Genomic DNA, 144,179 nt, shown 5'->3' with positions numbered 1-144,179 from the left:
TAAACTTAGTATACTTTACCTCTTTTCTCAAAGTACTGATAAAAAATTTTAGTTCTATTTGTCCAACTTCAAAACAGTAGAGAAATGTATTTAAGAATAATAAATAATCTACATGTCTTCCACAGAGTGGCAACTGAAAATTTTTTCTTGACTTAATAAAATACTAACTGATCTTTGCTGTGTGCCAGACACTGTTCTAGGTGCTTTACACTTGTTAATACACTCAATCTCACAGCAACCTTTGGGAGTAAGTACTTTTATTATCTCATTTGACAGATGAGGAAACAGAAGGAAAGAGTCTAGTGACTTGCTCAAGGTTATAGAGCTAATAAGCAATGGGGCCAGAATGAAAATCCATCCAATCTGGCCTCAGAGGCCTGGTTTTCAGCCTCTGCAGTACAATAACTCTAAATCAGTGGTTCACAAAGTGGGGTCCCGAGACCACTAGCATGAGTATCATTTGAGAATGTGTTAGAAATAGTAATTCTCAGGCCCTACTCAAAAACCTATTGAGTCAGAAACTCTGGAGATGGGGGTGCGGCAATCTGTGTTTTAACACACCCTCCAGGAGATTCTGATGTCCATTCAAATTTGAGAACCTCGGGCTTCCCTGGTGGCTCAGTGGTTGCAAATCCGCCTGCCGATGCAGGGGACACGGGTTCGTGCCCCGGTCTGGGAGGATTCCACATGCCGCGGAGCGGCTGGGCCCGTGAGCCATGGCCACTGAGCCTGCGCATCCGGAGCCTGTGCTCCGCAACGGGAGAGGCCACAACAGTGAGAGGCCCGCATACCGCAAAAAAAAAAAAAAAAAAAAAAAAAAATTTGAAAACCTCTTCTTTAGAGGTTACTAAGGGAATTGCTAGTACAGATTCTAAAACTCTATCTGCTTTTTCTTTATGTGACTTTATGACTGAAATCAGAGACGCTTTAACACACTGCAGTGCATATGTTAGAACACTTGTGAACACTGATAGAGATATAGAAAATTTTTAGAAAACTTATCGTACATTTAAAAAGCAAAACCAGGAATTCCCTGACGGTCCAGTGGTTCGGACACCATGCTTTCACTGCCGAGGGTGCGGGTTCAATCCCTGGTTGGGGAACTAAGATCCCGCAAGCCACACAGTGCGGCCAAAGTAATAATAATAGTAAAAATAAATAAAAAGCAAAACCAGAATCTATTAATGATTTTAACATGATTTAAAGAAAAAAAATTTACTTCTGTGAAACTAGGTATTGAAAAAATTATAGTGGACCATAATGGAGAAGTAAGACTTTTTTAAAAAGGGACATAAGCATAGACTTAGCAACTTTTAAAATTATGTACTAAAACATATTGCAAAAACTAAGGGTCTCTGAAAATGCAAACTTAAATTTGAAAGAATCATAGCATAGAAAACTGGGTCCATAAAGCTCCATCCTCTCTAATTCTCATAATTTTCCATAGAGTACCATTTCCATTGTCTTTATCATTTCTGTGAAAATATATATACCCCTTGAGAAACTGTAGAACAATATTTGGCATAATAGTAAAAGAGCAGTTATTGATATAACCCGAGTTATGTACTTTAAGCATGAAATACTTTGTGCTCAGTGGATGTTGTATGGCAACTCGTTACAAATTTCCCAGAGTTATAACATTTAAATATTTTCTTTCATTCGTCTTTTATATATAGAATAGGCTCCTAGACAGTGTCACAAGAAGGATTCCATTAATGACTCATTCCCCTCAACTTGAAGTATATAATTTGGGTACCATTTTTCATGTGTCAGGGATCCTCTGTTCTCAGGAATCTGTGACACAGAGAAAAGCCCTAGAGAAAAACATTGATATGATACAGCTTTATTTCCCATTGGCCTTTTTCTCATCCCACCCCTTACTGGCTCTCATACTGAGATTCATCCCATCCAAGTCAAACATGCAGAGTTAATTTTTCAGAAGGCACCCCCTTATTGAAAATGACCTCCTCTCTTTACTCCATGCATCAGGGGTCAAGTAACTAATCCACAGTTAATCCCTGCTACAACCAGAGTACCTCTTTTTGATAACAAATCGACATTTGGTGTCACTATAGTGTGACTGGCACATTCATAACCCCGATCACAGAAAAACTGCATATGTCTCTTCATCCTGAGATTACTTATGTGAAACTTATTGGTAATTTCCCTATCTATCCGCTCAGTAAAATCCAGGAAGCTTGCCTTATAAAAGGGAAGGAGTTCTTAATAAAATTTTGTAATTCTTATTCTTTTAGAAGTTTAGATAGATATGTGTATGTGGGAAGGAAGCTTTTAATTTTCAGAAGATTTACTATTTAAGCAGTGTCACACAGAAGAGGCACAAGATTTTGAGGCTTAACTAGTAAAAGTTTTCTCAATAGTAACTTAACTCCAATGGCTAAAACTAAAACTTTTTACTAATGAATTAAATATAAATTCTGTAGTGTTGATAAGAGGAAGAGAAAGCTGTGTCTATTGAGGGAGAAGACAGAAGAGACAGAATAAATACAGACGTCCTCACATTCATTTTTAGGTTTGAATCAGCTGTGACGTGCCCAAGAACTAGAAACATGAACATTCTTACCTCTCAGTATTTACTTATTTAGTGAATAAGTGTATATGCGGTCCTCTACGGTAAAAGATCTCATCCACCCATAACAAAGTCTTCCTGGCTGAAAAATTATCAAGAACATATTGGGAAAATAAGCCAAACTCCTATTTGCAGATTTCAAACTCCCAGTGACATGAAAAGTCTTTGTGGAATCTATGGGAATTCCTTGTCTTACCTGAGTCCTGAAAAAGTCGAGTCCTGTATTTCTGCCGTAAACCTCTTTACCTCAAGCAGTTTCGTCCCACGACTAATTGGTCACAGGGCTATCTCGCCATAAAAGATAAATAACTGGTCAACAGTTACATTACACTAGAAAAGATAACCTATCTATCAGTCTTTGCAAATTATTAGGTGAGCTAATCCAAGCCTGGTTCTGTTTGGGTGAGTTATAACTTGAATGTTTTGTAATGGAAAATAATATTATTTAAATGCCATTAAAATTTCTCCTAAAAAAGACTTTATTTCGAAATGAATATATTTCTTAGGCTCCAATTAGTAGCATTAATATACTGTGATGCAGTGAGTCACAAACCTTGGTCCATAAAAAGTTGTAGCAGAATTTCCTGGGGTGGTTTATTGTCCAGAATCTTGGGCTCCATCTCCAGAGACTATATTCAGCATGTCTAGGATAAGCCTGGGAATCTACAATTATAAAATGTTTCCCAGGTGACTTTGATGCACAATTAAGTTTAGGAAAAAAATATGGAATTTAGATTTACAAGGCGAGACTCAGGTCTAGATAATTGTAGACCAATTCTATTGTCTCTTCAAGTGTAGATTTCTTCATCTGTAACACAGAGGATAATACCCTCTATCAGGGCTGTGAGATCCCTGAAATAATATACACAAAAAAAGGTAATTCTGGAATAGAAAATTAATTACCTAACTACTGAACTTCATTTTAAAGGCATTGATGCCTTTTTATACAGACTTTATGAAATCTTAGAATGCTTGCTATGCCACAGCCCCATTCCAAGGAATTCCCAGCCCATAGCATCATTACAAAAGGTTCCCATGCCAACAGGCCTCATGCCAAGAGATTCCCATGCCAGAATTTTTCAAGGCATTAGTACCAATTTGCTTCCTTATGTGTAAATACTATTAATAATAAAAGATTCTCCTTTTTTTTTTTTTTTTTTTTTTTTTGTGGTTCGCGGGCCTCTCACTGTTGTGGCCTCTCCCGTTGCAGAGTACAGGCTCCGGACGCGCAGGCTCAGCGGCCATGGCTCACGGGCCCAGCAGCTCCGCGGCATGTGGGATCTTCCCGGACCGGGGCAGGAACCCATTTCCCCTGCATCAGCAGGCGGATTCTCAACCACTGCGCCACCAGGGAAGCCCAAGATTCTCCTTTTTTTAATTGTAAACTTTTATTTCACCTTTTATGCGTTTTGTTTTGTTTGGGTGAGCTCCTTCCTTTTTTTCTTCAATAATGTAAACATTATTTTCAACTCTATAGTTCTCTTTGTTAATGGAGATCCTGGTTAATTATAGAAAAGTGGTTAAAAACAAAGTTACAAACATAAAACATTATTAAGCTGTTAAAATATGCAAATTTCTCACATGTAATTTAAATGCAAATGCAGTATAAAGTATATATACAGCACGATCCTCATAATGTAATAAATTATACTCATCCCATACATATATATACTTATATATGTCTATATGATGTATATTTCAAATCCTGAAAGAATGTGTATGAAAATTTTACCTGTGATTGTATCAGGTTCACTTCTAGTAGGTCTGTATCTTCCCTTTTTTTTTTTTTTTTTTCGCTGCGCTGCGTGGCTTGTGGAACCCGGGCCCTTGGCAGTTCAAGAAAGGAGTCCTAACCACTGGACCGCCAGGGAATTCCCCTGTATTTTCCCAATTTTTTACATTGACTGTGTATTATTTTACAATTTTTAAAAAATTACTAAAATTATTTCTTGAATTAAAAAAAACAGATGAACATAATAGAGGATATAAATGGTCAAATGATATCAAATCTCGCCCTGTAAATATGTGCCACGATTCCCTGCGTAATTCAGGCACTAGCATAAATAAGACTTTCAGCTCAGCCTAGGAGACCAGGAGTGTGGGCTCCCCCAGGATGATGCAAAAGCTTGTAAGTCGGTTCTATAATCTGAGGAGTAGTTTCCAGTTACACAATTAGCCAAAACTCAAGATGTAAACAGAGTAAATATCCGTTTTCCCAGCAGAGAGGTTAGTCCCACCTGACCTATAACAAGTGAGACTGGTATAGCAATTTCCCTACCATATAAGAGTCAAGGGATACTAAAATGTAAATTGAGCACCTATGCGTACATCATTTCAGACTGTTAGTAAACCAAATAATGAGATGAAATAGATAATAAATAATTTCACCCAATAATAGAATAATTCAGACATTTGTGAAGTATTTTTTAATTGACTTTGTAGGGACATAACAGAGAAATGTCATAGGATGTCATAGGTAATAGGTTGAATGTCATTTCTTGTCATGACTTTCAGAATCTAAAGTTGCTTGTTAGGAATACCAGAAAGGTGGGCTTCCCTGGTAGCGCAGTGGTTGAGAGTCGCCTGCCGATGCAGGGGACGCGGGTTCGTGCCCCGGTCCGAGAGGATCCCACGTGCCGCGGAGGGGCTGGGCCCGTGAGCCATGGCCGCTGGGCCTGCGCGTCTGGAGCCTGTGCTCCGCGACGAGAGAGGCTGCGGCAGTGAGAGGCCCGCGTACCGCAAAAAAAAAAAAAAAAAAAAAAAAGAATACCGGAAAGGGACTTCTCTGGTGGCACAGTGGTTGAGAATCTGCCTGCCAATGCAGGGGACACGGGTTCAAGCCCTGGTCTGGGAAAATCCCACATGCCCCGGAGCAACTAAGCCGGTGCCCTGCGAGCCACAACTACTAAGCCTATATGTCACAACTACTGAAGTCTACATGCCTAGAGCCCATGCTCCACAGCAAGAGAAGCCACCACAGTGACAAGCCCGCGCACCAAAATGAAGAGTAGACCCTGCTCACTGCAACTAGAGAAAGCCCGCGTGCAGCAACGAAGACCCAACGCAGCCAAAAATAAATAAATAAAATAAATTTATTTTTTTTAAAAAAGAATGGAAAGAAAACCAAACAGAGAGGGTACTGACTTTAGTGACAAAAGAACCAGGTTTGAATTCCAATTATACCACTTGACTGTAGTTGAGTGGACTTAGGCATGTATAATGACCTCTCCAAACCTTAATTTCTCAACTGTAAAACTGAGATAATTCTACTGCCTACTTTTACAAAGTGTTCTGAGAATGAAATAAAGAATTGTGTGTGGAAATATTTTGTAAAGTAAAAAAATTCACACATACATGTGCACATATTCACACACAAATCTAGTTTTTTTATCCCCACCCTGGCAACTTTTAATCCGTTTAAATTACAATTTATTCACAATTAAAATGACTACCTAGCTTTTTATTTGTTTGTTTAAGAGCCAGTGAGGATTTCAGAGATTCAAACAGATATCCTGAGATGTAAGATATTACAAAAAATATTTTCTTCCCCAAAGCAACAGAATTGAAGATTTTAAAAGAGCAGAATCAATTCAAATCTAGCAACAGATTTCAAAGCTTTTACTTTAGATCTTCAAGTCATTTGCTGCAGCCATACCTCAGACAATATTCCTAGTAGGAGGGAAGTTAAAACACAAGTTGAATGATTTCCTGCTGGGACTTCATTGTCAGCAACCTCCCTCACATCCTATTTGGGTATGACTTTCACACTTCTGGGGGTTGAAAAATGTTTCTTCAACTCGTAAAAAAATGGAGACCCGACATTGTGTATTTATATGCCAGCTCTATTTGCACCTTATCATTTACCAACCTGAACTAGTAATTAAATCAAAAGCAAAATAAGACTTTAATCTATGTATCTAGCAAAATAAGACTTTAATCGGTATATCTGAGTACATTGCCCTGACATACACTTTCAACATAAAATCTGCATTTTAAAATAATTACACTAAAGACTCGCCTTGGAAAATAGTTTTGTGCAATCAGATAGCCAAGTTATTATACTGTTTCAAGCCTTAGACTAAATCAATGTGATGTTGCTCATCTAAACCAGAAGATTCTCAATGACCTGGGAAGACAGATAACAGAATTACTTTGGTCAGCCAAGTGAAGTCTTAGTATTTTTTTCCAATTTCTAACACAACTGGCACTCCAATGCAAGTACTTGTTATCTATATGTGTTACTGTCATAATATTTTTAAGTACACAAGTCCTGGAAAAAGAATCTTATCCATCCAACATCAAAATTAGTGCTTCCAGGGCTTCCCTGGTGGCGCAGTGGTTGAGAATCCGCCTGCCGATGCAGGGGACACGGGTTCGTGCCCTGGTCCGGGAAGATCCCACATGCCGCGGAGCAACTAAGCCCGTGAGCCATGGCTGCTAGGCCTGCGCATCCGGAGCCTGTGCTCCGCAACGGGAGAGGCCACAGCAGTGAGAGGCCCGCATACCGAAAAAAAAAAAAAAAAAAAAAAAAAAAAAAAAAAAAAAATTAGTGCTTCCAGGGATGAGAGAGAGAGCACACAAAACACATAAATAAACAAAAACAAAACACAAGTCCATTGAAACCATGACAAGGAAGTACAAAATATTTTACATTGATCCTCCTCTTCACTGATTCTTTCTGAGGCAGAGAAGTCTCCTGATTGGTTGTTGGAACTTAGAATTACTCAAAATAATTATAACCGAATGGCCAGAGGGATATATGCTGCCATTATGTCCTTCACCACAAAGAAGCACTGACTCCCATAAGGAATACTGAATGTCATATTTGCCATGAAGGCAGCAAAATAAGAAATAAAGAAGCAAAAGAATGTTATCACTGATCTTAATGTATTAATATGGGCTTCAGTGCTGGCGTTTCTAAAACCAAGAGGTCCATTTTACATCCGATGAGCGCGCTTATAGAGAGAAATGAATAACATAACAGTTCACATCACAGATATGGCCAGAGGAAATATTAATGCCAAGTTGACAAGAAGCACTTCATTAATTTGCTTTGTCTTGAGTTTAGTGCTCTTTAGCATGGCATCCCTGAGGACATCAATATCCACATTTTTAGGGTAATCCACCTTGACACACAGAGCTGCAATGCTCACGGAGATCAGCAGGCTTTCCAGAAGCAGTCAAGGAATTAACTTTGAGATCCTGAATTTCAGCCAAAGAAAACAGTACTGGGTGAAGTGCGTTATCTTGAGGCAGTAAAACACAGAGAGACAGGTGGCAAACCAGAGACTGACAGAGCTGAAAAACATCCAAAAAAAATCATCGCTGTACCATAAATTTTTACTCTATAAAAGAGTGGAAAGAACAGGAGAAAAAACTTTACCATTAACACGATCTGCAAACCAAATCTAGATATCCCTATGCATATGAAAAGGAGTTGCACTGGTGTTAGCTTTCTGCTTTTGACCAATTCATTACAGTTGATGATTGTAAGAAATCCATTTACTGTAATCCCTGTGATAAATTCTGCTGACATGAGGATAACATGAAGACGAGCTGACAAAGAGGAGGCCATGTTTCCTACCACAAATCTTAGCTTTTCCTTCTGGATGGTGTCAAATACCTCCTCCATATGATGTTGCAGATAGAAACATATAGCACTGAGAAATCTGACCTTCTGCCAACTTCTGGATCGTTAAGTAGTCTAACACTAGACTTTTTCCTTAAGGAAGAAAAACTGAGGGAGTACTTTTTAAATCTGGTGCCCTGAATTTGAAACTGTGGGAATGCAAATCCAAAGATCTAAATGATGGTTAAGTCTTCCAATTACATCCCAGTAAAAACTGCCATATTGGCATTATTCAGTTCTCACACTTACTCAATTATGCCAAACATCTGATTATAAATATTTTTTATTTAGGTTAATACTATTTCCTTTTTGTCTTTTGTTTTTTCCTAAGGACAAATGCCACATTCTTGGGACAGACAACTATTTCTTATTATTGGCACAAGTATCCAGTCTCAGATGTGACTGTTTCTTTTTTTCCTTCATAATAATCATTCCAAGACACTTTGAATGAATCCTTCCTGATCCTCCACCCCCACCCCAGCTCCACAAAAGACAATTTTTTTCTCCAGACTTGAAAATCATTTCCTGGGACCTAACTTTTTTTTTAATTAATTAACTTAATTTACTTATTTTTGGCTGTGTTGGGTCTTCATTGCTGTGCGAGGGCTTTTCTCTAATTGTGGCAGCGGGGGCTACTCTTCGTTGCAGTGTGCGGGCTTCTCATTGCGGAGGCTTCTCCTGTTGCGGAGCATAGGCTCTACGTGCATGGGCTTCAGTAGTTGTAGCACGCAGGCTCAGTAGTTGTGGCTTGCGGGCTCTAGAGCACAGGCTCACTAGTTGTGACTCACGGGCTTAGCTGCTCCACGGCATATGGGATCTTCCTGGACCAGGGCTTGAACCCGTGTCCCCTGCATTGGCAGGCAGATTCTTAACCACTGTACCACCAAGGAAGCCCCTTCAACCTAACTTGGTATAAGAATCTTTCATTACCATAAATGATCTCTCATATTTTCAGTCTTCTTGGCAAAATTCTGACCTAAGGGTCAGCAAACCCCAGTGATAAAAGTAGTGCACATTCAATCCACATGCTTACATCATGTCTGCTCATGCTGAAGAATATCCCTTCAAAAGGTAGATGGTACAGAAACTTCAAACCACAAACAGAGGGAGTAATTACATAGGTGTTAAAATGATTTTCCTCCCTTTATTACAAAGAGATGTTCATATAACCTTGCCGAAAATTAGTTACATCACATGTAAAGTGTAAATAAATCGTTACTACTTCATAACTAATATATAGTGCTCAAACTGTTTAGTTCAGTGGCTAGGTCATACTAAGCACTCAACACATGATAACTACTTATTAATACTATTAAATGTCTTATTTACCTCAGCAAGAAAATATTGATTCTGTTAATATTCTTGATAAGACACTTGAAATGTTTCCAATAAGAAATAAGATTATAAAAGTATAGAAAATAGAAAAGCAAAGAACTGGACTTGCCACCCACTGTCCACACCATTCATGGTTTTTAAAGCCTACTAGCCCATGAAAGCACATGTCAGTGCCACCTGTGTAGCATTCTCCTGGTACCATCAGGTGTCCTTCCCACCCATTTTCTATACATCACAGATATCCAAAATATATTAAGATTTATCCCATCTCTATCTCTTCTAAAATGCTTATTTTGTGACCTGTACATCAGTTTGCCTTTGGTGTCTGGACTTGCCATCTTCCTTGTCTACAAACCATGACTTTGTCCAGTGAATGGTATTTGCCTTGCCCCATCACCTCTAGGGTCTATTCCCAATTCTAGGCACAGGTGAGGAAGCTACATCTCAATTCCAGACTCTAGACCAGTGTCATGATCCTGGGGTGAAGGAGAAGAAAGGGGATTTGTACAGTATACAGCTTAGTGTCCTAAATTACCCCTCTGAGACTGGGTTATATTTATTGAGTGATGGCATTTAAAATGATATGATAACTGGATTGTTATCATATCTGACTGCATCTGGATGTCATGGGACTAAGGCAGCAAGCAGCAAATAAAACTTAGTAGTAAGCATTCAGTAAATATTGTTACTGAATTTTTATGTGGAAAATGAGACACAACTCAGTTCTGGAAAGGTATAGAATTTCTCAGGATTCATAAAAACCTTATTGGTAGAAGAAGTGAATCAGATTCCATCACAAAAATCCCCATTTTATAGAGAAGGATATTTTGGAATCCTAAAGACTAAGTGACTTATTCAAGGTTTAAGTAAGTAAAAACTGGCAGAACTTGTGAAGATCATTTCAATTTTCTGATCTTACATTTCCTCATAAGCAAAACAAGTGAATAGGAAAAAATGAATTATCTACAATTTTGATTTTGTCAACATTTTCAGACTCATCTTCTGCCAAAATCTTGAAAGTTTCTTCCAAAACCTTGAATTAGTTGAGCTGCCTTTGCATGAGCTTTGTCCCATGTAGGACAGACAGAGGATAAGATTTCTTGATCCACTGATTAATATATTGGATTAATATCCTGTTTTTGAGACAACTGTTCTCAACTTCTCCTACCCCAGCTGAGTCATAATGTTTATTATAATTCCACTTTGAAGGTCTTTCCATGTGCAAATTATAATTTATGTCTCAGACAATCAGTGAATGAGGTAGAGGAGAGCTCAGTTTCTCAAAGAGACTGTGTAATTTAGGACTTCACTATCTCCTTACCACATCACTAAAATTCAGCTTTCATTGTACCATGGAGCAGTTTAAACCAACAGGAAATTAAGGATGCAATACTTTTGAAAATTGTATAAAGCTGCAAAATGTAAATAACTGCTCTGAACTGGCTGAATATGACATATATGTATCTAAGAAAATAGAATAGAGGCAAATTTGGGAAAGGGACATTTTAATTTTTTCATTGCAATTGAGTAAATGTTAAATTACGTAACAGAAGCAGACCAAAGAAGAAAGGCTTATAGTCCAAGAGTCAGAGAGAAGTAATTAGAATGGTGTACTAATAAAAGTTAAGACACACGCATTCTATCTCCATCCTTAAATGGACTGTACCCCACCTTCAGATGTATAACATTCCTTGTAACATGCATGTAATCAGGAAAAGTAGCTCACAGCAGAAAATGTGGAAATAAAAATAAATGTATTCCCCCAAATTGGGATATTATAAAATAATTTATAAGTAAGTGGGGTGTAATTAAATAACACACTTTTACCAAAATACTGACTTCAAAAAGCTCATTTAATTTCTTAAAATTTTCTAATATTTTTAGAAGATAGAATTATCTCTATTGCAGAGATAGGAAAATATGTCTTGAGATGTTAGATAACTTACCTAAATTTAACCAGACAATGCATGAAAAAGGTAGAAGTATGTTTTGATCTCCATATACACAAACTGATACACTTCAGACACACTTAGTCACACTTTCTACATAGTTGAGCAATTTCTTATTCTGAAATATAAAAAGAATACAACTCCAAATCATAGTTCAGAATACACATAACAATTAAAAAAATCATGAAAGCCTGATATTATTTAGCCAATTTTGAAGACCAAATTGTTTCAATACATTTAAGTAAACATTTACAGCATTTAGACATTTTGACAGTGATTTGTGCCTTCTTCAGTGTTGTTTCTTTTTTCCAATATCCACTTTTTTCAATATCTATTTCACATACAAAGTGATCCTATTCCAACACAAGACCCCTCTATACCTTTATATTTCTGGAGGCACGGTGGACTCAAAATGAAAATAGGTAGCAATTTGTTGGAGAATGATATATTTGTTACTATTTTCCTGATCTTTCCAAGGATAAATTCTTAAAAGGAAAGATTTATAGAAGCTAGAAACCAATCAGCAATGAGTTAAAACTCCAACACCATCATTTATCTTTTTTAGCTTTACTATGACAGTTCAGGCTATCCATGATACAAGATCAATTTCTGTCCTTTGGGGTTTTTTTTTTTCATGTCCTTTGTTTATGAGACATATTAAAAGCTTAATCAAACAATATTTTTCCTTGTCTGAGATCTAGCTGATGCTACCTTGAGACAACATTTGTAGAAAATAAAAAGCTCTGTGCTCAATTTTGGTGATACTGACATTTCAGAAGAACTCCTAATGAATTGAAGTGGCGATATACGAACCTTTCAGAAGATCATATGAAGCAATCCATCCACAGTGAACAAAAAAGTAGCACAAACTTTCCTTGATTTACCTATAGATGTGATCATGTGGGCTGTCTGTGCTAACTCAGAGAAAAAACAGAAAAACAGATTATGTTCAAAGCAGTATGTGTAAATTGAGCTTTACCCTAAAAGGTATTTACATATAAAAATGTCAACACTTCTAGGAGACATTATTTCTTCTGAACCCAAAATATTAACCTAGTATATGTATGACTGTGACATCCAAAAACTAGTGAATAGAAATGTTTCCTCTTTTAAGATTACATGCATAGTGCACTTGTGTGTGTGTGTACAACAATATGTGTACTTACATTCTGCTGATTCTGCCCCTTGGAAATGTAACACAGATTCTAGGAAACAGGTTAACCAGCTGATTCTAAAGTTTGAATACTGGATTTTTGGAATTGAATTTTTCATTTGGGCTAGATATGTGTTGCTTCTTTTAAGTGCATATATTCTGATTCTCTCACGTTTGGCTATCACTGGTAACAACAGGTAGAGGAAAATGGGGGGGAAATTCTTGAGAGACTTTATGTATTAATGCTAGAGCAGTTCTGTCTCTAAGTGAAGAGGAGTATATGTCCATTCACTGTAAATCTTGCAAATTAACATACAATGACCATTTTGTATCAAATCAGTCAATAGTTAGCAGTAGCCAATAAAATAAATATGACAGATTATAAAGTGAGCCTATTTTTCCTAGGAAGTTTAAGAATATCTGTTAAAAAGGTAACTCAATTTAACCATGGATTCTATTACACAATTCTTCCATAAAAGTGAAAGTGGAATCTATGGTGAGTGCCTCATTCTCTATAATTTGTATTAATTATATGGTCATTGCATCTTAAATATTATCCCTGTCGTCACATCAGTAGTTTTGCAAGGTCTGCATCTAGTCATCACATTTTGCATTAAGGTTAACATCACATTTAGCTTTGAGAAATAAGAAGCTAAACCTATGATATCCTTTACGCAGTTCAGCAGGTATCATTATGTGAACTGGTACAGCCTGTCCTAGTGCTTTCTAGAGTTCCCTTCTACCCTGCTCTGTCTCATGAGTGATCCCTGACATCGACAAATTACTTATGAATAAATCTCAGTATTTTGAGATAGGTCAAGAGAACACTTAAAAATTTTTCTAGCTGGCAGTATCCCAAATGAATACTAAAATATTCAGTGACAGCTGGGCATAGTTCTAAAAATGTAAGCCCTATTGTCGCTAAATATTTTTTGTCATATATAGATGAATGATTAATCTAGGTCTAGAATCAGAGATGCATAACTTTCAATAATTTAACATTGCTTTTCTTTTGAAAAGAATGAAGTTGTTATAATCATTGAATATACACAGGGGCTCCATGTGTATACATACCATTAACTGACAACTCATTGATGCAGCAGCTTATTTTTCATCCCATTATATTGCGAGTACCTTCTCATATTGGTAAATAATCTTCTAAAACATTACCTCCAATAGGTAAATAAAATTTTATAGTACATTCATACAGTAATTAATTATTCTTAATTTGCTAGATGTTTAAGGTTTTCCTAATTTTTGTGTTTTTTTTAAATTTTATTTTATATTTTTTTTATACAGCAGGTTCTTATTAGTCATCCATTGTATACACATCAGTGTATACATGTCAATCCCAATCGCCCAATTCATCACACCACCACCCCCACTCCCCACCGCTTTCCTCCCTTGGTGTCCATACATTTGTTCTCTACATCTGTGTCTCTATTTCTGCCCTGCAAACCGGTTCATCTGTATCATTTTTCTAAGTTCCACATATATGCATTAATAAACAATATTTGTTTGTTTTTCCCTTTCTCAGTTACTTCACTCTGTATGACAGTCTCTAGATCCATCCACATCTCTACAAATGACCCAACTTCGTTCCTTTTTATGGCTGAGTAATATTCCGTTGTATAAATGTACCACATCTTCTTTATCCATTCATCTGTTGACGGACACTTAGGTTGCTTCCATGTCCTGGCTATTGTAAATAGAGCTGCAGTGAACATTTTGGCACATGACTCTTTTTGAATTATGCTTTTCTCAGCGTATATGCCCAGTAGTGGGATTGCTGGGTCATATGGTAGTTCTATTTTCAGTTTTTTAAGGAACCTCCATACTATTCTCCATAGTGGCTGTATAAATTTACATCCCCACCAACAGTGTAAGAGGGTTCCCTTTACTCCACACCTTCTCCAGCATTTCCTGTTTGTAGATTTTGTGATGATTCCCATTCTAACTGGTGTGAGGTGATACCTCATTGTAGTTTTGATTTGCATGTCTCTAATAATTAGTGATGCTGAGCAGCTTTTCATGTGCTTCTTGGCCATCAGTATGTCTTCTTTAGAGAAATGTCTCTTTAGGTCTTCCGCCCATTTTTGGATTGGGTTGTTTGTTTCTTTAATATTGAGCTGCATGAGCTGTTTATATATTTTGGAGATTAATCCTTTGTCCATTGATTCATTTGCAAATATTTTCTCCCATTCTGAGAGTTGTTTTTTCATCTTATGGTTTCCTTTGCTGTGCAAAAGCTTTTAAGTTTCATTAGGTCTCATTTGTTTATTTTTGTTTTTATTTCCATTACTCTAGGAGGTGGATCAAAAAAGATCTTACTCTGATTTATGTCAAAGAGTGTTCTGCCTATGTTTTCCTCTAAGAGTTTTATAGTGTCTGATCTTATATTTAGGTCTCTAATCCATTTTGAGTTTATTTTTCTGTATGGTGTTAGGGAGTGTTCTAATTTCATTCTTTTACATATAGCTGTCCAGTTTTCCCAGCACCACTTATTAAAGAGGCTGTCTTTTCTCTTTTGTAGGTCCTTTTCTTCTCTTGTGTTTCCCACTTAGAGAAGTTCCTTTAGCATTTGTTGTAGAGCTGGTTTGGTGGTGGTGAATTCTCTTAGCTTTTGCTTGTGTGTAAAGCTTTTGATTACTCCATCGAATCTGAATGAGAGCCTTGCCGAGTAGAGTAATCTTGGTTTACGTTCTTCCCTTTCATCGCTTTAAGTGTATCATGCCACTCCCTTGTGGCTTGTAGAGTTTCTGCTGAGAAATCAGCTGTTAACCTTATGGGAGTTCCCTTGTATGTTATTTGTCATTTCTCCCTTGCTGCTTTCAATAATTTTTCTTTGTCTTTAATTTTTGCCAATTTGATTACTATGTGTCTCGGCATGTTTCTCCTGAGTTTATCCTGTATGGGACTCTCTGCGCTTCCTGGACTTGGGTGGCTATTTCCTTTCCCATGTTAGGGAACGTTTTTACTGTAATCTCTTCAAATATTTTCTCAGATCCTTTCTCTCTCTCTTCTCCTTCTGGGACCCCTATAATGTGAATGTTGTTGTGTTTAACGTTGTCCCAGAGGTCTCTTAGGCTGTCTTCATTTCTTTTCATTCTTTTTTCTTTATTCTGTTCCGCCACAGTGAATTCCACCATTCTGTCTTCCAGGTCACTTACCCGTTCTTCTGCCTCAGTTATTCTGCTACTGATTCCTTCTAGTGTAGTTTTCATTTCAGTTATTGTATTGTTCATCTCTGTTTGTTTGTTCTTCAATTCTTCCAGGTCTTTGTTAAACATTTCTTGCATCTTCTCAATCTTTGCCTCCATTCTTTTTCCAAGGATCCTGATTCATCTTCACTATCATTATTCTGAATTCTTTTTCTGGAAGGTTGCCTATCTCCACTTCATTTACTTGTTTTTCTGGGGTTTTATCTTGTTCCTTCATCTTGTACTTAGCCCTCTGCCTTTTCATCTTGTCTATCTTTCTGTGAATGCAGTTTTTGTTCCACAGGCTGCAGGATTGTAATTCTTCTTGCTTCTGCTGTCTGTCCTCTGGTGGATGAGGCTACCTAAGAGGCTTGTGCAGGTTTCTTGATGGGAGGGAGTGGTGGTGGGTAGAGGTGACTGTTGCTCTGGTGGGCAGATCTCAGTAAAACTTTAATCCACTTGCCTGCTGATGGGTGAGGCTGGGTTCCCTCCCTGTTGGTTATTTGGCCTGAGGTGACCCAACACTGGAGGCTACCAGGGCTCTTTGGTGGGGCTAACGGAGGACTCTGGGAGGGCTCACACCAAGGAGTACTTCCCAGAACTTCTGTTGCCAGTGTCCTTGTCCTCACCATGACACACAGCCATCATCCGCCTCTGCAGGAGACCTTCCAACACTAGCAGGTAGGTCTGGTTCAGTCTCCTATGGGGTCACTACTTCTTCCCCTGGGTCCCGATGTACACACTACTTTGTGCGTGCCCTCCAAGAGTGGAGTCTCTGTTTCCCCGAGTCCTGTAGAAGTCCTGCAATCAAATCCTGCAAGCCTTCAAAGTCTGATTCTCTAGGAATTCCTCCTCCTGTTGCCGGACCTCCAGGTTCAGAAGCCTGATATGGGGCTCAGAACCTTCACTCCAGTGGGTGGACTTCTGTGGTATAAGTGTTCTCCAATCTGTGAGTCACCCACCCAGCTATTATGGGATTTGATTTTATTGTGATTGCACCCCTCCTACCGTCTCACTGTGGCTTCTCCTTTGTCCTTGGACGTGGGGTATTTTTTTGGTGATTTCCAGTGTCTTCCTTTTGATGACTGTTCAGCAGTTAGTTGTGATTCCAGTGTTCTCACAAGAGGGAGAGAAAAGATAATTTTCTTTCTACCCTTCTGAGTTCGTGACTGAGGACTTCCATCCCTTAAACATAAGACAGATTAACAAGAGAAAAACAAACAGAAGTACATTAACATGCATAGCTCACGTATACATAGGAGATAACCAATGAAACTGAGTAACTTTCCGAGATGGCCCAAGCCACCACCAGCTTAAATACCATCATCAACTACAGACAAAAATATTTGAGTGGTGATGCCAAAAGCTCAGCTTCTGTACACCGGTGCTGAATCATATCTTGGAGACATAGTTTTGGGTGAAGTAGGCTCCTGACGTCAAAAACTATGTGTCCCTTTCCTAATTTTTGATAACGTAAATAACATTAACTACGATATCTTTCCTTTTGATTTCATTTCTCATTATCTCCTTAGATGGAGATGTAATAATGGATCAAAGTATGTGACTATTTTTAAGTTCATAATATATATTGCCATATTGTTTCCAGAGAAATTGTACCAGTTTACATCCCATCAGCAGAATATGAGAGTTTCTCTTTACTACACATCTCCCAGCATTTTATGCAAAAATGTATTTTCTAACTTGATAGAGAAAATGGCATTTCATTTTAATTTGCATTTTTAGTAGAAGGGTGATTGAACTGTTTTAGATATATGTATTCCCCACTTTTCTCTTCCGTGACTCACCTATTTATATCCACTGCCTTTTTTATTTTAATTTGAGGGAAAGGGGAACTTCCTTTCATCTTTATGCTTTAAACAATTACCTAATCAGAAAGGCAAACAATTCTTTATATGTAACTAAAAGTCAGTATATATTTATAACTTCTTGCATCATTTGTAAAAGTACTTCTAATAGGAATTCTTTAGCTATTATGCGATTTATTTTTTAACCTGTCTTGATACCTTTCAATACATCATCTACGGATGGAGCCCAGAGTACACTGGAAATCTGGTGAGTATGAGAGAGACACTTAAGATTGGTAACACATTCTGTCAAGAGTTTAAGCTCCTTTTGCTTATTTGGGCCACATTTACCTAGAACGCTATAGACTGATGATGTAAGCAGTGCTTCATCCAGTTCCCTCATGCGCATTTCACTGTTTGTTAATAGAGAATAGAGTTTTTCTTTAAAAGGTGTTAATTCATTTTATTTCCCTGTATTGTTAGTCCCTTGGGTGAGGGAAAAAAATCTTCAAATCAGTATCTAAAATTGTTTCTTGAATTATCTATAGATTTCATTAAATTCCTTATATTAAATCAAGTTTATCACTGCTAGCTGAAGAGTGTCTAATTAAGCCACATTTTAAAAATTTATCAGTTTCTGTATTTCTCTTGAATTTAAAAAAAAAAGATACAACTTTGCGCAAAGTGCCTGTTGATGTTTAGTGTGTTTTGCGGTGGGTGAGAGATATTTCACTTTTGAAGTGCAGAGCTGAGACCCTGGATCCCAAGGGAAGACACTCCTCTGGTGGTGGTAGTGGAGGGGATTTTTTCTCCCAAGGACTAATTTCCTTTTCAGAAAACCATGCTGCAGGTCAGTCAGAATGAAGATCAAATGAAAATCTTAGGAGGGGCAGTGAAGTCATCTACATACATATCACTAGAAACTGAGTGAACTGAACATCTTATATATACAGTAAAACTCATGTCAAAAATATGGTTTTTTAAAATTTGCAAATATACTCTCTTTTCTCTATGGACTTTATTAAAAAGAACTCCTTTCAGGCTGCTCTTTTGAAATATCTCACGTTAGGAACTTACTGAATTAAGCCATCTGAATATTCCCTATTCATTCCAGACAGTGGACTTATGAATAAGTCACAGAGAAATTATAAAATGCTCTAAGCTATTTCAACTGGTTTTAATTAGTCTTCTCATATAGCAGAGTTCAGATAATTTCACAATATTAAAATCATATATTGTTCAATGTGATCAACAAAATATAAAAGATGCCTTATTCATTTAGGAAAAAGCAAAACAAAACAAAAAACAATAATGAAGGGCAGCACCCTCTTCAATTACGAAGATTAAAATGTAACATAGGAAGTTTTTGCTTTTAAAGTGAATCTCTAAAAATAATATCATAGGGTTTCCCTGGTGGCGCAGTGGTTGAGAGTCTGCCTGCCGATGCAGGGGACACGGGTTCATGCCCTGGTCCGGGAAGATCCCACATGCCGCGGAGCGGCTGGGCCCGTGAGCCATGGCCGCTGCGCCTGCGTGTCCGGAGCCTGTGCTCCGCAACGGAAGAGGCCACAACAGTGAGAGGCCCGCGTACCACAAAAAAAAAATAAAAATAAATAAATAAAACAAAAATAAAAATAATATCATAAAAGGTGAAGTCCTGCCTGAAGGACTTCATTGGTGGTTTCCAAATTGTCAGTTTTAACAAGCTAAATATAAATGAACACGAACAGTTAATGTGCTGAGAAGAGGATGTAGAGAAAATTATAATGACTTTTTAGGAAGGAGGTAACAGAGTCATGAAATGTTAAGTTGAAAAAATGAAGATAGACTACATATTTACGTAGGCTCTTCTTTAGCAAATGACACAGAAACAGAAAACAGTGTTTGTTTCTTATTTTTTAAGCAGCCTGTTAAATATAACAAAATGAATAAACCAGTTTGGGACTCTTTTTTTATTTACTTTGAATGGAAATTACAGTTCTTGCTACACAATTATTTGAAACTGAAAGAAAAATATGTATCCTTAGAGTTTAGTAGTTTTCAGAAGTACTAAGTGAAAATTTCTGAATACTTCATTTAAGTGTTTTCTGTGATTCATGATTGGTTTGCAGCGAAAGAAGAGGGAAATCTATCTTGAGTGAAGCAAGTAATAGCTATATATAAAATTAACTTAATATGAAAATTCAGTTAGATACAGACAGTTAGATTCTAGTTTTTCACTTTCTTACACTGCAGATGCCAGTGATGTCCATTAGGTATTGAGACCTTGTGGATCACAGACTATTTGAGGAATCTGATGAACTCTATAAATCACTTTCTTAGAAGTTTCACAGAATCTAAGATTGATTCGTGAGTTATAGACCCAGATTAAGATCCTTACCCTGAGGGAAAAAAAATACATGTATTGGGAGGATATAATAGCTAACATTGAAAACAACTGGATTTTAACACATAAGGCATGGTAATAAAGATTTGGTCATTTATCTACGAGATTTATCTTTTTAAAAATTACAATAAAGTTAAATGAAAATTTGAGCCCAAAGCATTGGTGGGTCAATCCAAAACTCCTTTGGTCAGAGTGCATTTACTTATTTTCAAGTTTAATTTTAATTTCAAACTAGTCTGTGAGACTCTAATTAATTTAGTTGAATGAGATATGTTTATAGCATTTTCTTTGGTGTATTGGAAAAAAAAGTCTTTACTTAAAAAGGCGTTAGTTATGAATACAAGACTGGCTGCTAGGGAGTACCTTTTCAAATCAGTTTTTTCCATAGGAAATCATCTAGACACAATGATGTCCACTATTTGATTATAAAAAAAACAAACAAAACAGCTTTTTGGTGTCATATAATGTAGATTCAGAACATTTATCATGTTCAACAAGCAGTGTGACATGGTGGATTTACTGTTCCCCCAGTTAATGTGGTATCTTGATTGTTTTTTTCTGGTTAACTAACATATTATTGATCTATTGTGAACTTCACTTAAAAATCAGAATACTTATTGTATGTCTTTGTTTATAAGAAATCTCATTTTCATATTTCTTGTACATTTTTGAAAGAAAACTTTCTACTTATAATAATTTTTAGGATACAAATAGAAAGGCAAAAACATTTTCTTACCATTTAGATTTTTGTGGTCATAATCCATCGTCAAAATACAGATATTTTTATAATTAATTATTGTATTGTTCTTTCATAACTAATACAATAACATTATTTTAACTTTTATGATTAGTAACTAGGTCATAAAAAAACTAAATCTGCGAAGTAATAAAAGATTACTAATTAAGTAATATCTGAAATTGCTTAAATGGCATATTTCTAAAGATAAAATCACGTACTATGGTTTTTTGTGGGTTTCTTTTGCGGTACGTGGTCCTCTTACTGTTTGTGGCCTCTCCCGTTGCGGAGCACAGGCTCCGGACGCGCAGGCTCAGCGGCCATGGCTCACGGGCCCAGCTGCTCCGTGGCACGTGGGATCTTCCCGGACCGGGGCACGAACCCGTGTCCCCTGCATCAGCAGGAGGACTCTCAACCACTGCGCCACCAGGGAAGCCCTGTACTATGGTTTTTAATCCCATTTATCTAGTCTTCATTTTGTTATCAAGGTAGTTTGTATATACAGAATGACACATATTTACATGGGGGAGGGGTTGTAGTTCCTGCTGTGTCTGCTTAGACATTAAATCACCACAGTGTAGGTAAATGCAGGTTTTGTTTTATGTAAATAAGTGAGATGGTGGGTCTTTTTACTAATACATATTTACATGTATTTCCAGATTTTCACTGGTGACAGTAAAACTTGTTAATAGCCATGGTTCTTTATGGAAATGTACTTTGAAAAGTTAAAAATACCATATAAACATAGGGAAGCATTATTATAGATGAGTTAACTATTATTATTATTGTTTGCCCTCATAATATACATATGTAATCATAATTTAAATCCATTATTAAATTGACTAGTCCAATAAGATGAAATACTGAAATAATCTTTGGATGGAAAGAGATCTCCTTAGCTGAGCAAATATTCATGAAGATATATGGATGCTCTGTGCCATACACCTCTATGTCTATGAAGAGTTAACAACTTTGGGTGAGGAAGGAATTTCAGGATACCAGCTTTTGGTAAAATAAAACATAACTTTCCAGGCAGAGGTGGATTTATCAAGAAGCAGAAGCTTCAGGGCCTCTTATTACCACTGGTCAAGGCCTTGTAAGGGACTATAGCCAAATATTTTTTTGTAATATTTGCAAAAGTAAAATATTGTATCTGAAACTTGCTAAGACTGCTCTCTCTTCACTTTGTTTTCTCTGTACTTTCCTCACATTAAGTGGGATTGGAATGATTGCAGCAATTTGTGAGATTTGTCTAAAAGGAAGTTGAGGTGGTAATACATTGAGATTAAGTTTAATATGATACACTTATGTGGTTCACAGTCTCTTACGTGGATAGTTACATATTATTATTACATAATAGCTAGAGACACAGCTGTCTGTGCAGGAATGGCTTTCGACCATCCATCATACCAGTTCGGTTGGGTGTCATTGTTACGAGTCCAAGCTCCTACTGCTTCCAACGTGACAGGCCAGTAAATAGAGGTGCTGGGGCAAGGAATAGTAACTCTATTTGGAAAGCTTGCAGACCAAGAAGATGGTAGACAGGTGTCCCAAAGAACCATCTTACCCAGTTAGAATTCAGGCTTCTTTTATACTAAAAGGGGAAGAGGTGTGGCTGGTTGTTGCAAAGTTCTTGTTGCCAGAATCCTTTGCTCCTGCAGCTGTCCATGTAGGTTTGGTCACAATGTTCCTGTAAAACCCCAGTAAGACAATTGGTATTTTCTGTTCTGCAACTTTTTATGTCTATGAATGGAAAAGCGTTAGACTTTTAAAGGTCAGAGCCTTGAGAATAGGCTATCATGCATATTTCAGGTTATAGGCAACATTGTTTTACAGAGGTGCAGAGCCAGCATGACTAAGCACAGGCAACAGAGCACAAGGGTTAGACCTAAAAGAATTGATTCAATACGGAGTCTCTCATTTGTTCTTCTGTCAGGTCATGTCACAAAGATGTTAGCACCAGAGTCAGAAGCATATTACTTTATAAACATGTCCAACAACATCTAACACTAGAAGTATAGAAATGGAGAAAAAATTGGTGTAAGAATAAACATATTCAAAAGCTAGTCTGTAAAAATGTGTCCTAGCCTTATAGCCTATAAACAAAGGAAACGACAACCCTAAAACTTTACATAATAGCACTAGTTGTAAACAGTGAATCTGAAAGAAATTTTTCTAAATTATTATTAATAATAAAACATTTCAAGCAACTGTGCTAAAAGACTGAATTATCTTCCTAGTCTCTTTTTAGTGTTATAGTATTGCTTTATGTGAGGAGGCACTCAAAGACTATGCAACCAAAAAATGTAGGAAAATGTATTTTAGAAGTGAGGCAGTTATTAATAAAAGTATGCATTTTGTTTGCATTTTGTGATGCTTATGGTATTTTCCAGCTTTTTAAAATGTGTAATACGTTGTAATTTCTCTTTCTAAATAATTCTCACCTTTGTATCTGATTTTGTGCGCCTAATTTTGTATTTTGTTAAATAAAAAGGGCCCAGATTATATAAACTGTAGGCCTCATAAAACCTGTTTCTGCCCCTTGAGAATTTTACAGGGAAGGACTCCAAAAGGAGAATCTTTAGGAAAAAGTGGTCCAACAACCTTTTTTTTTATGGCTTTCTAACTTGATTCCTGATGCTATCAACACAATCAGCCTCTGGGGAGATAGGTTTCTTTCTCTTTGCTTAAATCCCTTTAAATTTCCCTTCCCAACCCTCAAAAAGAAAGTTTGCATCAAAAATGTTACAGTTAGTCATCTCTGTATGGCAGGATTATGGGTGGTTTTTAAAATATATATTCTTTTGGCATTGCTTACATTCATTTTCTACATTGAAAAGTACTGCTTTTATTTAAGAAACTGAAGTTGCAATTTTCAAGAACTTGGCTCAAGCACAGATAAAATGAAAACTATCTTTGTTCTCATAAGCACGGTTCGACTGATATTAAATTTACACGATCGAATATTTACTACATGCCAGGCCCTAGAATTAACTAATTCATTACAATGTTAATTTTAAATGCATGAAAAAATAAAAAGAAGCTGAATAAAAATCATGTGATATGTGCTAAGTATTTACTCTTACAGAGCAATGTTTTCTGAGGGCAACAGCTTATTCCTTGTATATTGTCTTGCATGTCTTATCCTGTTTGAGCAATCTATGGAGAGACATTTGAGTGATTACCTCAGGATTCCTCCTTCCCCTCTTCCTTCTTTGGTCTCTTCTTGTCCACATAGACCTCCTGTGCAGAGAGGTAATGGGTAATTGGGGTTAAAGGCTATTGCATACTAAATGTTTGTGCCTCCATTTCTTATGTTGAAATCCTAACCCCCAATGTGGTGGTTTAGAAGGTGGGGCCTTTGGGAGGTAGTTAGGTCTAGATTAGGCCATGAAGCAGGGGTCCTCATGAGGAGATTAATGCCCTTAAAGCAAGAGACAGCAGAGTTTGCTTTCTCTTTCTTTGCCACGTTAGGACACATCAAGAAGAAGTCCCTCTACAAACCAGGATGAAAGTCCTCACCAGACACTGAATCTGCTGGTACCTTGATCATGGACTTCTCAGGCTCTAGAACTGTCAGAAACACGTTTGTTGTTGAAGCCACCAAGTCTATGGTATTTTGTTAGAGCATCTTGAGCAAACGAAGACAAAGCCCCATCTCCAGGGGAGTGCTGCAGAGCTCATACTCCTGCAAGTTTCCACAAGTTTCCAAGCACAAAAGAACCATCTCCTCACTCCACCTCTTTCTCTTATTTTCTCCCTTCATCTTGAACAATGGTTATCTTCCCACAGGGAGATAATTCCCATTCACATGTAGGAAGCACTTCACCCTCTAACTGTAGGTGAGAAGACCTCTTGAAGAGAGAGCTTCTCTTTGTTCTTTGTGAAGGACATGAGTTGGTAAAGGTACTAGGGTTCAAACTGAGCCTTTATAAGCCTTCCCTGCCTGGCTTTCAAGCTTTTAGGAAAGGGGATTTTTGCTACCGATAGAGGAACCTCCCTTCCAAAAGGAAACTAGAAGGAGGAAGAGTGTGCCAGGCTGAGTCTTTGATAGGAAACTGAAAAGGGCTGGAGCATTCAAAACGATGAATAAGAACTTCTGAGTTATTTATTATGAAATGTGCAATACAGGCCCCCTCTTTTGACTCCTGGGAGAGACTATTACGAAAAAATCTTTGGCTTGATGTACAGGCTTGAAGCCTCTGCATTCTTTAGGAGAGGAGGTTTGAACAAGAGCTGAGACCTGGGTTCCACGGATAAAAGAGCTAGAGGACAGCAGGAGAGCTGACACCTAGGTCACAATAAGTTCCGGTGAATAAATGAATGATAAAAATCAAGAAATATATGGAGTATTTCAATAAAACTGCAAGGAAGTATACGGAGATGTAGGTAGAATATAAAGATGCCTGGTTTATTGTAGAATGGATATGGAATTTATGGCCCCAAATTCATGGATTTGAAAGCTCTTTATGTTGTTTGCTTGTGGTATATCCTTGACAAGTAACTTCAATTTTCCAAGTCGCTGTTTTCTTATCTGTAAAATGGGGGCACCAATTTGAACAACTTCTCTGAATAGTTTTTTGGTAAGAATTTTTAATAAATGGTGTGAAAATGCATTATTAGAATACTTGGAACCCTTATGTACATGGCCACTCTAGTCTACGATTACAAAATAGGGTGATATTTATTTATATTATACTGTAGCACTAAACCCCACTAGTCCAACTAGTAAAGTTAGCTCTAAGCTTCTTCCTAGCTTTTTAAGTTTTCCAGGCTATTGCCTCATGTGTATCCAAGATTCACAGCTATCCTTATATGGAGACATCGCTGATGCTTTCTCAGGCCTTGGTACAGGGAAGACACTGTGTGCTCTTATTTCACACAGTACAATTGAGAATAGGCTGTGACTTTTAACATCTAGAATTTGTTGAAGCATCAAGGTAAAATAAAGTCATAACTTCTAGGGCAACTTGCAATTTGCATTACAGTCTGTCAAACTCATTAAACAGAGGTTATTAGACTGAGGCAGCTCAAATGCCATGGCAGCCGATGTAAGCAAACCAAAAATCTAAGCCTGCAAATGCCTCAAGATTACAAAATCAAAACCCAAGGACAACCAATCACACACAGCTTAGGCTTTAAGCAATTGCCAATCAATAATTTTCTTGCTTTGCTTCCCACTTTTCTCCATAAGAGTTTCTCCCAGAGCTCTTATCCATAGAGCACTCCTAACGACTTCCAGTTTGGCACTGCCTGAATCCAATCAATTTTTGCTCAAACTCATAAAATTTTTAATATACCTCAGTAAGTCTTTTAACAAGTCGTTCGGAAGCAGGCCTAGCTCTTGGCCATTCTCTACAGGAGAGAAGCCAGTTCATCCATTACTGAATGCTTCAGGCATTTTCTCATCTTACAGCCTGGGCCCAACTATCTATGCTCTACAAGGAGACAGCAGATTCTCACCTCCCAATGCTAAGGCCTTTCTCATTTCCTATCCGACTCTTTAAATCCTTCCTGGGTTACTTGACAGTGAAAACATATCCTTTCCCTTTAGGTGGGTGCTTTCACCACAAGGAAGAGTCCAGTCCTGTGCACTGGTGAAGACTGTCAAAAGTATTTGATGATACATTTATCTAAGTTTGGCTTATTGTGTACACACACACACACACACACACACACACACACACATAAAACTAATGCCGTACAAACAGTCCAGCCCACATTGTGTGCTGTTCTATTCAAAGTTCAGTCCTTTCCTGCTTACAATCTTTCCTCTAGTCTGCTGGGCTGGAGGGAAAATGATCCCTGATAGACTGTGAGCAAAATACACAGCTAAGATTATCTCCGAGGAGAAAAATGATTGTTTTCAGGATATGGCCTGTCATTGCACTGATTTAACATGTGTTTCTTGGTCTGAAACATCTTCTTTGGGCTATTTCACTGCATTATGATTCACTAGGAACAATGAGGAAGTAATAACTCCTAATTAAAGGCCCTACCAAAGGAATCCACTGCAGAATAAAAGAGCATTTGCCTGAAAGAGAAAGCACTGTCTCTATCTAAGCAGGCAGGATCTGTCTGTAAAATTTTCCCCAAAGGAAGCTTTTCCAGCTACAGAAAAATATTTAGGTGCCATTCTCTGCTCACCTTGTGACATATTGTATAACCATTGGCTACTATAATTCAAAAACATAAAGAGATAAAATGACAGAAAATGCATTTAATACATATAACAAATATATGATTAAACGTAAAGTGTATCTTAGAATTTGAATAATCATGCCTTTTTATAACTTCTAGAATAAACAATAAATAAGTTGTTGTTTACACTATCAACAAACACCAAAATGTCAAACATGTTGGAATTTTGTGTGCATATTAGTAAGCAATGTATAATAACTTTTTTTCTATTAGATTCATTAGTGTGCATTATTCTTGAACATGTCTAGATTAAAATCTGAGTAAAAAATTTTAGCCCAAAATAATTTTAATGCTTAATATCCTTATTTGCATATAGTTAGAAATTTCATTTCCAAATATAATGGCCAATGACTTAGTAGGGTTTTCTGCTTGTAATAACATCTCATGTCATTTCAAACACAGTACAGTATAATCCTTTTAAATTTCTTCACACTAAGGACTAAGCACAACCATTAAATTATAAAAACCTAAAGTAGTTCTTAACTGAAATAATGATAGAGCATTTTTAAATCAAACACTACATCCATACGACTCATACAATGATACAGGAGTATGTAACCATTAAAATGATGATATACATACAGTTTCTTCTATTAAAACTAAAATAATAATATATCATAAAAATAAAAAAGTTGCTACAAAGCACAGGAATAGTAGCTTTGCTGAGCTAAACGTAAGTAATTAGTCACACAGAAAGAAATTTGGAAGGATGTACAATAAATTTTTTCTTCATACATTCAATTTTCTAGTTTAAATATCTGTTACTTCAACCTTAAAATATAGCTTTCTAGAAAAGCTATATTTTCTTAAAGGAAAAATGAATAAAAAAGCAAAAATGAATAAAATGTAAAATCATACTGGAGAATCAGAAAAACGTTTTTAGGTGTTCATTATAAACATGTAAGTCTAATGAATATGGTTTTAAACTAAAGATTGCTTAATTATTGATTGAGTCTTTAAATCTCAGAGAGAGTGTTACTTTGTTTAAAGGATATTGAGGCCACATTATCTTCCTCATATTTTATATTTTATTCTTGGATCCAAAAAAATTTGCCTTCTGATACCTCTACCTAAAACTAGCAGCACTTTTACTTCCTTTATAGTTAAATAGAATAAAATTATTGATTTTACTTGTTAATTATCTGTTTCCTCTAATAGAATGTAAGTTTCATGAGGTCTAGAACCTGGTCTTGTTCACCCCAACACTTCAGTTTCATTCATGGTTTACAGCAGGCATCAATGAGAAAACTGATAAACTCTGACTCAAAAATTTTTCATTCAGATTAGCTTGCTTTGGGCCCTCAAATATTTCCTGTTGGTGTTTTGCACTGAGCTATTGATGTTTTCATCTCACTGTTACTATGAATCCTGTTCCTAATTTTAAAGGTAAATACATGTTCATAGCTTAGATACATGAAAACTTATATTAGTCACTGTGTGTGTTCACATTATTCTTGGTTTTATTTTATTTTCTATCTTTATGGTCTTTTGAACTCAATATATTTATCTTTTCATGTTGTCTTATATTTATTTACAAGGATGCTTCAAATTCTTTTGAAAATGAGAAAGGTGGAGAAGGAAGAGTGGAAGAACACAAAGAAGAGCATACATTCGATATGTGTTGATAATTAGAGTGACTCTATAAATTATCACCCAAACCATGGCATTTTTTGAGAGTGAAATAGAAAGTCTATAATAATCACATCAAACAAGACAGCCACCTCCTGCAAAATAGGATGTCTCTCTAATTGTAATAACTTTGTGATTTGGCAAGAGAAAGAAAATTGTTAATACCAAAATAACAATGAGTCAAGAAATATTTGCTTCTCTGGTCCAGCCTCACCTTTGGGACAATGACAGAGAGCATGGCCCTCCATTCTCTAACTCACGTTCTCTGTGCACAAAGCATCACCCTCCTTTTTCTACTCCCTGCTCATGTGGAGTATTTTTTGCATGGAATACAGAAGTTCAAGGGTATCACTGTATCCACAAGTGATATTTATCCACTAAATTCTCCTATGAACTTGTGCAATTAAAGCAAAAGCTGGAAGTTTCTCCATATATTCCAGCTTTTTGTCTCAGAATTCTCCTGGAGGCAATGAACACAGAGCAGACTATGTACTAATCATTCAGCGAACTCCTTGCTCCCATTCCCAACTCCCCAAGCAACTTTCTGGTATAATTTGGCTTCTGATTCTATTTACCTACTGGCTGCAAGAGAATACTGATTAGCCACAGGAATATGTACTCCTCTGGAATTATATTTATCTGTGTAAATTATTTACCCGGCACTCTAGTTCTATATTAAATAATTATTTTCAGAGGTATTACTTGGTAAACATTATCCTCAACATTTTTAGCTGTTTTAATCGTATAAATATTTACTTTAAGTCATTTAAAGAAAGGAGTATAAACAAACTATCTCAATGAAAGGATCAATATGGAGTTCAAATTTCAAGTCAGCAAAAGGCAAAAATCTATTATTTTGACATGTAGTATTAAAAGGAAAGTTGTGATCTAAAGGAAACCAGTATTTTGTTCTCTTTTTATATTAAAGGAATAAATTAATTTATTTTTTAAAAAATCTAGTTTTTTCTTAATCCATATTGAATATTGTTTAAACATCTTTTATTTCTGTACTTCAGATCTGGTTTTCTTCTGGAGCATTTATCTGTGCTGATCTTAGGGAGTGGGGCATGAGTTTAACAATCAGAGTCCCTAGTTTAGATTACAGAAGCACAATGGGACTTTGTAGCACCTTTGCTGAAAACCCAGAAAATGATTTCCATGACAAAATTGGGATCAAAATTGATCAAACTTTTAATAATTGTGTTGATTTTGTTAATGAATGGAGGTAAGAAAGTAACTTATTTTCGTTTGTTATTGTATTAATATTTGACTTAACGTGAGTGGTGGGTGACTCAATGCTCTACTTTTTTTGCAACACGTTACAGAGAAAAAATTGTTCTTGTGCAAATTACTATTGTTTTCTGTTTTCCATCTGGAAGGATTTTCCCAGGAAAAAGCATGTTTGACACAATGCCAGTTTCCCTGCCATCACCTAGAAAACAATCCTATTGTAGCTGTTCATTGGACACTACTTCATTGTATCCATCTTCTAATCATCGGGAAAGTGTTTCTCAATCAGAGATTGTTTCAGCTTGCAAAGACCCCAAACATGTCCAATTCCCTTCCTTGATACCAGAGCTAGATGTCACCTCTGAATATATTAATTCAGAAGCTCCTGTCAGAGGAATAAACAAGCATACATCTCGAGAAAAAAATAATTTGGGGGCTTCCCTGGTGGCGCAAAACTACTGATATTTAAAAACTGGTATTTCATCCCTTTACCTTAAGGTATCTGTGATCCCATATGCATTAATGCAGGAAAGTGCGTGGGACCAAATCTTTGCTCTTGTCCTTCTGGCTGGACAGGGAAACAATGCAACACACGTAAGAGAAATACTCTTAAAATGCTAAAGTCTACATGGGAACATAAAGCAGAATTTCAGACAGAGCATTTTCCTTGTTTTGTGTTTCCTTGGTTTTATTTTTTTTATTTGTTCCTACTTTAGAATATATCTTTTTGAAATAGAAAGAGTAAAATGCCAAGTCCTCTGAACTCATTCTTTCAGGTTAGTGGAGGCAGAGGATATCCTGTATTTTCCGGTCTGTTCACTACAGTTGCCAGGATAAATGACAAGTCTTTTTTTTTTTTTTTTTTTCTTGCGGTACGCGGGCCTCTCACTGTTGTGGCCTCTCCCGCTGCGGAGCACAGGCTCCGGACGCGCAGGCCCAGCAGCCATGGTTCACGGGCCCAGCCGCTCCGCAGCATGTGGGATCTTCCCGGACTGGAGCACGAACCCGTGTCCCCTGCATCGGCAGGCGGATTCTCAACCGCTGCACCACCAGGGAAGCCCTGAATGACTAGTCTTTAAGTCCTGGTCTCTCAGTCTTAAGTAGGACTCAGGGGAAGGTTTTTAAATATTACTGATTCCTTGGTCCCATCTCAGACCAATGCAGAACCTCCTGAGATGGGGTACCACTGCTTTCAAGTCTTGCTAGTTTTTGAGATGATGGCAGCTCTCCTCATTCAAATGTTTCATTTTTTTTTCTTTTTATAAATTATTTAAAATTAGCAGCTATTATAATGTATTGGCCAAAGTGTAAAATGAGAAGCAACATAAATGTCTAACAATTGGGGAAAAGCTTTAAGGGAAAAGATCCTTTAATCATTGATTTTTTAACTGTTTCTCTTTTTGTAATGAAAATTTTTATGGTTTATGTTAGGATTTGACTAGTAAATTAAATTATTAACTTGTTTATTTCTCTACTTGCAGCTATCTGCTTTCAGAAATGTAAAAATGGTGGTGAGTGTATTGCTCCTAGCACATGCCATTGTCCTACGACATGGGAAGGAGCACACTGTCAAATACATAAGGCTACAGAATTTGCTTTCTAATCTATGTTCTGAATTTGAATCTATTATAATTAGCAAATGAAGTATAGCTTTAGGAGAAATATATAGGGTAAAATAAATCCCAGCATGCTAATCCATTAAAAAGAAAGTTTTAGAAATAAAAGGATATGATCCATTTCTATACCCATTTTAAAAAAGAAAGTATGGTATATTATATTAATATTTTGTGTGACACAGATAACTCCAAATTACGGTCTGTGGGTTGCCAGTGAAGTTCTCTTAGGTGGAATGAATAAGGTTTTTTTTTATTTTAAAAGATCTTTCTTTTTCCTCCAGTTTTATTGCAATATAATTGACATTCTGCACTGTATACGTTTAAGGTATACAGTATAACGATTTGACTTACATAAATCATGAAATAATTACCATAATAAGTTTAGTGAATATCCATCACCTCATATAGCTACAACATTAAAGAAATAGAAAAAAATGTTTTTTCCTTGTGATGAGAACTTTTACTGTCTTAAAACTTTCATATATAATGTATATAGCAGTGCTAATTATATTTATTGTGTTGTATGTTACATCCCTAGTACTTGTTTAACTTAAAACTAGAAGTTTGTATCTTTTGACTATTTTCATCCAAGGGGGAATTGGATAAAGAAGGTTTTAATATAAGTTTAAATGTTTTTCCATATTATAAGGTAGGTATATATCTATCATGGAACTTATAGAAAATATGAAAAAGTTTTTAAAAATTAATCACTCCAAATTCCACCACCCAGAACTAGTTTCTGCCTTGATTTTAGCATTTTAGTTATTTCTGCTCAGTTTTAGTCATAAATTTTTACATAGATGGGATCACAGGGTATAAAGGAAAATCAAATTTAATGCAGTTTTGAAATTTATGAAAACTTGAAATAGCATGTTAAAATATTAACAGGGCTTCCCTGGTGGCGCAGTGGTTGAGAATCCGCCTGCCGATGCAGGGGACACGGGTTCGTGCCCCAGTCCGGGAAGATCCCACATGCCATGGAGCGGCTGGGCCCGTGAGCCATGGCCACTGAGCCTGTGCTCCGCAGCGGGAGAGGCCACAACAGTGAGAGGCCCGTGTACCACCAAAAAAAAAAACAAAAAACAAAAAAACAAAGATTAATAACTCAATGGGAAAAACGGAAAATCTCCTCAAAATATTTTCAAATGCTCAATAATTACATAATATCAAAACTGGTGATCCAAGTGTATTGTAAACTGAAATAGCACAATTGTAAAATGACTATGCCTTTTTCCTAGAAATACCTGCTCTGCTTTTCATGTATCAGAGATTCTACATATAATTTTTATGACTCTTAGACTTTATTTTATTAATAATTGCTATTATAATTAACACATTTCTCATCCTAGGAAAATATTTTCAAAGAATTCATTAAGTACTAGTACTTACATAAGAATTATGTGCTCAAAAATAAATAATTCTCATTGAAAGTTAGATGGGATAAAATGCTAGAAAAAAGAACTAGCAACCTCAGTTTGGACTACTCATTCTGGAGAGAGTTTGTATAGAACATGAGAGAGAGTGATAAGATGCTAAAAGCACATTAATGCGGAAATACGCTCCAGTAATTGTGGATTAAGGTACTCTGAGCACAGCCTGAAGATGTGCACCCTGTTTTTGCACCTTGTGTTTGCACCTTGCACCTTTATGTGAATTTTTTGAAGTCCACTTCCTCAAAATGCTTTACTTCCATCTCTCTGGAAACAGTCTAAATATTGATAACGTTATTTATACAAGATGTCTTACTGCCATCTTCTGGAAAATTGTTGTAATAAATATTTGAATCTATGATGTCTGTGATATGAACAGTGCTTCCTTAGCTGTGGAACCTTGTGCATTACATAACCAGCTCAGCCATACACAATAGCTCTGATGAAAACATACCTTTCAATGTTGCATTTATATTAAAGGGAATATTATTCTTGAATTATGCAAGCTTCCAATATGAGCTCTTGAAACAGATAACTCTCCAATGAAAAAATAACTATTGTATATAATTTTATATTCCTATTTTTTAGTCAATATTACTTAAAAGCATTTCCATGTCCTTAAAGATGTAATTTTAAATGATATATTAAATTCCATAATATAAATACTATAATTCACTTGACCTTTCCTCTCATATTGAACATTTCTGTTATTTACAAATTATTTCTATTATAAGCATTTTTATCTGTAGGTGGGTAGGTAGATAGAAAGAAAGAAAGAAAGAAAGAAAGAAAGAAAGGACAAAAGATAAATAGATACAGGTATTTAAAAATTGCATAGGGAGAAATTTTAAAGAAGAAATTGTACATCTTTAGGAAACTTCCAATAGAGTTGTTTCACATTAAATGTCCATTGATAGTATATAAAATTGTCTGTTTTTCCATACATTGGTCAATACTGAATTGTCCCTTTTAAATTTTTGCTAAAAAAATTTTTATTAAAAAGCAAATTATGAATGCTATCTTATATAACTGATTTGAATCTTCTCTGTATAGAAAACAAAAAGATATATTTTAAATACTTTAAAATGTAGCCAATGAAAATTTTGTTTGCTTTAATTATATCTTTATAAAATATTAAAACTGTTGTGTTGAGTTTGGGGGTGTTTTGTCTTTTGATATGTGTATGTATGTGTGTCTTGCATTTCTGGCTGCAGAAATACAGAAGTGCAATTGGTTATTCATAGATTCTTATGACTATTTTTAGAGTCAAGTTTCTGAATGGCTTCAGACCACTGGAATAGAATATGTCACAAGCATTTGTGTCAAAAGGTGGTAACTGTAAAAACTTGTGTATTGCAGCAATCTGCTATCAAAAGTGTCTTTACAGAGGCAGGTGCATACTCCCCAACATATGTTCTTGCCACACTGGATATACTGGAGTCAAATGTGAAAAGAAAATACAAGTATTTTACATATTAAACAAACTATATGTTAGATGTCAACATATACCATCTACTCAGATATTCTACTTAGTGATTTTTACCTATCTGTTAATGTTTTCTTTTACTTCCAAAATAGAAAACATACAAGATTTTACTATTTGCCTCCAAAACTAAAAGTAATATCATTCTTGTGTCATTTTAGTGTTATCTTATTATTCAAAATTTTGATGTGCACTTAAGGAATTTCAGTGTGTAGATAACAACCATCAAACATAATGCAATATATCATGGCACCAGAGCTGAAAGAAAGCAAATATCTCACAATATGGATTTAAGACACCAATAATTTATATTTGGCCAAATACTAGGTAAAAAGACCACCTTCACCCTTTAAAAAAAATTCCCCACTTTCATATCAATGAATCACGACTTCGTGTTTCTAAACATTTTCAGTGGATCATATGCCACTGAAGCCTTGAATATCCTCATTCTTTTTCCCTGATAGTAGTTCTCTCTTCATTTACTCCCTATTAAAATCCATTTCAGGGAAAGCAATAAAAAACTCTTCATATCATTACAATTAGGATCTATTTGTATTTGGAAAATCAAGAAAGCAAAGGAAGAAGAAAGGCTTTCTTGCAGTTTCTGAAGTTGCCCCACACTTAACAAGGCCAGTGCTATGTAAACATCTATTTTAAAAGTTTCTGTGATCATATTGGTACTTATAAAATGAAACTGAATTTTTTAGGTCTCCAATCTTAAATTTCTAAATATCAATAGCCAAGATATTTTTTCAGACCTAATTCCTACATATACCAGAGAGACTCTAACGATCACAAAAAAAAAAAAAAAAAAACCAATTGCAGCAGAACTCTCCAAAAATTTCTTAAAGTTAATCAGTATTAGATTTAATTTAAAAAGCAATTATAGGGACTTCCCTGGTGGTCCACTGGTTAAGACTTCGCCTTCCAGTGAAGGGGATGCAGGTTCCATCCCTGGTCAGGGAGCTAAGATCCCTCATGTCTTGTGGCCAAAAAACCAAAACATAAAACAGAAACAATATTGTAACAAATTCAATAAAGACTTTAAAAATGGTTCACATAAAAAAAATCTTAAAAAAAATAATTATATGCTATTTAGCACTTCAAAAAACCCAAGGGTCATGAATAACAAAGTATGCTGGAGTATTATATTTTGGAAAATGATAAGGAATTTTCTTCCTGAAGCAAGATACTGAATCAGTCTGGCTTAGAGGCAAAGTGGATGTATATATATGTTTTTCTTTTAGCACTGGTGTTCATCCTGGAAGGATATGTCCCCCATTTTGAAAAACACAAGATTATAATAGGTCTATGGTTTGAAAACTAGGAAACAAAAGTTATTGAGCAACTATTTGATCAGCTATTGTTGAGAAAAATAAAAATTTGAGTTACCTGCGTTTGAAGGCAGCCTAAATATAATTTATTTTATTTTTGAGATTTTTATGGCACAGAAAACCCTATGACCGCAAAAGTTTTTAACTCCACTTTGACAGACTAAACTAGGTTACTTCTCTATATTCTATTTTTATGCATTTCTTTACTGCCTAGATCCTTCCTTATGTGATTAATAGCAGATCATCCTCACCCTCATTAATGTTGCTTCTGAGACTGCATCTGGAACCATATTAAGGAAAGAAAGAACAGAAGGTCATGGGGAAGGAAAAGGAAAACAAAACAAAAAGACTAGCCCAAGGACCACAAGTCCTGCTTTACTATAACCTGCTCTCCCAAGTTCTTATGGATTGCTAGAATTTCAATAAAAGAGACCAAGAATTACTGGCTAGAAACAAAAGACACAAAGAGGAAATGGGGAAGGATGGTGCTAAAGAGGGTGGGCTGATGAACAGCTTTGAGAGGATTCATAACTTGCTGCCTAGCTGCTAAGTGTACTTACCATATCCCTGCCACTTGTTTGCTCTGTGACCCCGGGCAAGGTACGCCACTCTGACCCTTAATTTTTTTCATCTGTAATATGGAGCTACGAGTAACAACACTTATGGGGTTGTTGTAAGGAATAAATATGCTAATATATGTGAAGTACCTAGAACAGTGCCTGGTATGTAGAAAATACTATGTAAGTTTGTTGGTAGTTGCATTAAATAGAGGAATAGAGAGGGGTGGAGAAGGACAAGGATGGGCAAAGAGTATTGAGAGAGATGTTGCAATGTGTTACGAATATCAAAAGTCGTTTCCTGAAGGATATAAAAAATTTTATTTGGTTTTATTGAGCACGGATGTTTCTTGAATGTAACTCTGCCAAGATGGAGTCATGTAGTATCCAAGCTCCATTCAGTCGCAACTGTTTTGACATTTAAATATGATCTTGATTAGATCTCAGTTTTATGAAAGCAGTACTTAGTCTCTAGTGGCAAACAGAGAACCTGAAAGAGCTTTATGTATCATGTCAGGGGGAAGGAGGTAGCAAATAATGAGTCAGAGTTAACTGGTTTTTTAATATTCTTTGAAACTTGATTTCCCTCTTCCTACTACAGATAAAACACCATTGAGTAATATCAAGTATAGGGATGGAAATTTTTATTCAGAAAAAATTGAAGTTAACTACTTGAAGTTTATTTGAACATCATTTTTAAAGCTATTTTAAAGGCCAAAGAAACTAATAAATACAGACTGGTCTTAGTTGTTAGAGAAAAGCAAAGAAGAAATTCAGATAATCAAATATTTACTTTGAAATGTGATTTGATATTTACATATTGAAACGATGTTTCTGATATTCCTGACATTCACAATATTTAATCAACTGAATATTTTCCCAGTCCTTACTGTGATGGTGTCTTTATCATCAGGGATCAGTCAGCATAACAGAAGCCATTTGATGTATCCAGATATAAAGTGTTAATGCAGAATTAGGGACTCTCAGGACTGCTGGAAGAGCTGGGGTAGAGATGAGGGAGGATGGGGTACAGATGAGGGAGGATAGGGTAGAGGTCAGGAAAGCAGCTGCTGAAGGTCAGAGATTGAGAATGAAGATGTCAGCCTGTTTCCAAGCATCTAGCTGCAAACACCTCTGAAAAAATAATGGCTTCCTATTCACTTCCATCTTCTAACTCTGTAGAAAGTATTTTTCATTGGTGAACTCTAACCCAGAACCACACAGAGAAGGGGATTCTGGAAAATGTAGACTCTAGCCTTAGAAGGAACTGACAGTGGTGCCAAAGGGATCAAAGTGAGCTCACACAAGACATACTGAAAGTTCTGCATCTTATTGCTTTGGATTGTATTCCAGAGATAAAGCTATTACTTTTCACCGATAAAAACACCATATTTAGTTTCATCTGTTTATTTTTCACCTCTATTTTTTCTGCTGCTCTGAGCTGTACCATTTCTGGACAGAGGGAAAGAAATAATGTAATTGGGTGTTTTAAAAGATTTACTTAGTCACTGTGTTTACGTGAAAATGTCTTATTTATCCGTTCTTTCAGTACCATGATCTGTTTTGATACAGAAGAGAGAAACTATCACAAAATCAAATCCTTCTATAAATATCAAAAGAGAATTGGATGCTTAATAAAAGAAAATTTAAATGACATGATTGTTGAGGAAGTGGGAATGTCAACAGGGAATATACAAAAAATTGAAAGATATGTCTCAGAGATGAAAATAATTATGTTAACTAGAGTTATAAAACTTCCTTTTCTCTACTATCTTATATTTGACCTCAAACTTTTCATTATCTTTTTCAAAAAACATTTTAATTTGAACATACCTATTTTAAATCATGTAAGTTTACAAAATTCATTTTGTTCTTTTAAGTGGAAAGACTAAGCATTTCTAAGCCATGTCGAAAATTATAAGATAAAGTAAGACATTATTAGAATAAAATTATTGCTAACTTTGATAAGAATCTTTTTAAGTAATAGCATTCAATGTCACAATTAGATTTTATCATTTCATATTTGCTGAAAAGAATCAATGAAAAGAAACATTTAAGAGAATATAACATGTTTTACTATGTTCTATTTTATTACCAAAAATACAGAAATATAAATGCAAAACAAACCTTTGACAATTAGTGTGCACTTAAATTTTTAAGCTGCTATGAAAATATGAATACTATAAAGAAAAAAGTACTCTAGATAAAAGTGAATACTTTTTTAAAGTTAATAATTACAATTGAAATTCCTACAAAACTAGTTAAAAGAAATAGCTATAATTTTTAAACTGTTTCTGCCTCCTTTGCTGAGTATACAACATTGCAATTTTATTAGCAGCTTTACTAAGTTGATCTTGAGTGTACACTTTTTTTTTTTTTTTTGCAGTATGCAGGCCTCTCACTGTTGCGGAGCGCAGGCTCGGGACGCGCAGGCTCAGCGGCCATGGCTCAGGGGCCCAGCTGCTCCGCGGCATGTGGGATCTTCCCGGACCGGGGCACGAACCCGTGTCCCCAGCATCGGCAGGCCTACTCTCCACCACTGCGCCACCAGGGAAGCCCCAGTATACACTTTTTATGGTTAAAAAGTTATAACAGGTCAAGGATTTATCCTGATATGTCTAAACCAATACTTTAAAATCTTCATAAATATTTCCTAGATCTACACCAAGAATCCCAAGCTACAATTAAAATATTAATCAGTAGACTATGCATTTATAATAGATTTAATGGACCTGAATATGCTAATAATGAAGAAATGTTATGGTTTACAGTTTACAGATTTTATATAAAAGCACTCCTTATGAAGGCTAATGACTCGTGCAAATGGAAGTAGTGTTTTAGAAATATAATGTGAGTTTTGAAAAACAAGTAATTTGATAAATTTACAAAAAAATTTAATTTTTTCTTACTTCTTGGTTATATTTTCACATCTATTAACTTGAAATTTTTTTAACCAAAATCTATTTGGAAAATATTTTGAAGACAATGAGTGTTCAAGATTTTAAGCAAAAGTACTTTAAAATGTGTAACTTTCAATGTTTACCTTATAAGTCATTTTCCAAAAAAGAATTCAGGTCTTAAACCTTGTTTAATATGCTTGGCTATTTTGTGTTTATTCATGTTAACATCTAAATGAAATGTTTGAGTTATCAAACATTCTTATTCTTTCTTTGGCCCTCTAGTGTTGGGAAGACCTAGGTTTTAATTCAACCCCAAATCTTCACTCCACCTCTTCCCAGTTATAGGGACTTGCATAGAGAGATTTACCTGCCTCTATATTTAATTCCTTCATTTGTAAGATAGGAATAAATAATACTTACTTCAGAGGATTACTGAGTAATTTTAAATTTAAAATGAGATAATTATAAATAATTTTTCACAGTGATTGTCACCTAATAAATGCCCAGTACATGGGTTTTATTATATGTTTTTTGTTGCTAAAAATGAATTTGGGGAACCAGCTCAGGAAAAGATGACAGGTAGACTTCCCCTATTTTAGGTGTTCCAATCATTACTGTATATTGGCGTTTCTTGTTCCCTGATTAAAGAATTTACTTTTAAAAAGCATTGATTAAACAATATGTACGTTAAAAGCAAGATAAAATAAGTGAATGCAAATTTTAAATCAACTCTGGCAAACAGTATTCAGAACCACCCTAAAAAGGCTAAAAGAGGCAGGCATATAATGACTAAAATTTGTGAGCTCCATGTGTGCCAAGCTGATTGTAAACGGTTTGCCAGGGTTAAGCTGATAACACCTCCTATTTACTTCTTAAATAGCAACTATGGATGCTCCGTGAGAATAAAAGAAGGGGGAGACAAACTAGATGACATTTCAGTTTATATTTTTTTTTCTAAGGACAGTCTTGTCCATCATTGTGAAAACAATTTCTAACTCAGCTGTAAAGTTTTTAAAAATTGTTTCTACTGCCAGATGAAATTAGCAGAGTTTTGCCTGCAGATGGTGCTAGATCCTCAGTTCCCAGGTAACACACAAGAAGTGCAAAACGACCATTTAGGAAGACAGCACATTAAATATTTAAAGCAAACGACATTTTTCAAAAACAAACTTCTTCACTAACACAACAGTCTTTCTTGTGAGCCTAGAAGTCTTCCTTACACCTAGTGATTAATCAATAATTACAGCCACTTGGCTGACTGCAGTTAACAGTTTCCATTGTGCTAGTAAGGGATGAGTTGCATTTGAAGATTTGGTGACTTAATCTCTATGAGATTTAAATTGCTGTGAGAAGTATTAAGGTAAGCAGAAAACCTTTTGTTTTTCATACAAACATTAAACTTGGAAAATTCTAGTAATTAAAATAGCCAGTACTTTCAGATATTTCAAAATTATACTTCTTTTTTTTCCTGTTACTGACAAATAATCGTAAGTGGATAGGTAGCACACCCTGAGGGAAAAATAGTTTATGTAAAGGATAATGGATATTCTCCTTCTTGGAACCATAATTTTATCTGATGTAAGTAGGGTCCCCCCAGTTATATGTCTTACATATGAAAATACCTGGAAAGTCATTGACTTGAGACACTAGGAACTTGAGAAAAGTATTAAGACTTACTGAACACAATCATTATAGTGAGAATAATTCCACTTTATTTCCCAATTCCCTCAGATAGACAGAAATATAAACAGATCAAACATACATAGATTCTGATATCAAACTCAAATCTTGCTCACCAAGGAACTGTGGTCCTTGCTAGTGTAGCCAAGAGATACTATTACGGTCTAATTTAGATTCTCATTCTAAGATCTCAGGATCTTCCTTTGCATTTCCTTTACTGCTTTGGTTCAGTGCTGCCTGAGCTGGGATGCTCCTCTCTTGGTTGAGGGCTCTGATTATGAATCAAAGGAAATTCTTAGAATTTGCTTTTCCAAGGCTCTAAGTTGTGTTTTTAGCCACCAAGACCTGTCTTCATTTCTAGGTGAGATCTTGATGATGCCTCCTATGTTAGTTTATTGAGCAGGCAGCTGCAGGATGCCTCATCCCCCTACTCTGGCCTCTTCATGGCCACATCAGTGTCCTCTGCTGCTGCATTCTCACTGACGATTTGCAATTTCTGAGGACTCGGGAAATAAACAGGACATTTTTTTTTCTTTCAAATCCTTTCTTGTGACAACAGTCAATTCATTTTTTGGAGTTGACCTGAAACCCATCTCCCCACAGCAAAGATTCAAGACATTTTCAGTGTAATGCCATCAACATACCCTGCCTGCGGCGTTACAAAGTGAAATAAATAAAGCATCAGAGATGCTGCGTACAGTGTGACCACTTCATTTCCTACACAGCAGCCTACAAAGAAGAGTAGAATGGTTCAACCCAAGAAAAAATCACAAGGCAGTAGCAGAGCTTGGTGAAAAATGTGGCCACTTTCTCAGAGAAAATGCATCATGTCTCACATGAGTGACAGAAAAATATTTTGAAAAATATTTTAGCTTTCTTTTTCTCCCCATAAAAGAAGAAACAGCTGTAGGAAGTGGAAATTGACCTTACCAGAACATAAAACCTGAACTGCTCATTTTTGAGGGTTGGCATACAGCTGTGTGCTGGGCTCTGAAGAGCAGAAGTGGGATTCTTCTAGAGCCATATGGTTGAATCAAGAAGGGCACAGGGTTAGAGCAGACAGAAGGCAGTTTACAGGTAATGGCAAAGTCCTGAAGCATAATATATTCTGAAACGCTTCCAATCTTAGATTCACATTAAAAAGGAGGAGGCTGCCAAGAAATACAGTAATGTGTTTTTCCCCTGAAATGAGAGAACAAAGATCCCCAAAGCACTACCTGTCAGCGCTGCTTAGGTGACCTTACCTTCCAATCACTGTTAAACCAAAGAATTAAGAGAGAATCCTATTTCTAATTGTTTTGAACATCATGATAGTCTTCCAAATGAATACCTACTGAGTTTCCACTAAAACACAAAAGTCCTTTATTAACCCATATAGGCAGGCTGATTACAGGCTCTGCCAATCTGCATTACTAAGCACTAACTAACCTAGTGAGACAACTTGCTAGAAAGAGTTGTTTCATTCCCCATCCCTCAGGGAAAACTAAACTGACAAGCATGGTTGAAACCAAGATGGATAAGCAGTTTGTAGCTTCTGATAGAATTCTCATGCTGAAAATACATATGTGAGATTTTAACTAATTAGGCCTCAAGCTCTTTGCAAAAGCCACATTGCAATTAATTAAGATGCTACTCATTATTTTTCAAAACACAAATTCTTTATCATAATTTACAAAACTGTCAGAGAAAACATATTCACACTACCATATTATTGTTTTTATGCTAAAAGAGATAAAATATTTAAGATGAACTTTGTTATTTTTAAGCTGTTCATTTCAGTTGAAATTGGCATACTATTATGAACACTTTAGCTAACATGTAATTATAATTTAATTAACAACTGAAAATTAAAATCAAGATTTGTAACCTTTCATTGAGACCCAAATTTAAAGAATTATCACATCCACTATTAAAAGCAGTGCTATGAGGGACTTCCCTGATGGTACAGTGTTTACGAATCCACCGGCCAATGCAGGGGACACAGGTTCAAGCCCTGGTCTGGGAAGATTCCACATGCCACGGAGCAACTAAGCCTGTGCACCACAACTACTGAGCCTGCACTCTAGAGCCCGCGAGCCACAACTACTGAGCCTGCATGCCACAACTACCGAAGCCTGTGCACCTAGAGCTCGTGTTCCACAACAAGAGAAGCCACCGCAACAAGAAGCGCACAGCAACAGAGTAGCCCCTGCTAGCTGCAACTAGAGAAAGCCCGCGCACTGCAACAAAGACCCAACACAGACAAAAATAAATAAATAAATATATAAAATTTTTTTAAAAAGAGCAGTGGTGTGAAATGGGACCTGTCAGTGGAAATCTTGAAAGATACAATTAAGAGAACACATAAAAATTTTAAATAATAACGTCTGATATATTACTCTTTTAATAATTTATTTTAATTAGTAGAATAATAATTCCACTGCCAAAAATGTTTATTGTGGCAGTTTCCAATACTAAAAAATAAATAATAAAATATTTTAAGTGAGCATCAATAGGAAAAGTTAAATTATTATACATCCAGCTATGAAATTTCTATAGACCATATAAAAGAGTAAGTCATGCAGAACTTTATCTTATATCTTTTAAAGATGGCTATGTTATATTAAATGAAAAATATGAAAAGGCAAATTTTTAGACAATAATTATACTACACTCTCATTTTAAAATGTGTATGTGTTTGCATGCACATATGTTTTTAATAATAGAAAATTTCTATTAAGACATACCAAATTTTTAAAATTGGTTACCTTAGGGAAGTATGATTAGGAGCTGAGGGGTGATTTACGTAGATTTTAATTATTACTTCTTATATATATTTGTATTGCTTAAAATTTTTATAGTGATCTTAAATTAATTTTGTAATGTATACTTTTGCAGCATCTTCGATTAGCCTCAAACAATGCAGCTCTCTTGAAATACCAAGTAAGAGACATTCAGAATAATATGAATTGAAAATCAAAGAACCACTGCATAGTTTATCTTAACTGAAAAGGAGCAATAAAAATTAATTTAAAATTTAATATGTTATTTGTAGAAAATTTTAGTTGTGGTACTTATACTCTTTTCACAGTAAAAGATTTTCCTGATTATTGCATATGTATTTAAGTTGGAAACTGTTGTATTTAAATTAAGGAGAATGGTTTACAGTCCCATGAGAGTTATCATAAGATTAAAACTAATTGCTCAGAATTTTCATCTGAGGCAAAACTGGACAGGTAATCATTCATAAGCTAATGTTATTAGCTTGATTCATGTGATCAAACTCTATTTCTGATAATACGAGGCAAGGGGTGGGCAGGAAAGAAATATGCTACATATAAAAATGATGGAACCAAGTTCTTCTGTTTGCATTAGTTCTAACATTTAGAGGTCACATTTACAGCAACGACTTGAGTTTACTACCTGAATAATTCAAGCAAAAAGCTCACATTTACCTAAATTCATAGGAGCAAAAAACCACAAAATACTTTTTCTATTTGTAAGTTTGTAGAGTGCCTTTTATGTGAAAATTTTGGAGGCTTATGTAAATTAACTATAGTTTAAAATGAATTAATGAACATTTTACTTTAAAGATAGAATTAAAATTCACTATCCAATGTATATATATAATCTGAGGTATGGAGGAATGAAGCAAACTTCCCCAAAGACTCATAAATCAGATAAAATGCAATGGTTAATTTTCAGTAGAATCTAAACTTAGCAAGGGTCAGTCTTGACTAGGTACAGATTTGTTTTGTTTCAGAAAATGACCACTATCCTTCTTTTTGAAAAAAATAGGTGATATTTGATACATACAAAAGAAAATGGCACTCTATCTCTAAAGTTATAAAGCGTACCAAAATGGACACATACAATTCAATCATTCAATTCAGAAATATGCCAATGCCAACACAGTTGCACCAGTTTCCATGCTCCTCTTATAACCCTGCTTCTCCCCACTCCAAACTACTGTCCTGTATTTTGTGTTTATAACCTGCACTAGACAACCTCTAAGATGGTCCCCAATAACCACTACATCCTGATATTCACACCCTTATGAAATCCCCTACTTTTGAGGGTGGGCTGAACTTAGTGATTCACTTCTAACAAATAAAATATGACAGAAGGAATGGCTGCCTCTTCTAAAATTAGGGTATAAAGTAACTAGCTTCCCTCCCCACTCCCCCTTCTCTCTTTCCTCCCACTCTCCTTCTCATTCTGCCTCTCTTAGTCTTTGAGGAAGGCCAGTTACCTTGCTATCAGTTTGCCCATGAGAAGGCTTATATAGCAAAGAACTGAGGTAGGCCGCCAGCCAACAGCCAGGAAGAACTGAGGCCCTCAGTCCAACAACCCAGGAGGAACTGAATCTTGATAAAAACTACGAGTGATTTTGGAGTGGATCATCCCCAAGTCAAGCCTTGAGATGAGACCATCTCAAAAGACGCCATGAGCCGGAACGCTCAGTTAAACCATACCTGAATTCCTGACCCACAGGAAATGTGATATAAAATCATGTTTTTTTTGAGCCACTATGTTTTAGAATAATTTGTTAGTCAGCAGCAGATAACAAATGTATTATCCTTGCCTTTAAAAAGTTTTGATAAACAGCACGGAGTGTATTAACTTCTGTTAAATCAAACTTTTAAATTGTGTTGTTCATTTCTTCATCTTGCGAATTTTCACCTGCTTAATCTTCTAATAATTTAGAAAGCTATTGAAATCTCTTTTTATCATTTTTTTTATTTGTCTAGTTCTCCCTGTAGTTTTATCAAATTTCCCTTTATATACTTGAAGCCATTAAAAGTTTCTAGTATACTAATAAGCCTTTTATTAGATGGATAGACTCTGGAGACAAATTGCCTTCTGGATTTCAATCCTAATCTTATTCCTTACAATCTGTGTGATTTTAAGCAAATTATTTAACCTCCATCCCTCCATTTCCTCACCTAACAAATGGAAATATAAATACTGCCTACTTGTTGGATTTAAATGAGGTTTAAACAAGTTAATGCATACATGCATACAACAGTAGTTGATATACAGCTATTGGTAAATCACCATATGTTCTGACTTCTTTATCCCTAATAATGCTTTTTGCTTAACAGTTATTGAAGGTTACTTAAAAATTATTTTGAAAGCTACCCCATCTTTTTAAAAATTTTTCCTGAAAAAAGATATATTTTCCTGACTAATCTTTTTCTACTGTACCTTCAATGTTTCTGTCTCCTTAGGTTTTATGTGTGCTTCTGGAATTCAATGTAAGGCTGATTTTTTTTTTTAACACAACCAGTCATTCTGCCTTTCAACTGGAAAGAATTAAGTGTATCGTGAATTATAAATATTTTGACTTGTATCTAGCATTTTGGGTTTTGCTAGTTCCACTTTTGCTATTTTTTCTCCATTCATGTTTTCTCTTGCACTGATTGAAATGCTATATTTATTTGGTTCTTGGTACATCTTTTCTCTTTAACTGGCTTGGGAATAATATATATTATACTTTAATCTTTATGATTATTGTCTTCGAGATTCTCAACTGATGAACAGAATATGTCACTCTTCACTCTTATTTCAAAAAATATAACTTTTTCAACAGTTTGATTCCTGTCAACCTCCTTCCAAGCTACATACTATTGTTTAATTTTATCTTCTTTTATACTCTAATTTAGAAATTATTACTATCACTTCATAAAGACAGCATTTGATTAAATTTAGTTAAATGTTTACCAATTTGCTTTCCATTCTTTCTTGCTGCTTAAACTTCTTTTTGGAATCAATTTTTTCCTCCTAAAGTATGTTCATTCTGAAGTTCCTATAGTGAATTTCTATTGATGGTAAATATTCTGTTTTTACCTTAAAGTATTATTATGATTCCCTCATACATGAAAACGGTTTTGCTGGATACTTAATTCTAGCTTTATAGTTATTTTCTTTCTATACATTGAAGATATTATTTCACTGTTCTTAAAATTTTTGTTATCAACCTAATTGTTATTACTCTTTTTTTCTGGTTCTTTTCCAGAGAGCAATTCTCTTTTTATTTGTTCTGTAGTTTGACTACAAGGTATCTTAATGTCAGTTTATTTTTAATTTATACTGCTCAATAATTATTGTTTCTTGTAGCTATGGATTCATCCTATACCTACTCATAAGGTTGTTACAACGATTAACTTAATGAAAGTCAAGTGCTGTGAACAATACCCTGCACATAGTAGATACTAGGCATGTGTTTTCTATTGTTACTGAATAATGATTACTTTTATTATCTTCTCCTTTAATATTTCCACACACACCCCCATTATTTGTATTCTTTCCTCTAGGACACTCATTAGGAATATAAAACACTTTTCCATTCCAACCTTCATGTCAGTTAACTAATCTTTCCTATTTTCCAAATCCTTGTTTCTCTCTGCTACTCAGTAATTTCCTCAGACCTACCTCTAAATCACTAATTATCTTTTAAGTTTTGTCTAATCTGCTGTTTAATCCATCTCTGCCTGACTTTGTGACCTGCATTTGATCTTTACAGTGTCCCACCTAGGCTCCCTGCCCTATAGTTTCTGATGGAGCCAGGACAAAGGGAGTCATCAGCAGCAGATCTAAGTTCAAGAGGAGGGAGATGTCAGGGTATTTAGTCCCCCCTTGTCTCCCTGTGTTATCATAACACTTGCATTTTAAGAGAGTTAACATTTTACTTCTTTGTGAAGGTGGCATTTATTCTTGATATATGAAAGACACAAAAACACCAAGGGTGTTTTTTTCTGAAAGTCTGAATCGCATTCTTCAGAATTATGACCATTCCCAAATGAACCAGGAAAAACAAATCATTTTTGCATCACCTGCATATTGCCATGCCCATCACCACTGAGTGTTTTATGTGAAATTGCTTCAAGAATGTTAAAGATAAATAAGCAAATCCTTTTCCACTGTAAGTAAGAGAGGCAGAGCAATTCTCTTTAGATGTAGCACATCTGCTAACAGAATGGGAATTGTTGAAAGAAGATGGAGAATGTGATTACAAGAAAGAAAAAAGAAGTTGAGAGACTTGGCATAATGTGATCTAAAGCTTTCAGAAAGGGAAAAAATAAAGACTGCTGAAAAGTGAATTTATGAGCTAACATTTTTTTTTCTTCTGACATAAAAGATGGATGACAATCATAAAAATGCTTTGCTACTTTTCTATATATCTTATTACTTATTTACATGCAATTACTACAATATTAACGACATACATAAGGTAGAAAGATTGTGAGTTAACTTCTAAATTTAACAAGGAAGAACAGGGCTTCCCTGGTGGTGCAGTGGTTGAGAATCCGCCTGCCGATGCAGGAGACACGGGTTCGTGCCCTGGTCCAGGAAGATCCCACATGCTGCGGAGCGGCTAGCTCTGTGAGCCATGGCCGCTGAGCCTGCGCGTCCGGAGCCTGTGCTCCACAACAGGAGAGGCCACAACAGTGAGAGGCCCGCGTACCGCAATAAAAAAAAAAAAAAAAAAGAAGGAAGAACAGGATTTTTTAAATTAAGGAAACTAATTACATACTGTACACAAAAACTACTGCATTAGTACAAAACTTCTTCACCCCCATCTATATTTTACAAATATTCCCATACCACCTAAATTTAATAAGCCTGAGAATGGGCACGGCCATAGTCCAGTCTCATTTTTAGTTTCCATGGAAAGTTCAATGGAATTGAAGCATGTGTATATCATTTCCAGAGCATCTTTCCTCATTCTCAACACCCCTATTTTGAGTTAGTAGCAGGAAATCTTAACCAACTCCTCAGTTCTGTCCAATGATCATTTTACTAATCCTAACCTGTCATAGTCTTGCCAAGGTTCTTGAGATGATAAATAACTAGGTCAGTTTGGCCACTCCAAAGCACTGCTAACCATTCTTGAGCTTCCCAAGACCAAAAACCATCCAGAGCTCATTCCTGAGCTTTCCACCTAACCTAACTATGCTTTTAACCATGCTATAATGACAAAAATAAAATAGTAATGAACACTAGGATGACAACTGTTTGCCTTGATATGCATGCATCTAGTTATTAGGTCAAGAATATTTTATTACCTGTGTAAAGGAAATTAACTATCATATTTCAGCACATATAAAACATAGTTCAACTACTGAAGTATAAAACATGTAAATCAGAAAAAAAAATCTAATGAGATCTGGTCTCTCACAATTCAATAGGCAAAAGCACTGGTGTTCATGTTTTGGAGTTGGCAAATTAAGCTTGTCTCAGAAGTGTTAGATTTATCTAAAGAGAAACCCTAAATTCAAGGAAAGCATCAGTGTATTTCTTTTTTAAAGATGACATTTAAATGAAGGTTTGCTTCAAACCAACAAAGATGTAAATTGTGTGTCTTGAAAGTGCCAAAGACATGGCAAGTATGAATATTTCTAAAACCAAACCCAATTTATTCTAATTTTATATAACTTGATAGAGTAAAACATCAAAGAGGAAATGTGAAACAGCACTCTCTGTGTTGCTGAAAGTTAGACAGGGAAAACAATGAACAAATGTATCTGTCTTGAAAAATGTATAACTGAACTCAGCAAACTAGATACTTTTTATCAATTATTAAGGATGCATGTGAAGGGAATTTTTCAGCATACTTTCCTTCTCCCCTCTGCCTTATGGTTTTAAAGGTTCTTTGTTCCTTTGATTTATTGTCCTGTTTGTGCATTCCAGCCCCAGAGTCATAGTTAAGGGGACAGCTAAAATTAAGGGACTAAGGAGTAGTCTGTCAATCTTTGCCCCTTGGGTGGAAGGCTGTTATAAAGCAAATGAAAAATGAAGCATCATTAAGAATAAATTGTAGGTTTTGAGTATGTTCCTTTATACTCAAAATGGGTTTTCTTTTTTGAGAATCGTCTCTTTCCATTTGAATTGGCTTGTATTATAAGCTGATTGTGGCATTCTGTTTTCGTCTGAGTCTGCCCAGATGTTCCTTCCATTTACAGGAAAAAAAAATTCTACTTCTAATACAAAGTTCTGTATTTTTAAGTCCCATCTGATGAGTTAGGTTTCAAAGTCCTAGTAAATTTTTCAGAAACTTAAGACTTTTTTGTTTTAATCTGCACTTTGTTTTCTAATTTGAAAAGAGCTTTCACTGACTTTTTTATTTTTTTAATTTGTTTTGAAAGCTTTCTCACATTTTGCCAATCAGCTAAGTTTTACATTTCAAAGCAGCATCTTCGTGTAAAAGTCGTAATCTGACAATCACTCAGTTTTAAAATATATCAATAGCTTTATTTTCACTTTTTGTTACCACTGATTATTATTATAGATGGATAAGTTTGTTTGAAATTACATTTAATTCATAAATATAGAAAACCGTATATAAATATAAATTAAATACCACAGTGAGCTGAGGAAAAGATGAGTACACATTTATAATTATGCATGGAAGGGAAGAGGAAAAGATAAAACCTAATCTTTCAACATCACTTTTAAAAGCAACTTTGATTAAAATGCTCATTACATAAAAATTCTAAGGTAAATCAAAACAATGGAGTTAATGCATATATTTATTAAAACACTCAAAAGAGAATAAAACCAAAAGGAACAATTTGTCTATCACACATGATATATTTCTCACCTGTTTTCATTTGAGGGAAAAAAGATGTTGGCAAAATCATGGCATGGGTAGAAGAGAAGTTAAGTTTTATTAACAAGTAGCTTGAAAAACAGAGTGTTAGGAAAGAATTTCTCAGGCCAGTTATTATAGGAACATCATTGTTATCAAAGTCAAGAATTTGCAGAAGCCATTTCACCTATGTCTCAATATCCAAATGTAGGAGAAAGAAAACATCTTCAAGTAGGCCCTAGAAACTGATGGGAGGCTAATGCCCAGACTCCTGACATAGCAGGAAGGACTGTACAGGGTATGTCAATAAGAAAAAGAGAATAATGAAGACTCTCCAATAGCCCAGGCACCCTGACACAGTATGCCATCCTCTAGATCTTGTCCAAACAGCCAGGGTGTCCTCTTTTTTTTTTTTTTTTTTTTTTTTTTTTTTTTTTTTTTTTTTGCGGCATGCGGGCCTCTCACTGCTGTGGCCTCTCCCGTTGCGGAGCCTGGGACGCGCAGGCTCAGCGGCCATGGCTCACGGGCTTAGTTGCTCCGCGGCATGTGGGATCTTCCCGGACCAGGGCACGAACCCGTGACCCCTGCATCGGCAGGCGGATTCTCAACCACTGCGCCACCAGGGAAGCCCAGGGTGTCCTCTTTCCTCTCCAGGTTTATCTCTCTTTCCTCCATCCTCCCAGGCTGAACTACTTGCAGTTGAATTACTGAAAAACCACTGACCAACTTTTATTAACACTTTCAGTTTGGGCTCAAGCTTTATTTCCTTAATAGTAATTTCCTGGCTCATTCAGGCAGCTTGAGTATCTGCACTCCTAGAGCCTTGTGCATATTTTAACTGTCTCTGATGTCATACTCTATTATAAGCTCCTAGCACCAATCATCATGCTGGTGTATAGGGGGTGATCAGAAATTGTCAGGTGGATTCATGAAGGAATCAACAGAAGAGCATTTTAGTTCTACTTAAACTATAGATTGACACAAGATTTTAAAAATTAACACTTTTTAAAAAATAGATCTTTATTGGAGTATAATTGCTTCACAATACTGTGTTAGTTTCTGTTGCACAACAAAACAAATCAGCCATATGCATACACATGTCCCCATATCCCCTCCCTCTGGAGCCTCCCTCCCACCCTCCCTATCCCACCTCTCTACGTCACTGCAAAGCAGCAAGCAGATCTTCCTGTGCTACGCTGCTGCTTCCCACCAGCAAACTATTTTACATTAGGTAGTGTATATATGTCGATGCTACTCTCACTTCACCCCAGCTTCGTCCTCCCACCCCATGTCCTCAAGTCCAGCTTTTGACAAAATTCAACACCCACTTATAATAAAAACCCTCCAGAAAGCAGGCATAGAGGGAACTTTCCTCAACATAATAAAGGCCATATATGACAAACCCACAGCAAGCATCATACTCAATGGTGAAAAACTGAAAGCATTTCCACTAAGATCAGGAACAAGACAAGGATGTCCACTCTCACGACTCTTATTCAACATAGTTTTGGAAGTTCTAGCCACAGTAATCAGAGAAGAAAAAGAAATAAAAGGAATACAAATTAGAAAAGAAGAAGTAAAACAGTCACTGTCTGCTGATGACATGATACTATACATAGAAAATCCTAAAGTTGCCACCAGAAAACTACTGGAACTAATCAATGAATTTGGTAAAGTTGCAGGATCTAAAATTAATGCACAGAAATCTCTGGCATTCCTATACACCAACAACAAAAAATCAGAAAGGGAAATTAAGGAAACACTCCCATTTACCATTGCAACAAAAAGAATAAAATACCTAGGAATAAACCTGCCGAAGGAGGCGAAAAACTTGTACTCAGAAAACTGTAGAACACTGATGAAAGAAATCAATGATGACATAAACAGATGGAGAAATTAACACTTTTTAATAAACACTCGGTTATTATGATAAATCGATGCTTATCTTTAGAGTATCACATTCTTTTTTAGAAAACATGTTATGAAACATAAAAACTAGCTGTAAATTTTACAAGGAAAAGTATGTGATTCCAATGTTAACTTTTACTCATTCAAATGCTGTTACAGATTTTAAAAAGATGCAGTATTCTCAGTTACCCTGTGCAAACTGTTGGCTTATTAGTTTTCATCATACTGAAATTTAACAAGCATGTAGGATTATTGTTGCAAAGGCTCTGAGGCCAAATTACAGGTCACTTTATAAGAATTGTGTTCTCACCATAACTTGGAAATACTTCTTGGAGGGAACATTGTTTAAATTCCAACAATTTTTAGATACAAAATATCATCTATCAATCAGAAAAACTAAATGCTGTTTCTAGGTTCTGAATTACCCAAGAGTGGACAATTGCAAAGGGAAGCTACAAAAATTTTCATGTGTATAAAGCTGAGTCTATATTTGGAGAGAAAATGATGATTTTATATCTTCATAATGGGTGATACAGAGTTAAAAGTGTTATCCTAGCCATATTTATTGACATGTGATCTTTTGTTTCACATTATTTGGGCTTATGCTTATCATCATCACAACTTTTATGTTTTAGTGTGGTTATCCACTGGTAGTTTTTAGAACTTTTTCAGTGCCAAGATGGAAAGAAATGTCATACAGTAGATTTACAGGAGGTGAAGGTCTCTTCAAGTACTTCTGAGCTGTTCCACTATGCACTGATTTAAGAATTGGATGACCTAAAGCTGTTATTTTCTTCTTTCCATACCTTGATGGCAATTTAAACCAACCAACAAACTCCACAATCTTTATATCATACCCCATATCTCACAAGGGCTAGTAATATTATATAAGCCCATGCATCACTTTCCACCTGAATGTCATCCCAATTCACCACAGGTGAAGGTCTTAGTGATACTACAGCATCCTAGGCACTATCACATTCTATTTGCCACCAGAAATGGCACCCTGTTGGCATTTAATTTCACTCCCCCCCCAACCCCAATTAGACCCTAAAACAAGGATTTGAGTGCAAGTAGTGTATTGGAAGGTAAGCCCAGGTAGCACACGTAGGGTAGTGGAAAAATGAGACAAAAGAAGGAAAGTCGACTAAGGAAATTTACTACTGTGGTCACCTGGAGACTGATCTAATACAGCGTAGTCTCACAGTTCAAACTTATTCAATGAAAACCTTAGGAGGCAGTGGTATTTATCTACAAATTCCCACTAGTCATTGTTTGAAGAATGTTATGGGGGGATGAGAGGTGGGCACTAGTTCTCTTGCATTCCAATATGCATGGGCAAAGTGGAGAAGCCAGAAAAATTCTTCTGGCAAAGAGATGCACATGCTGATGATTAGAAGAAGGGCTTATGTATCATGGTAGTTCTAGGAGCAAGACTGAGGAGCAGCCAGTAATAGCACTTCTTGACTTATATAACCTCAAAATACCAAGAGCATGTGTCAAGAAGGCTGATGTCAGCTGCAATGGTGGAAAAATTATTGATCTGTTACTCAGTTTCTAGGCCTAAGCCATTTCTGATTCCCAATTGAAAGGGACGGTGGGTACCATTAAGGAAGGACCCTGTAACACCACAGCAGGTATAGCAGGTATTCCCCAAGTCTGCCCCAGAGGGATCCATGATATGTATCCATATAGCTGCACATGGAAGGAAGTGGAAAACAGGTTCTTCAAGGACTGTTAGATATAAGGTTGAGCTGTAATTGATGCTGAGGACCCTTTTTATGGCATAGGAGGTACAGCAGAGAGCATATGACCATGGATCCCTCTCGTCCTACTATATACTTTATCACCCAAAAGCTCCCAAGCTAATAAAATTTTTAATGGCCTCTTAAATGCCCAGCTGAGTCTTCAGTCTGAGGATGATATTCTGAGAGGTTGGGGGTTGGGATGCTATTCTTCAAAGATTCAGTATATACTTTAAACCAAAAGCCATTATATGGTGATATTTTCTCAAAAGCTAGAATATATAGGGTTGGATCCAAGGTATGGGAATAGGGGTAGACTCTCTCATCATCAATCCTACTAAACCACTTGGGGAATGTTTGCTCAACTCTCCCACAGCTTTAGGCTCCACTGGATTAGAGGCACTGGTTTGGGAAGGGGTATGGGATGGAATGCTTCTATCAAGGGACACAGCAAGTGTTTGTTACTAAACCTACAGCTGTGGTTGCCACCTGGACATTTTGGCACCAAGTGACAAGCAGGCAAAGAGAAAGTTACTATACTGGGAAGAGTAATGAGACCTGATTGAGATAAGAGATAAGGTTGAAGCTAGTAATAGAGGCAGGGAACAATATGTCTGAAACTTAGATGGTTCTGATGGATGTCTCTTCCTGCTTCATCATCTCCAGTGGTAACTGTGAACGGACAATAAGCCATGCACAATCAGTTATCACACTGGTAAGGAAAAAACTCACAACTGTGACACTAGATTGATATAAAGAATGTTAAGATACTGAGAAAAAAATAAGTTTCTAAGTTCAATTGAAATTTTAAAAAATTTAACTGTTATCCTTAATACTTTCCAGTATCATTATTATTATGGAATATGATTTTTTGAATTAGAAAATGGGTTATGGATAATGTACAACTAAATGAGATAAAGCTGTATATACAAATCCACTTTCCTTTAATACCAGAACTTGTTTGAAAAGCTACAGCGTAAGAAGTTTTTAATTGAAAAGTGAGAAGTTTAAGCTGTTTGTTAGAGAACATCTATTTCTAATTTCAAAGGTTATTAAAATCAATTGAGGAGCTCTGTTTCACCATATCCTTTCATTCCACTTCATAGCACTCATATTGAATCCCACAGGGCTTGGACAATCACAGCAAGTTGGTTATTATGCAGCAACATTTTAAAGTCTGTTGGCTTATTATGTAGCCATTAAGAAGTTTAATTTTTTTCTCAAGTAATTTTCATATTTCTGATTTAATCTTCCCATGAATTTATTTTTGTGGGACAGGTCAGAGACGTATGATAAAGTGAACTAAGCCTAAGATGAAACCTCATTTAAACCACTATTTTATATTTTATTTTAACACATTTAACTAATTTTCTCCTGTGTGATGCAGTAATTTTTTTTTAGATATTCACTTATGTTTTGCTTCCACTGTTATGCTGACTACCTTTTGCGTGTCTCTGCAGATACCTTCTCCATCTTTTTCCACCCTGTTCTGTGCCCCAGGGTGCTGAACCCAGGAGGCATCAATGATTCCCTTGCCCACAGGCTTAGGCTTCAGACAATGAGACAAAGCCAGGAGATGAGAGCAAGTAGGGAGAGTCACGTAAAGATATTCATTCTTTCATATTTCATGTGACATCAACTCTGGTTGTTTGTGGTCTGCTGACACACCGACCTTCTCTATAAACTTCCTTCTCCAGGATCTGATCATTGCTACCTCCCCTGGCCTCTTTCAACCTAGGTCCAGTAACATCACTCTGATTGTTAGTTGCACGGACATAGAGTATCACTCCTTGATTTTTCTAAACCATGCTCTCCTCATCGTAAAGAGTCATTTCACCAAACTCTCCTTCATGGCCAAGTTGAACCCACATGTGTGTCTTACCAGGACCCTGACTGATGTAATTACTGTAGGTATATTTCTCTTCCCTACAACAAAAATCTAGAAAAGTTATAAAGCCAATAATGGCTTTTGAATTCCTAACTTATAATTACTGCACTTAACTCCCTTAGAAACAGACTCCTTCACTTATAAATCCAAGATGGATGACTGAAGTTTTTCCTTTACAAACAAAGTATCTTTTTTCCTACTTTCTCACATCACTTTTATGGTCAATTTACCTTGAGCTCCTTTTTTGTGCTTCTCTCCTCCCATCGTCTACTTCCTCCAAGTGAACCAAGGATCTATACATACTGTATTTTCTCATTACATCAGCCCTCTCTCCAGCTAAAGCCTAGAATGACAAACTCTTTCAGTCTCGAAAAATCTTAAGCAGTCTTCAAGTCCTACCTTTAACCAGTGCTCAAATGAACACGATCAGTTATCTACTGGACATTTTACCAAGTTATCTGACTTAATATCCTCAAGTAATATCTATTTTCCATCTGGCTTGATACTTTTCTTGAATGATGAATGGTAGCATGATTCTTATCAAACTAGAAACTGTGTTCATCCCCAACTTCTCACTTTTTTTCCTCCTCTGACATTTAGTAATAATGGTTATTATAATGATAGCACCAAGCATGTATTGATTACCCTTTATATCCAGCCTCTAAAATCAGTATGCCACTTAAATTATTTTATGTTAACATTTACAATAACAGCTAATATTTATTAGGAAATTATATTTATCAGATACCACACTAAGAGTTTAATTTGTATTAGTTCAATCTTCATAACATCATTTTGATGTTAAATATTATCTCCATTTTTCCCAGGTGATACTGAAGCACAGTGAGTTATATAATTTCCTAAAGTTAACACAGATCACAGCTAGCATAACTTGAATGCAGGTAGTTTGAATTCAAAAATCATGCTATTAACCACCACATTTTCTTTTTTCTAACTCCGTATGGGAGAAATATTATCCAGTTTCATAGATGAGAGAACTGATTTCCAAAGATGCTTAATTAACTTGCCCGAGATTACACAACTAGTCAGAGGGGAACATAGGTGCAACACACAATTTTTCTTCCAAAATTCCCGGAAACATAACTTTCATTAAAATTTGCTCGTAGGTCCTCCAGAAATTTTTTCTTCTAAAATGTCCCACAAATGTCACTATTTGAACAAATTTGAATGAAAAAATAATATTTAAGGGCTATTTTTTAATTAAAAATTGTGTGTACAACTTATGTTCCCCAGATACCATAAGCACCATAATTTTACAGCTAGAAGAGGAGGAGCAAGGATTACAACTTAGACTGTCTCACAGCAAAGCCCAGCTCTTTTACCTATTTTATGTTATTATCAAATCGTATAGAAAATAACTCTTTAACTTTCCCCTATTTCCTCTCCATTTCTATAGCACTACTGCCTCATGATTCCTCTCTTGAATTACCCCAGTAACGTCATAATTGTTCTTCCTTCTTCCTTCCTCATCTCTCCCGAGTCATCACTCACACTATTTTTTTAATGGTTTTTCTATAATCAAAATTCAATTGTAGGGAGTGAATATTTGTATAGCATATATCTGATAAGGGACTAGTATCCAACATATATAAAGAACCCTTACAACTCAACAATTATAAGATAAATGACCCAATTAAAACATGGACATGAGATTGGAAGAGATACTTTTCCAAAGATGATATAAAAACAGCCAAGAAGCACATGAAATGATGATCAATATCATTAATTATTCTGAAAATGCAAATCAAAACCACAAGGAGACACCACTTTACACCCACTGAGATGTCTGTAATCAAGAGGATGGACAATAACAAGTATCAGCGATAATGTGGAAATATAGGAATTTTCATACATTGCTGGTGGGGATGAAAAATGGTGCAGATACTTTGGAAACAGTTTCATTTTTTCAAAAAATTAAACCTAGAGTTATATTACTCAGCTATCCCACTTTTCAGTAAAGATGCAAAAGAATTGAAAATATATATTCACAAAAAACTGTACACAGATGTTCACAGCAGCATTATTCATAATAGTTGAAGGCTAGAAACCTGAATGTCCATCAATTAATAAATGGATAGACAAAATGTAATATATGCATAAAATGGAATATTATTCAGCTTTATGAGGAATGAAGTACAACACGAATGAACCTTGAAAACACTATTCTTAGTGAAATAAGTCATTTGCAAACAGAAACATATTGTATAATTCTATTTATGTGAAATGTCCAGAGTAAACAAATCCATAGAGCCAGAAGGTAGATTAGTGGTTGCCAGGGGCCAAGGGGAGGTTAGAATTGGAAGTGAATGTTAATGGATATGAGCTTTCTTTTGGGTCAAGCCTTTTACTATAACTATTATAATATGTTAGATTATATTACATATACTATATTAGCCAAAATAGACTTAGCAATGCTGTAGGAAGGAACCACAGTAAAATCTAAGTAGCCTAACACAATCAAAAGTTAATTTCTCATTAAGGCTGCAAGAAAGATCTCATATTTAATATCATTTACTAGAGAGAGTTCAACTCATCAAATGTTAGCTGTTAGCTCATGAAATGTTAGCTGTATCAAACAGGGAATAAAAGGAAAGACAGAACTGTTTTAACCATCCTTCCATTGACAGCATCCTCAGTAAAGTATATATTTACAATATAGGCTATATTTTTGCCTTTTTTTTTTTTCTTTTTTAAAAAATTCTTTAGGGCTTCCCTGGTGGCGCCGTGGTTGAGAATCCACCTGCCGATGCAGGAGACACGGGTTCGTGCCCTGGTCCGGGAAGATCCCACATGCCGCGGAGCAACTAAGCCCGTGAGCCATGGCCGCTAGGCCTGCGCGTCCAGAGCCTGTGCTCCGCAACGGGAGAGGCCACAACAGTGAGAGGCCCGCATACCGCAAAAAAAAAAAAAAAAAAAAAAAAAAAATTCTTTAATAGATAAATTTACATAAAGCCCTGAAAATTCATTGCTCTTTAATGACCTATAACGGCTTCTGTCTTCCTCATTTAAAGATGTTTTTATGCCTAATTAAAGATAAAACAAGCATCTCTCATGCAGTTAACTTTCATATCATTTTATGACAAGAAATAAAATTAAATTTTGTAGTCAACAGCCTAATTTTTGTGGTGTAGTAATAAAATTTTAGCTGTAATGGAAATATGTAGTGATTTACCTTATAAATAATCAAATGATCAAAATAATTTATAAGGACATAAAATAATTTAAGAAAATTATTTTTTAACATTAAAAAACTCACATTTTGTTACTCTGATATATACCTAGTCAGTTAAGACATTACTTGTTAAGCTTTAAGGAGTATACAAAAGTCCTCAGCAGTAGCTCAAATTTCAAATTTGCTATATTTCAAAAAAAAATTTAATTATATAATGAGACACATTTTAAAGATAAGTAATACATTCTTAACAGTAGGATCAGTCTCTTGGGTAGACAAAATATGGATTGGCCTATATGATATAGCTTAAGAATGTCTCTCCAAGGACACTCCTACTTGCTACTCTGTTTTAAATTCCAATTAAAGATTCAGTCACTCAAATATTTTTTGATTATCTACTATGTACCACACTTTGTTCAAAGACTAAAGACGTCAAGAGAGAACAAAAATGAAGACCTTGTCCATTTTCCTGAAACCTTAGTCATTCATTATCACCTTGAAAAGGTTTGCCATATATATTCATTCTGCCTATACTATTATTAACTTAATAATTTCCTTTAAAGTGATTTATTTTACTTAAATCTATATAAGAAAGAAAAGCTATCAGTTCAATACATTTTAAACAGGTAGCATTTGCTCTTAATAGACTGTAATTGTAAAGAAATTAATACAAGGAAAACAAAACAACTTTATTAATAGATTCCATTTGATAATGGCTATGACCCTGATGATTCTGAATTTGTGGAATGCTCTCTCCTTATTTAAAGGGGGAAATCAAAAGCTGTTTGAGAACTCTTAAAGGCTACAAAAAAACCCCTGCAACTTTTCACATAATTAGAAGAATCACTGATTTTTTTTTTTTTTTTTTTTTTTTTTTTTTTGCGGTACGCGGGCTTCTCACTGTTGTGGCCTCTCCCGTTGCGGAGCACAGGCTCCAGACGCACAGGCTCAGTGGCCATGGCTCACAGGCCCAGCCGCTCCGCGGGATGTGGCATCTTCCCGGACCGGGGCACGAACCCATGTCCCCTGCGTTGGCAGGCGGACTCTCAGCCACTGCGCCACCGGGGAAGCCCCTGAGTGATTTATTTTTTAATACGATGTCTCAACACTCAAATTATCATCACTTTGGAGTACAATTTAATCTCCACCAAAGAGGGTTCCTTGGCTCTAAGGATTTGTCCTCCTGCGAAATCTTTTTCTTAAATACAAAATATTCTGTATAGATTACTCGTATTGTGAAAGTAACTCTATTTTAAGTGACCTCACAGGATAGGAAGTCTTCTCCTGAGGTATTAAGACTCTGAGTAGATTATAATGGAAGAGACCCACTGTGCTCAGACCTCAAACCTCTGAGATTCTAATAAAAGGGAAAAGTGGAAAGAGTTCACAAGTAAGGAGAAGGCAGATTTAACTTTCTTCACAACTTTGCCTTTGAATCAGCTAGAAAGTCAAGAAAGGGCAAATAGTAATTCTCATTTTCAATTTATAAAATGGTTTAGTTCAGTGAGTAATTAATAAATTCTGAAATAATTAATATATTCCCAAATTCAACTTCACTTTAATTACTTAACTGAGGTGTAATAAATATTAATCCTCTGTGTTGTAAGTTTATTATCTCATTTGAGAAAAAAAAAAGTCCAAGCTGAAATTATTATTAAGGGAAAAAAACCTGTCATTGGTGTGCTGGACAGTCTTTGCCCAACTAGAGATTACTCCTTATTCATTATCTCCACCCTACTCTGTATTCTGGAAGACTGAACTAGTGTGGATTACATTAACAAGTTCCCTTGTCCTCTGACATTCTATTCAATTGGGTAAACCCCAGAAGGAGGTTAGAGGAAAGGAGGAAAATGAAGTCTGAATGTGTTTTTTCTTCGACTTCCTTCCTGTGGGGTGAAATGGGTTGGCAAGCCCCTTGACTAAAGATCTCCGCTCCTGTAAAGGAATTCCTCTCAAAACAGACCTTTCTGACTTTTTGCTCCTGTTCTAAGGGTGGTATTAGTGCCATGATTCACTAGTCTCAAGGTACAGTACTACTTCTTGTGGTTTCCCTATTCTTTGTCCACATAGTTTTAAAAAACAATCATTTTATTAAACACTCCTCAAAATACCCAATTTGAATGTATCACTTTTTTTTCCTCCTAGGCCCCTGACTACCTCAAAGTCATTTATCTTCTCAAGAACTTTGGTGGTTTGGGGCCAACTATTCACCACACAGAATTAATCTTTAATAAGAAGACCTAGTTTTTTTGTTTTTTTGGTTTGGTTTTTTTTTTTTTTTCTTTTTCTTTTTGGCCATGCCACCCGGAATGTGGGATCTTAGTTCCCCAACCAGGGATCAAACCCGCGCCCTCTGCATTGGAAGCATGGAGTCTTAACCACTGGACTGCCGGGGAAGTCCCAAGAAGACCTAGTTTTAAAATGACATTTTCTTAAAATTATTTTTTATTTCAGAGGAAACAGACATTCTGCATTATCATTTAACATTTGAGTTCTTGTTCTCTATTCCATTACATCTTACAGTCTTTAGGGAGAAAAAGGTTGTAAACTAAAACACAAAATTTCAAAAATAGCTAAAATGTTATATTATCTGATTGAAAATACATATTAAAATAAAAATATGTTTTCTCTTGTAAAAGATTCGTTTTTAAATTTTAATGACTGGTTTTGGCTACCATGGAGTAGCTAGGAACAGATTTGAACTCCCATTGTGAATACAATAAAAACTGGAAAAAATTCTAAATTTAAAAAACAACTTTTAGGCACTGAAAAGCTACCACCCAGGGCTATCTATGATTCTTGAGAGAAGTGAGGAAGATGAGGTGAGCCCTGCACTCACTGGCTTTCTCACTGAGGCATTTTCCAAACTGTTGTTAGCCAGGAAAATAGAGCCCAATCAGAGAGTACAGTCTCACTGGGTGAAGAAAACAAAGATCAGAGTTCAGGGTTACACAGTCAGTTGGGATTTGAGGATCAGAATACTAAAGAGAAAGAGGCCAACACAAGGAGGCCAAAAATATGCATTAAAATTTCCCTCTGGGACTTCCTTGGTGGCAGAGTGGTTAAGAATCCACCTGCCAATGCAGGCGACATGGGTTTGAGCCCTGGTCCAGGAACATACCACATGCCGCGGAGCAACTAAGCCCGTGCACCACAACTACTGAGCTTATGCTCTAGAGACCGCAAGCCACAACTACAGAGCCAGTGTGCCACAACTACTGAAACCTGCGTGCCTAGAGCCTATGCTCTGCAGCAAGAGAAGACACCACAATGAGAAGCCCACGCACCACAATGAAGAGTAGCCCCACTCGCCGCAGGGAGATAAAGCCCGTGCACAGAAACGAAGACCCAATGCAGCCAAAAATAAATAAATAAATTTATTAAATTAAAAAGTGCACTTCTGATCATTGGCCAATACATACGGTTTGCATGTTTATTATGAAGCAGTGGGAGATATACCAGAGAATAGCTGTTGGGATACTGAAAGGTTGAGTAGAGATTTTAGAAGCTGCACAGACTGGAGTTTGGGCCCACTAGAACAGAAAGTCCGTCACAAACAGGGCTTTTAGTCTAGGAAGGTCAGCCTTACAAATGAGGACAAAAAATTAGGAGTAAGAGTATAACCAGCATAGATCAGGGCTACACGTCCTTAAATTAAGTCATTCAAAAGTAGGTGCTGGTAATTTACTGCTTGCCAGAGCAAAATATGACAAAATCTAGAAAAGTTTAATATAATCAAGAACTCCCACATACAAGATTTCACATTGTTTAACATAAAATTAAAAATTACTAAACAAGCGAAAACAACAGAAACAACAGGTAGTCACTTATATTCAAGATGTAAAATACTCAATAGGTCCAGACCCAGATATAATTAAGGAAATGGAGTTGCAGAAAAAGACTTCAGAATTACTGTGATTGATATAATAAAGGGGGAGAAAGACCTTCAACGTGGCGGAAGAGTAAACCGTGGAGATAACCTTCCTCCCCACAGATACATCAGAAATACATCTACACGTGGAACTTCTCCTATAGAACACCCACCGAACGCTGGCAGAAGACCTCAGACCTCCCAAAAGGCAAGAAACTCCCCACGTACCTGGATAGGGTAAAAGAAAAAACAAAAAACAGAGACAAAAGAATAGGGACAGGACCTGCACCAATGGGAGGGAGCTGTGAAGGCAGAAAGGTTTCCACACACTAGGAAGCCCCTTCACGGGTGGAGACTGTGGGGGGCGGGGAGCTTCGGAGCCAGGGAGAAGAGCACAGCAACAGGGGTGCAGAGGGCAAAGCAGAGAGATTCCCGCACAGAGGATCGGTGCCGCCCAGCACTCACCAGCCCGAGAGGCTTGTCTGCTCACCCGCCGGAATGGGTGGGGGCTGAGAGCTGAGCCTCAGGCTTTGGAGGTCAGATCCCCAGGGAGAGGACTGGGGTTGGCTGCGTGAACACAGCCTGAAGGGGCTAGTGCACCACCGCTAGCAGGGAGGGAGTGCGGGGAAAAGTCTGGACCTGCCTAATTGTCAAGAGACTTTTTCTTGCCTCTTTGTTTTGCGGTGTGTGAGGAGAGGGGATTAAGTGCACAGCTTAAAGGAGCTCCACAGATGGGCGCGAGCCGCGGCTATCAGCGCGGACCCCAGAGACGGGCATGGGAAGCTAAGGCTGCTGCTGCAGCCACCAAGAAGGCTGTGTGCATGCACAGGTCACTCTCCACACCTCCCCTCCCAGGAGCCTGTGCAGCCCACCACTGCCAGGGTCCCAAGATCCAGGGACAACTTCCCCGGGGGAACACACGGCGCGCCTCAGGGTGGTGCAACATCATGCTGGCCTCTGCCGCTGCAGGCTCACAGCGCATCCGTACCCCTCCCAGTATGGATGCTCCTTTAACCCCGTCCTGTCTGAGCAAAGAACAGACGCCCTCAGGAGACCTATACGCACAGGCAGAGCCAAATCCAAAGCTGAACCCCAGGAGCTGTGCGAACAAAGAAGAGAAAGGGAAATCTCTCCCAGCAGCCTCAGGAGCAGCGGATTAAACCTCCACAATCAACTTGATGTAACCTGCATCTAAGGAATAACTGAAGAGACAAAGAATCATCCCAAATTGACACAGTGGACTTTGGGTGCAATGATACATTTTTTTTTTTCTTTTTCTCTTTTTGGGACTGTGTATGTGCATGCTTCTACATGTGATTTTGTCTGTACAGCTTTGCTTTTACCATTTGTCCTAGGGTTCTGTCTGTCCGTTTTGGGGTTTTTTTTTTTTTAGTACAGTTTTTAGTGCTTGGAATCATTGGTGGATTTGTTTTTTGGTTTGGTTCCTCTCTTCTTTCTTTTATCTTTTTTTTAAATTACTTTCTAAAATTTTTTAAATTTTTAATAATTTTTTAAAATTTAATACCTTTATTTTATTCTATTTATTTATTTCTTTTTCTTTCTTTTTTTTCTCCCTTTTATTCTGAGCCATCTGGATGACAGGGTCTTGGTGCTCTGGCCAGGCAACAGGTCTATGCCTCTGAGGTGCAAGGGCTGAGTTCAGGACACTGGACCACAAGAGACCTCCCAGCTCCACGTAATATCAAATGGCAAAAATCTCCCAGAGATCTCTATCTCAATGCCAAGACCCAGCTCCACTCAATGACCAGCAAGCTACAGTGCTGGACACCCCATGCCAAACAACTAGCAAGACAGGAATACAACCCCACCCACTAGCAGAAAGACTGCCTAAAATAATAATAAGTCACACACACACCAAAAGACACCACTGGATGCAAACCTGCCCACCAGAAACACATCATCCAGCCTCATCCACCAGAACACAGGCAGCAGTCCCCTACACCAGGAAGCCTACACAACCCACTGAACCAACCTTACCCACTGGGGGCAGACACCAAAAGCAACGGGAATTACGAACCTGCAGCCTGCAAAAAGGAGATCACAAACACAGTAAGTTAAGCAAAATGAGAAGACAGAGATACACACAGCACATGAAGGAGCAAGGTAAAGACCCACCAGACCAAACAAATTAAGAGGAAATAGGCAGTCTACCTAAAAAGGAATTCAGAATAATGATAGTAAAGATGATCCAAAATCTTGGAAATAGAATGGAGAAAATACAAGAAACGTTTAACAAGGACCTAGAAGAACTAAAGAGCAAAGAAGCAATGATGAACAACACAATAAATGAAATTAAAAATTATCTAGAAGGAATCAATAGCAGAATAACTGAGGCAGAAGAATGGGCAAGTGACCTGGAAGATAAAATAGTGGAAATAACTACCACTGAGCAGAATAAAGACAAAAGAATGAAAAGAATTGAGGACAGTCTCAGAGACCTCTGGGACAACATTAAACGCACCAACATTCTAATTATAGGGGGTGCCAGAAGGAGAAGTGAAAAAGAAAGGGACTGAGAAAATATTTGAAGAGATTACAGTTGAAAACGTCCCTAATATGGGAAAGGAAATAGTTAGTCAAGTCCCGGAAGCACAGAGAGTCCCATACAGGATAAATCCAAGGAGAAACAAGCCAAGACACGTATTAAACTATCAAAAATTAAATACAAAGACAAAATATTAAAAGCAGCAAGGCAAAAACAACAAACATACAAGGGAATCCCCATAAGGTTAACAGCTGATCTTTCATCAGAAACTCTGCAAGCCAGTAGGAAGTGGCAGGACACATTTTAAGTGATAACAGGGAAAAATCTACAACCAAGATTACTCTACCCAGCAAGGATCTCATTCAGATTCGACAAAGAAATTAAACCTCTACATAAAAGCAAAACTTAAGAGAATTCAGCACCACCAAACCAGCTCTACAACAAATACTAGAGGAACTTCTCTAGGCAGGAAACACAAGAGAAGGAAAGAACCTACAATAACAAACCCAAAACAATCACAAAAATGGTAATACAAACAAACGTATCGATAATTACCTTAAATGTAAATGGATTATATGCTCCAACCAAAAGACATAGACTGGCTGAATGGATACAAAAACAAGAACCATATATATGCTGTCTAAAACAGACCCACTGGGCTTCCCTGGTGGTGCAGTGGTTCAGAGTCCACCTGTCGATGCAGGGGATATGGGTTCGTGCCCCGGTCCAGGAAGATCCCACATGCCACAGAGCAGCTAGGCCCATGAGCCATGGCCGCTGAGCCTGCGTGTCCGGAGCCTGTGCTCTGCAACAGGAGAGGCCACAACAGTGAGAGGCCTGCGAACCGCAAAAATAATAATAATAATAATAAAAATAAAAGAGACCCACTTCAGACCTAGGGACACAAACAGACTGAAAGTGAGGGGATGGAAAAAGATATTCCATGCAAATGGAAATCAAAAGAAAGCTGGAGTAGCAATTGTCATATCAGACAAAACAAAGTTTAAAATAAAGACTATTACAAGAGACAAAGAAGGACACTACATAGTGATCAAGGAATCAATCCAAGGAGAGATATAAAAATTGTAAATATTTATGCACCGAACAGAGGAGCACCTCAATACATAAAGCAAATGCTAACAGCCATAAAAGGGGAAATCGACAGTAACACAATCATAGTAGGGGACTTTAACACCCCACTTTCACCAATAGACAGATCATCCAAAATGAAAATAAATAAGGAAACACAAGCTTTAAATGATACATTAAACAAAATGGACTTAATCGATATTTATAGGACATTCCATCCAAAAACAACAGAATACACTCTCTTTTCAAGTGCTCATGGAACATTCTCCAGGATAGATCATATTTTGGGTCACAAATCAAGCCTTAGTAAATTTAAGAAAATTGAAATCGTATCAAGTATCTTTTCTGACCACAACGCTATGGGACTAGATATCAATTACAGGAGAAAAATCAGTAACAACTACAAACACATGGAGGCTAAACAATACACTACATAATAACCAAGAGATCACTGAAGAAATCAAAGAGGAAATAAAAAAATACCTAGAAACAAATGACAGTGAAAACATGACAACCCAAAACCTACAGGATGCAGCAAAAGCAGTTCTAAAAGGGAAGTTCATAGCAATACAATCATACCTTAAGAAATAAGAAACATCTCAAATAAACAACCTAAACTTACACCTAAAGCAATTAGAGGAAGAACAAAAAAACCCAGTTAGCAGAAGGAAAGAAATCATAAAGATCAGATCAGAAATAAATGAAAAAAAATGAAGGTAACAATAGCAAAGATCAAAAAAACTAAACACTGGGCTTTCCTGATGGCGCAGTGATTGAGAGTCCGCCTGCCAATGCAGGGGACGCGGGTTCATGCCCGGGTCCGGGAAGATCCCACATGCCACGGAGCGGCTAGGCCTGTGAGCCACGGCCGCTGAGCCTGCGCGTCCGGAGTCTGTGCTCTGCAATGGGAGAGGCCACACAGTGAGAGGCCCACATACTGCAAAAAAAAAAAAAAAACTAAAACTAAAAGCTGGTTCTTTGAGAAGATAAACAAAATTGATAAACCATTAGCCAGACTGATGAAGAATAAAAGGGAGAAGACTCAAATCAATAGAATTAGAGATGAAAAAGGACAAGCAACAACTAATACTGCAGAAATACAAAGGATCATGAGAGATTACTACAAGGAACTATATGCCAATAAAATGGACAACCTGGAAGAAATGGACAAATTCTTAGAAAAGCACAACCTTCCCAGAATGAACCAGGAAAAAGTAGAAAATATAAACAGATGAATCACAAGCACTGAAATTGAAACTGTGACTAAAAATCTTCCAACAAACAAAAGCCCAGGACCACATGGCTTCACAGGCAAATTCTATCAAACATTTAGAGAACAGTTAACACCTTTCCTTCTCAGACTCTTCCAAAATACAGCAGAGGGAGGGACACTCCCAAACTCATTCTATGAGGCCACCATCACCCTGATACCAAAACCAGACAAAGATGTCACAAAGAAAGAAAACTACAGGCCAATATCACTGATGAACATAGATGAAAAATCCTCAACAAAACACTGGCAAACAGAATCCAACAGCATGTTAAAAGGATCATACACCATGATCAAGTGGGGTTTATCCAAGGAATGCAAGGATTCTTCAATATATGCAAATCAATCAATGTGATACACCATATTAACAAACTGAAGAAGAAAAACCATATGATCATCTCAATAGATGCAGAAAAAACTTTCAACAACATTCAACACCCCTTTATAATAAAAACCCTCCAGAAAGTAGGCATAGAGGGACTTACCTAACACAATAAAAGCCATATATGACAAACCAACAACGAACATTGTTCTCAATGGTAAAAAACCGAAACCATTTCTACTAAGATCAGGAACAAGACAAGGTTGCCCACTCTCACCACTATTATTCAACATTGTTTTGGAAGTTTTAGCCACAGCAATCAGAGAAGAAAAAGAAATAAAAGGAATCCAAATAAGAAAAGAAGTAAAGCTGTCACTGTTTGCAGACGACATGATATTATACACAGAGAATCCTAAAGATGCTACCAGAAAACTACTAGAGCTAATCAATGAATTTGGTAAAGTAGCAGATACAAAATTAATGCACAGAAATCCTTACATTCCTATACACTAATGATGAAAAATCTGAAAGAGAAATTAAGGAAACACTCCCATTTACCACTGCAACAAAAAGAACAAAATACCTAGGAATAAACCTACCTAAGGAGACAAAAGACTTGTATGCAGAAAACTGTAAGACACTGATTAACGAAATTAAAGATGATACAAACAGACGGAGAGATATATCATGTTCGTGCATTGGAAGAATCAACATTGTGAAAATGAATATACTACCCAAAGCAACCTACAGATTCAGTGCAATCCCTATCAAACTACCACTGGCATTTTTCACAGAACTAGAACAAAAAATTTCACAATTTTTATGGAAACACAAATGACCCCGAATAGCCAAAGGAATCTTGAGAAAGAAAAATGGACCTGGAGGAATCAGGCTTACTGACTTCAGACTATACTACAAAGCTACAGTAATCAAGACAGTATGGTCCTGGCACAAAAACAGAAATATAGATCAATGGAACAGGATAGAAAGCCCAGAGATAAACCCACACACATATGGTCACGTTATCTTTGATAAAGGAGGCAAGAATATACAATGGAGAAAAGACAGCCTCTTCAATAAGTGGTACAGGAAAAACTGGACAGCTACATGTAAAAGAATGAAATTAGAACACTCCCTAACACCATACACAAAAATAACCTCAAAATGGATTAAAGACCTAAATGTAAGGCCAGACACCATCAAACTCTTAAAGGACAACACAGGCAGAACACTCTATGACATAAATCACGGCAAGATCCTTTTTGACCCACCTCCTAGAGAAATGGAAATAAAAACAAATCTGACCTAATGAAACTCAAAAGCTTTTGCACAGCAAAGGAAACCATAAAGAAGATGAAAAAACAATCCTCAGAATGGGAAAAAATATTTGCAAATCAAGCAACTGAAAAAGGATTAATTTCCAGAATTTACAAGCAGCTCATGCAGCTCAATATCAAAAAGCAAACAACCCAATCCAAAAATAGGCAGAAGATCTAAACAGACATTTCTCCAAAGAAGATATACAGATTGCCAACAAACACATGAAAGAATGCTCCACAACATTAATCATTAGAGAAATGCAAATCAAAACTACAATGAGATATCACCTCACACCAGTCAGAATGGCCATCACCATAAAATCAGATGAATGGATAAAGAAGATGTGGCACATATATACAATGGAATATTACTCAGCCATAAAAAGAAATGAAATTGAGTTATTTGTAGTGAGATGGATGGACCTAGAGACTGTCATACAGAGTAAAGTAAGTCAGAAAGAGAAAAACAAATACCGTATGCTAACACATATATATGGAATCTAAAAGAAAAGTGGTTCTGAAGAACCCAGGGGCAGGACAGGAATAAAGTTGCAGAACTAGAGAATGGACTTGAGGACACGGGGAGAGGGAAGGGTAAGCTGGGATGAAGTGAGAGAGTGGCATGGACATATATACACTACCAAATGTAAAACAGATAGCTAGTGGGAAGCAGCCACAAAGCACAGGGAGATCAGCTCAGTGCTTTGTGACCACCTAGAGGGGTGGGGTAGGGAGGATGGGAGGGAGACGCAAGAGGGAGGAGATATAGGGATATATGTATATGTACAGCTGATTCACTTTGGTAAAAGCAGAAACTAACACACCATTATAAAGCAATTATACTCCAAGAAAGATGTTAAAATATCTACACATTAAAGTTAGTGGGAAATAATGAGGAAATGAATGAAAACTGAATGATTTTTGCAGAAGTTTAAAATCTATAAAAAATATCCTAATGGACATTTTAGGACAATGGAACAGCAAAACATAGTATCTGAATTAATAACTTATTGAATAATTTTAACAGCACACTGACCAGAGAAGAAGACAAGTTCAGTCAATGTGGAGATAAAACGTAAGTAAAACCCAGGAAAAGTGTGGGGACCCTCTCTAAGACTATGGACCTCAGAAGTCTCTCCTTCTCACACTAGTTTAGGTCTGCCTCCCACAATTCATCAAAGTGACATTTAAGTGTCCTTACCACTCTGTAGCTACAGCAGCTCCTGCTCCTGTAAGCAGAAAACTTATTTTATCTTTGATTCTTTATATTTTCCTTTCTCTCCAGATTTTGCATGGTGGTTTGCCCTGTAACCTCAGTTCTCCAATAAGCCCAAGATAAGTCTTTGATTTTCAGACTATTTTTCATGATTTTTCTTAAGAGTGATGACTTCTAATTTCCTTGCATGTCAGAGTTGAAACTGGAAATTTGCATACATCTTTAAATAAACTTTTTATTTTAGAATATTAATATACATTTTTCAGAATTTATCTCTTAATCCAAAACCAAAATGTCCCTAATACCAAATAAAGAGACATTTTTCAGAATGTCCCTGTTTCTCTTTCTTTCTTTCTTTTTCTTTCTTTCTCTCTTTCTTTTTTTTTTTTTTTTTTGACAGGTTCAGTCTCCTCCAAAGGAAATGCTATGTCTGTAATTGGTCCTTGCATGTGTCTCAACTACAGTTTCATAGATGACAATCTTCTCAATAATGGCACTGGATCAACTGGACTACACATATTTAACTTTAAAAGAACCTAGACTGCCGGAAGCCGTCCAGCATTGCCAACTATTGCCTGAGCAAAGCTCGGCGAGAAGTTATGGCATGAGGAAGCAAAGCTCCTCTCCTGGTGGGCGGCGGAAAACATCTCTTCTGATCCTAGGAAAATTCTTGCTAAAAACTGAGGGGGTTTCTGGAGAGTTTAGGCCAAGAAGATGGAAGTATTACAAAGCAAATTCCCCTCGGTACGAGACCACAACAACCCCTGTAACCACAACAGTAGCTATACCCACTGTAAATAATTTACTTTGGAAAAAAGTCCCTTGGTCAGGCAACAAAGGAGTGTTTCAATTAAGGAGCAGCAGTTTAAAGGAAGAATTAGATAAGCTATGGCCCATAGAAGGAATAAGGGATATAGAAGGGAAGCAAATAGTGGGGTATTATGTACAGGATGCCCCCAAATGGTGGATTATGTGGCATGCCCCCTCTCCGGTATATTGCAGGAAAAAGAGAGAAGCGGAAGGACTTTACTGTAAATATTTTACGAATGAATTATATGTAACTATTGATTGCCTTACGTAGAAAATAGAATTGTATTTTCGCACAATGTGTTTTGAACAAGGTACTGAGAATACTGGGACACAGGCCAATATATGTTGTTAGCTGAAGTAGAAAAGAATAATTAGCTTTCTAGACCTAAACATCCTGTTTGCGCGAAAAGATCTTAAGATGGAACAATGCTTGCTAATGTTTTCTGTGTGTAGGTGTAGAAATGAGGTAATCAGTCAAAAACAGGAGTTACGTAGAAAATGCTGATGCTATTGTTTAGAAAATCCTATATAAGAAATGATATGTCAAAAATAAAGCTGTCAGAAGCTTAACAGAAGTTCCTGCACCTATCCCCTTGCCCCGTTTATTTATTTATTTTTCTCGCCGACGCTGTTGCCTCCATCTCAGGGACCCCTGGTTCTGCCGGGGCTGGACCTCGGTACTAGACCTGTATTTTATACCACATACAAAATTACTCAGATATTGGTCATAGACTTATGTGAAAGCTAAACAATGAAGCCTTTACATAAATAAAAATAAAATACATCCATGCAGTAGCCATAAAAATATTGACATTTGTTAAAATTAAGAACTGTTCAGTAAAATAAATTATCAAGAGAATGAAAGGTAAGCTAAAACTGAGCAAAAATAACCTCAGTACATATGTATCAACAGGCTCATATCCAGAACATACAAAGAATTCCTATTAAATGAGAAAAAGAACATTCCATTGTTAATAGGTAAGATTTAAACAATACTTCCTAAAAAAGAATATCAAAATAGACAATAAATATATAAAAAGATCCTCAAAATATTAGTTTTCAGAGGACTGCAAGATAAAACCACTCCATATCCACCAGAATAACTAAAATGAAAAAGACCAAAAAAGGATGTGTGAGGGTGTGGAGCAAATAGAACTTTTACTGTTATCACCAATTTGGGAAAATATTTGCCTTTTCCTACAAATACCATACATAATTATAATCCTTGACCTACCAATTCCTGCACAGTAATAAAAAACAACTTATTACTGATAAACACAACAACATGTATGAATCTGACAAACTTAATGTTGAGTGAAATAAGCCAGACACAAAAGAGTACATAATGTATAAGCCTATTTACAGGAAGTTCAAAAAGAAACTAATATGGTGATAAAATCAGGATACTGGTATGTGTGTGGTGGGGATTACTGTCTGGGTAGGGACACGAGGGAATCTTCAGGGAAGTCTAGAATGTTTTATATCTTGATTAGGGTAGTGGTTACACGAGTGAATCAACACATACAATTTAATCAAGCTGTATATTTAAGATCTGAGCAGTTTAGTTTGTGTGAGTTATATCTCTATTTTTTAAAAAGACGTATTCTCCTCTCCCATCCAAATGAACTCAATATAAGGTTGAAATCTTTGCTCCTCAAACGATCAACTTTTTGTCCTGATGCATGGACCAAACAGCAATGTTACCTTCAAAATATAAACATATTTTCCTTTAAAATTTAATTGTTAATATATTTTTCATAATAATAATGTTAAGCTTCCTTTTGATTGTTCATGTTGTAAAAAACTGAATCAGCCTGCTGCCAAGTATATACAGAACCATCTAGTCTAATGTTTTTGTGAAATATTGAGTAGTGGGAATGTGACACTAATCAAAGATCTAAAGCAAACATATTTTTAGGGTTGAACGGACGTTTCTGCTGCATATTGTCTCCCAATTAAAATGTCTAATTTGAGGGTCCCTTCATTGTCTAGTGATGATCCTTGAATTAAGAACAAAAGACTATACCTACCAGTTAACGCTTTATATATAGTTTTCCTTAGGTTTGCAGAATATTTGCTTAGTACTAGTCAGTCAATTTCAGTTAAACCATTTAGCAATAATGTAACAAACCAGGAATCTAGAGATATGGAACCTGGGAAAGTTTACATTAGTTTAACAGAAATATATCTGTACGCAATATCAAGTATCTTTTGGGGCATTTGTATTAATGATGGATCAGCCATTTGGGAGTGATTATAGCAGAAAGCTCCTTGTATTGGGAATCTGGCAACAACACTATTTAATGATGGAGCACTGGCTGAAGCTCTGGGTCTCAACTTACTTCTATATATAAAATAAAGGGTTATTTCTAAAGTTCTTCCACTCTATTGCCTAACAGAAAGTCCCACAATAACTTTTTAATATACTATATTATGATTTTCTCCATACTAGTCACTTACATATGTGAACTTATTAGAAATTCTATCATTTTTTTCACTTTACATATAGATCAGTGCTTTGCTAACTATGAGGAAAAGAGAGCCATTTTGATATATGTGGCAGTACTACTTTAAGAAAACATCATGCTATGCATTAGATCTCCATTCTCTCTCCCCTTTTCATTATGTAGCATGAAAATATTCTATATATTGATTAACGTAGAGATTGACTACACTATGCTCATCGTGTCATACTGTACCTGATTACACAAATACTCATCTGAATCATCTGAAAATATCTGAAAATACTCATCTTACTCATCTGTAATGTCCTCTCAATCCTATACCAAAAACTGTACCCAGGAAAGCTGGGAGGGCCCTGTTATATCATCAGGTCCAGGCATCCAAATATAAAAGATACAATAAACAAGACAACAAACTTAAATATTTTCTACCTTTGTAAAAACAAATATACCTTTACAACATTTTTTTTAATGTGATAAGGAACAGTAAAATGAATAGCACAGTTTCAAAATTAATTTACTTTCTTGCCCAAAACACCATGACGCAAGGGGGGTTGCAACTCCGTGGGGACGTTGCATTCAAAGGAAGAGCTCCCCGAGCCTTAACCTCCAGGGAAACAACCTAGGACAAGAGACCCCCTTGACTACTAGTGTGAACCTCTCTCTGACATGAAGCTTCTCTTCCAAAACACAACCAAAGTTTAATCAGGGATATTAGGGCCAGAGCAAAGAGCCTCGACATCAGGTCACATTTGCCTGCAGGCAAAAGACCTAGATACCTTTATTTTTAGGAAAATTTGACATATGACCATTATTCTCTTGCTAATAGTTGGGCCAGGTATATTAAATTGTCTAGTGTCCTTTGTCTCCAAAAGATAAGGCAAAAAGGTGGTCACCAGGGATACAAAAAGTTAGAGCTGAGGCCTTGGGACCATCAAACATATCTAAAAGTAGCTGGGGAGAAGTCCTGCTCCTCCACCGTGGGTTACGACAATACCCATACTTAGCAGGAAGCAGTTACAGTAAACAACCTACGCCCATCAGCGCCCCTCAAGAATGAGGAGCAGGACAAAAGGCAGAGGAGGGATTTGTCACCGGCAAAGCCCATTAACAATTCCCAGGAAATAAAAATAGAATGTGGGCAATAAAGTCAAGTCTAACCTTTTTCTTCTCCTTTGGGCTTAGTCCGGTTTCATTTGCTCACAGGGGGCCGCATGCAGAGTCCACACACCCAGCACTTCAGACCGGAGTTCCCAGTGTCGAGTGTCTGCACCTGACACCTCAGCTTAGCGGGCTGTGCGCAGAAGGGCCGCGCACGACCCCTCAGCTCAAGATGGCGGTGGTGGGCTGTGCGCAGAGACGCTGCAGCCGCACTGCCGGCTGGAGCCGTGAGCAGCACGCCTGCGCCAACCCGCTAGAACTTCGCCCTCTCCCCCGCTGACAATACCCGTAGAAAGGAGCCCTGCCACGGCCCGTCAGGGAGAGCATGTACTGGAAAGTACGAGTTTGTACCTCTCCATTCTTTGATCAAAGAATAAAGATTTCCTTTGATTCTGATCAAAAAAAGAAGGAAGGAAGGAAGGAAGGAAGGGAGGGAGGGAGGAAGGAAGGGAAAGTAAGGAAAAGAAGGAAGAAAAAGAAAAAAGAAAAGAAAAAGAAATAAGATTTCTCTTTATGCCACCTGGTCCATGCCTGGAATTCTCTGCCCACTTGATGACCCCAAGCCCTACTTCCAAGGCTCTTCTTTAAAAGTCTTGGAAGAAACCTGAGGCTGAGGCAAGATTGGGTTTTTTTTGTCTGCACCTCACCAATCGAACCTGTGCCCTCTGCAGTGGAAGCACTGAGTCTTAACCACTGGACCGCCAGGGAAGTCCTGAGACAAGGTTTTAATTGAGACTTTTCAGAATTTTCTTTGCTCTACAACCGAATGTGATGATGGCATGTCCAGCTGTTTCCAGCTGTCTCCAGCTGTCCCCACTCCACCATCCATTCCTCCTCTCTGTCTCTTCCCACCCCAATATCACTCCACACTTCAGGGGTCTGCAATGCCCACAGGCACCGTCACAACCAGGATCCATAGACATCTCTGCTAACAGCATTTCTGTACCCTTAGGGTCTAGGGAGGAAGACACCCACTGCAAGCAGGCCAACAGGAAGAGAGACTCCAGGAAAGAGCTCCCACAGGGATGAAGAGTGGGCTCAGCGCTTGTGGAACAGACAATCCAGAGTCCCAGGTACCATGGTATGGTCTAGAAGGTGGAACACAGTCTCTGGGTGGCCACATGCCCTTGGTCCTGTCAGAGTGACATGGAAAATGGCAGGTTCAGCACCTGCTCGGGTAGAGGCCCCTATTGTCCAAGTCCACTCCCAATACTACTGGAGTGACAAAATTTAGTATGTTCCACAGGGTGTAAGGATGTAAAAATATTAACTGTGTACAAAATGTCAATGCTGTAAACAAAAAGCAGAACATTGGCAAGGATACTCAGTGAATGGAAAATAATCCTACGACTGATGCTTACAGGCAATCACATCTGGTTCTAGGCAGAACATAAAGCATGTGGGTTTTGTATTAATGTCCTCCTACCTCTCCATGTCCCTTCTGCCCTCTCTCAGGATGAAGAACCTGTTCAAAACCTGGTACAGTGTTGTCCCACTCAGAATTACTCTCATCAAAGAGGTAACATTATTTTTACTTTCCTTCTCACCCCTGGAAACTCCCTTGGTCTTGAGGAAAATGATGTCAGCTAGGTGAAAGGGGAAAAGCACGGACAATAAGAGCACTCTTCAGCAGAATCCTCTCAGAGGATTTTTTATAGATGAAACTCACTGGAAGAAATGAATCATTGGTGGAGATTGTGGTATTACAAGAAAGAAAATTTGTTGAAGACATTGTTTGGTCCGATGCATTCTATCTTTAGCTACCTCAGTTGAAATTAGGGACAATATCACAATCACAATGGTGCATTTTGGAAAATATGATGAAAATATACAGGGTTCTGAAGATATTTTTTTAACCTAAGAACATTAAAAGTATTATCACACTGCATAAATAATGCTGGTGATGGAGGGGAAGATAGAAACGAAGAATGGCAGATGTATGAAAATAATGTATACAATTTCTATTAAGAAATAAATTAAACAGAGTACATCATTATAATTTAATTACATCATTAAGTACATCATTAATTATATCATTTAAGTACATTATTATAATTATAATCATTATAATTATAACATCATTATAATTTCTTCATAGTGAAAAAAACAACTAAAATCTTAGCTGTCTCCTTCCTAAGAAAAAAAAATAGCAAGTGTTTTTTCACTCTTTTTAGACATTTAAATCTTAAGGGTCTCTTCCAGATTTTCATTTTTCTACTTTACAACCTAGGAATGGCTTTTTAGAGGTGCTATTAAGGACTCCATTCTTTTTCACTAATATGAGATTTTAATTATTTCATTGGAAATCACTACTATATATTATTTTATACTTATTTCTTCCATAATTTTGTTCATGGATTAGTCTCATACAATACCTACCTTACAGGCTATTATAAGATAAGAAATTGCCAAGAGAGAGTTAATGTAGAAATAACAATGGTATATGGTGTCCCTACTTATTCATTTATGCTTACATAACTTTGGAGGTGCTCAAGGGTTCCACAAATATTGAGTCATTAAAGCTTAGTACTCCTGTGAGGTGCACTTGGCTATTATCATTATAGTTTATTATTATTCAGGCAAATCAAGTTTCCCCTGGAGTGCTGAATGGCTCCTGCAGAAAACATTGACTTTTTAGTGTTCTGTGTCTGAGAGTTCACATTACAGGTTTATAAAATTAGCTCATTTTTCCTAGGATTGTCTCTTGTGAGTTACTGGCCGTTATCCACTTTCGGCAGCATAGCAGAAATAGGGCTCAACCAGCTTTTATCTATTTATTTATTTTTTTAAATATTTACTTATTTAGGCTGTGCCAGATCTTTGTTGCCACACGCGGGATCTTTAGTTGAGGCATGCATGCAGGATCTAGTTCCCCGACCAGGGATTGAACCCGGTCCCCCTGCATTGGGAGCACAGAGTCTTACCCACTGGACCACGAGGAGAGTCCCTCACCCAGCATTTAGAAAGCCTTCTAGGTGAAGGCCATTTTGCTTCCCTCCAGAGATAGGGAAAAGAGGCAAAATAGTTGAGTGATGGAAAGTTATCACTGGGTGGTTTGCTTTCCAACACCACCAAACAATGCTCCAATTCTCCGTGAACACGTACTGAGTATCCTACAGATTTAACTGAATTCTGACTCTACCTGAAGATAGTGTCACCTATGCTGTGCAGCCCAGGCCACAGACCTGTCTTTAACCTTGTAGCCTAATTGTGTTTTATCAACAGGATGCCACAAAGGCCCATGAAAAAACCAAACTGAACTGGCTAGATCCAAGATAGTGGGCCAAGTAGGCTAAAGGTCACCACTTTCCTTGCCTTGATTTATCTCTGTGTCTCCTTACCAACCCCTGAGAGCTGAAGGACACACCCTGATTCATCTCTGTGTTTGTTTCAGCTGTACCTACCTGTGTTTGGCAGAGATGCTTTGCAGCTATACTTTGAGAGATACATGCTTTCAGAGATATACAATGGTCGCCCTAAACCAGCTCTGATTTGACCACAGGAATACCCTGTGCAGAGGAAACCTGGAGCCTGGAAGACTGCAAATGCTCCAGATGCCCCCAGCTGCCCCTGTGTTCCTGGTGAATTTCAGGTTCTTGCTTTGTCTCAAAAGAATTCGAAGATGAAGTGATAGGTAAGAAGTGGATTTATTTAGAGAGAAACACACTCCACAGACAGAGCCTGGGCCATCTCAGAAGACAAGAGGCTTCAAAATGTGGCATGGTTAGTTTATATGGGCTGGGTAATTTCACAGGCTAATGAGTGAGAGGATTATTCCAATTATTTGGGGCAAGGGGCAGGGATTTCCAGGAACTGGGCCAACGCCCACTTTTTGACCTTTTATGGTTGGCCTCAAAACTGTCATGGCGCTTACGGGTGTGTTATTTAGCATATGCTAATGTTTTACAATGAGTCTATAATGAGGCTCAAGGTCTACTGGAGGTCGAATATTCCACCATCTTGGACCCAGATGGTTCTAACCAGTCTTTGTCATGTACTATGGCTATATCTTTCTTTTAAAGGTTGTGCCCTGCTCTCTTCCCTCCTATTTCACTTGGAAATCTCCACCCTTTTCCTAGAGCCCTGATGACCTGTCTTCCTCTTACCCCTTAAAAGGCCCCCACTTTCATCCCTTCAGGGAGGAGGTGCTTTTAGAGCATAAGCTTCCCTTCTCCATTCTCTGGCCATTGAATAAAAGCCTGTTTTGCTTGCATCAAACTCAGTTTTGTTATTGGAAGTGTGAACCTGAGCAGAATAGAACTCCCTCACTGAGCCAGGAAGGCTTCGGTTCAGCTAGGACTCCAAGAGAGGGACTGTCTAATTCAGTAACAATAGAATCAGATCCAACAGGCTAAGGGCTCAGTCCCATAAGACTGCCCCTACTTTAGACACCAACTGAAGTCCAGGTTGTCATCTGTACTTCTGACTCACTGGCTAAAAACTGGGATTCCCATGACCTCTTCCTTGAATTCAGTAATTTGCTAAAATGGCTCACAGAGCTCAGGGAAACATTTACTTATGTTTACCAGCTTATTATAGAGGATGTTATAAAGGATACAGATGAACAGCCTGATAAATGCATTCACTGGGTAAGGTCCAGAGGGTCCTGAGTGCAAGAACTCTGGCCTGTGGAGGTTCACCACCCTCCCAGTACGTGGATGCATTCACCAACCTGGAAGCTCTTCCAAACCTGTCTTTTGGGGGTTTTATGGAGGCTTTATTTCATAGACTTTATTTATTACATGATTGGCCACTGGTGATTGAACTCAATCTCTAGCCCCACTCTCCTCCCTGAAGGTCTCAAGGGTGGGGTTGAGAATTCCAACCTTCTAATTGCATAGTTGATTAGAGGCAACTGGCCCCCATCCTTAGGGGCTTTTCAAAAATCATGACATTAATGTAAATTCTGGTGTGAGTGAAAGAGACTTATTATGAATAACAAAAGGCAGTTTTATTACTCATCACTTAGGAAATGTCAAGGGTTTTATGACCTTTGTGTCAATTATGCAATGAAGACCAAATATATCTTTCTTATTATAAATCACAATATCACAATGGGTGACAAGGAAATTATTGGTACATTTGCTAACATTTATTGAAAAATATACCATGGGCCTCAATTATGCTGTATTCATTCTAGAGACAAGGAAACTGAGGCTTTGAAAGGTTATATACTTTGCAAAAGCACAGCTCCTTAAGGGGCAGAGCCAGTTCTAGACCTCTGGTCTTCTGACAGCTAGCCCAATACTCTAACTTCCATCCCTGAATTTCCCAAAGTGTGATACGTTTGTTAACAGTGGTACAGGACTTAATTTGTCTCTATACATAAATATATTTAAATTTATTGATTACATAATTTTAAAACAATATGATTTCCCAATCAAACTGTGATATTATGGAAATTATTGCTTAGGAGAAGGCTAGAGTAGGTAGACTCTGTGGCTGGGGTCAGTGGTGTCAACGAAAAATTAATCACTCAATCTAAGAAAGAAGTGGAAAATTTTATCCGAGCCAAATTGAGGATTATAACTCAGGGATAGCATCTCAGAAAGCTCCGAGAAGCTTCTACCCATTAGAAATCAAGGCACAGTTATATAAGTTTTTTGAGACAGAGGGCTATACCTTAAATGATGTATCATTGACAGATTACACAATCCTGATTTGATCTAAGTGTCACTGTGGCCCCTTATAAGATTAAGAAGGAATGTTATCTTTTAAGGAGTTGTCTTGCTGGTGCTAAGAGAATGTTGCTGTTTATGGTTGAGCAGGCATTTCTGCTGATGGGAGGTTTGGTTGACGCATAATGCAGATACACAGTGCAGAGTAGGAGAGAGGAGGCCAAAGGGCAGAGAACATTTTTTATGTTTAAAGTTTTCTTGTCTTGCCATAAAATATGAGTTTTACTTCCACAGTGGGAATGATGACAATCATGAAAGTGGTACATCAATGCCTAAAGTTCAAGAGACCTACTGTGTACCATTTCATAGGCTTTGTTTAAAGTGGGAGCTATAGTGTAAAGGGGGGTACAGTTAGAATAAAAGGATGAAGAGGAGGGTGGTAACTCTAGTTTTTGGTTTTTTCTTTGCTTATTTCCTGTTTTAAAAATACTTATTTGTATAACTTACCATTTACCTTTTCCAGTGAAATTATATTAATGCCAAAAGTGGAATGGGAAATGATGAAAAAGTGGCATTGCCTTGAAGATGATCTCCCTATGGCAGGTTCTTTAACTGTAAGCCGCAATATTTTTTTTTTAAATTGACTTGTTTATTTATTTTTGGCTGCATTCTGTCTTCGTTGCTGCCCGTGGGCTTTCTCTAGTTGCATGAGCAAGGGGCTAATCTTTGTTGTGGTGTGCAGGCTTCTCATTGTGGTGGCTTCTCTTGTTGCGGAGCACAGGCTCTAGGCGCGCGGGCTTCAGTAGTTGTGGCACACGGGTTCAGTAGTTGTGGTTCGCAGGCTCTAGAGCGCAGGCTTCAGTAGTTGTGGCACGCAGGCTTAGTTGCTCTGTGGATGTGGGATCTTCTACGACCAGGGCTTGAACCCGTATCTCCTGCATTGGATTCTTAACCACTGCACCACCAGGGAAGCCTGAGCCCCGATATTTCTTATTCCAGGTTTTGGTGTTCACTTCTTGGGAAACCCTTACAGAAGGTCTGCAGCATGATGGGTCTGGGTTTGGGGATTCACAAATGAACTCCCAAGGGACATTCCTAGCCCAGCAGCATGTTGAATGACCTTTGTTTCTCTTATTCCATCTCTAAAGTTTTCCTTTCTTTATGTAGATACAAGTTTTTGACCTATATCTTCTCTTTGAAGAAATTATTTTAACATTACTTGCAAGGCAGGTCCTATCGGCAATAAATTCCCTCAATGTCTGTTGAGAAGGTCTTTATTTCTTGTTCATCACCTCAGTGTTGGTTTCTAATTCATGGTTACTTCATAGTCTGAAATAGCTGCTAGAGCTCCTGTCATTTAGTCTGGGTTCAAGGCAACAGAAAAGAGGATGAGAGAGAAGAGCATGCCCTTTTCCTTCAAAAACTACCCATGAGTCCCATATACAGTGCTTCCACTTACATATTATTGGCCTAGATTTAGTCATATGCCACATCTAGCCACAAGTCAGGCTAGCAAAGGTTGTCTTTTACTTGTTGGCAAGGGACCCACCTAAAACTCAGAGCTCTAAAAAGAAGAGAATGGATATTCTGAGGCAACAAGATGTCGCCAACAGAGGAAGGAGTAACATTATCTTTGTGAGGAACTTTGCCATTAGAATCATGAGTCCCAGTAGATAGATGACTAATGCATAAAGAAGCCACTCATACAAAGGGCAACTGACTTATTAGTCCTTTAGCTGCTTTGTACTTTGAGCACACATAAATCCAAACACTATAATCACCTCTATCGTGTCAGCACAATTCACCTACATTACATTGTTTGTATATAATTCATAAATGACATATTTGTTTCAACAAGCTTACTCCATGTAAAGATTGGCTAAGCAATATCAACTTAATTTCCATAATCTTAAATTGTCTAGAAAGATACTTGCTCCATGAAATTCACTAATATGGGAAACAAAACATTAAACTGTCTTCATTTAGAAAATAGATTTTATAATAGGTATGTTTTATGTACTATATTGCACTGAATAAAATAAAACTGATTGTAGAACCTAAGTAACTAATGCAAAATTAACATAGACTGTCTGTATAGTACATTTGAATTTGCTCTCAAAATAATGACTAGCAATTATAAAGTTAAGTTTTAGTAATAATGTTGTTCCACTGAGACTAAAAAATATGTATGGTTGAAATGACATCTTTTTAATTTACTTTTTTTTAAGCACTTCAGATATCTTTCTCTGGAACAATTCTGACTCCTACTGTGTGAGTATATTTCTTGTTTTAATTATATAATTGATGTTATTTAATTACAAAAAAATAAGAACTATAAATAGTGTTGAGGAGGAAGAAATTTTCCTCTACCTATGTAGGTTCTTCTGGCTGGTCTAAGAATTAAATTGACATGAGACAAATTAACAGGAGAAAAATCAAACAAAGTTTAATAACATGTATACATAGGAGAGACCTAAAAAACTGAGTAACTCCCCAAAATGGACAAAGCCTTCACCTTAAATACCATCCTCAACTAAAGATAAAAAAGGAAGTTGAGGGTAGGGAGAGTCAACTATGGGAGGTTACCAGGAAAAGCACAGTAAACAGGGTAAGGCTTTTTTGCAGATTTAAGTCATTGCCTTCTCCTGGGACAAGAGTTTCTAGAAGTTTGGTGATCTTCCTCTTCCAGGCACAGAGAAGAAGACACCCTTACAAATGGAGATTTCCCTTACAAATGTAAACAAATGTTTCTTTAAAAAGGCCAATTCCTACATGGTTTTCAGAGCCCCTCCCATGTCTGCTGGTTGTCAGAAAATGACCAGCTTGAAACAATTAATATGCCAAAGAGATATTTTAGGGTGGTGAAATTCTGTTCCCCTACAGGGTCTAGAGCAGGTCTTCACTGCGTTAAGGGATGGCAGGAGTCTACACTTCTAAGAGACTGCTTGAAACAGAACAACCAACTGCTTAGGACCCGAACATAAAGTGAGAAGTAAACTTTCATTGTGAAAAACTACTGATATACTGGGATTATTTGATATAGCAGTTAGCCTACTATAACTAAATTGGCTATACCAAAAGCCATAAACATAATCCTATTTTTTCTACCCCCTAAAAAATGCTTTATGGTGATTCTTTAACGCCTAAATCAGGGGTCAGACAAGTTTTTCTTAAAAGGCCAAAGAGTAAATATTTTAGGATTTGTAGTCCAAATGGTCCTTGTTGCATCACAACTCAACTCTGCTGTTGTGTGAAAGACAATTCATAAAGAAATAGGCAGGGCTGTGTTCTTATAAAGCTTTATTTACAAAAACAGGCAGCCAGGCCATGGATCAGAGCTTTCTGACCCCTGGTCTAGATCATTCATCTCTCTCACATTGTTTATTTTAGTGAACAATGTGAGGCACGAATTTAACCTTTTTTCCCCAAATGAATAATCACTCTGACACCATTTATTAAATAGTATGTCTTTACCTACCAGTTTTAAAGCTAAAGGACTTTGAGGTAAAGGACTTTTATGAATCTGTATTCAGTTCCTAAAACCTATTTTTCTACTTCTGGGTCAGTAATAGGCTGTTTTGATTTCTATAGTTTTAAAGTATGATCTAATAGCTTGTATGGCAAACACACTTTTTGCTTATTTTTCAAAATTTTCTTGCTAGTCTTGCCCATTTATTATTCCATCTGAGTTTTAGAGTTAGCTTGTCAAGTTCCATGAAAATTTTTGTCAGGATTTTGATTAGGATAACACAGATGAATATATTTGTTATTTGTCCTAGTTAGAGTTCCAGTTAATTCTGGATATAGCCAACTGGCCTGGTTAAACATTTGCAGCTCAACTGGAATCCTATGAGAGTGAACTGTGCAAAACTTAAATAGGTAGTTTGTAAATCAAGTCAAAGTAGCACCCTGCTGTTGGGATTTGGTCTACAGTTCTAGATAAGCTAAATAAAAATGCTTACCACTCAGAGCAAGTGTCTGTGAATACTGTATTGCGACAACTGGAAAGTGAAAAGAGGATTTGAACAAAGCTACCAGCATTTAAAGTCATGTTGTTTCAAAAAGAATGTTTTAAGTGACTCATTCTATATATTCATTTTGAACTCCTTGTAAATCAGTATGTGTCTACACCCAGAATTAATATATAAGATAGTGGTCCTCAGAAATCATTTTTACCTTCACATTACTTAGAACTAAGATTATATATGTATTATTTATATAATAGCTATATCTCTGCCTTTAATAAATCATAAAATGATAAAAGCAGACCTAAGTTGAAACCCAGAGTTGACTTAAGGGAAAATATTAATAATACTATAGTCTATTCTAATGAAAGTTTGGGAAATATGCCACGTGCTTCCTGTCAGAGCTAAGAGGATTAACAAAAAAAAATATTTTGTTCATCATTTCCTTCAACTACAGGGCTTCCTAACATTTTCCCCCCATAGCATTCATAGAAAATGTTTGTTCAGTCTATTAGGACAAATTAACAAGAATGCACATGGCTTGAGAGGGCAAGCAGCCCCAGGTCACCCGCTGCTAGAAGGCTGGCACACCTGTAACCAATCTGCAGTACACGAACTGGAAAGCTATGCTTAGACTCCCATGGTCTTCCTTATGTATCCCATTCTCCCAGTCCCCCAAAATGCTATAGTTGTACTCCAACTCTATTCTCCACCACAGTACTGAATTGAACACTGAAGAACAGAGGAGGATGAAGTGTCCAAGAGATAAAGGTAGGAACCACTTTATTCATAGCCACTAAACTGTCTGTTTTTGAAGTTGGAACTGTATTACTTTCATCTTTTTTATCCCCTTTAGTACCAAATGCAGTGCCTTATACATAGTTGTTGTACAGTTTACTGGATTGAAACTTTCAGTACCCACCATTACATAATATTTAGTCTTGCAATTCTAAGTATCATACTTATGTCTTTAGATATACTTTTAAATATATGATAAAAATATTTTCCATAAAAAGGAGATTATCATACTGTTAACACAATACATGTGCCTTTGATAAATCTTAAAATGATAAAAGCAGACCTAAGTTAAAATCCAGAGTAACAGGCATCAAAAGCAATGCACTGCTTTCCTGACATTAATAAGTTATTTTTTGGTTGAAAGTTCAAGGCAAAATTAAAACACCAGTTGATCTAAGCTTCAGTTTTCTTAATTGTAAAATTAAAAATAGCAATAGTATGACATCATAAGGCTGTAAAGATTTCATAAAATAATGCATAAAGAATGCTCATTAAGTGCTTGAAAGAAATAGCTCTTAACATTTTAGCTATTACTTTGATGATTGACTACTCCATGAAACACGTTGGCTCCCTTCAGTCTGTTATATGACACATATTTCTTAATAAATACTCAATAAATACAAACATTATAGAGTACCACTAATTAAAGAAAAAGTCTGTAAATGCATGGCTTTGTGCATGAGCTGCACAATTTTCCCCTAATGTACATAAATAGCACAATATACTTTTTCCATTATTTTTCCTTCCATAAGAACCATAAACTTTCTGTTTAAAATTCGAACAATATCAAAATACAGATTATTTAAATGAATCACTGTGGTCTTCCATACAATCTTTTTCATACATTAAGATGTCAGTTTGACATACAGTAGAACGCATAGAGAATGAGCTGACTTTTTAATACAACAGCAATGTTTTGGCCTCTTCTCTTTGAATCAAGTCACAGATGCCACTCTTGAAATTACTAATGGCATAGCAATGATGAAACACACACTATATATCTAAACAATGTTTTCATACTATTACAAATGAAAGACCCTGGAAATATTAAAACTTTTTTTAGATTCTATAAAAATCTACGTTATTTCAAGATTTTCTTTCATTGGCAAATATTTGAGTTCTAAGTAATTTGAGTGGAAGGTGAATGAGTGCTGCAGCAGTTAATAAAATAGACAAGAATCCCTGTTCTCATTATAGGGATACAGACAATAAACAAATAAACCAGTAAGTATGTATAGTATTTCACATAGTGACAGGTGCGATGGGAAAAATAAAAGGCATGGAAAAAAGAATGGTTATTCCATGCTTCAGGGGTGTTGAAAGCACTCTTATCTTTTTTAAACCAGGCACAGGCTTATAAAATAGTCAGCTAGTATTTTAGGAAGGAAAAGATATTGGTTGAAGAAGGTAATGCTTTTAAAGTTATGTGTGATAAACAACATGAATATTCAAAACGTAATTTTAGGAAATTCCATATTGCTTAACTCAAAAAGCACAAAATGGATGCGGGGGCACGGGAGCGCGGCATGGAGGGGCCGGCCTAGCTGGGGCCCGTGGCCCTGCGTCGTCTGGCTGCGACGCGGATCCTGCGCACGCTGCGGGGCCGCAGCTGCTGGGCGGTGGGCACCCGAGGGGCCCAAAGGTGAGCCGGGGCCCCCAGGCGGGTGTGGGCATCGTGTCCGTAGCCAGCGTCCCCGAGGCCGCACTTGGGCCATGATCACTTGGTGAAGCTGTGCCGGGACAGCGCGGTCGACCTCTTTGCGCTGTGAGGACCTGTGCGCGCTGCAGGACTCGGTGTGTCTGCCCACTGTGCGTGCTTCCCTGCGGGAGGGCCTGCTGGAGTTAACACCTACCGCCTCTGCGGGGTGGACTGGGCACCACTCCTGAGCACCCTCTGCCCCTGATCTGTATCCAGAGCTTCTTCCCGCCACGGCTTGTCGAGACAGGTTCTGACAGAAATAAAGTTTACAGAAGTCATGTTCCTGCGATAAGAAATAAAGATGTGACCTTCCACTTGTGTAAAGCTATTAATTGCTGTGTAAGTGCATCGGGTGCGCTAGGAACCTGGAGCTAAGTGGGCTAGTTCTGAGAGAGAGAGACTTAACTATGTTAACAAGGTTATTTGTCAAGGTATAAAGAACTCTATCACTCTTAAAGACAGTAGACTTCATGGGCTGTAATGTGAAATGGCAGGGAGCAGATCACATGGTCAAGATCTTAAAGTATCAGATTACCAGAAGGCATGAAGAAATCTGGGCTGAGGGTCTTCTTCCAGGAGACCTGATCTTGCCTGTATGGCTGGTCTGACGCACATCACTCTGAACTGCAACACGCTCATTGGTGACCTGGGTGGAAGTGCTTTGGCAGAATCTCTTAGTGAGGATTTATGGCTTAGAGGACTCTTTTACACGTGAGAAAATGAAAGTTGTCTATGTTAAATCTGTATAGACTTCGCAAGTGACCTTTTGTGTTTCATCGAAAGCACTTGACCTGCAGCAGTGTGGCCTCACCAGTGAAGGAGCAAAGGCTTTACTAAAGGCACTTGAAAGCAACAGAACTCTGGTCGTTTTGGATATAAGAAAATATCTACTTGTTGATCATTTTGTGATGAAAGCAGTTATCAAAAAAGTTCTCCAGATGGAAGGAGTGCCAAGTCAGAGTACCAGTGGATAACTTCTCCATCAGTGAAGGAACCATCCAAAACTGCTAGACAGAAAAAGAACTATAATTTTGGGAAGTGGTCGAAAAGGAAAAGCTACTATTAGAATCGGTTTGGCCGCAAAGAAACCTGTAAGTAATGGAAGGAAACACTCTGCTGGTAAAGAATGTTATGCTCCTGAACCTCTACCACCTGGTGTGTCTGGTTTCCTGCCATGGCGTACTGCAGAACGTACAAAAAGGAACAGGGGCTTTCCATTCATCAAAGCTCGTGATGTATGTAATCAGTTGCTGGTCCATCAGAATTTCCTGTGACTGTGACAGTAAAGAGTCCTTCCTCCTCAGAAATCCAAGAGGTCGATGATTCCTCAGAAAGTGTTCAGGAAGAGCCAGAGAAAATCAGCTTGAAACAAGAAGCATTGCCGGTACAAAGTTATCACTTTAAAGCTATAGAGATTATTTTTCAAACTGAAGCCTGATTGCAAAACGGCACAGCTTGTGTGAGAGTTCTGTTTTCCCCTCCCATCTGCATTGTATCCCCTTGAATGGTTTCTTAAGCTTAGACCAAAGTGAATGGTGGACATTTGAACTCTTAAGAAATAAAAATCAAAACGTGTCATTAGTAATATATTTTCCTTTCCTTAGAACCTTAGTATTTTAGAATTAGGGAGGACCTTAGTGATCATAAGATAAAGAAATTGAGTTCTGAATGAATATAGTCAACGGATTCAGTGCTCTTGTTTTACAGATGAGAAAATTGACAGTTCTAGTTGAGCTCTGTTTTTACAAGAGGAAAATATGGCCTCATTTTAAATAAAGTTTAAAAAAAAAGCACAAAATTTATCCATAAGGACAAAATTAAAATTAATATATAAACAAGTAAGGGTGTAACTTTAAAAAATTACAATTCATATGTGAACAAATAACTTCTGGGATAAAAGACTTTATCCCAAATACTATATGAAAGTTTACATTTGAGTAAACACTCCCTATAAAAAAAATCTGACTTTAACCTCATTCTTAATTTTACATAGGTTTTTACAGATACCATTTGTTTTTATTCTAAACAGTAGAAATAGTTATTTACAAACTATCAATAAGACAAAAAAGTCAGTTTTTTTTGGAAAGTGTACCTTTTAAACTTTAAGAACTAAATATCTGGGGCTTCCCTGATGGCGCAGTGGTTACGAGTCCGCCTGCCAATGCAGGGGACATGGGTTTGAGCCCTTGTGGGGGAGGATCCCACATGCTGCAGAACAACTGAGCCCATGTGCCACAACTACTGAGCCTGCGCTCTGGAGCTTGGGAGCCACAACTACTGAGCCCATGTGCCACAACTACTGAAGCCTGCATGCCTAGAGCCCGTGCTCCGCAACAAGAGAAGCCACCGCAATGAGAAGCCCACACACTGCAACAAAGAGTAGCCCCCTGCTCACCGCAACTAGAGAAAGCTCGCGTGCAGCAATGAAGACCCAATGCAGCCAAAAATAAATTAAAAAAATAATAAAGTACAGAATCTAAAAACAAACAACTAAATATGTGAAGCAGATTTGGGATTAGAATTCTTCATAGTGCTAGTCTCCTTGAGGGCATTTTTTTCAAAAATGTTATCAATATATTCTATTAGAATCTGGAATTCATGAAATGAAAATGTTTGTTCATTACAAAATCACTTTAAGATGATACACATTGCCCAAAGTCTCAAACTTTTTTTAAAGTTCCCTTTGAAGACTAACAATCTGAAATATATGTACCAGATATATGTAAGAATGGAAAATAACTAATTAGAAAATAGGAATTAATTTGTTTTTCCCTTTATGGTCATTTTCAAAGCTATTTATAAGATATAAACATAAAATATAAATTTAAGCTTATATTTGCCCAGTTATGAAATATGTTTCAGTCATAAACCAAAGCAGTTTTGTTAAACTGCACTAAGTTATCATTAAAGAAGTGACTACATCACACTCTAGACCAATGGCTTCAGGGGCTATTGGGGAAGATGACTATTGAAGGACTGCGAAGTCTTCTCCCAATGAAATCTAAGTGGCTACATTTTGTCACATATGGGGGTTCTATGTAAGACATTGTATAAAAAATAGGTTTTACAACTTAAAAAGAAATTCTGAAAGCCACTGATCAAAGGAACAGAAATCTATCAGGAAAAAACCCTCATGAATTTGCTAATGATTCTTCTTTCTTGAGAAACTGGCAATGTAAAAGCACATGCATATAATGAATCTTTTTTTCACCCCTATCATTCTACCAAGATATTTTTTACCACATTTCATCTAACTTCAGATCATTCTACTTGATAAAAGATTTTTTTAAACCTTAATGAAAATACTAACTCTAAGCAAGCAAAATGTATTTGAATAACTAATGATTAAAAGTTTAAAACAAGTTTTAAGTTCAGTTCAAAACAAAAAGCTAAAGTTCAAAAACAAAATCAAAAATCTTCTTTGTGATTAAGCAATTCTTTTCAAAGTACAGATGTGGAGATGTCACCAAATGTTTCACTAAGTTTGGAGGAAAAGAAAGAAAGTGGGGAAGGATACTTGAGCTGGGTGTTGTTAAATAATAAGATTGGGAGACTAAAGAAATGGTTACAGGGCTTCCCTGGTGGCACAGTGGTTGAGAGTCCGCCTGCCAATGCAGGGGACGCGGGTTCGTGCCCCGGTCTGGGAAGATCCCACATGCCGCGGAGCAGCTGGGCCCGTGAGCCATGGCCGCTGAGCCTGCGCGTCCAGAGCCTGTGCTCCACAACAGGAGGGGCCACAACAGTGAGAGGCCCGCGTACCGAAAAAAAAAAAAAAAAAAAAAGAAATGGTTACATAATTTTCTAGGAAAAAAGGAGGAACAGAATGAGCAAAGTGTGGATTAAAGAAACAACTATTTCCCAGAAATGGCAAACATCTCAATTTGCCTGGGACATAAATGAGGGGCAAAGACAGGAAATAAGATTATGAATTTAGGTTGTGGCCAGATAATAAAAGATTCCTAATACCACAGTAAGGACTTGGGCTTTTTTCAATAAAAAATTAGGGAGTAGTAGCAACAGACATTTCAACTATGAGACAGATTCCAGAGATACTAGAGAGGTAGAATAGACAGAATTAGGTAACAAATTGGAAGCTAAGTAGATGAAAGAAAAAGAAATCAAATATGATGTTAAAGTGCAGTTTGGCTAACAACTGTAAGAACCTAAAAGCTTTAAGCTGAAGAACATTTAATATTTACATTGATTTATGTCAAGAGAATTTCAAAAGCATAACCAAGACACTTGACTGATACAAATTTTATTTTTCATGCTAAAATTTTTACAAATTTGATTCTGTCATACACAATTATAAGAGGAACAGTTACAAGTGAATTAAAAAAATAGTATTTGGGGGCGCTTCTATTCATTTTACTATCATAAGCATGTTTTGTTACAGGTACAGCAACAAGAGTTACAATTACAGAACTGCTCAACTTGGAAATTTAGTAGGTATGTTATGATGGAGGGTAATACCTAATATAAATGAAGAGTAAGTGCCCAAACATAGTCTCACACTCTATTCTTTATTCCACAATTAGAATCATGGGTTAGAGTCTACTCAGCAATGCCATCATTCAAGTATCTGACCAAGCAGGTCAACTCGGAAAGCATTTAAAATCATTTCCCAAAATCTTACTTAATTTAGTTCTATGAGGATATATAAGGCAAAACACACAAGATAAGGCTTGCTGATATTTTATGCCTAAAACAAACCATTATACAATGAAATTATGCATCTTTTGCAATCTGGCATTTTTTCCCATCTCACACAATAACAAAAGATGAACAGTACTTACAGCATTTAGAATCACCAGAGTACAGCTGATACAGCATCTCCCAGACTTCTAGTTTCTAAAATTCTGGGGGAAGTGGGACAATTTGAACTGTAACAGTCTACAAGGTAGTAATGTTACCTCTTGGCCACTGGCCCAATACTAACCCTATTTTATTTCAGTATACAAAATATGCTGAAAACATTTCTCTTAAACACATTTCAATTAATGTAATTAAACAGAAGGCAACAACTTCCTTCTAGAAGAATTAGCTATAGCTATGAAAAACTTGCCATATATTTGTTAAATTAATTTATGGAATACTTTATGGGTCAATACAGACCATAGTGTATTTTTTAATTTAAAGCCTTTGCTAAACATGAGTAAAAAGAACTAAAGATATAATCACATTGGTAGTTTTTTTAAAAAATGAAAATTACTATTTTTATCCGTCTAGTATATAAATATATCACTTGCTTTTATCCAAATTAAAGGTAGATTTTTTTAAAAATCCACTGAGAAATTTACATTCTAAGCACAAAAATAAACAAATATTAGTTCTAATCAGGAATTTCAGCTGACAAGTGAACATTTTTACTTTGAAATATGTAGATCTGAAATACAGAAGTGAATTTTTTGATTGAACACATTGTAAATATATCTTGTTTTCATGTAAAAATATTTTTTAAAGAAATGTTTCAGTCTTTTTATCCCACCCTCTCAAACATTTTTCCTTAAAATAGTTTATCTCATTTAAAATCTGATATTACAAAAAAGAGAGAGAAATAAAATTAATTCTTCTTAGATGTATTTGAGCCAAGTAGTTACTGTTTCCAGATGTTATGAGCTAAAAATCATGAAATTCTGGTGAGTAACCTTTGGCTTACAACCTGGTAACTTGAAATTCAATTCATACTGCTTATCAAGGAAGCCTGATATATATTTGTAAATTTAATTTTTAAAGTATTAATAGCTAAAAAAAAGATAAACATTTTTATATTAAAGATCTACAAAATAATAAAGCATCTTAATAGTATTCTTGAAAATATTTCAAAAACCTCACTCTTCTATATTAAGTGCAATATCCAATACATTTTTATGACTAAAACATTTTCAAAGGTTAGAAAGAAAATATGCTTATTGTAAGAACAATGATGCTTGAGTCAAACAGACCTGTTTTGAATCTCTAATCTGCCACTTTCCAACTTATACATACTTAACTTCTCTAAAACTCAATTTCCTCAGAGATAAAATGGGGGGCAATGACAGTAACTACCTTAAAGAACTCTTCTGAGGGATAATAAGATATGCACATGAAAGGTTAGTATAGTACAGTATGGGACATAGTAAGTAACCAATAAATATTAGCTATACTGAGCAGTGACTTTGGGGTCAAGTACCAAACAAACCGTTTTCTTAAATAAGATATAGTCATTATACAAAGAATTGTTTATTTTAAAACTTTTAAAAAACAAACAAAATGGCATGAAAGTTGGGGACATGTCCTCCAATTAAATATCCAGAATTATACTGCAATAATGATAAGGCTAAGAACCACATATGATTGATTAGGCTGACATTTGAAGTCTCCTAAGTTACTTTTATTGTGTTTTGGCAGTCGCTTCCTATCTATTTGAACACCACACTGTGTTATTCCCAAACTACAATTCAGAAGATCTGAAGTTAATTTTATTTTCTTGTCATGAATTTTTAGAGAAAATAATTACCTCATTGGCTTAAACAAACAAAAAAAGCATGGAAAAAATGAACATAAAACCACAGCCATTTCCATGTTATGTAGTAAAGATGGTTATTTAGAAATCTCAAGCAGTTTATCTGATATCTCTTATTTTCAAACTGTTACTGTTTCAAATCTCAATCCACTAATCTCTATTATTTATAATTAGTCTACTCTGAAACATATCTATTATCTTTACTGGAATGATCACAGAGTACTAAATTTTAACAGAAAATTAATCTACAGATCATGCTCCAAAATATTTTACATTTCCCATTTAAAACATTTAAGGTATCAGTTTCAAGATACCTAAAATCTTAGTCCATCAGTATTATTCTGATTGTCACCATTACCTACATGAATGTTTTCTCTAATATTTATTTATACTAACCTGAGTCAACAGGGCTTTCCAATGGGTATTTTAAATAACAGAGCACAGATATGGGTGACAGGAAAACTAGGTCTGGCCTCAATTAAACTATTTACTAAATATGAGATCTTCAGCAAGTCCCTCAAACTTCTCCATACCTCTTTTTCCTTTTCTAAAAGAGGAGGATCCTCCTACCCTCCTTTTCTGTCTTAACGATGGCAAATGATATGTGAAAAACACATGAAAGAATTCTGAAAAGGGCACAGTGCTATATAAACGTAATATGAAAACATGTAGGCTGGTTACGTATTAGATTTGGTTAGAATAACCAGTCTATTTAAGGTGCAATTTACGAGAAATTTATTCTTGGAATTATCAGAAAAAAAAAATTGGAACATCTTTACCACGTCTTCTGAATAAGGTCTGAGAGCCGTTTTTAAAAAAGCCTATTACCACATAAGAAACTGCATTGGACAATGACCTAAGAAAAGTTAAAGCCTCATCCATCCTTTCCAGATTTTTTTTTTTTAATGGCTATAAGTCTGCTTCACCTTAATGTGCTTTTGTAGTTTTATTAATTTACAGCCTGCTTTGCTCTAGAGTTCTTCTGGCAGTTACTTAACCCTCTTGGAAAGCAGTCACAGGTGATCTTTATTTTTCTACTACTGTTTTTTTTAACTTATTTTAAATTCTAGTTTTTTTCTCACTTGAATTCCACAGAAAGTAGGTGTAATAGTTTTTAATTTAAAGAATGAATTTAAAAATTCAAAACTAAGTCAGTAAAAGCAAATGTTCTCTCACTTTTCTGACTCTTCAGCAGATACCCTGCATGCACTCTAAAAGGATATTAAAGCTACACATCAACTGAAAAGTCCATTTAATTTACACTATATAGTTTTCCAAGGTTAAAAGATACAAAGCAGGAAAATAAATCAGGAATGATTTTTGAAGGAAGCATATCTGAAGAATGATTTTGAAGAAATGGGACATAAGGGCAGGTGAGAACAAAACATGATAACAAGTTTTTTAACATTGTTTGATTTTTACACAGTCACTGAAATACTGTTATCTCTTAAGTCATTAGCTAAATGAGAAACTAGATAGGTTACTGGTCAGCTATGTAGAAACAGAGCTGGAAGCCTTAATATAGGTGATTGTTGAAGATACAGGAGTAGAAATTTTGAGGCAGAAGAGGGTCTGGATACTACTCATTAAAAGATATCAAAAGATAGGAGAATGAGAAAAAATGAAATGAGAATGATATGAAAAATACAAATAGAACACACATTAGAAAAGTGCACTTTCAAGGAGAAGGGGAGTAGTCAAAAAACATAGCAGAAAAAATATTAAAGATTGGGTTGGACTACAAAAGCCATAATAAATTTAAAGGAGTGATTTTAGTTTAATAGTAAGGATGGATGAGTTAGTGATGCATTAAGGGAAGACTAAGTAGTTAAAAAAAAAAGTTAGTGCATTTCACCCATTTAAATGTTCACTTAGGAAAACTTAAAGTAATATGAAAGCTAAGTAAGGGGAAACCTGAGTAGGTTTAAAGGCAGAAAGGAGGGCTTCATTAGCTCTAACTAATTAAATAAAGCTCATGTTCTATAGTTGACAGAGTCAGACTTATAAATAAGAATGTTTCAGACCCATGTTAGGCACTTTGGGAGTAGGGAGAGGGGTAACCTGATCTCTGTCACTAGGGAACATAAGAAACTACTCTCAAGCCACTTACTGTTTTTGGTATCACAGTCAGCCCCTATGCTCAGTGGTAGGTATTTAAAAGGTACTCAGAACGTGGTAAGCAAAAAGGCAAAAAGCCCAAATGCAAAATGGTATTAAAAATATAAAATAGCAAAATGAATAAGTCAATAATTTACACTTGAAAACAATTTTAAATAAAATCCAAACCAAAAGTAGAAACCTTTAAAAATGTAACTGCTAGGGGCATGATATCCATGATGTGCAAAGTAATTCAATTTTTAAAAGCATAATATAGGTTTTATTTTGCTATACCCACCGTAATTTAATAACAGGATTTCTTGGATTATTTTACCAGAGAAATAACTTCCTCCTCTAAAACATTCATAAAATTGATGATTTGGGTACCTAACAGTTGTGAAAAGTAAGTGTATTCATAATTCTTTAGTATGAAAAGCAACATTAAAAAAAGTGGAGCATCAAAATATTTTATTTCAAATCTATGTTATGCCTGATCTAATATGTAATTGGAAACATACATTCTAGAGGTTTCTGAATATCATTTTCCTTTTTTAAAAAATTTTTATGAGCAACTTACTATATTTTAAATCTGTACCACTTTATTTGACATTTATTAAAGCTACATAAAAGCCATGCAGAATTTATTTACAATACTGTACATTAAATGATTATGTTTGAAGATTACATAAAAATTTCACACAATTATAACTAACATGGAAAGACATGTGAAGCACATTATTTAGGGGTTTTAAAAAATTTTAGGTACAGAATTTTGCAAAGATTATTTTGCTTTATTAAGTGTTATGCAAGCAATAGCATGAAGACTGACAAAAACATGCAAATGAGTAAGATTTCAAAATGAAAAAATAAAAACATTTAGCTAAAAGCTAAAATAGCATACAGCTGAAATACTACCAAGTAGCAATGGGAATTTATAAAACAGGGAAAAAAAGGTTACTCTTTAAATGTCTTCATGAATAGGCCCACAGTAATTTTCTATAAAAACATTCAGAAATAAAATTTCTCAAATTATGTTCATCACATAATTATATTCATCACAAATCATCAATTATCTTTTCAGTAGTGATTAGACCTATGAATTTTAAATAATTATTTATTATCCTGTAGGAGAAGTCTTACTTTTCCCCTTTGGGGACCAGGAGCAAAGAAAACCAATCAGTAAATTTAGATTCAAGTAAAAGATCCTGGTACAGATACCATGAACACAGAGTGGAGAGTCGTAATAACCTAAAAGTCCACATACTCTTAGCTGTACTTTTAAAACAGAAGTGTAAACTTTAGGTTGTTCAATTTAAGATCTCCTATCAGGAAGTAAGTACCTCATCCTTCAGGGTTTGGAAAATATCAATAAGTATTTCTTCTCCAGGTGCATCTCTCAGTTTTCACTGTTGTGGCTGAAGTACATTTAGATATTCAGACTGCCCCAACTGATAAGTTGTGTTCCTTCCACAATCAACGTACTGGTACCTCTCCTGGGATATCTGTTCTGAGTGTCCAAAGTAAGTTGTTGTTACAGTAACTCTAAAAATAAAATAAATGGGGAGAAACACTGAATAATTATATATTAAAAAGCTTTCTAAAGTGAGAACACTTTATATATCAAAATTCTCTCCAGGGAGAGATTAATGATAACTTAATATTGTGGACATGGGCCTCTTAGGGAATATTTCCCCAATAGACAATAGGAATGCTGGCTGAGAAAGCCCTATCCCAAAATAATTATATACAAAAATGTATTTTTTCAAAATACCTATCTTTAATTAAAAATATATTTAGTTCACTGCACTCTTAAAAATAATCACACAGTTCTCTAATCAGAGGAAAAGGTTAATCAAATGTTAGCTAATGGCCCAAATACCCAACCTATAACCTACAATGTTTTCATGGCTTAGGATAACAACCAATTTGCAAACCAATAACATTCCTGGTCTTTACTACTGTTACTGCCTTTACCACAGGCAGCAAGGAACTGGGTGTTGAGCTCATCCTTCTATCCCAATTTCTACCATTTTCCCAAGTTCTTGCAAGGTCCAGATTCACTATTAAGCAGCTGTGTGATCCTTCGCTACTCCTCTGAGCTCCCATTTCCTCATGTGTAAAGTGGGATACTATTTACTTCACCTCATTGCACTCCTTTAAAGGCTTAAAACCCAAATGAGACAGGATTTATAAAGATATGTATACTCTAAGCCAATGTTATACATCTAAAGTTTTTAAACAAATAATCTTTCAAAAAAATTCATACTTACTGCATCATGAGTACTATGTTATGCACTTTGATGGATGTCAGTGTACAGAAATCACTGTTAAAGAAAAAACAATGTGAATACAAACTGACATTATAAATTTAAAATAGTTTAATTACAGTTCCTCTTCCTCTGTTAAAGCTAATAAAAATACTAATAAGAAGATATAATAGGGGGTTTGAGAGAAGATGGTAGAAGAGTAAGACGCGGAGATCACCTTCCTCCCCACATATACATCAGAAATACATCTACAGGAAAAACTGCTCTTATAGAACACCCACTGATCACTGGCAGAAGACCTCAGACCTCCCAAAAGGCAAGAAACTGCCCACATATCTGGGTAGGGCAAAAGAAAAAAGAATAAACAGAGACAAAAGAATAGGGATGAGACCTGCACCAGTGGGAGGGAGCCGTGAAGGAGGAAAGGTTTCCACACACTAGGAAGCCCCTTCGCGGGCGGAGACTGTGGGTGGCAGTGGGGGAGCTTGAGAACCATGGAGGAGAGCGCAGCCACAGGGGTGCGGAGGGCAAAGCGGAGAGATTCCCGCACAGAGGATCAGTGCCGACCAGCACTCACCAGCCTGAGAGGCTTGTCTGCTCACCCGCCGGGATGGGCGGGGGCTGGGAGCTGAGGCTCGGGCTTCCTTTGGATACCAGGGAGAGGACTGGTGGCGTGAACACAGCCTGAAGGGGTTAGTGCACCACAGCTAGCCGGGAGAGAGTCCGGGAGAAGTCTGGACCTGCCGAAAAGCAAGAGACTTTTTCTTGCTTCATGTTTCCTGATGCGCAAGGAGAGGGGATTAAGCACGCAAAGGAGCTTCAGAGACGGGCATGAGCCGCAGCTATCAGAATGGACCCCAGAAACAGGCGTGAGACGCTAACGCTGCTGCTGCAGCCACCAAGAAGCCTGTGTACAAGCACAGGTCACTGTCCACACCTACCCTCCCGGGAGGCTGTGCAGCCCGCCACTGCCAGTGTCTCGTGATCCAGGGACAACTTCCCTGGGAGAACGCACAGCGCACCTCACGCTGGTGCAACGTCATGCTGGCCTCTGCCGCCGCAGGCTCACCCCGCATTCGTACCCTTCCCTCCCCCCAGCCTGAGTGAGCCAGAGCCCCCGAAACAGCGGCTCCTTTAACCCCGTCCTGTCTGAGCAAAGAACAGGCGCCCTCAGGCGACCTATACGCAGAGGCGAGGCCAAATCCAAAGCTGAACCCCGGGAGCTGTGCGAACAAAGAAGAGAAAGGGAAATTTCACCCAGCAGCCTCAGAAGCAGCGGATTAAAGCTCCACAATCAACTTGATGTACCCTGAATCTGTGGAACACCTGAATAGACAACAAATCATCCCAAATTGAGGAGGTGGACTTTGGGAGCAAGATATATTATTTTTTCCCCTTTTCCTCTTTCTGAGAGTGTGTATGTGTATGCTTCTGTGTTAGATTTTGTCTGTATAGCTTTGCTTTCATCATTTGTCCCAGGTTCTTACTGTCCAGTTTTTTTTTTCCTTTAAAAAATTTTTTTCTTAATAATTACTTTTTATTTTTATTTTAATAACTTTATTTTATCCTACTTCATTTTATCCCCTCCCCTCCCCTCCCCTCCTCTCCTTTCCTTTTTTTTCTCCCTTTTATTCTGAGCCATGTGGATGAAAGGCTCTTGGTGCTCCAGCCAGGAGTCACTTCTGTGCCTCTGAGGTGGGAGAGCCAACTTCAGGACACTGGTCCACAAGAGACCTCCCAGCTCCATGTAATATCAAACGGCAAAAATCTCCCAGAGATCTGCATCTCAACACCAACACCCAGCTTCCCTCAATGACCAGCAAGCTACAGTGCTGGACACCCTATACCAAACAACTAGCAAGACAGGAACACAGCCCCATCCATTAGCAGAGAGGCTGCCTAAAATCATAAGCCCACAGACACCCCAAAACACACCACCAGACGTGGAAATGCCCGCAAGAAAGACAAGATGCAGCCTCATTTACCAGAACACAGGCAGTAGGTCCCCTCCACCATGAAGCCTACACAACCCACTGAACCAACCTTAGCCACTGGGGACAGACACCAAAAAACACAGGAACTATGAACCTGCAGCCTGTGAAAAGGAGACCCCCAAACACAGTAACATAAGCAAAATGAAAAGACAGAAAAACACACAGCAGATGAAGGAGCATGGTAAAAACCCACCAGACCTAACACATGAAGAGGAAATAGGCGGTCTACCTGAAAAAGAATTCAGAATAATGATAGTAAAGATGATCCAAAATTTTGTAAATAGAGAAAATGCAAGTAACAAGGACCTAGAAGAACTAAAGAGGAAACAAGCAACGACGAACAACACAATAAATGAAATTTAAAATACTCAAGAAGGGATCAATAGCAGAATAACTGAGGCAAAAGAACGGATAAGTGACCTGGAAGATAAAATAGTGGAAATAACGACTGCAGAGCAGAATAAAGAAAACATAATGAAAAGAACTGAGGACAGTCTCAGAGACTGCTGGGACAACATTAAACGCACCAACATTCAAATTATAGGGGTCCCAAGAAGAAGAAGAGAAAAAGAAAGGGACTGAGAAAATATTTGAAGAGATTATAGTTGAAAATTTCCCTAATATGGGAAAGGAAATAGTTAATCAAGTCCAGGAAGCACAGAGAGTCACATACAGGATAAATCCAAGGAGAAACACTCCAAGACACATATTACTCAAACTATCAAAAATTAAATACAAAGAAAACATTAAAAGCAGCAAGGGAAAAACAACAAACAACACACAAGGGAATCCCCATAAGGTTAACAGCTGATCTTTCAGAAGAAACTCTGCACGCCAGAAGGGAGTGGCAGGACATATTTAACGTGATGAAGGAGAAAAACCTACAACCAAGATTACTCTACCCAGCAAGGATCTCATTCAGATTTGATGGAGAAATTAAAACCTTTACAGACAAGCAAAAGCTGAGAGAGTTCAGCACCACCAAAGCAGCTTTACAACAAATGCTAAAGGAACTTCTCTAGGAAGGAAACACAAGAGAAGGAAAAGACCTACAATAACAAACCCAAAACAATTAAGAAAATGGGAATAGGAACATACATATCTATAATTACCTTAAATGTAAATGGATTAAATGCTCCCACCAAAAGACACAAACTGGCTGAATGGATACAAAAACAAGACCCATATATATGCTGTCTACAACAGACCCACTTCAGACCTATGGACACATACAGACTGAAAGTGAGGGGATGGAAAAAGATAGTCCATACAAATGGGAATCAAAAGAAAGCTGGAGTAGCAATTCTCCTATCAGACAAAATAGACTTTAAAATAAAGACTATTGCAAAGAGACAAAGAAGGGCACTACATAATCATCAAGGGATTGATCCAAGAAGAAGATACAACAATTGTAAACATTTATGCACCCAACATAGGAGCACCTCAATACATAAGGCAAATACTAACAGCCATAAAAGGGGAAATCGACAGTAACACGATCATAGTAGGGGACTTTAACACCCCACTGTCACCAATGGACAGATCATCCAAAATGAAAATAAGGAAACACAAGCTTTGAATGATACATTAAACAAGATGGACTTAATTGATATTTATAGGACATTCCATCCAAAAACAATAGAATACACATTTTTCTCAAGTGCTCATAGAACATTCTCCATGACAGATCATTTCTTGCATCACAAATCTAGCCCTGGTAAATTTAAGAAAACTGAAATCGTATCAAGTATCTTTTCTGACCACAACACTAAGAGACTAGATATCAATTACAGGAAAAGATCTGTAAAAACTACAAACACATGGAGGCTAAACAATACACTACTTAATAATGAAGTGATCACTGAAGAAATCAAAGAGGAAATCAAAAAATACCTAGAAACAAATGACAATGGAGACATGACGACCCAAAACCCATGGGATGCAGCAAAAGCAGTTCTAAGAGGGAAGTTTATAGCAATACAATCCTACCTTAAGAAACAGGAAACATTTCAAATAAACAACCTAACCTTGCACCTAAAGCAATTAGAAAAAGAAGAACACACAAAAAAACAAATTTAGCAGAAGGAAAGAAATCATAAAGATCAGATCAGAAATAAATGATAAAGAAATGAAGGAAACGATAGCAAAGATCAATAAAACTAAAAGCTGGTTCTTTGAGAAGATAAACAAAATTGATAAACCATTAGCTAGACTCATCAAGAAAAAAAGGGAGAAGACTCAAATCAATAGAATTAGAAATGAAAAAGAAGAAGTAACAATTGACACTGAAGAAATACAAAAGATCATGAGAGACTACTACAAGCAAACCTATACCAATAAAATGGACAACCTGGAAGAAATGGACAAATTCTTAGAAATGCACAACCTGCCAAGACTGAACCAGGAAGAAATAGAAAATATGAACAGACCAATCACAAGCACTGAAATTGAAACTGTGATTCAAAATCTTCCAAAAAACAAAAGCCCAGGACCAGATGGCTTCACAGGCAAATTCTATCAAACATTTAGAGAAGAGCTAACACCTATTCTTCTCAAACTCTTCCAAAAGATAGCAGAGGGAGGAACAATCCCAAACTCATTCTATGAGGCCACCATCACCCTGATACCAAAACCAGACAAAGACGTCACAAAGAAAGAAAACTACAGGCCAATATCACTGATGAACATAGATGCAAAAATCCTCAACAAAATACTAGCAAACAGAATCCAACAGCACATTAAAAGGATCATACACCATGATCAAGTGTGGTTTATTCCAGGAATGCAAGGATTCTTCAGTATACGCATATCAACAAACGTGATACACCATATTAACAAATTGAAGGAGAAAAACCATAAGATCATCTCAATAGATGCAGAGAAAGCTTTCAAGAGAATTCAACACCCACTTATGATAAAAACCCTCCAGAAAGCAGGCATAGAGGAAACTTTCCTCAACATAATAAAGGCCATATATGACAAACCCACAGCAAACATCGTCCTCAATGGTTTAAAACTGAAACCGTTTCCACTAAGATCAGGAACAAGACAAGGTTGCCCACTCTCACCACTCTTATTCGACATAGTTTTGGAAGTTCTAGCCACAGCAATCAGAGAAGAAAAACAAATAAAAGGAATCCAAATCGGAAAAGAAGAAGTAAAGCTGTCGCTGTTTGCAGATGACATGATACTGTACATAGAGAATCCTAAAGATGCTACCAGAAAACTAGTAGAGCTAGTCAATGAATTTGGTAAAGTAGCAGGAAACAAAATTAATGCACAGAAATCTCTTGCATTCCTATACACTAATGATGAAAAATCTTAAAGTGAAATTAAGAAAACACTCCCATTTACCACTGCAACAAAAAGAATAAAATATCTAGAAATAAACCTACCTAAGGAGACAAAAGACCTGAATGCAGAAAATTATAAGACACTGATGAAAGAAATTAAAGATGATACAAATAGATGGAGAGATATAGCATGTTCTTGGATTGGAAGAATCAACATTGTGAAAATGACTGTATTACCCAAAGCAATCTACAGATTCAATGCAATCCCTATCAAACTACCACTGGCATTTTTAACAGAACTAGAACAAAAAATTTCACAATTTGTATGGAAACACAAATGACCCCAAATAGCCAAAGCAATATTGAGAACGAAAAATGGAGCTGGAGGAATCAGACTCCCTGACTTCAGACTCTACTACAAAGCTACAGTAATCAAGACAGTATGGTACTGGCACAAATATAGAAATATAGATCAATGGAACAGGATAGAAACCCCAGAGATAAACCCACGCACATATGGTCACCTTATCTTTGCTAAAGGAGGCAAGAATATACAGTGGAGAAATGACAGCCTCTTCAATAAGTGGTGCTGGGAAAACTGGACAGGTACGTGTAAAAGTATTAAATTAGAACACTCCCTGATACCATACACAAAAATAACCTCAAAATGGATTAAAGACCTAAATGTAAGGCCAGACACTATCAACTCTTAGAGGAAAAGATAGGCAGAACACTCTATGACATAAATCACAGCAAGATCCTTTTGGACCCACCTCCTAGAGAAATGGAAGTAAAAACAAAAATAAACAAATGGGACCTAATGAAACTTAAAAGCTTTTGCACAGCAAAGGAAACCATAAACAAGACCAAAAGACAACCCTCAGAATGGGAGAAAATATTTGCAAATGAAGCAACTGACAAAGGATTAATCTTGAAAATTTACAAGCAGCTCATGCAGCTCAATAACAAAAAAACAAGCAACCCAATCCAAAAATGGGCAGAAGACCTAAATAGACATTTCTCCAAAGAAGATAGACAGATTGCCAACAAACACATGAAAGAATGCTCAACATCATTAATCATTAGAGAAATGCAAATCAAAACTATAATGAGATATCATCTCACACCGGTCAGAATGGCCATCATCAAAAAATCTAGAAACAGTAAATTCTGGAGAGGGTGTGGGAAAAGGGAACAGTTTTGCACTGTGGTGGGCATGTAAATAAATAGATACAGCCACTATGGAGAACAGTATGGAGGTTCCTTAAAAAACTACAAATAGAACTACCATAAGACCCAGCAATCCCAGTACTGGGCATATACCCTAAGAATACCAGAATTCAAAAAGAGTGATGTAGCAAGATGTTCATTGCAGCTCTGTTTACAATAGCCAGGACATGGAAGCAACCTAAGTGTCCATCAACAGATGAATGGATAAAGAAGATGTGGCACATACATACAATGGAATATTACTCAGCCATAAAAAGAAATGAAATTGAGTTATTTGTAGTGAGGTGGATGGACCTGGAGCCTGTCATACAGAGTGAAGTAAATCAGAAGGAGAAAAACTAATACCGTATGCTAACACATATATGTGGAATCTAAGGAAAAAAAAACATCATGAAGAGCCTAGGGGTAGGATGGGAATAAAGACACAGACCTACTAGAGCATGGACTTGAGGATATGGGGAGGGGGAAGGGTAAGCTGTGACGAAGTGAGAGAGTGGCATGGACATATATACACCACCAAACATAGGATGGATAGCTAGTGGGAAGCAGCCACATGGCACAGGGAGATCAGCTAGGTGCTTTGTGACCACCTAGAGGGGTGGGATAGGGAGGGTGGGAGGGAGGGAGATGCAAGAGGGAAGAGATATGGGAACATATGTATATGTATAACTGATTCTCTTTGTTGTAAAGCAGAAACTAACACACCATTGTAAAGCAATTATATTCCAATAAAGATGTTAAAAATATATATATATAATAAATAAGCATTTTATGATTGAGCATTTTCTGTATCTCAAATGATGATTAATATTTTCATGGCTTCTTATTCTATGCCTTCATACTACAGCAGTTGTTGAGTTGTCTACTTATTATTTTTATTTTTTGTTTACCTTTTGAAATTTTAGTAACCAGTTTACTAGTTACTCAGAAATTCTATATCAGGCTGACATCAAAAGATGATAAAAATTTATCACTATTTTTACTTAACAAGAGCTAATAATCATTTAGACCTAATTTAAAAGCTTTACAACTTCAAACCAGCAATAGAGTTCTAAACATCATTAGCATTTTTAGTCCTCGTATACGAAATCAGAAACAAATAGTAGAATATGTGAGATTATGATTCTCATAACAGTAAATAAAACGTACCATGGTGTATATGATCCTAATTCTGAAAAAAAAATTATGTGTATACGTATATATACATTAATGTTATACATGTTGAACGGGGAGAAGAGAAGAACAGAGATGATCAGAGGCTGGAAGGAATATTCCAAAATGTGGTCTTGTCACTTCTAAGATGATGGGAAATTAAACATATATATATATTCACACCTACACACACTCTTTATAATTTAATGAGAGAAAATAATTAAAAATCAGAACTTACAACATATAACTCATTTCCTCTGCTATGATAGTAGGTACTGTATAATCAATCTGAAAGGCAAAAAATAAAAATAAATCAATAGAGAACAGGATCAAAACATCAAGTATTTCAGATACATTTTACAACTTCGAAGAGTTTGGAAATTTCTCCCTTTATGGGTTTGATTCTAGGACTTTCTCTTACACATGTATGGGATACAATTCAAAGTCTAGCTCTTTAGGAAATCCCCCATCTCCCTCAAGTTAATATGATACACAAAGTTGAGACTCATTTAACTCCTGCAAAGTATTTCATGAATGAAGCTTACCTGTTTCATATCCAGTGGACCAATAGTGGTAATGTTGTTTAAGCGTGCCTTTCCAATAACTGTTTTTGAAAATTGAACTTGTGCAGTGATGTTTTCAACTTCAACAGAATAATAGTTATTGTTTGTTATATTTAGTGTGTTCTGAAAAAGAAAGGAGGCACAAAATGTACAAGTTATCTTAGAATAAGCATAATATGAATCAAAATTAATACAGAAGATGACTCTCCAGCTGTGGCTATGCTTAATTTATTAGGAGGAAGTAAAGTATCTCCCAAAATGTCAAAGAATATTTAATGAACCAATTATTTGGTTTTATGCATGAGTACTATGTATATAAAATGCCTACAATGAACACATACTTTTAAAAAGTAGGCCCAGAAAATGTATAGTAAAAGAATACAGAAAAATGAATGTTAGAAAATGTATTTGTGGCCTTAGCAAAAATTCAATAAAAAACATTCTAAAATTTCATCTAAATTTTTCTAAATGTTAACACGTACATCTTCACAGACTAAGCTACTTGCAATTCAATTAAATACAAACATAACCTTTTAAAATGTTAAACATAACTTTAAATAAACTTTCTATTTAAAAAAAAATTGGTATTTTAACTTCATGCGTAGAGATTTCTAGCAGGTCACTTTTGAGAAGAAATGGGATAGATTCAAAACTGGTTGGAAAGAAATGCAGTTGTATCATTTCTATACTTAACAGCTGGGGCCTACTTTTGCAATTCTAACTTAAAACAACTGTTTCAAATTAGTTTAGAAAATAGTCAATGAAATAAAAAAGAAAAATGTTAAATCAACAAATAACAGATAGGGCTTCCCTGCTGGCACACTGGTTAAGAATCCACCTGCCAAGGCAGAGGACACAGGTTCAATCCCTGGCCCGGGAAGGTCCCACATGCCACGGAGCAACTAAGCCCATGCACCACAACTACTGAGCCTGTGCTCTAGAACCTGCATGCCACAACTACTGAAGCCCATGTGCCTAGAGTCCGTGCTCTGCAACAAGAGAAGCCACCACAATGAGAAGCCCATACACCGCAACGAAGAGTAGCCCCTGCTTGCCGCAACTAGAGAAAGCCTGTGCACACTAATGAAGACCCAACAAAGCCAAAAAAAACCCCCACAAATAAATTTATTAAAAAATAATTTTCTGAATTAAAAAAAAAAATTTTCAATCAGGTTGTTTGAATCCATGGATGCAGAACTGGTGGATATGGAGGGCAGACTATATGTTCACAGTCAGGCCTGGATAGAAGTAGATTACATTACGGTACTTTTCAAATGTCTTTTAATGATAATTAAACATTTTCATAAGTAGAAAGACAATAAATATTACTAAAAAAGAGTAGGAGTAGTAATATATACTATTCATTTTAAGAAACAAAAGTAATACTATATAATTACGTTTTTCAAAATACTGATAGAAAACCTACAGAAATCTCAGCTTTTATCTGTCATCCAGTTAAACTTAATGTTTATCTATATAATAAACCTATTTCCTATTTAATGTTCACACTTTCTCAATTTAGTCAAGTAATAGTACCTCAAAATGTGGGAATTCCTGATTTAAAATAAAGTAAGATATTTACATTTAAATATACTTTCTGGTATCTAAAAGGGACCACCACAAGGATTTTATTATTTTTCATTATAAATTTACAGTTATTTGATACTAAAACAGGCTCTGGAGGTTGGCCAAAAATATCTGGCCATTGTTTTAAACACCACACAAAAAGGGAAAACTTGTTCCTTTTTCCAAATGGCTGTTAAAGTGGAAAAATACCCAACAATAATTCCCCAATGATAGGAAATGATTTACCATTAGTACTGTGTTGTGTTTTATGCATATGTATTTTTTCCATGTATATAGCTATTTTTTTCGGCTGCACAGTGCAGCTTTTGGGATTTTTTTTTTTTTTAAATATTTATTTATTTAGGCTGCACCGGGTCTTCATTGCGGCACGCGGGATCTTTAGTTGCAGCATGCAGGCTTCTTAGTGGCAGCATGTGGACTTCTTAGCTGTGGCATGCATGCAGGATCTAGTTCCCTGACCAGGGATCAAACCTGGGCCCCTTCTGCATTAGGAGTGCAGAGTCTTACCCACTGGACCACCAGGGAAGTCCCAGCTTGTGGGATCTCAGTTCCCCAACCAGGGATGGAACCTGGGCCGTCAGTAGTGAAAGTGCAGAGTCCTAACCACTGGACTGCCAGGGAATTTCCAGGGTTTTTAAAATTTTTGTGTTTTTTTTAAAGGTTGACAACGTTTGACAGTACGCCACGCGGATAAATGAATTCAAGGGAGTTCTTTTTTTCCTATAATTAAGTAGTAATTCCACTTTAACACACATTCCCTTTCACTTCCTGTCCCTCTAAATCCCCCTTTTCCCAACAAGCACCACAGGCATCTCTACCTCAACCTCAAGCATACCAACCACCTCTCTGAGGAAAACCAACTGAAGTCCAATATCTCTCATCCAAACAAATCACTGCCACACAGATGTACCTTAAAGCCTGAAGCAATATATGTATTCCTTTTTAATAATATGGTGGTTTGCAAACCATGTTTTCAAATAAATGTTAACATGTAAAACAGGTACAAGACCTTCTCTGAGGTGTTTGTTTGTTTTCAAGTGTGGGAAGGCTGTAGAGTCCTAAAAACACTACTGTCCTAAAAAAACACAGATTTTCACACATACTAATTTGCAAGAGAAATCAGTCACTTGTTCTCTACCTTTTAAAACAAAGGAATGGTCTGTTAAAGATGGCAAAAATTGTGTTTCACAAAACACAAGGAAATGAAAATGTTACATGTATAACATGTATTGAACTATGTTAACGTCTGGCTAGAAGCTATTCAGAGTCAAATGCTGAAAAGTAAATAGACTGTAACTACTTTTTTCCCAGTAATTAATTGTTTTGTTTATTTTACCCTCCCAAAGGCATCTTCAAATGCTAAATGATTCTGTATACACAGAATTTGCCAATTTGCCATTTTCATCAGAATCAGAAATGACAGAAAAGGTCAATACAGCAGACATACAGAAAGAAAACTGAGTGTTACCTTTAATGTTCTCTCAATCAGGACAAAGGTGCTGCTTAACATGATAAAAGAATGAAGTCAAATATTTTTAATATAAATATGTACTTACCGTGATATTTAAATATATTGTACGCTTTAGAACATCATAACTGACGTATGCCGATTTTACACCAATGTATTTCACGTCGATGGAGCGAGGGAAAAGGAAAAACACAGCCAGTCCAGAAAGAAGCAGACAGACAAACACAGAAGCCATCACATACAGTTTTCTGAAAAGGAAAATGGAATATTTAAATATACATGCATCAAAAATTACATAATGAAACATTTAGAGAAGACACTTTCATTTTGAATTTTTCCCCTTTTATACCAGCAGGAAAAGATGATTTTTACCAACTTTTTACATTATAAAAGTATTGAACAGGGTTACTTTTGAATCTATTAAGTGTTAAAATGGTCTCCTTAAAAGACATATCTACCTTTTTGGAGACTAGGATTTCAGGCTTATTAAAGATAGAACATTTACTGTGGTGTTTCCCAAACCAGGCTTCTCATTAGAATGAAGCTGGGGAGCTTTATAAAAGTATAGATTTCAAGACTCCCTGATGAATTCACTGAAGCAGAATTTTCGCATATGAGTTTTGGCATTATGATTCCCTAAAGTAACTGCTCATCAGAACGACCTGTGAAGCCCTTAAAAATGCAATGACATAACCATATGCCTCATCAGTCTCACTAAGACACTCCGTTTTGAGTCTCCTCATCCTAAAGTATTTATGTACTCCTTTTTACTTATTTTTAAAATAAACTTATTTATTTATTTATTTTTGGTTGCATTGGGTCTTCATTGCTGCGCATGGGCTTTCTCTAGTTGCAGCAAGCGAGGGCTACTCTTCTTTGTGGTGCATGGGCTCCTCATTGCAGTGGCTTCTCTTGTTGCGGAGCACAGGCTTTAGGCGCACCAGCTTCAGTAGTTGCAGCATGCGGGCTCAGCAGTTGTGGCTCACGGACTCTAGAGCACAGGCTCAGCAGTTGTGGCTCACGGACTCTAGAGCGCAGGCTCAGTAGTTGTGGCACACAGGCTTAGTTGCTCCACAGCGTGTGGGATCTTCCTGGACCAGGGCTCAAACTCATGTCTCCTGCATTGGCAGGAAGATTCTTAACCACTGCGCCACCAGGGAAGTCCCTGTACTCCTTTTTAAAAATAATGTTTACATTAATCATGTCTGCTTTGAAGATGCTGTTAAGCTTTTTCTTTAAAATCAAGAAAGGGGATATTATTATGCAGAGATAAGACAAGGAAAAAAAAAAAAAACTCCTGTGACTTTGCTATTCATCTACCTCCCAGATGGAAGTGTTTCTCTTCCATCTCTCACTCTTTATTTCCATAGATGAAAACTGCTTCTTATCTTTAAGTTTACCATCAAAACTAGAGTTTCAAGACACTGCAGTCGGCCCTCCAGTATTTGTGGGTTTCTAATCCCTGAATTCAACCAACCATGGATCAAAATTTCCCTCTATGGTTGGTTGAATCCACAGATTTGAAACCTCAGATGTGGAGAGTCAACTGTACTATGCCATTTTATATGAGGGACTTGAGCATCAGCAGATTTTGGTATATGCGAGGGCTCCTGGAAGCAATCTCCCTATGGACACTCAGGGACAAAAGAATTTCCTTGGTTTCTCCAATAAACAGCACTCTGTCAAAGCCCATAGCACCCTTCTTTTGTTTTCTTTTTCTGTCTTGCATGTCACTTTATCTTTTCTTTATATTCTACCCATCCAAAAAATTCTTGCTTTATCCTTTCCTCCATCCTCTCTTCCCTAAAGAGAGATCTGTACCTAAATGCCCTGATGGATCTCATCTTATCCCTCACAACAGTTATTTCAAGTACCTCTTGCAGATGTTTTATAAGTATTTCTGAGTATTTTAAGTTGCCCAAGTTAAGAAAAGAGAGCGAAATGGTTTATCAAAAGACAAAATAAAACAAACAAAAATTCACTAAATCACTAGTACTTGACCTATACTGCTGTCTGGAGCAAAGAGAGAAGTTCCCACTCACTCACTCTGGACTTCCAACCTGAGTAGGGTGGTGATCACTACTGGATTACCTAATAGGTAGTTTAAACACACAAACTTATAGTACCCATTATACACCAAAACACCTTAAAAAAAGGTATAAAAAGAGTTTAAAAATCATGACAAAAGTGTAAACTTTGTTGGATTTTTTTTTACACTTTAGTGTTTTTATTTCTCATGGGCAGGTGAGCCCACCACACTCTGGTACCTAGGGCCTGTAAGTCAGCTCTAGGTGTGAATATATGAATCAGTATTCTAAATTACTTTGTGCCCAAAGCTTACAGCCGTAACAAATATTACTGAACCTGGTGAGACAATAAAATAACATTCCACTTAGTATTTCATACCAAATTGAAAAATTGGCTAGCTCACTGATAAAGAACATAGATCTCCATTACAATAATAATGGAGTAATACAGTAATAACTTTTCTTATGCCTCTAGGGACAGTAACAGAATCCTGCAGAGTATACAGTACTGATGAAGTTATGAAGGTTGTGTGGTTTATTTGGACTCAAGTTACAATTCTATATCTGCCATTTCATATTTGCAGTATTTTAGGTAATTTACTCTTTTCCTCCATTTTAAAACCTGTAGGTTTGTTTCGAGGATTAAATGACATAGCTAAAGTATGGAGACAAAAGCAATTAATAATTTCTTAACTACCTCATCACAACTCCAACTTATGAAGAACCACAGTTTTCCCAAAATATTATAATTTTACTACATATTGAGAGTTACTATTTGTTATTACAAAATTGAAACTCCTAAAAATTCTTCAGGAGCTTCCTATAAGTTCTCAGATTTCTTAGCTTACTACAGGTGCCAGGATCTGGTCCTTGTTATTTCCTCTAACCTCATCTCTACCACTTTCCCACAGTGCTGTTTACTTTAGCCATACATCTGAAGGCTGGACCACTCCTCTGGCCCTTTCAGGTGCTATTCCCTCGCTTGTTAGGGTTAGGAAATTAGCCCTAATTTCTTGCACATTCATAACTGTCTACATATTATATAATAAAGGGTCAGACTGACTGTTTATAAACTCCTGGGTTCATTTTCTTTCCATGAAGACTTAGACATGCTGTTCTACTGCTTATGTGTTTAAAGCATTGTGGTCAAGAAGTAACATGCCAATCTGATTTTCTATCCCTTATAAATCAATCGCTTCTTTGCTTGGATGCTCAAAGGGGCTTTTCCGTTTTTTGTTCTTACCTTTGAAGTCCAGTAATTTCACTAAGAAAGGTTGATTATTTCCAAAATTATGGTATGTCTTTTCTTTTTTTAAATTTTTTAAAAAAATATTTACTTATTTATTTGGCTGTGCCAGGTCTTAGTTGTGGCACACAGGGTCTTCTTGCCTCATGCGGGATCTAGCTCCCTGACCAGGGATCAAACCCAGGCCCCCTGCATGGGGGGCACGGAGACTTAGCCACTGGGCCACTGGGGAAGTCCTTGTCTTTTCAATACGTAGATTCATGTATTGCTTTACTTCAGGGAAGGAATCTTGAATTAAATGTTTGCTATTTGTTCAGTTTGCCGCCTTTGATTTTCTTCAGGGACTTCAACTGCATTTACGCTCAATTTCCTTGGCTTGTGTTCTACACCATTTTTCTCAAGTACTTTTCAAGAACTTACCACAATCAGGAATCCTTTTTTTATTTAATGACATAAAGTATATGATGGTATAACTTAATAACCTGATAGCATTTTTCCTTTGAATAGTTTTAATTAAAATATTTACTTATACATAATCTAAAAACCAAAAAATACCAAAAAAAAAAAAATCAAGAAAACCTGCCATTTTCTTATAATCACTTACGTTCTTCTTGGCCTTAATCTCTGATCACTGTATGGAATTAATGCCACCAGTTGGTTTTCTTGTCCTAAAAGTAAAAGAATTAGATTTAGAAATTTATTAACATGATTAATTAAAAATATAGTGGTTCCTCATCAAAGTCTGGTTTGGAAAGATCAGAATACTATCTGTTTCTCATCTCATTCCTTTAGTAAACTGCTCTCAACATCTTTAAAAATTATCCAGTAGCAGCTGAGTTCCAAAGTAGATATTGTGTTTTTTCATACCTAGATTTCTAGCTAATAAAAATATTATAAAGAATGAGAAAGAGTAACTCTTTCTTCCACTGAGAAAAAAAATCTAAAAAGTCCCAGCTTTCAGAAGATCTGAATTTACCAGGTCTTCCTTCACCCAATCAGTTTTCTATTCCCCAGTTTTCCATTAAGACTTCAATTTGATTATCTGAATGAGAGCACAAGAAGCATATTGTTACCGCTGTCCTGAAACCCCTGTAACTGCAGAGGTTCCTACACTATCTCCCCTGAAAACCAAAACTGACACATATTAAGTCTCATGCTCCAAGAACCCCCATTTATACACAGTCTTCCAGGACTCTTTCAGGTCACACCCCTCTCCACATTAAGTCACTTCAAAATTCAGTATTTCTTTCTTGGGTTGAGCATTATCCATATGCTTTAATGGATAAATGGGCTTTTAAATGCCAACTTTCCTATCTTATCACAACTTGGCTCTTTTTATTAACTATCAAAAGCACCGCAGTCAGGTTCTCTTTTAAAGCTTGCCAAATACTTTCATTATTCCTCCCTGCTCCCTCCACAAGTCTCCCATCATCTACACTCCCCCTACCATACCCACAAATAAATAATACATATAATATGTACCTGTGTGTGTGTGTGTGTGTGTGTGTGTGTGTGTGTGTGTACATATCCTATCTTGTTTGGTGGTATTCATCTGTCTAAACTGCAACTGGTTAAAACCAACCCTTTGGCTACTAGGCCTGTATCCACACAGCTAAAAGTAGATAAAGAAAAACAAACAACCATGCTCACTAGTCTCATTTAGATTACTATCTCAAGTGACCCTTAATAATGCCACCTATATTTCTCTAGTTCATACTCGCAATCTGGGGAATTCTCTGGTGTTCCAGTGGTTAGGACTATGTACTTTCACTGCCATGGGGCTGGATGCGATCCCTGGCCAGGGATCTGGCAAGCCGTGTGGCACGGCCCCCCAAAAAAGTGCATACTCTTAATCTGACTCTCCCAAACTACAATTTCATAACTTCCACTTTCTCTTCAAACCTCCAATATCTTCTCCCCTATCCTTACTCTCAGCTCATGATGTGGCAAAGAGAACTTCCACAAGCTACCACCACATCTACCCACCCACCCACCTGCCTCTGCATCCATATACTCTACTTTCCCTTCTACTGCTGGGAGCAAATTGCCCATGCTGCTCTGGAGGAGCAGCCAGCCCTCTGCACTTGTGCACCAGATCTAATAATTGTCCTCTGTTGCCTGCATTATCAATGTTTTCTCTATGGAAAAATCTCATCAGCATACAAACATATTATTCATTCCATCTTTAAAAAATTCTTCTCCGGATGTATAGCCCCCTCTAGCTACCACCTCTCTTCTCTCCTTTTCCTCTAAAACAGCAAAACTCAAAAAAGCTATTTTCTGACTATAACTTTACTCCTTCTATGCACTCCTGATCCTACTCTATACATGCTATACATTCTTTTGCAGGCTACCAAAACTGCTCTTTTAAAGGTGGCCTCTAAATCACCAAATCCCATGGCCAGTTCTCAGTCCTCACATTACTTGATCAGGTCTAACAGAGTTCATCAATCTCTCCTCTACCAAGGAGTACATCTTCTTCATTTATCTTCTAGGACACCAAAGACAAAGGGATTTCCTACTTCTACTCTAGCTGCTCTTTTTTGTGCCCTTTGCTAATTCTTTCTCATGTCACTGACCCAAAATGTTGCAATGCCCCCAATGTTCAGTGCTAAAGTCTCTTCTGTTTTCTATTCACACTGACAACCTTGGTGCTCTCATCCAACTCACCTTTATAGATGATACCTAAAGTATCATCAATACACTGATAACTCCAGCCTAGGCCTTCCACCTGAATTCCAGACCCTTATTATAACTAACTTCCTACTGAACATATCCACTTAGATGTCAAATATGCATCTCCAAACTTACATATATAAAACTGGGCTCCTGAACTCTCACCTGACACATACACTCAAACCTTTTCTCCATTTTAATAAATGGCTACTCCATTCTTCCAGTTGCTCAGACAAAAAATACCTCTGAATTCCTCCTCAAACTTACTATCCACAATGCACATCCAGGCTGCTAAAAATGCCTACTAGCTATACCTCAAAAATATAGTATCCAGATTGCAAAAATGAGACTCCAGCCCTCCCCCTGCCCCCAGCCTGGTACATTAATACCTTTAACTACAATAATCCTTTTATTCTCAAATACCTACTACCTCTGCAAAGATAAAGCCTTATATTGTCATTTTGTCCTACCCTCAGGGTCTCTCCAGGGTCAAATATCAACTTCAACCAAGCAGAAAATGAGAATAGTACAAGGTACTTTTACTACTGCTACTTACTGCCATTGCTACTAAAGTAGCCTACAAACAGCAGGTGGAGATTACTCTCTACTGACTTCCCCTATGACATGCCACAAACTGATTTTTTTTTCCTGTATGGCTCATCTTCATATACCATCCCTCTTCATGTAGATCCTTTTTAAAAAATAATGAATTAGTGCATGACCAGCTTATTATTATTCTTTAAATAACAAATCAAAAATATTAGGTCACCACATTACTTAAATTGCTCCTAACACTCAATATGGCAAGGTGATTGTGATATGACTTCTATTGATGCCAAATAGGACTAAAAGTTTACAGTCAAGAGATGCTGCATATCTGCTATAATTGCAGGTGGGAAAGAAAAGATAGTTGAGGTAGAAGAGTGGTTTTCATTATTGCTTTAGGACCCTAATTAAAATCTTTATGTTTGTTTGTGTCCTTTTGACTGAAGATAACTGATATGAAGTTTTAACTGTAATTCTAAGGCTTTTAAAACATCAAGGGTTGTGCTCAGACCCACAAATTTCACAGTATTTGTGCAAACACTTGGAATCATTCTTTAAAGAAAAAACAGTGCAATAATACATACCCCTAGGAATTCTTCCTGTTCCTTGACAAGTGGGGCAAGTGACACTATCTCTTCCTGTAAATTCCACATATGGAAACTGAGAGACATCTCCACTTCTTCCATCATTATGGACTTCACTATTAACCAATCCATTCCTCATATTTTCAGTTGATGTGACTCCATCATAAGCATCTTCTTTATTTGAATGTAAAGGCAAATGAGAAAAAGACTTTCCCATGTCTAAGAAAAAAAAAATCTTACAGTAAACTTCAGTCAAGAAGTATACTCAAGAACATTATAGGATATTTATACTGATCAAATTAACTTAGAACAACCTTCAAGGGAGCGTTCAAATCACTATCTGGATTACAATTATACTCAATCAAAATAATGTCTGAAACAAGGGAGCCAATTACTAGAGTTCAAAAGTGTTTTTCTAACAAAATACTATGGAATGATATCATATCAGAGTTATGATTAAGAATGGGCTTTCAAACAACATAAAAATTTGACAAAAGTCTCCACTTTCTTAGAGTTGTCTGAAAAGAAACACATGGACTTCACTTTTCTTAGAATAAAACAAAAACACATTCTACCTTTAAATCAATTAGCACTGAAGGCAAAAGTGGCTTTGGGCAGATTACAACTAGGTATCACCAGGAAATATCAAAGTAGTATTTTTCAGCCTTTTAAAATTCATGCTCCTATGTGATAAATAAAATCCCCAATCGTTCTCATCCTCACATTTCTTGCTTTAAACATTTAAATCCTTGCAACAAAAAACAGCTCAAAAAACAAACCTCCAGATTTTTCTTTCATTCAACAGTTGGTGGAGTTAAAATTATGAAATTAATATTCTAAAATATTGACTATAATTCACCAATACAAAGCAGCAAAATTGAGAACATTAATTTCAAAATTTTAGGATAGTTTCAAAAATACAGGAGGGAAATTAAATATAAATTTAAAGACAAATAAAAATAAATAATTAGTGCTAGTACCTGTATCAAAATAACCTCCGTAGGTAGGTAATGCAGTAACACTGCAGTTTAAGTCACAATTTTAAGGATTAAAAAAACTTTAAAAGTCATATATTCTAATTGGTTGATATTCTGAGGACAAATTAACAAAGCGGGAAAGCTGAATTTAAAAATAATACATTCCTTCTCTTTCTAAATTTGACCATATATTTTTTATCAGTTCCTAAAAATAGATTATTAAAGACATTCGTATATAGAGACGTATTTCTTTAAAAAATTCTAACTGATGTGAATGAGGAAAACTGACACTCAAAATAATTCAGTTTATCTTACGCTATGAAGAAAAGTTTGCTTTTTAAAACTGGCATGCCATCCATGTGTTAGGGTCACCCAAACACACTGTAAAACAGCAGGATAAAAAATTATACAACTAGTAGACAAACTTAAAACTTCCGAATGATGAATAAAAATGCTGATTTTACTATTTTTAAAAAATTTATATACACATTGCCCATTAAGTTCAAAAACGTAAATGATTTATGACTCCTAAAAATGCATTATTTTCTCTTGATTTTGCTCGAAGACATTACATGCAAGCCAAACCAATACCTGCCAGTCACAGGTGGTTCAGGGGTGAATTAACATCACTGTCCCCACACACTTTGACCTTGGGGCCTATGTGGAATATTAGATGAGCTGGGATCAACGGGCCTCAGCGGCACCCTTTTAAGATCTCAGTTAACAGAGGTATAGGGTGCCTCCCACTGGAATGCCTTAAGAGGGGAAAAGACACAGAAGGCAAAAACAAGTGGCTCTCTCAGTCTGGGCCTGCTTTCTATACTTATGTAACAATTGCCTTGATACAGTCGGCCTTGGACTGTTTGTTTCATCAAGGCTAATGGACAAGTGCCAGACTTTGTCAGGTACTGGGCAGCCCTGCCCTCCCTACTGGATTCTCCCCAGAGCACTACTAAGTTTAACAACTTTTATTCTTGGAGACACCTTAGTTTATAATAAAGAGGTGCTAGGCACCTGGGCTCAATATTTGTATCAAAATCCCTTAATTTACTGAAAACCAACCTGAACTTTAGACTCCTTACGGAAAAACGAAAAAACAGTACATGACTCCATCCAATTTAAATGGGTCGTGATCTTCTGAACGAAGGAAGTCGGCGCCTTTCATAAGCTACATCAACAAAACGCAGGATACAGCCTGCCTACTTTGGAAAGGTTAAAGATAAAATACAGGCAGTCGGGAAAGAAAACTCAAAAAGAGGAAAACCAGGGGCCACCTGGCCACTCAAGGTGTGGGGACCTGGAATCTCTCCCGTGCGCCCGGCTAGGGCCTTAGTCCGGAGCCCCTAGACAGGAAGCTGGGCCTGGATAAGAGGCGATGACACACCTCCATAACCCAGCCCAGAGCGCCTCCCCGGTCTCCGCGCATGTCCAGCGGCCCAGCAGCCTCCCCTCCTCCACCTCCTCATCCGGCTCGGCTCGTCCCAGGGCGCCCGCTCGGCCCCGCCCTATAAGGGGACATGGAGGCTGCGCGTCCTGGGTCGCTCACCGGCATGCGGGGTGCTAAGCAGTCCCGAGTTGCTCCGGTGCGGACAGGCCCGAAGACAGGGTCACGGAGTCCGCAGTCCCGGGTGCTGGGGCTAGAGCGACTGGCATGCAGCGCTGGATCGCCGCGGGGTCCGGGTGGGGGAGGAGCGACACAATAACCACAACAGCTGAGGCCCCTCTCTGCGGCAACCTGCGCCCGAGCCTGCGCAGAGCGTTCCGGGAGAGTAGGAGGTGTGGCCCGGAAGCGTGCACCACGCATGCGTTCTTCCTCCGTCTTCCTGAAACTCTGAAGGGAGCTTCCTAAAGCGCAGCTGTGCTTGTTCGCTCTCCGTTTCGTTACCTTGGTCTCCCAAGACTTAGAGGTAAAATTTGGCTGCTTTATCACTGGAAGATTTGAAAATACTAGTCCCCCCTCTGTTTTTCCCTGTCCGGCTATTTCCCTTTGCAGAGGGGAAAGACCTGTACTGAGCTGAGCAGCCTCTTCGTCCACGTCCTTCAAGTGGTCCCTGACACTCGCGACGCTGGGAAGTGAGATAAACTGGTTGGTAGACACATGTCTGGTAGCCGAAAAGTCACATCTGTTTTAACTTAGAACCTGTTTATTACTAGAAGGAAACAGCCGTGGTTTTGTTCTGATTGTTTTTGTTTTTGCACGTGGTGTCACCCTCCTCCCCCCAGTGCTTAGGGAGATCCTCGCTCAAATCCCAGTGTTGCAGCTCATCGCTGTGACTTGGGGCTGTTCTCCCTAACATTTCAAAGGGTGGGTAATCTCATGGAGAAAATGAAAATGACAATACAGAGTTGTTTTGAGCGTTAAATGAGATATTGGGAATAATTGTCAAACATGGACTAGACTCATTGCCTGCAGAGAACTTAACGTTTAATGAATGAAAGCTATTGTTACAATCACGGCCACAAGGTACAGAGTAACCAAGGAAGAAAGTGATAGTAATTTATTTCTGTGTTCTGACAGGATAGGTGTGTTTGGCCAATAGAATATGAAGATATGTAAAAGTAAGAAATGCAAGTCAAAAACGTACAATTTAATATCTAAAATTATTACATACATGTGTAAGACAATGAGGCTTCTCACACTATGTTGGTGAAGATATAAACTCATACATTTCCTGGCAAGCAGTTAGGCAATATGTAGCAAGAGTATTAAAACTTCAAATTTTCACATCCTTTAGCCCCGCAACCTTCCAGAGTCACCCCTTCCATTAGTAGGCAAATAAAATAACATGAACCCTCTTTTCCAGGGGCATGTACTCCCCAATTTTTCTAAAGATTTTTGAGAAGGAAGGCTTACAACTTTTTGCTGGTAGTTGACTGTCATTATTTTCTGGGCTCTGCTCCTGGCTCAAGTCTTGATCACTTTGTGCTGTCTTATCACTACTTATGGATTCTTTGTTACTCTCTCTGCATCCCTTTGCCACACTTTTAAACATGGTTCCTTTCTATCATACCACAAGTCAGCATAAACAGAAAGCTGTATGTATAACAGATAAAATTAAGTACAAAAAAAAGCAAACAACTTAAAACTGAATATCCAACATTGATTTTTGTTTTTTGCATTAAAAAAATTTTTTTATTGGAGTATAGTTGATTTACAATGTTGTGTTAGTTTCAGGTGTACAGCAACAACATTGATTTTTATTAGAGCTCAAAGTTCATTTTCTGCCAAGAGTAATATTGTAGTGATCCCCCTTCTTCCTGAGCCCAGTCAGCCATCAGTTCCCTGGAAGCCCACTCTGATTCTCCAGTGAGATTTTTCCCAAATGCTTTCCTGTAAGTCCAGGGGCCCAGGCTCCCCTTTTTTCAAGCTGCTGCAATGAAAATGGAAAATTCCACGTATACAGGCCCATGTGGCTCTACCTTTATCTCAGCGTCTCTGTTACAAGACTAACCTTTGGACTCCTTTTTTTATAACCAAAATGCCCACTTACGTGTGTTCCCAAACACAGCAGTATCCTCCCAACTTTTTTAGAACGCAGAGACTTTTGCTATTAAAATCGTCTTTTGTTCCTTTATTCAAATAGAATGACTACAATGTAAAAGGACTAACCTGTAGGTATGAAAATTCTTCCTCTGAAATGCCAGTCATCAGTTCAGGCATTGGATGAAAGTTTGTAGTCTCTATAAACAGTGGTGTTCAGCAAAAATATAATTGAGCAACAAATGCAAGCCATATATGTAATTTAAAATGTTCTAGTAGCCATATTAGATAAAGTAAAAAGAAATGGCTGAAATTAATTTTAATAATCCAGTATAGCTTAGACATTATTATCTCAGCATAAATATAAAAATATAAAGATAAAAAATTAATGAGATATTTTAAATTCTGTTTTTCATATGAAGTTAAAAATTTGTACAATTCAATTCTGAGCAGCCACATTTCAGGTGCTCAATAGCCATATGTGGTTAGGATGTATTCTTTTAGATAACAGAGTTCCATACAATAACATAAAACACCAATAGAGTTCTTAGGATTTTTTGATTACATATAACTAGAAAATTTTAGTCTAAGGGAGAAAAGAATACCATTAACCTCTCATCTTAATGTCTATTGAGACTTTTGTGCTAACCCCAAACTTTCCTTTAATTTTCATTATACTTGTTTTCTCTCTCTGTCGACTAAAAAATACATTCACAACCTAAAAGTTGAGAGTTATGTTTTATTCGGCAGGAATTTTTAGGACTTCAAGCCGGGGAGGAAGCACCTGAGTAACCCTGAGAGAACTGCTCCAAGGAGGTTGGAAGGGTGGGGGAGGTGCAGGCGTGGGCAGCCAGTATATATAGGAGTTTTGCAACAAAGGGCAGGTAGTCTGAACTTGAAAAGATTATTGTTAGTTAAAGAAAACCAGATATGTCAAGTTAAGGAATTTAGCACTTTTCTATGTACGGGAAGATGTAAGAGTCTGGGCTCACTGAAGTCATTCCTTTGATATGTACCTCAGCTATCTGAGGCCAGTATCCTGTGTTTTCATATCCTGAGTTACCTCAGGGCTCACCGTGGGGAGTGGCTGCAATTTGATGGCTGCTAGATGGCAGGTATTCTTTCCTTCTGAGTTCCCTGAGAGCTCACTATAGGCTGTGGCTGCAATTGCTGATGACTCTGACATCCTGTTTACTGATATTGAAGGAAATATTCCTTTTCTCATTCCTAAACACTGCTTTCTAAAGCTCTTCCCCACTATGACTCCTAAATTACGACAGCTGGATACAGCCTGGCCTGTTATCATTATTATCTTTTATGTTTCCCAGAGTGAAACTCCTAACAAAGTTTCTTGAGAATTTCCATGAGTGACAGATACGCATAGGAAGACCAGGTTAGTTTTAAGTTGAAGACAGAGGAGTCAGATAGGAGCTGGCATATCTACAAGATGTGTGTCAAAGTATATGTGTTTAACCTTTTGATTTCAACTTTTCAAAATTATTAAATATCACTGTGAAGATGTTAAATTCTTTTCAGATTAGTCTTCAAATTTCAATCAGTAATTAATAATGATAGCCTTAACAACAAATAGTATATAGACATAAGCATGTGGACAAAAAATGTTGCCTGCCATTTCGGTAAACACAGAATGTTGCCCCACTATCAAGCCATCAGCCACTGCAGCTGTCCCTGACGGTGCAGCCTGAGGGGAATTCAGGATGGAGGAAAACAGGATATTGGCCCTAGATAGTTCAGATGCATATCTAAGAAATAATTTCAATGAGCCCAGACTCTTGCATCTTCCAGTACATAGAAAAGCACAAAAAGCACAAAAATCATTAACTTGAGATGTCTGTTTTTTGTGATTAGCATTAATCTTTTGATGTGTGACTACATGGGTGTATTTGTTTGTTTGTTTGTTTTCAGCAAAAACTCCTATATATCCTGGCTCCCCCTTTACATCTTTAGAGCAGTTCCTCAGAGCTATCTGAATAGCTCAGAGCTATTGCTCAGAGCTATGGCCATCTCCCAGGCTATAGTCCTTAGTAAAGTCCCCGAATAAAACATAACTTGCAGCTTTTAGGTTGTGCATTTTTCTTCAGTCAATAGGCATCAGTACAGGACAATGTCCATTCAAGTCACCGCTCTACCTTGAACAGAACCAATGTGTGTTTTCGGAGAGGGTGTGTCTCATCTCTAAGAAATCAGTCTCAGAAATAATACCACCATTTATATTGCTTAAAATCTAGTGAGGTAGATAGGTAAATCAACAAAAACAACGAAATATTATAAGTTGTATGAATGATAGTACGTATAAAACAATGCATTCTATCTGGGACTAAAAGATTGATGAAGATTCCTTGGGGAAGTAAGGAATGTGTAGGAGATTTTTTAAAATTTGTTGTTAAAGTTTTATTGGGTATAACTGGTATACCATTTACTGTACATGTTTAAAGTATACAATTTTAGAAGTTTGGACATATGAATATACCTGTAAAACCTAAACCATGATCAAAATAATGAACATATTCACACCCACAAAAATTTCTTTGTGTCCCTTTGTAACCTCATTCTTGCTACTCTTCCGTTGATATACTTTCTGTCATTATAGATTAGCTTGCATCTTCTAGAATTTTACATTAATGAAATCAAACATTATGTACTCTTCTTCACCTGGCTTTTTTCATTCAGTCTACTTATTTTGAGATTCATGCATCTTGTCATTAAGTACTCATAGTCCATCCCTTTTTATTGCTGAGCAGTTTTCCCTTATAAGGATATGTCACAATTTATTTGTCTATTCACCTGTTGATGGATATTTGGGCTTAAGTTTAAATTGGCTAGCTGTTACAAGCAAAGCTGCTGTGAAAATTCATGTACAGGTTTTTCCAAGACATGTTGCTTGCATTTCTTTGGAGTATATACCTAGAAGTAGAATAACTATGGTAGGTGTTATGTTTAAAGTTTTAAGAAGCTGCCAAACTATTTTCCAAAGTGGCTGTATCATTTTATATTCCCGCTAGCTGAGTTGCCTGGAGTCACAATGCTAGTGAATAAAGGAACTATTCTCAGGTCTTGGGACTCGCAGCCCCAAACCCTTCACTCAGACCAGTGTTTGTGCTCTGGCTGGATGGCGGGATGCCTGGAATTGCTTCTGGAGTATCTGGTCAGTGGGTGTGTGTCATGGCCCTGTAGCCCAATCTACTTTGTCTCTATGGTTCTACCTATTCTGAACATTTCATATAAATGGAACCACACTGCAAAATAAAGAGAGAGAGTTCCCATTGAGCCACACCTTTCCAACACTTGGTATGGTCATTCTTTTTAATTTTAACCATTCTAATAGATGAGAAGTGGTTTTTTTGTTTGTTTGTTAATATATTTATTTATTTATTTTATTTTTGGCTGCATTGGGTCTTCATTGCTGCACGCAGGCTTTCTCTAGTTGCGGAGTGGGAGCTACTCTTCGTTGTGGTGTGAGGGCTTCTCATTGTGGTGGCTTCTCTTGTTGCAGAGCATGGGCTCTAGGCACGTGGGCTTCAGTAGTTGTGGTGCGTGGGCTCAGTAGTTGTGGCGCGTGGGCTCAGTAGTTGTGGCACACAGGCTCTACAGCGCAGGCTCAATAGTTGTGGCGCACAGGCTTAATTGCTCCACGGCATGTGGGATCTTTCCGGACCAGGGCTTGAACCCATGTCCCCTGCATTGGTAGGCGGGTTCTTAACCACTGCACTACCTCTTATTGTGGTTTTAATTTGCATTTCCCTAATGGTTACTGATGTTGAACATCTTTTCAAGTCCCTCTTTACCACTCTCATAGCATATTTGGTGAAGTGTCTGTTCAAAATCTTGCCCACTTTTTGTTATTATTTTATTTCCTTTTTACTGAGTTATGAGGGTTTTAAAAAATACATTCTGGATACAAGCCTGGATCCAATATGTGATATGCACAATTTTTCTCCCCAGTTTGTGGCTGTCCTCTCTCTCATTCTCTTCACCGTGTCTTTCAAAGTGCAGAAGTTCTTAATTTTGATAGAATCAAATTCATGAACATAACCAGAAGCTAAGTGGATAAGAGAGTTAAGTACAGTTATAATATAATATGATAAGTCCTATCATAAGGATTTGCCCTGGATTTACTCAGACTTAGGGAGTAACAAAGACTTTCTGAAGGAGGAGATACTTGAGGAGGAGCTAACTGAGTAAAGGTGGAAATCGAGTTGCAGGCAAGAAAAGAACATGTGCACAGACTATGAAAAGAGTATGGTATATTTAACTATGGATATCTGTATGACTAGAGCATAGTGTGCATATGAAGACAAAATAGAAAATAAAATTAGGATGAAAACTGAGAAAAAATAGTCATGAAGGATCCTGTGCATTAAGAGGTTATGCCTTACTGCTAATAATTATGGTTATATATGCATTTTTATTTTTATTTTTGCGGTACGCGGGCCTCTCACTGTTGTGGCCTCTCCCGTTGCGGAGCACAGGCTCCGGACACTCAGGCTCAGCGGCCATGGCTCACGGGCCTGGCCGCTCTGCGGCATGTGGGATCTTCCCAGACCGGGGCACGAACCTGTGTCCCCTGCATCTGCAGGCAGACTCCCAACCACTGCGCCACCAGGGAAGCCCATATATGCATTTTTAAAAGATCGTTTTGGAATTATTGCTGAAAATGCATGGGGAGTGGATGGGAGAGGTATTAGAGGCTGAGGGACCAGATAAGGAGTGTGAGAAGGACCCGGAACAAAAGTATTGATGCCTGGGGGACAGAGAAGTTGAATAGCTATAAATAATTGGAAAATAGAATCAGAAAGATTTGGTTATCACTGACTGTTTTCCAAGAGACTGTAAAAGGAGTTAAATGTGGAATTTGGAAAAAGGCGTTTTTAAGCTTAAACAATATAAATGGTGTAGTCAAGGAGTAGGGATGCATAATTTGAAATTTCATTATTTGTATTATATGTTTTGTTCTGCATTGATTGATGAGATGGCTGGTAGATCAACATAGTCATTAGATTAGTAATAGACACTGGTAGTCAAGGAATAAGTGAAGCCCACTCTACTCAAAATATATCCCCATATGTTTCACAAATTGAAGATTATTTGGGATTCAAATCTTTCTAGAAGAATAATATTCAAATCTTTCTAGGAGAATAATATATTCTCCTGGTATTAGTATTGCAATTATTATCTCCTGTGTTCGTAACGTAAGTTTAATTGTTAAATAATCAGAGGAGCAATCTCAGGTGAGACAACAAATCTCCTAAGTGACTTGGGAGACAATGAGACTATTCAAGTTGGAGTTCTAGTGATTGGAGGGAAGGGGGGGAACTAACAGATTTCTTTTTCTTCAGAGGTCATAACTATAGAGATCAGTGAAGTCAGAGAATGAAAGGCAAGTTTTATGTGTTTAGCTGGGCAATTGGTCAAATCCAAAAGGTCAGCCCAGCTTAGAAGTAGTACTTTCCAGTTTCAGGCTAAGATGAGATGGTTAGTATTAAAGAAACAAAAGGTTTCTGAAAGAGGCTATCCTTAAAACAGTGTGAGAAACCCTGAACAAAGAACCAACATAATGCAAGTTAAGGATCCAGGCAAAATGTCGGAGCAATGATGCATCTGTGGTGGGTACCACTCCAAAAATTGAGCTTAATAATAAACCAAGGTCACAATTGTTCTCAAAGTATCGGGAGACCCAACTATGCACAGGTAGAGAAGAAGGAAAATATGACCAGAGTCAGAGACTCGGGGAATGAGAAACAAGGCCAGATAATAACAGTCACAAGGGCATGAAGTACTTTTTACTACATGGATGCAAGGGAGAACAAGCATAGTTAACTGGTTAGGTGAGAAAGTAGGAAGTATTTCACTCCTTTAGTAGTGATCATCACTACTGCTGAAAAGAGAACTCTTGAGGAGGTGTTTTGAAATGGTTGTAAAATGAAAATACAGAATCCACTCAAGATTTACAAAGCAGTAAGAGACTTACTCCACGTCACAAAAAATTGGTTATGTAAAATGATCTTACACTTTTTCCTCCCCTGGGGAAAAAAAAAGTTAAAAAATACTTAGCTGAAGACACAAGTAAACTTTAACAAACTTAAATCCAAAAGGTAATAAGAACTTCCTAGGAGAGAAGAGAATGACAGCTGCTTTCATTTCTTACAGAACAGTTTATATTTATGGTACATCAGGTAGCTTTTTTATTACATGAATGCACCACGAACAGGGGTAAAGGGAGACCAGCCAAATGTTTAATGGCTGTGTGTAGGCTGGAATGATAGATTATAATCTCATGGCACTCCAATCATAGAGGAAGTCTGCACCCACCCTCTAACTCTTTCCCAAGGCCTGAACTAAGTACTCAAAAGTTCTATGTGAAAGGCAGGGAGTAAGGCAGGATTACTGGGAAAAAATCCCTTTAAGGATGCCAGGCCTTCTTCAGTTGCATCGCAGCAATGCTCTGAAGACTGGGGGCAGGGCAGCAGGATGAAGAGAGTTCTAGTGAAGCATAGAAAGACAAGACTGGGGGAGTAAAGAGCACAAGCCATGGACATGCTGGAAGCTAAGCTTCTGAGCTAAGAGAGTAACAGTTTGGTGGATGCGCTGTCAGGTACAAAGTCATCTCGAGTTTTGCCAGTGCTAAAAACCCAAGCACATTTGAAGGACATGGTGAACTGATTCTAATTAACTTCAACATAGTCCAGACTCAGCAAATCTAAAGATTCAGTTGACTCAGCCTTCCAAACAAGAAGCCTAATAGAAAAAATGGAAAGATAGTTTTAGGGTAAATATTATTTACTGTTTTCTTTTGTACAATATCTAGCATACAGTGAGAATTATCAGATATGTGAAGGCACAAGAAAATGTGAGCCATGGTCAAAAGAGAAAATAGTTAATAGAGGTAAACACAGAAATGGCCCACATATTGGAATTATCTGAAAGGGACCTTAAAATTACTATAATAACTGTTATAGAATCTGTAGGAAAAGTGCACAACATGCATGAATAGACAGGGTATTTTGGCAAAGAGATAGAAACTGTTTAAAAAAACACAAATGAAAATGATAGAAATAAAATAAAGTATCAGACATAAAAAGTCCACTTGGTAGGATTATTAGCAAACTGGACTTAGCAGAAGAAGGAATTCATAAACTTGAAACAGGTCAATAGAAATTATACAAACCAAATATAAAAAGCAAAAAAATGGGGGAGGGGGAGGGACAGATGGAAAAGAGTGCCCAATATCTGCAGGACAGTATCAAATGGTCTAGTATACATGTACTTGGAATCCAAGGAGAAGAAAAAAGAAGGGGACAGAAGTATTTGAAGAGAGATAAACTGAGAAATCTCCAAAACAACTGACGATGTCAATCCATGTATTCAGCAAGCTCAGTGAATCCTAAAGAGCATAAAATTGAAAGAAAAACAAACCTAGAGAATCATTAGCAAAAAAAATCTTAAAACCAGTCACAGAGAAAAGATACATATTACATGTAGGAGAATAATGATTTAAAAAAATTAATCACTAGTATTTTTTTATGTCAGAAACAACAGAGGCCATAGAAAATGGAATGGAATTTTTGAAGTGTTCTAAGAATATAAACAACATATATCAATTTAAATTCTATATCTGGCAAAAAAACCCCAAATATTTCAGCCAAAATAAAGCTATTTTCAGACAGACAAAAGCTGAGCAAATTCAGCTCCAGAACATCTCTAGCAGAAATTCTAGAAGTTCTTCAGGCTAATGTGAAATGATATAAGATGAAAGTCCTGATATATAAATAAACATATAGAAATATTTTCTGTTATACTTATTTTATCCCATATATCATTTATCTATAGCTCTACATAGCTTTAAAAGATTATTGACTAAAATGAATATGGTAGCAATATATTTTGGGTTATAATGTATAGAAGTAAAATATATGTCAACAAGGGCACAAAGTACAGGAGGGAATATAAACGGGATTATAGTGTTGAAGTGTTCTTGTTTTTTTCTTTAAGTAGTAATTTATCATTTGAAGGTAAACTTTACAAATTGAAGATACATAAAGCAAAATGGAAAATATACCATGAAAACCATAAGCATAAGAATGATAGTATCACCATAATAATACCAGAAAAATAAGACTTCAAGGCAAAGAGTATTTCCAGAGATACAGAAGCATATTCATAGTGGTAAAAGTCTTCATTGTTTAAGAAGATATATAATGGTTCTAAATATGCATGCAACTATTAATAGAGCCTTAAAGCCACAAAGCAATATTTGACAGAATTAAATGGAGAAATAGATAAATGTACAATAAGTAATGAATAGAATATACACAGAAAATCAGGAAAAATATAGAAGATTTGAATAACACTATGTACTAACTTGACCTAATGGGGTTAATAGAATGTGATACCCATCAACTAAAAGTACAAATTCTTTTCAATTTCACAAAGAACATTCAGCAAGACTAATCACTGACCAATCCTATGCTAGCATCTTAAAAAGTCTCAATAAATTTCACAGGATCAGAAACATAGAGTATATGTTCTATGATCACAAATTAGAAATCAGTAACTGAAAAATATCTTGAAAATGCCAAAATATTTAGAAATTAAACGATTCACTTCTGAATAACCCATGAATCACAGGAGAAATCACAAGAAAAAATGAGAAATATTTTGAACTTTATAGTGAGAACACAATATATCAAAATTTGTGGGATGCATCCAAAACACGAATAAAATGGAAATTCATAACATTAATTGCCTATATTAGAAAAGAAGAAAGATACACAGTGAATTCGCTAAGCTTCCACATTAAGAAATAAAAGAAAATTAAACCCAATTTAGGAAGAAGAAAGAAAATAATACATAGAAAAGCAGAAATTAATGAAATAGAAGATAAACAAGGGAATTCCCTTGTGGTCCAGTAGTTAGGACTTTGCACTTTCACCGCTGAGGTCCCAGGTTCGATCCCTGGTCAGGTAACTAAAATCCCATAAGCCATGCAGTGAGGCCAAAACCAAAAGATAAACAAGAGAAAATAAAGTCAAAAGTCAGTTCTTGGAAATGGTTAATAAATTTGATAAACCCATAACAAAGACAATATGGAGAAAATATAAATTACCAGTATCATTAAAAAACAAGTGACATCATTACAGATCTTACAAACATTAAAGACATAATAAAGGGATATTATGAATAACTTTGTGCCAGTGGTTCTCAACTGGGGACATTTTTTTCCCCAAAGGAGAAAGTTGGCAATATCTGGAAATAGTTTGGTTATCACAGCCTGGGGCGAGAAGTATTATTGGTATCTTACGGATATAGGCTAAGGATACTACTAAATATCCTACAAGACACAGAACATCCTCCCATTACAAAGACCCGTCCACCCCAAAATACCCATAATGTTAAAATTGAGAAGCTCTGCTTAGTGTTAATAAATTCAATAGCTTAAACAAAGGAATTAATTTCTTGAAAAATTCAGCTAACCAAATTGACACATAAAGGAATAGAGAAATCTGTGTGTTACTAAACTCAGGTTGTGCTGCTCACCACTTGAAAGCCAATTCTCGAGAGACAAGTGTTGGTTGGAAAAAGAAAGGTTGCTTTATTCAGGAGGCTGGCAACCTGGAGAGAAGGTGGACTCATATCCAAAAAGCAACTCTGAAGATTCTGCCCAACCTTGAAAGTTTTTAACAGAGAATCACTTGGGGAGGGGGTCAGAGTCTTTGTTATCTTTCACTGTATGCATATTTTCTTCTAGTTGGTTGGTGGTGAGGTAATAGGGCAGTACTCCATGCATCTTTTGCTCAGCCTGAAGGTACCATTCTCCACCTGTGTGGGGGCCTTAGTTCCTACAGAAGAACTCAAAGGTATTGCTATGTATATTCCTTCACTATTGTTTCTTGACTGCTCCTCCTTTGTTTCTGCATTCCCTCTCTTCCCTGATAAGCAACTGTTTGAATCTTCCCTTTGGAACTCCTATTTCCTACAAACAAGAAATGGGGGGCATAGAAAGGATTTGTTTCCAGGAGGACCCCACAGCATCCTGCTGCATTTCATATGTAGTCTCATATGTACTAAGGAAATTGAAATTGTTATCAAAACCTTCCCACAAAGAAAACTCAAACCTCAAATGGCTTTGCCAGGGAATTATATCAAACATTAAATGAGGAAACCAACCTTAAATAAGTGCTTTCAAAAATAGAGGGGGGAACACATCCCAACTTATTTTATGAAGCTGCATAACCCTGATATCAACACCTGGTAAATACAGTACCAGAAAAGAAAACTACAGACCAATATTCCTCATGATAATAGATGTAAAATTTATAAAATATTAGCAAATTCAATATAGGAATACATAAAAGAATAATGCCAGTGGTTAACATTGAAAATTACTGTAATTCATAACAGTAGGGAAGAAAAAAATCATGTGATCATCTAAATAAATGTAGGAAAAACTAGTTGACAATATTCAATATCCATTTATTATAAAAATTTTCAGCAAACTGCTATAGAATCATACATAATAAGTTAATAAATGACTTTCCACTAAGATCAGGAACAAGGCAAGGAGTCTGCTCACATCAACTTCCATCATCATTTTACTATAAATCTTAGCCAGTGCAATAAGGCATGGAAAAGATTGCCTTTTAAACAAAACTGTAAAGAAACAAGTTTTTGTATGTTGAGTATCTTATGGATCTAAAAAAAGATACCAGATAGCAAGTTCACAGGACACAAAGTAAATATACAAAAATCAGTTGTGATGATATAGGCTAATAATGACAGTTGGAAAATAAAAAATTTAAAATACTGTTTACAATTGCATCTAAAATCATTAAATACTTAGGAATAAATCTAGTAAAATTCATGGGAAATATCTACACTAAAAACTACAAAATATTTAAGAGCGAAATTAAAGAAGACAAACAGAGATATGATTTTCACAAATTAGAAGGCTCGATATTGTTAAGATATTGTTTTCTCTTCAAATTGATCTATAGATTCAATTCAATCCAAATCAAAGGCTCAGAGGTCTTTTATGATAAAGTCAACAATCAGATTCTCTAATTTTTATAAAAATGGAAGGAGTTAGAAGAACCAGAATGATCTTGCCAAAGAACAACAGAATTGGATGACTTACAATTTTGGATTTCAAGTTGTAAAGCTGATGTAATTAAGATGGTGTATCACTGCTGTAAGAATATACAAGTAAGATCAATAAGACCTAAAAGAAAGTTTGTAAGTAGACCCATGCATATATGGTCAATTAATTTACCATGAAGTCAACTCAATAGTGAAAGAAACTGTCTTTTAAATAAATACCATTTTAAATATATGGTTCTGGAACAGCTGGATGTTTATATAGGAAAAATAATAATAAGCCAGTCTGAAAAGGCTACGTACTGTATGATTCTAATTTCAAGACATTCTGGAAAAAGACAAAATTAAATGGATAGTACTGAGGTAGGTTTTATATGAGATATAAAGATCAGTGGTTGTCAGGATTTCAGGGGGAGAGAAAGAGGATTGAAGAGGTAAAGCACAGGGGATATTTTTAGGATGTTAAAACTATTCTCTATAATTCTATAATAGTGAACACATGACACTATGCATTGTGAAAACCCACAGAACTTTACAATATAAAGTCTGAGCCTAAATGTCTGTAAATTAAAAAATAATTTAGCAGGTTGTGGGATCCCAGCATTGATACAGCCAAAATAAGATGAAATAATCTAAGTTTATTATAAACATATGAAACAACCTTGCTGAAGGGACTGGGGGAAAAAGATACTGACCTAAGTAATTTTGGAAATGAATGAAGTCTTTAAGTCTAAAATGTACATAAGCACCATAATATAGTTCATAAAGTTGTTTCATATGGAGCTACAGATGACCAATTCTGATCCCACCATATATATATATGGGAACTGAACAATTAAGTGAATGGATGGCAGACAGTTAGATCCAAGTTTTTCATTGTTGGAGTGGGAGGTTACAGATATGCAAGGTAAGAGGCTATAATAATCAATGCAGTAATGAATTACAGTTGGAACTGAGTCCAACTGAACTCATGTTTAGCTTAATAGAGATACAGATAGTAACTTACAAAAATATCTATAGATTTTTGTATATACGCAGGTTAGTGTACACGCATAGATTTCCTTTCTCTGTCAGTTGTGAGGGCATGGAAGCAATGACACGCTACTGGGGAGTAGCAATGAGCATACCTAGCGCCCAGACCTTGATTTCTAATACCACTTCTTAATAAAAGAAACCAGGAGGTGAGAGCGTGGCATGGACATATATACACTACCAAACGTAGGGTGGATAGCTAGTGGGAAGCAGCCGCATGGCACAGGGAGATCAGCTAGGTGGTTTGTGACCACCTAGAGGGTTGGGATAGGGAGGGTGGGAGGGAGGGAGACGCGAGAGGGAAGAGATACGGGAACATACGTATATGCATAACTGATTCACTTTGTTGTAAAGCAGAAACTAACACACCATTGTAAAGCAATTATACTCCAATAAAGATGTTAAAAAAAAAAAAAAAAAAAAAGAAACCAGTGGCTTCCCTGGTGGTGCAGTGGTTGAGAGGCCGCCTGCCGATGCAGGGGACACGGGTTCATGCCCCGGTCTGGGAAGATCCCACATGCCACACAGCGGCTGGGCCCATGAGCCATGGCCACTGAGCCTGCACGTTCGGAGCCTGTGCTTCGCAACGGGAGAGTCCACAATAGTGAGAGGCCCGCGTACCGCAAAAAAAAAAAAAAAGAAACCAGGGATCCTTAGAAAAAGGGTTTATTCTAGACCAAGAAATATATAAGATGAGACTGGAGAATCTTGTAGTGCTGGAAAGTAAGTAATTGCTTAAGCAAACCAACAAAAACGCAGAAAGTCATAGTAACCCACAATGATGGAGATATATCAAGGGGACACAAGAGCCAGTGAAAAAGTTCCCAATGACCAAAGCTACACTTCGAGCAACAATATAAATAAAGTGGTATATGAGGATAACCTAAATTATAAAGGACACATCTCTGAGTTCCTACAGATTTAAATTAATGACTGAATAAATAAATGTGGGAAATAGACAACCTTTGTAGAAGAATTTGAAATAATTTACATAGAAATTCTTCCCTCAAGGAGGTGGAACATAATTTCCTACTCCTTAACTGTGGGCTGCATATGGTGACTTCCTCCCAAAGAGAACAGTATGGAAAGGCGGAAAAATACTAAGTGTGCATTTGAGAAATCCGACCCACACTGTCTCAGCCAGGTGATCAGGTTAACATCAACGGTGATAAGTCATGAGGATAGCATGTACCCTTGCTCTAGTGGGATAAGAATGGCACTTTAATTTTGGAGTCTTCCTCCCCAAAACCTATAACTGCAGTGTATTGGCCAGGGTTCTCCAGAGAAGCAAAACCAACAAGGTGTATTGCTCTTTATCTATATCTATTTCAACAGTGATACCTATATCCACATCAGTATCGATATAGAAAAACAGAGTTGGAAACCCAGGAAGAGCCAGTGTTGCAGTTCAAGTCTGAAGTCCATCTGTTGGCCAAATTCCCTCTTGCTCTGGGGAGATCAGTCTTCTCTTCTTTTTAACTTTTATTTTTTATTGGAGTGTAGTTGATTAACAATGTGTTAGTTTCAGGCATACAGCAAAGTTATTCTGTTATACATGCATCTATTCTTTTTCAAATTCTTTTTCCATTTAGGTAGTTACATAATATAGAGAAGAGTTCCCTGTACTCTACAATAGGTCCTTGTTGGTCAGTCTTTTATTCTATTAAGTTCTTCAGTTGATTGCAAGAGGCCCACCTATATTATGGAGGACAATCTGCTTTACTCAAAGTCCATGGATTTAAATATAAATTTTACCTACAAATGCCCTCACAGAAACACCCAGCATAATGTTTGACCAAATATTGGCACTGTGGCCCAGCCAAGCTTACTCATAAAATAAAACATCACACCTAGTGTAGTCATGAGAGAAACAGTAGACATATCCCAAGTGAGGGGCATCTTACAAAATACCTTATTGTTACTCCTCAAAACTGTGAAAATCATTGAAAACAATGGAAGTCAGGAACTCAAAGATAAGAGAACAATTAAATGTAATGTTGCATCCTGGATGGGATGATGAAACAGAAAACGTATGTTAGGTAAAGACTGAGGGAATCAGAATAAAGTATGGGCAATGTATCAATATTGGTTCATTAATTGTAACAAACATACCATGTTTATGTTAGCTGTTAATAATTGGGGAAACTGGGTGTAAGGTACATGGAAATTCTCTGTACTGTCTTCTAACAGGGTAGGAAAAGATTGATTAGAGGGACACAAAAATTACTAATGACAACAGGCAAATATTGATGTATGCATTGATCTTTATCAAAATTAAGAATTTCTGCTTATCAAATACACCATCAAATAGGCAGGTTACAGACTGGGAAAATATAACACAATTATCTGAAAAAAGACTCATGTTCAGAATATACAGAAACTTTAACAAATCAATAGTAAAAAGACAAATAATCCAACTTAAAAATGGGCGAAAAATGTGGCAGACACCTTGCACCTTTCATGATACATACATGTCATGAAAATCATTGTATACTATACATCTTAAATTCTTTTTTAATATTTACTATTAAATAATTGTTTTCTGATTCATTTTTAAGATTTTGCTGGACGGAGACTAGGAAGAGAGAGAAAATAGGCATATGTAATGTCCAGAATTTTGAAACAGACAATAGATACAGATTGAATCCTATAAACCAAAGAGGTAAAGTTGACAGTAGCTTTGAAGAGCTGTTATCAGATGATAGTAGCGATATGCCATTTGCACTATAATCTAGAGAAGGAGTTAGAGAATGTTGTCAGATACTGGAAAAAAGAAATGAGAATTGTGTCCTGAAGAACTGGCTTATTAATTCCACTCAAGTGTGACCATTTGTTTGTCTGGTCACATTTGTTGCAGCTTGTAGCCCATCAATGTCTGACACTGGGTATGTGGGCTTGAGTGTTTGCTAGGATGGCTATTTAACAGGATACTGATGCCTTCTGCAAGGGAATCCAAGTGCAAACACTCTGCCAGGACTGCAGTCCTTGCTCTTGTCCCTTGCTGTGTTGTTCTTCCTGCCACTCTGGTTTCATTTCTGCTCTGCTTTCTGCTTGGAATATACTCATCACCTTCCAATTGCAGTTTTATATGTTCTTACTGCTTAATCATTATTACCCAGCGATTGTTAAACATTTAGTATATCATCAGTCCCTTACTTTTATTATCCTCATTATTAAGAATGAATGATCTACATGGAAGTACTTCCCCCTGCCCCAACTTCCTTGTAGATTTATTTGAACTTTTTCCGTAATATAATCATTCCTATGACATTTGCCAACCTATTTTCATTGAATTATTTTGGAGAGCTCATAGAATACTTGGCAGCAATGCTTTGAGTCACAAATACAAAAGTAAACAACACACAGGGAACATTTGAACAGGCTTTGGCACCAGCTAAATAAACCAGTTGGAAGACAATCTGCTGCTTGAATCTAGTACCTGATGACTAATGGAAAATTACAGAGCCTCACTTCTAACTTGACATTCCTATAGGGCATTAGTTTCACAAGAGATGGCATGCATATATAATAAGTAGGACACCCAAACAAAAATAAGCCCTATTAAAGACAATCATCTGTGAGACATTCTACTCATTTTGTTTTTCCTACTCCTGGCACTAGAACCTGGCTAGAGTAATTACATAGAGGTCATTTTTACAAATATGCCTGGGAGAATTCTTTAATTAGGACTGTAAATTATTATGTTTTTGTCTAGAATCACTGAACTCACTATAGAATTAGAACTATATAAACTTTACGATGCAATCAACTGGGACCATAATTATGTGCAACAGACAGTGGGTTTCCATATTCCTTTTTCACTAAGAAATTGCCATAAAATTTACCCTGATGTATGAAAGGACATCACCTTCTTTTTAATCAAGTTTGGGTCCATTACTTTTGATCTCCAATTGTGGTAGATATTCTGTTGTGTCTTTATGCTTATGTTTCCTGTTTGTTTTGTAAATTTTTCTAATTCTTACTCCAAGTCTTCAAAGTTTAAGTATTGTCTTTATTAGTTATATTTTTTAAGGTTGACTTCTTTCTTATATTTTTTATAAAATACGTAATGCCAGTTTTATATTTCAAGATACAGTGTATTTTTCTTTTTAGAGAGAATGTATTGTACCTCTCTTTTTCTTTTGCAGATATCTGTTTTCTGGGTAGCTGCCTCAGTAGTTTCCTCAAAAGAGGGGGGTACAGAATTCTCCTGATTTTGAAGGAAAGAATCCAAGTTGAAAAGAGCAGAACTATACATACGTTTTGTGTTATGGCAAAGAATAGCTTCTTAAGTATTAATTGTAAACTATATTATACTGATATCATGTAGATTTTCTACAAATAATTTTAAGCATAGTTACATAGATCGTTGAACCTCAACATTTTGTCCACAGTATCTGAAAACAGGTGGTTTAAAAATGGTCTTTAAAAACAAACCAAAAACTACTGAAGGATTTCTTCTTGAATATTAAGACCCAGGTGCCAACAGATGATATGGTTTATAATAATTGTTGATATACTTGATTATATAACTTTTATCGTGAAAATGACTTCTTTTCCTCTTGACACAAATCATTGTAAAGGTCCACTGACCTGTTTTCCACACTGGAATCTCACATAGAAACTAGATGAGAAATTACAATACATTCACAACAATTCCCCTAATTGATATTTTTTCACATAATAGTAAAAATTAATTTCATTTTCACAAATTACCTCAGGAAAGAATTTTTGATCACCATGGTGGTTGTAGACCTATGAAATTGCTATCAACATACATACTAGCCTAGACATCTCAGGTGCAGCAAGTGGGCAGATAGACTGGTGTGTTCTTCCAAATTGAAAACTGTAGCCTTGTAAGAATAATTCTCTGCCTGTTTTCCAAATTAATGTTTGAATTAAAATTTTATTCACATATTTTAAGGAATATGGCTGTTCTTCTTTTATTACAGTGTTTTATTCACCCTTTAAGTTTTTCACAGGTTGAAGTCAGAAGGTACTTATCTTGTATAAGTGCAAAAGGCAAGGGAACTAAAATTCATTTTTATCAGGAAATTTAAAAAGTAATTTTATCTCAGACCACATTGCCAGCAGTAGCACAGGTAAACAATACATAGCTGTTGAATGAATAAATGAGTATCAAGGAAGGAACAATATTTACTCTCCTTTGAACCATATATATTTTATCCAGTTAAATGTTTCCAAAGGCTGAGATACAGAAAACTAACTAGCTCCACTCATCGTTATTATTTAGCCTTTCATTATTACTAATTATCCCCATTTATGTTGGCTCATTTATTGTCTACTCCCACCAGTATCAAATCTTGCCCCCCACAAAACATTTTACTGCCCTGAGGTCTTATAAGCATTTGAACTTCTTCATAAGATGCAAAGGATACTCTAAAAAAATGAAGGAACTAAGGAACCAATTATAAACTATAGAATGATAGTAAGACATTATATAATAACATGCTAATTAATAGCCATTCAGGAGGACTCATTAAAGTGAACCACATGGTCTGTCTATAGCACTTTGTTGATAGATAGCACCTGTACTATACGAAATAAAATGTATATCAGTGGTAAACAAAAAGTATAGTCAATGATAAATAATTTTTTTAGGAAAATGCAAAGTAGTATAAACATGGAATACCAATGGTAACATGCCATGTGTGTTTGAACTTTGAGAAGAGAAATGGCAAAGCGTCAAAGTCTTTTAACATGACATTGCATGCTTGAAACAGATATACCTTCTATCTGCCACACAATATAGGTATTCTAGTGTGAAGAAGTGTAGGAGTCATTGATGGCAGTTCTAGAGAGGAATCTCCTTTAACAGGATCATAATTCTGCTGAGGAGCCCTATCCATATTGTTTTACTGTTCTATCCGAGCTTCCCCTGTAGATTTAATTCACCTGTCAGACTTGGTTTTCTAATGGTCTCCAGAAGGGAAGAGAGTATTTTGTTTTACTACAGCTGCTCTATTGCTTAGGTGTATGACGCTTTTGTAATATAATGTAATAAGGTGTATTACAGTTTATTGAATGTTGTTTTCTGAGTTAGGAGAGCACAGGCCCATTACATGTAATTGAAGCACACTGAATTGAATAGGTTGGTTTAATTCATGGAATCAGTACTGGTAGATCTGCTGGGAAGACCCACCAAAATTATTTTATCAATTATAGAATTGCATATGATATAATGGAGACCATAATATACTCCAGATTTAGAAGATGTTGTAACTTAATGAACAAGCAATCTGGTTAAAGGTCATTTTCAAATAAATAATACTACTGATCCAATGTCAGTAGCATATGTACTCATAGCTGTTCTTCCTGATACAGGGATCATTTACATTAATTCACTCTCTCTCTCTCTCTCTCTCTCTCTCTCTCTCTCTCTCTCTCACACACACACACACACACACACACAACACACACACACACACACAGTGCCTTAAGATTTAAGAGGTATGAAAAAGACTGAAATTAGCTGATGTATAAAGGAACCAAAGTCTCATTAGCATACTGCTCTTCCCAACTAGTTAATTCATCATTTATACTCTAAAATCTTTCCTACAATTATTTAAAAGCCTAAATAATCAAATTTCAGTCAGAATGTTTCATGTTCTAAGTATTATCCATATTTTGGTATGGATATTAAGTAGTTATTTAAAAATAAATGGTCAATATATTTTTATCATAACATTCAGATTAAAAGTACCATGTTGCATTTAAAATGTCATGCAGAAAAAGAGTTTCTTTATCAATTGTTAGAGAACACATCAGCCTATAAGTGTTGTCACTTTAAGTTTACTTCAGAATATTTTGGGTTTTCTTACCATGACATGTTGATACATAGGTACAGACTATCACTTGGTCATTACTTCCATTAATAAGGGGATTTTAAAATAATTAATTATTGCATCTTAGATGCAGTATATGGCAGTTTTGAAAGCAAGAAAAAACAAGAGTGGCTGTTTTCATGCTTATGTAATCCTGACATATCAGGAGAGAACAGTGACTGGAAAACACAGGGCTGAAGATTCAGACAAATAAGAGTCTGAATCCAGATTTGTGGATATATGTATGTATGTGTACATGAATGTATTAATGTATGTATGCAGTAGTCCACTTAACACTTTATGAGGTTGATGCTGTACTTTAATAAGTGCATGCCTCTTGGGGGATGTTGTAAATATTTAGTCTCTAACATAAACATTGTAATATTTTACTTTTTTATATGGGTAAAGTAGAAATATGTTATGACACACTACTTTAGACTTAAAATAAAATACCAACGTGACCTCTTGTACTGTCAGTGAAAGATATCATTGTCCAACCAATGGATGGTGAATGGCCTTTTAAGTCCTTCTTCATCAGTCTGCAATGACTCTATGAGGCTGATTTGCTTTAATGTCTTTGAGAATGACCTCATTTTAGCATATTTAACTTAGTATGCATATTTTAGCCTGTTTTACTTGATATGAATATGCATGCTGAATTAATTAATATTTGTTATCTAATCCTCTAATGCTTTTTTCTTTTATTCATTTATAATTACCATTTTAAATTTAATTTTTATCATTTTAATGAAAATTTGTTTTATTAAATAATAACTTTACATGGTTTACTAATGACTATAAAGATTGGATCAGTAGGGCTTCCCTGGTGGCGCAGTGGTTGTGAGTCAGCCTGCCGATGCAGCGGACATGGGTTCGTGCCCCGGTCTGGGAAGATCCCACATGCCGCGGAGCGGCAGGGCCCGTGAGCCATGGCCGCTGAGCATGCGTGTCCGGACCCTGTGCCCCACGACGGGAGAGGCCGCAGCAGTGAGAGGCCCGCATACGGCAAAAAAAAAAAAAAAAAAAAAAAAAAGATTGGATCAGCACACTGAACAAAGAGTCACAGAAATCATTTCAAGAATGTCATAGCATTCCTAGATGTATGGGCAGTTTATGAATAGTTTCTTTCTGAAAAGAGAAATCAGAATATAGAGGCATAATTTATAAATTTGTTCTTAGTACAATGGCCAGTGGAAGAATTTTTTACCAGTAGTCTTTTCCCAGACTTTGCTATACTCACAGACCACAATTAATTAATCTGATGCCCAGTCTCTAGACAGTGCTCTCCCATAGAATTTTCTGCAGTGATGGAAATGTCCTTTATCTGTACTATCTAATACGACAGCCACTAGCCACATATGGGTATAGACACTTAAATGGTGGATATAATGGAGATGAATTTTAAATTTTCTTTAATTGTAATTTATTTAAATATAAATAGTCACATGTGCCTAGTGGCTATTGTGTTGGACAGCACAGCAGTACTTAATCTTTTTTGTGGTGTTCAGTAGAGGGGATGTTTTTAATAATTGCATTTTGACCCTTACTCTGATAAATTGTATTATTGTGGTTCATTGGGTTGCAAGCAACAGAAGTCAACTTTGAGTAACTTAAATTAAGAGGAGGATATATTAGAAGGGTATTAAGTTAATTCGTGGATTAAAATACGAATTGATCAACTAAGCTTCAGAAAGGCAGACAAAAAGTTCTCTCCAAGGACCTCAGTATCAGTAACCTGAGACTTTTAGAGGGGCTGCTGTTAAAGGGACTAAGCTTTAACAATCATCCAGAAAGAATCTTACTGTCTTCGTGGGTCAAGTTAGCTGAATGATAGTTTTCACATGATAATTTTTAATCATAAAATACTACATATTTATTTACTATTACATACAACTATATTACATAACATCTTTTTTCCTTATTATTTGACTATGGAATAGAATTTGGTTTCCCAACTTAAAAATATTAATTATGTTAAATAATAATGTACCCATCTGTTTAAAATTTAGTTAATTCATTTTCCCCCTAGATTAGTAGTTACTCAAAATTTAAAATATAAGGCTGAAATTGAAGAATAATTAGATGTGCAACTGATATGCCATACTTTTGATCTGCAGATAAACTATACTCTAAAGTATTCTTTTTAAGTGGAAAAAAAAGGACACTGATATAGACAAAATTTAATCTAAAAATATTACTTTAAATTTTTGAAAATGCAGTGCATGCATTTATATTATTAAATATCTTCTCTCATATCAGGAGGCAAATTATCGTCATTTGGAAAAATGCCAGTTCTTAAACTCATATATTACAAGTGAAATACCTGTTAAAGAATAAACTTCTCTATACTTCTGAATGTTTTCTCTGCTTTTAAAGTGCTTATTTATCTGGAATTGTCTGTTGAGATCGTTGTAGAAAAACTATACAAGAGCTCAATTCCTAGGTGTTTGTGGTGTGTTTAAGGGACAGATCACATCTGGTATAGAACTGAGAATCTGAGATATGTTTGTGTCTGACATGTGAAAACATACATGTAACTGATATTTTGGGGAACTGGCTTAATAAATTCTCAGCTAAGTTGTGTAGTTGAAGGTCTGTGTTAAATCTGCTGAAAAACCAACATTTTTTAAAAATTAAAATTCTAAAAATTGTTAGAGTACTAGTTTGCTAATAAGTTAATAATGAATAAATTTTGTAGAAAATTATATATTTAGGGTCATTAACAAATTAAAATATTTACAAATTACTGACCCTCTATTCTTAATTTTTTTTTTTTTTTTTTTTTTTTTTTTTTTGCGGTTCGCGGGCCTCTCACTGCTGTGGCCTCTCCCGCCGCGGAGCACAGGCTCCGGACGCGCAGGCTCAGCGGCCATGGCTCACGGGCCCAGCCGCTCCGCGGCATGTGGGATCTTCCCGGACCGGGGCACAAACCTGTGTCCCCTGCGCCGGCAGGCGGATTCTCAACCACTGCGCCCCCAGGGAAGCCCTATTCTTAATTTTTATATGCATCAGAAAATTTAGAGCATTCATGCAAAGGGAGACCAATTTATGTAATATGACTTGTCTTAAGTTCAGCCTTACTTGGACAACAGCATCCTATATGAAGAAAAAAAGACCAGTTTATTCTAGAATTAACTTAAGAGACTTTTTTTTTTTTTTGGGTGGTACGCGGGCCTCTCACTGTTGTGGCCTCTCCCGTTGCAGAGCACAGGCTCCGGACGCGCAGGCTCAGTGGCCATGGCTCACAGGCCTAGCCGCCCCGCGGCATGTGGAATCTTCCCAGACCGGTGCACAAACCCGTGTCCCCTGCATCGGCAGGCGGACTCGCAATCACTGCGCCACCAGGGAGGCCCTCGATGATATTTTATACAGACGTTTCTGAGAGGTTGGTGTGCCAATGGGGACCTGATTAAAGGGAGGGAGCCAGCTATGTGATTATCTGGAGGAAGAACACCTTACAGAGGAATAGCAGTGGCTCTGAAGTAGGAGCATGTGAAGCATATCTCAATTTAGGGGTTACCCAGTGTGCCTGGAGAAGAGTGAGCAAGGGGGCAAGAATCAGTACCCAGGTCAAAGAACTAGCATGGGTTCAGCTCACCAAGCACTGTTATTATTGGCTCAGTATAATGGGAAGCCATAAGAGGATTAAGAGTAGAGAAATTATATCATTTGGTTTTCATTTTAAAAGAATCACTATGGCTGCTATGTGACAAATAGATTGTGAGGTGCAGCCAGAACAGAAGTAAGTTGTCCAGTTAGGAAGCTTATAAAGTAGCCCAGGCAAGAGGTGATAGCTTGCATTAGAGTAGTACTGATGGATGTGGTGATTCATGGACATATTTCAGACATATTATGAAGGTGAATCAATAGGATTTGCTGATAGCTCACACATGGAAGGTGGGTAAAAGAGAAAGGTGACTCTATTGTGTCTCTTTCTTATTCTCTCTCAACTCTCTTCTTTCTTTAGTTATCCATCCTCCCTCTTATTTTTACCCCAATTCCTCCTTTCTTCTCTGTCTCTCACTTTTGCTCTCACATATACCTTATCCTTAATTTTCTCTTCTCTCCTGCACTTTCCTCCCCTCCTCCTGCTTTTATGTCTTCCTCCTTATCGTTTCCATCTTTTTTTCTCTCTTTCTCTCTCTCATTATTACTTTAAATCTAATTCTGTTGACTGTGTCATAAATGCATTGTAGAGAGCCAGAGCTGGGAGACCTACTGTAAGAAAGCTTTTCTTGACTAG

General features: G+C 36.8%; 1 protein-coding gene, 1 non-coding gene and 2 pseudogenes across 4 annotated transcripts; 1 reads left to right on the top strand and 3 right to left on the bottom strand.

The window, feature by feature from the left end:
* Positions 1–7,255: 7,255 nt before the first annotated feature.
* On the bottom strand, positions 7,256–8,165 carry LOC131762425 (taste receptor type 2 member 9-like; annotated as a pseudogene).
* Positions 8,166–54,692: 46,527 nt separating this feature from the next.
* On the top strand, positions 54,693–88,692 carry LOC131762424 (centrosomal protein of 78 kDa-like; annotated as a pseudogene).
* Positions 88,693–91,496: 2,804 nt separating this feature from the next.
* TMEM106B (transmembrane protein 106B) lies at positions 91,497–119,246 on the bottom strand. 3 transcript variants are annotated; one of them, XM_059074071.2, is made up of 9 exons: positions 119,013–119,205; positions 118,529–118,665; positions 116,490–116,708; positions 113,288–113,351; positions 109,499–109,658; positions 106,338–106,478; positions 106,031–106,080; positions 98,127–98,180; positions 91,497–97,398 (listed from the first exon to the last, which is right to left on the bottom strand). In XM_059074071.2, the coding sequence occupies exons 3-9, from the start codon at positions 116,704–116,706 to the stop codon at positions 97,260–97,262; spliced, it is 825 nt and encodes a 274-aa protein (XP_058930054.1). In that variant the 5' UTR covers positions 116,707–116,708; positions 118,529–118,665; positions 119,013–119,205; the 3' UTR covers positions 91,497–97,259. The 3 variants fall into 3 exon arrangements, with proteins under 3 accessions (XP_058930054.1, XP_058930053.1, XP_066898676.1); XM_059074070.2 differs by lacking the exon at positions 118,529–118,665 and having other exon boundaries at positions 119,013–119,246; XM_067042575.1 differs by having other exon boundaries at positions 118,529–119,237.
* TRNAR-CCU (transfer RNA arginine (anticodon CCU)) lies at positions 108,393–108,467 on the bottom strand. The gene has a single exon. It is a non-coding gene; the product is annotated as a tRNA-Arg (tRNA).
* Positions 119,247–144,179: the final 24,933 nt, after the last annotated feature.

Source organism: Kogia breviceps, chromosome 9, assembly GCF_026419965.1.
Source record: "Kogia breviceps isolate mKogBre1 chromosome 9, mKogBre1 haplotype 1, whole genome shotgun sequence".
In the NCBI taxonomy this organism is placed as follows: domain Eukaryota; kingdom Metazoa; phylum Chordata; class Mammalia; order Artiodactyla; family Physeteridae; genus Kogia; species Kogia breviceps.
Note: the sequence above shows the minus strand (reverse complement) of the source record. Positions and strands in the feature narration are given on the sequence as shown.

What these genes read in the sequence shown, in the direction of transcription:
- TMEM106B (XM_059074070.2), bottom strand. Translation starts at nt 116,706, where the DNA reads ATGGGAAAGTCTTTTTCTCATTTGCCTTTACATTCAAATAAAGAAGAT. An exon ending in AACAGGAAGAATTCCTAGGG is followed by an intron (nt 113,352 to 116,489) that starts GTATGTATTATT and finishes TTTTACTTTTAG; the next exon opens with GACAAGAAAACCAACTGGTG. An exon ending in AACATAGTACTCATGATGCA is followed by an intron (nt 97,399 to 98,126) that starts GTAAGTATGAAT and finishes TTTTATTTTTAG; the next exon opens with AGTTACTGTAACAACAACTT.